At 45.8% G+C, this 144,179-nt stretch overlaps 1 protein-coding gene, 1 long non-coding RNA gene, 1 other non-coding gene and 1 pseudogene across 7 annotated transcripts; 2 read left to right on the forward strand and 2 right to left on the reverse strand.

The window, feature by feature from the left end:
• Window positions 1-6,966: 6,966 nt before the first annotated feature.
• ALDH1L1 (aldehyde dehydrogenase 1 family member L1) lies at window positions 6,967-88,610 on the reverse strand. Of its 5 annotated transcripts, none has more exons than XM_010380569.2 (23): window positions 88,251-88,610; window positions 64,378-64,527; window positions 61,954-62,188; window positions 60,929-61,094; window positions 59,033-59,134; window positions 58,173-58,268; window positions 57,055-57,192; window positions 54,286-54,411; window positions 50,710-50,801; window positions 41,063-41,210; window positions 40,025-40,144; window positions 38,806-38,933; window positions 34,597-34,747; window positions 33,446-33,516; window positions 28,858-28,963; window positions 27,604-27,691; window positions 21,237-21,330; window positions 17,831-17,930; window positions 16,130-16,228; window positions 13,314-13,479; window positions 10,536-10,641; window positions 9,117-9,316; window positions 6,967-7,248 (listed from the first exon to the last, which is right to left on the reverse strand). In XM_010380569.2, the coding sequence occupies exons 1-23, from the start codon at window positions 88,255-88,257 to the stop codon at window positions 7,193-7,195; spliced, it is 2,745 nt and encodes a 914-aa protein (XP_010378871.2). In that variant the 5' UTR covers window positions 88,258-88,610; the 3' UTR covers window positions 6,967-7,192. The 5 variants fall into 5 exon arrangements, with proteins under 5 accessions (XP_010378871.2, XP_010378872.2, XP_010378868.2 ...); XM_010380570.2 differs by lacking the exon at window positions 88,251-88,610 and adding an exon at window positions 87,761-87,984; XM_010380566.2 differs by lacking the exon at window positions 6,967-7,248 and having other exon boundaries at window positions 8,947-9,316.
• Window positions 63,818-63,979, reverse strand: LOC115892222. The gene has a single exon (XR_004052109.1). It is a non-coding gene; the product is annotated as a U1 spliceosomal RNA (small nuclear RNA).
• On the forward strand, window positions 87,299-116,843 carry LOC104675906. The gene is made up of 2 exons (XR_749851.2): window positions 87,299-87,829; window positions 115,003-116,843. It is a non-coding gene; the product is annotated as an uncharacterized LOC104675906 (long non-coding RNA).
• Window positions 116,844-133,226: 16,383 nt separating this feature from the next.
• Window positions 133,227-133,788, forward strand: LOC104675908 (annotated as a pseudogene).
• Window positions 133,789-144,179: the final 10,391 nt, after the last annotated feature.

The raw sequence follows: 144,179 nt of genomic DNA on the forward strand, positions 1-144,179 counted from the left end.
TGTTTAACCATGATCCTAGGACTTTTATAAGCTCGCTTCTTTGCCATGATTCCTCCCTGAGGGTGGGTTTTCCTCATGCCCAGTGTTCCTTACCCTTTAGAATTGAGCATGCATGGTGTGTTTAGGGAGTTATACGCAGGCCCATCTGAGGCTTTCTTCCTTTTTCCAGTGGAGTGTGCCCCCGGAAGATCATACTTCACCATGTTTTGCCTCTTAACAGGCATGCCCAGGAAGTTGCTTCTCCCTGGGGCCTGCATTCAATTAACATTTTGCTGTTAACAGGTGTGGGCCATCAGGAAATAGCCTCTCCATGGCCTGTGGAATTATCATTCTTAGAGAGGCAATTCAGTAAATGCCGAACCATCACCCAACATTGTCAGTGGATTAAGGGGGAGCCGTAGCCTGCCCTGCTTATGCCTAACTACCTGTAACACATTCAGTTAGTTGGGGGACTTAAAATTTTATTTTTGGCTTACAATAATCATTAAATATTTAGATATATGGTTTGTGGACCCTCACTTGTACTTTTGCCCTGGGCTCTATAAATTTTGAGGTGGGCCTGTCTGGTTTTCATAGAGTCATGGGTGCAAGACACTATTTTGTTCTTAACTCTAATGCATGAAAAATAAACTGGCAAAGTATAATGACAAACAGCAACCAACAACTGGCCTCAGCCATGGAGAAAGCACAGGGAAAATGGGAGCATTCTAGAAAAGGGGGCAACCAAGCATTGCAGCCAAGCTCCAAAGGGCAGTCACCACACCAGGGCACAGGATTCATTTCTTGTGACCTTGGTAAGTGGCAGGCAGTGTGTACCAGTTCCTGTAGACTAGTTCATGCCCCTCTGTCTCTCCCTTTCATAGAGGCACTTGCAATTGCTAGTTCAGGAATCCAGAGGCCTGTCTGGAGTCTAGGCAGTGAGTAGCTTGGCAAAGAGCTGCTATGGTGGAACTGCAGTTTTCAGTGGAAACTAAAGATAGGATAGACATAAAATATATTGGTAAATAATAAAGTCTCATACAATGTTAGCAGCTATTAGGATTGAATTGGGTCCCTGCGAATTCATATGTTGAATCGCTAGCTCCCAATGTGACTCTATGTGGAGATAGGGCTTATCAGGAGATAGTAAAGATTCAGTGAGGTTATTAGGTGGGGCTCTAATCTAATAGGACTGGAGTCCTTAGAAGAGATGGGAAAGAGGCAGGGGAGAGCTCCCTCTCCACAAGTACACCAGCAAGAAGGTTGCCATCTGCAAGACAGGGAGAGAGACCTCATCAGACACAATCCTGCTGGCACCTTAACCTCAGACTTCCAGGCTCCAGAACTGTGAGAAGATAAGTGTATTGTTTAAACCCCTGGGCCATGGTATTTTGTAATGAGCTGCCATAACAGAGGATTACTGTTTTCAAAGCAAGCTGACCTTGAGGAAGTCATTAAGACTCAGTCTTCTCATCTGTAAAACTGAGACAGTATCAGCACCTCCCTCATAGGCTTGAGGATTACATGAGGTGATCCATGTAGAGCCCTCAGCATGGTGCTTCACATGTAATGAGCTCAATAGTGTTTCCTGCTGTTGTGTTTATTGTGGTTACTAAAACCCTGATGGGACAAATCTCAAAGGAAGGAATGATTCCAGGCTCGCAGATCGACCACGGGGGAGGTTTGAGGAACAGGGAGGGCTTGACTGTGAGCTTGACATGGGCATCCAAGCAGTTCTGGCCCTGCCCACACATTTCCTCATATCTGTTCCAGTTTCTCACTGTCACTCTGCCACCACAGTGTCCACCTGGTGTTCCCATTCAGTCTCCATCTTCCCCAAATGGATTCTAGGTTGGTGGCAGCAGCCTTAGCCCAGGGCTGGCCTCCATTTTCCCCTCCACTGCTGGCAGGTGGCCCTCTGGGAACAGGCCCCAGTGGTGGGCTGGCCAAGCCCTGCCTTCTGCTGATAGCTGCTCCAGGAGTGATGGACATGACCTGGCTTTTTTGTTTGTTTGTTTGTTTTTTTGTAGAGACAAGCTGTTGCCATGTTGCTCCAACTCCTGAGCTCAAACCAATCCACCCACCTCGGACTCCCAAAGTGCCAAGATGACAGACATGAGCCACTGTGCCTGGCCAAATTTTATGTTAAGTATGTTTTCTCACAATATTTTTTAAGTCCATGCTTGGAGCCTTTTGTGACCATGTGGCAGTGCAGAAGGCACACTGGCAGCCCAAGACACCCCTGATTAGCCCTCAGCTACTTTGCAATTGAATCCCAGGTTCTGAGCTTCCTGTGAATAAAATCTGAATTCAAGCTGGTGCTCCAGAGCCTGACAGCAACTGGAACTTTCCCACCATCTACCTGGTGAAGCATGAATTATCTTATTTTAAAATTTCTGTTCTTTATTTCTCATTTATATTAAAGTAATATCATTTAGATAATGTGTTGGTAATATGATCTGTGAATTTCATTAGAGGATTTAAAGAGGGTAGAATGAGGCCAGGTGCGGTGGCTCACGCCCATAATCCCAGCATTTTGGGCTGGCCAAGGCGGGTGGATCACTTGAGGTCAGGAGTTTGAGAACAGCCTGGCCAACATGGTGAACCCCATCTCTACTACAAATACAAAATTAGCCAGGCGTGGTGGCGCACACCTGTAGTCCCATCTACTCGGGAGGCTGAGGCAGGAGAATCGCTTGAACCCGGGAGAGGGAGGGTGCAGTGTGCTGAGATTGCACCACCGCAGTCCAATCTGAGTGACAGAGACTGTCTAAATAAAGAAGATAGAATGAAGAGATTGGGGTAGTTAAGATTGGGAATCATTGTTTTAACTCTTCCTCTACTGTTTGCTGTTTTGGTTGCTCCAAAACTTTATAACTGCATTATAACTGATGCCCAGAGTCTGTCACTGCAGCCATCAACACAGCCCTGAGCTCTCAGTAGCGTATGACACCAAGGATTAATTTCTTGGTTCTACACATGTCCACTGTGTGTTGGCAGAGGGAGAAGCAGCCTTTGTGGAGGATGCCTAATGGATGTGCAGTCCAACCAGATGTGGCGGGCTTTGCTCTGCAGTCTGCTCCTGTTTGTGTCTTTGGAGCTACAGAAATCAGCTCCTCTTTGAGCTTGCCCAAAAGGGGCCATTCCCACAAAGAACAGGGAACAAAGAGGAACTGTTGATTTTGGAGGGGAGAAAAGGAAGAGAGTTTCCATCACACAGTCCCATATTCTCCCCAAAGACAGGTCTCCACTCTGCCACGGAGGGTCCTACTCCCCCTCCCTCCCTCCAGCACCAGCCTTGCTGGGTCCCACCTCCTCTCTTTTCCACCTCCCTTAGGATTCTCCTTCTCTTTATTACCTAGAGCAAGTTTGTGGCCAGCCTTTGATTCTGAATGTCCCACCGTCCCAGCTTCACCACATCAGAATGGTCTAGGTAAATGCAAAGCTCTCTGTGGAAAGACTTCTGGTGAATTCCACTTCCTCCTCACCCTATCCCAGTTGGATGAAGTCAGATTAGCAGAGCACTAGAGCCCTGGATCTAGCGTGCTGCCCCCCATGCACACACTCCCTGCCCTGGTGAGCTGCTGGTAGTGGTGGGGTTTAATGTGCGTTCAGTCACACTGGGGAAGGTCATAAGAAACAGCTGTGTGCAACTTGCCACCCTAGGTTGAAGTCACATAAGACAGCAGTCATTACATTATAAAACTTTTTCTTTTTTGTTTTTTTTTGTTTTTTTTTTTGTTTTTTTTTGAGACAGAGTCTCGCTCTGTCGCCCAGGCTGGAGTGCAGTGGCGCAATCTCAGCTCACTGCAAGCTCCACCTCCCTGGTTCACGCCATTCTCCCGCCTCAGCCTCCCGAGCAGCTGGGATTACAGGAGCCCACCACACACCCGGCTAATTTTTTGTGTTTTTAGTAGAGACGGAGTTTCACCATGTTAGTCAGGATGGTCTCAATCTCCTGACCTCATGATCCGCCAGCCTCGGCCTCCCAAAGTGTTGGGATTACAGGCATGAGCCACCGTGCCCCGCCTATAAAACATTTTTAAGGAGGATTCATGAGATGGATTACTATCTCTATGACGAGCAGTTATCCTCCAGAACACTAATTTGTTTCTGGCATCTGGACACCATGAATTAGGTCACCAGTCAGGTGTCCTTGCACTCCTGGCAGCCAGAAAGCTCTGAGCTGAATTGTGGCCCAGCTTAGAAGGGTATGCAGTCTTGCAGCCTGCAGTCTGGATACGGACCACACTCTGAGTTTGACTCACCACCACTTTGCTCTCAGCCCCCGTTCGCTCATGCATATTTTTGTTTATTATACTTCTAAACCACCTTAAATGCTTCTGTTAACATGGCGAGACACAAATGTACTCGAAGGCCACAAAAGTTTATAAAAGCTTATCTCCCACTGAATAGCCTGGCGGTGAATCGCCTTGGGGAAGATGAGCCTCCATGATGTTGGGCTCGGCTTCCTCCATCTCGGGCAGCTACCCACTGCCCCCCTCCCCTGCCCCCGGGCCCAGGCACTGCCCACATTCACAGGGTTGGGCAATGGCCATCGCCGTGTCACTGGGTCTGCTTCCAGCCAGGCCGGGGAGGAAAAGGAGGGCAAGAGCATGACCCCCCTTACAGGGTGCATGTCGGAAACCGCACAGATCATTTGCACCTGGATCCTGTTGACAAGAACTTGGTTCCTTGACAACACCTAGTGCAAAGAATGCAGGAAAATCCAGCCTTTCTTCTGGGCAGCTGTGTGCCCAGGTAAAATGCAGAGATTATGACTTAAGAAAGAAGGGGACAAAGGCAGGAAATTGGGGGATAACGAAATCTTATGTCCTTACCTTACACTTTCAGGAGAATTATGGAAAGGGGAAGAAAGCTAGAAAGGGGAAGAAAGAATTATGGGAAGGGGAAGAAAGCTGGAAAGCTGGGTCCAGTCTTGCCCATTTGCACCAGAGGTCTCTAGCGTGACTGCAGTGGGCACCCTGGCTAAAACTGTGTCTGAAGAGTGGGGAGAGGCACTTCCTGGCTCTGTTTGAGTTGGATGGGCCTGTGCTCGAGGCTTTGCCTGCTCTTCTGTCACGAAGGATGTTTACAGGGAAGCCAGGGCTGACCCTATAGAGACACCAGGCAGGCTTCCACCTCTTGTTGGGAGGAGTGTGAGAGACCTGACTGGGATGAGAGACAGCTGCATGTGCTTGGACGCTGCCGTGGATACCCCAGCCCTGGGAGTGTTTGAGGCAGAACAAAGGGAACCCAGGAAGGGGTTGACATGGACTCATCTGTTCCGGTATAAGCGGTGCGTGCTAGGGCAAGTCCCACCGCTAGAGACAGGGGAACAGCTTCTCTCTGAGAAGCTGACATCTCCAGCACCAAGCATCGCGGTAGAAGACCAATTCTGAGCTAGCAACAGAGCCCAGAAGGCTTTAAGTGGAAGTGAAGGCACATTCTTTCCTGCCTGTAGACAGCAAGAAGTGAGGCTGGACGTGCCAGAAGCACTCTGGGGTCTGAGCCGGCCCTGCCGCAGGAGGCAGGTGGGAAGAGGGAAGGGGACACTCCCTGTGGGCCTGGCTTGGGCCTGGGCTTCAGGCTCTGAGGAACTACATGGAGTGGGAGTTGGTGGGTTTCTCCTGGACTTCTAGGAAGGCCTTGTGAGAAGCTCAACCTGACCCCAGCAAAGCCTGCTTCACAGTTGGGTGTGGTGGCCATGGGAGAGTAGAGCCTCTCCCATGGTGGGTGTGGGTGCCCAGGAGCACAGCCACCCCTGCCAGGCCATCCCCAGCCAAGGCCTATTCTGGGAGACTCGGCACCTGGGAGGGGTGAGTTACTCTGCAGGCAGAGGGGGCTTCAACGTCTTCCTAATTTGGGAAGTAAGGGGAACACAATTTCACAGTAGCTATGTAACCTTGGGCTGTTAAATGTCTCTTTGCCTCCATTTCCTCATTTATAAATGATGATAAAAATACCTCCTGCCTCCCTGGGATCATGAGCAGCAAGAGAAACATGCATGGAGGATTTGGAGCCCTGCCTGGCATCGAGCTGGTGCTCAAGGGACAGAAGTGTTAGCCAGTATGGAGCTCGGCACTGCTTGTTACTATTGCTGCCAGCAGCCTTTGAAAGGCAGGGTCTGGACGGGCCTTTATGGAAGCACATACTTCCTAGAACAGGAATCATAAAGGAAAGCAGGGTGGGGAATCCCTGAGGAGACGGGGAACTCACAGGCCTCTGAAGGGCAGCATGCTGCACGGAGAGGCCTGAAGTTGTTCCCAGACATGCAGAGGCTGGGCCTAGAGCTCTCAGCGTGGCCTGGGCCTGTGGGGAGGGACAGAGGGGCCTGCAGTGGGCCTGTGGGACCCAGAGGGACAGAGCCAGGTGGGTGGGGAGATGAGATGCCAAGAAGAGAGCTCCATGTGGGGAAACTGAGGTGACAGCAGGTAGGTCAGGTTGCAGTGTTTGGTGCCTATAGGATGAGGGTGCAGAGAGGAGGGCCGCAAGCTCCCACAGGGAGAGGGCACGGGAAAGAGCTATAGGGCAGGTCCCTGGGCCAAGGAGACGCCAGAAAGGTACACAGGAGACACCGTGTTGGATGGAAGACAGGAGATCTGCCTGGCATTCCCAGCTGGGCCCGGCCCTCTACTGCAGGCCCTCGGGCTGGCTACCAGCTGAGAGCACGGCCACGCTGACAGCAGGGGCGAGGGCCCAGTCCCCATCTGCTGAGGGAGTTTGAGCTGCCTCCCAGTCCAGGGCTCACCCAGCTCAATCCCCATCTTCCCACCAGTTTCCTAGGGGTTACCCTCAAAACCTCCTGCACCCCGACTCACAGCTTCTGTTCCTTGGGGCCTGAGATGGCCCACACCCATTTCCTCCTGTCTCTCTCCCCAGGTGTCTGGCTCTCCCAGGCCAAGCAACACCGTCATGCCCAGGTGACTGCAAATTCCAGGCCCACCCAGGAATACCCACGGGTGGAGCAGAGAGACGCGGAGGTGTGGATGGTCTCTCTTCAGAAGCTTTATTCTCCCTGGGAGGGGCACACCTCACCCAGCCAAGGGCTGCTTCTGACTGGACAGAGGGTGTCCGAGATGCAGACATGGGGTGCAGGCAGGAGGGCTTCCACTAGCCCCCCAGGTGGGAGGTGCTGTGCACCCAGGCTCAAGAGGGAGGGGCCCCAGCCACCAGGCAGGGGCAGGGACTTTCTTCTCACAAAGACCTTTCTTCAGTATTCGAAGGTCACCGTCTTGACCCGCAGGTACTCGTTCAGAGCCGCCTCTCCTGTAAGACACCACAAAGGTCACAGCAGCTGCCACCACAGGCAGGAACCATTGCTGAGGGCTGCAAGTGTCTTATTCCTCAGCAACCGCGTGGGGGCAGCTCTGGCTCACCCCACTTCCAGGTGTGAAGTCGAGGCCCAGCGAGGTCATGAATCTTACCAGGTTATCCCTGACAGTGGATAGTGGGCCAGGACTCCCAGAATACAAAGCCAATCTGAGGCAGCCATTTAAGAATCTTCCCCGGCTCCCACCGCCTTGTCTGGACAGCAGGAAGCCCCTTCAGGTGGAAGGGGGTGGAGGACTTGGTGTTACTGCCCGGACTCACTGGCCCATCTCTTCTCCCGTGGCTGCCCCCAGCTATGTCTGCATCAAGCTGTGGCTGGAAAAAGGAGATGCCTCGCAGGGCCCTGAGGCCCCAGACCTTGGCAGTGCTATGTGGCTGGTGCGTCTCAACACCATGACAAGTGTGAAGCCTGGGGCTGTCTGACAGCTCCTCAGCAGCTCTGGCTGGCCCCAGGAGTGGCACTGCCCCAAATGCCACTGCTCTGTCCCTCTGAGGTCCTGGGCCTGCCCAGGCGGGCTCTTGGAAGGCTTGGTGGCTTGTGGGCCTGTCCCAGGAGGGTGCTAGTCCTCTCAGCGGGACATGGGGACCAGGGTTGGGAGGGAGCTGGGGGAACTTGGGGAGGATTCATAAGGGGCTCAGATCACGTCCTGGGCACTTGGCAGCCATAGCCTTCCCTGGGTGGCCATGGGCCTCATGGATTCCCATGGTGGACACCAGGAAGGTGCCCTGGGAGAAGGCAGGAAGAGGAGGCAGACAGGGACACAGGAAGCAGGAGTGTCCAGCCTATATGTGCATGTGAGTCCAGCCCTGTGGGCACACATGGGCCCCTCTCACAGGCACCCTTGGGGGCTTCTGCAGGGCTTGAAAGATGGGGGCAGGGGGAGGAGAGAAAACTGGAAACAGTGACCACCCTTTGACCCCCAGCCTCAGCATGACCTTCCCTGTGGTCTCTGGGCTGGAACAGGAGCCTGGAGAGACAAGTGGGAACTCTGAGACAGCATACGGCTCCCCCAGACCTTGCCAGCCACCTCTGCCAAGCTTGCCCATAAGACCTGTCTAGTCCCCACTGCTGAGAGAGCAGGATGAGGCCCAAGGCTTGAAGCAGCCCAGGGAGAGAGGGCTGGAGCAGAACTCCACGCCACCCAGCGAACGGAGCACTGGGGGGCCTGCGCTGTGTGCTGGGGGACCCCGCCTGCTGCTGCCTCAGCGACTTCATCTCTACTGGGAGACTCGCAACACCCATGGTGTTCACCTGGGGGGTACATTCGGTCTCATGGCTCCTGTTTACACTAAGGACGCAACCTGAGCCCCTGACCATGGCCCATGGGCCTTCTGTCTGGCCCCTACCTGCCTCTCAGGCCTCCTCTCCTCCCTCCTGCTCCCCCTTGGCCCACTCCCACCACTCTGGCCTCTCTGCAACTCCACGACCAAAACTGGTTCCCCCAAGGACCTGCTGAACCCTCAGCTAGAAACACGGGCCCCTGGGTCTTCACGGCTAACTCCTCCCTGCCATGCAGGTCTGGGTAGCACAGGTGCCACCACACCAGAGAGGCCCCCACTGCCTCCTGGCCGGAGTGTCTCCCCCAGGCCACTCTTCTTGCCTTCTTCCCAGCACCACCCCCCTCTGCAAGCATCTTGCTCATGGACTTGTCACATGTTCCCTCCCAGTAAGAAGTGAGCCCTGATAGCCATCATGTTCAAGGCTACATCCCTGCATCTGGGATAGGACCTGGCACTAAGTGGTTTTGAACGGATGTTTGCTGAATGAATAAATGAAAGCAACCCCACAGGCAGGAGTAGGTTACCTAGATCTTTGCCAAATCCAGACTGTTTGAATCCTCCGAAGGGAGCGGCCACATCGGTCTTGTTGTACGTGTTGACAAACACAGTGCCTGCCTGGAGCTTGTCACTGACATACAGGGCCTTGTTGATGTCCCTGGTGAAGACACCAGAAGCCAGGCCAAATTCTGTGGCATTGGCCCGAGACAGCACGGCGTCCACGTCCCTGGAGGGAAAGTCCAGGAAGAACTCCCTGAGGGAGGTGAGGGAGGTGCAGACGAGAGCCTGGCCTGCTCTATACCCCAGCTGCATAAGACCTTCCGAGGAGAAAATGTGCCGGGCCGCGGCACCGGGGCAGGATGGGGTTGGGCTGGGCTGCGAGTCAGGAGGAAGGGCAGGGGCCCATGTGCAGGCAGCCACCACAGGGGCTCCTGGATCATGGGGTGAGCCTTTTATTCCACAGACTGGGAGCAGGGGCCCAGAGAGGAGCCACTGGGTCCTCACATGCAGAACGACCCACATGTGCCCTTGGCAGGTTGGGCATTCACCAGACATCAGTGATCTGGAGACTTACTACAACCATATTTATTGGCTAGGTGGCAGTGAAGTCTCTTATTCTAATGCCATTGACATATGACGATAATTTCTAGGGTTTTTTTGATAGTTGGATAGTAAAATGTGAGGATGAGGCATGATTTTGCAGTTTGCTTCAAGGTGCTATGGAGACAAGGGGTAAGCCTGAGAAGTGACAGCATGGGCCTCCGTGGCCCCACTGTGAGTGGAGTAGTTTCCCCTTCCAGCCCAGGCTGGTCTGGGTGACTTGCTTGATCAATAGGCTGTGGTGGAAGGGATGCTCTGGGATTCTAAAGAGCCAGATGATAAAGAGCCTTTTGGCTTTCACCTGGCCTCCGAGGGGGAACCAGGTGCCTTGGCAACCCCGAGGCCAGGTGCCTTGGCAACCCCGAGGCTGCCACGCGGAGGAAGCCTCCTGGGAGACCCCCAGCAGCATGAGGATAGCCACTCTGTCGCCCCAGCTGAGGCCAGACCACTGCATGGAGCAGAGATGGGTTCGCCTCATTGAACCTAGACCATGAGTGAAATAAATCTCTGATTATTCCAAGCCACTCAGTGTGGGGGGTGGTTTAGTGCACGGTAACAGACCTTAGAACAGAGCCCAGTGGGCTGCGAGCAACATGCCGGAGCACATAGCAAGGGACAAGGACAGGGAAGGGAACTGTCTGTGCTCACGGGGGGACTCAAAGCCCCAGGTCTCTTCTCAGGGGTGTGGAGACTCAGCAGGCGGCCCAGGTGGGATGTCGATGGCTTGCACCCTGCCTGAGTTCTCCTCCTCACCGCCCATAGACTACCTCCCAAAGCCCACACGAAGACCCCAGTAACACGTGGGAGAGAGTCAGGGCCCTTGAGACATCAGCAGGATTCCCTACCCATCAGCAAACCGAGAGATGATCATGACAGGTCCAAAGGACTCCTCCTTGGCTATGAACATGTGGTCTTCCACATCTGTGAAAACAGTTGGCTCAAAGAAGAACCCTGCAAGAGAGATGGAGACCCGCTGTACATGGGAGACACAGTGCCCAATGGTCCAGCCTCCCCGTCAGCAGGGCCTGGGCCACACCAGCCACCTGCAGATGACCCAACATAAGCACCGGGTCGTAGCACCTGAGTGATGGGTGTCGCCATGCTGCAGATGGCTCTCCCACCTGGCATGTTCTTTGATGTGGGTCTCACCATGCTTCTAAAGGAGTGCTGTTGAGTGAAATGGGGCTGCAGGTTGGCAGGTGACAGAGCTGAGACCTGATCCCAAGTCCAACCCTAGTGCCAGAACCCATGGCCAAAGCAAAGACTGGAGCTTTTCTGGTGACAGCTAATCTACAACCTCCTAGATTGTTTGGCAGGTGAAACCTCCCAGGCAGCTGACCCTGGTGGCTACAACCCATGGAGTAGGAGGAGGTGAGAGGGGAGGAGCTCTGGACACTGGACCTCCTGGGACTCCCTCCCTCTGCCCTCCTGGGGTCCCTACCAAGGCCCAACTTCATGCTCTCCAGTCAAGAAGGGACCACCTAATCCCAAACCTGGATGCAACCCCTACAGGCCCTGGTTGCCAGGGCAGACGCACTTCTGACAACTGAAATGCTTTCTCTCTCTTTTCTCTAGAGACAGAGCCCTGAGACCTGCTGCACTGAGGTCAGTCCTGCCTGACCTCACTGAAATTCAATCCTGCCTGACTTAGGAATAATCAAGAGACCGGGAATTTTCTCACTGTAGTTTTTAGAGAAATAGAAAATTTCAAAAAATGTTACAAAGTTATTTAACTAATAAAATATTCAATATTTTTCATACATTTATAGATGACATTTTAACACTGATTACAATTGTGAAAATGTGACTCATATACACATACAGTGGTTTATGTGGCCTGTGTTTACTCCACAGTCTTGCAGCACTTCTGCCGGGGCATGTGAGCCGTGCTGACTACCCCTCTGTCATCCCCTCCCCATCTACCTTGTACTCTCCCCTATCCCCTCTAGACCCTGAGAGCTGGTCTCCTGGTCCTTGGGCCACCAGAAAGCAGCCCCATCCCGTGCTCTGCCCCTCACTGGGCTGTAGGAATTCTACTCCTTCTCATACCCCCTCCAGGGCGGGGTGATGACTCCCCACTATTCCTGGTTCCCTGGTGCCGCTCTACCCCTTGCTGACTCCCTAGTCCTGCTCCTGGCACAGGGCCTCCATCCCACCAACCCTGAACCCAGCCATCCTTGCCCTGCAAGGGCCCTGGTGATACTCCTCCCACCCCACCTGCCTCATGGAACTCGCAGTCCAGCAGGAGTGGGAAGAGGGTAAGTGGACAGTGACAGCAGCAGTGCAGTGGTCACGAGAGCTATGTTGAGGTGTGTGGTGCCCGGCACCCTGTGACATGGGCATGCCTGGGTTTGGATGTCCTGTGAACTAAAGAAGCAGGAGCTTTCCAGGTGGGGACACTCAAAAGCCTCCACTAAGTCGAGCAGCAGCAAATGCATGGAGCCCAGGAAAGCACGAGAAACCTCTGGAGAGAATGAAATGCGGCTGCAGTACAGGTCAAGGGCAAGTCAGGCATAGATCATGAAGGACTCTGGCTGTAAGGTCAAGGAGTCTGAACTTGCACTGCAGGAGGGTGGGTTACTGCTACGAGGTCTTAACGGAGGAGAGGTCACCAGACCCTGGCAACTGTGTGAGTAAAGGATCAGCAGGCTCACAAGGCCACTTGGGAGGCTGCTGTGACACCGAGCAAGGCAAGATGCAGGGAGCCCGTACAAGGGTCAGGGAGGCAGAGGAAGTCCAGAGTGGGACAATTCTCAGATTTTACAGAATCAGGCAAATAATTTAAATGGGGGTCACAGAAAGAGAAGAGTCAGGGATTCCTTCTTCCCTTTCCTCCTTCATGCCATCAGATTAATTGAGCACCTACTCTATGCAAGGCCCAGTCTAGGCACAAAGGAGCTAGGGGTGAGGAAGATAGTCATGGCACCTGTCCCTCGGCAGTAGCATCAACAGCCCATCCCTGTGGCTGCTGCACTTCTGGCCTGGATGACTCGATCAGACAGAGGGTCCTGGAGCAGCAGGTGTGTGTGTCTGGGCTCAACTCTGGCTGGGACATTGCAATGACCATTGAGTTTGAAGGGCCTGGGGAACATCCAGGTGGAAGTGTCCAGTGCTGCTGGCTATGCGCTGAGGAGCTCTGGGTGGGGTGGAGCCTGGAGGCCTGTATCTGGTAGGGTCTGAGCAGGGGAGAGATCCTGCAGGCAAACTGTCCCCCATGAGAGGTGCTCCAAGCTAAGGATAGGCAGGGATGCACCTGCATTGAGGGGAGAGGTGGAGCAATGGCTGAGAGGTTAACAGCCAGTGAAGTAGAAGGAAAATCATAAAATCTAGTCTCATGAAATCTATCGGGGAGAGACTCTCAAGGCTGTGGTGACAGTAAGGGCAAGTCAGAGTCCAGTTCAATACTGACTAAACCAACACTGAATAATGCTCGTCCCATTCCCGGGTCTGGCTGGTGCCCAAATAGCCAAGGCCCAGTCCATCCCAGGTCCCAGATGGGGCTGCAGCCTGACTGTGCAGGCACCTGGCCTTCAGCTGTCTCCAGTTCAGCTGGACAGGGAACCAGAGGCCATGGGGCCTGCTGCCTCAATTGACCCAAGCGGGCCTGGCACACTCTGACTCACCTGGCCGAGGGATTTGATTCCCACCGCAGACCAGTGTGGCCCCTTCCTTCACGCCGCGCTGGCAGTACTCCATCAGCTTCATCAGGTGGGCATGGTGATTCTGTGGCCCGTGGTCGGTGTCCCTGTCCAGTGGGTTGCCCACCTTCATCTTCCGCACCTCCTGTACCTGCAGAAAGTCCTCCAAGTCAGGCGTGGCTTGTGCTGCCGCAGTTTCTGACAATGATCCTCACCTGACTCAGCTCTCACGGCTGACCCCTGAGGAAAGTTCACACTCTATTCTAGCCTCAGGGCCTTCCGAATTCTGACTCTAAATCCACCTTCCAGTCTGAAATCCCAAATGGCTCCTATGCGCAGAGGGACAGAAGTCTCCAAGGAGACAGGAGCCCAGCAATAGATGGACTGGGAATGGAGGTGCACAGGAGGGTGGGTGAGGAGAGAGGCTGGCGTATTTGACTAGTTGAGGAGATGGGGCTAAGTACAACATGTATCTGATTCTGGTCCTGCACCAGCCTCATGGATCAAGAAGCTGAAAGAACTGTTTGGGGGACTCCAGGATGTGGGGTGGGTGGGATACACCAGCTCTGCTGCAATAGTCCTGGCGCTAAAGTGGGAAAGAAATTGAGTGGAGGGGAGGGGTCAAGGCTCTAGTCTGCTGACCCTCCTCCTCCAAGGCCAGGGCATCTCACATCTTGCAAACTCTGCACCCCCAGTCAGCCCTAATCAGACACAGGTGTGACTCGAGCACCCGGGACACCCCTCTGGCCTTCCCACCAAGGCCCACTGAGTGCCTCTGACTGTCCTGTCTCCACCCTGTAGCCACGCCCGGTTGCTTTTGTTCCTCATTCTCTGCTCCTGTCCTGGAGACCCAAACCGTGCCCCAATCTCTCTTGGATACAAAGGACAAGTAGCCTACTGAGCCTCCTGAACACTGGCCTCACTTCCTTTATTTGGGATTGTGACTGTCCTGAGAATTAGCCCTGGGACAATGGCCCTTGCAGTCACCCGACTGTGGAAGTCTCATGACTCCCTTAAGACCCCCCAGACAGGACCTTGTGTGCACAGCTCTATGTCCCCGCAGCCACACTCCCCCCATGACTGCCACTTTATCTCCAGTAGTCCCTGGGTCTGTATCCTGGTCCTGCTATTCCTGTGCTGGGCTCATCATGGCAATGGGCCTCGCTTGGCCAGGCAGGCCAGCTCCCTAACTACGGAAGATGAGCTTGTGACTCCCACGTGGTAGAGTCCGTTTCCTCACCCCTTAAATCTGGGCCAGCCTGTGACTTGCTTCGGCAGCACAATGCATGGAAGCAATGTTTCGTGCATTTCAAGAAGCCTCTCAACTTGTGCTGTCACTCTCAGGAGTCCTGCCACTGTCCACATGAATATGCCCCAGCACATGCTGCAGAATACAGGCCCCTAGGGCAAGGACAGCTGTCCCACGAAGCTGCCTACTGCCCTGCTGCCCCCGAGCCTCACTGCAGATGCTTGGGCAACCTCTGACAAACCCAGGTGAGCCCCAGCGAACCCCAGCCTAGACTGCCACTGCTGCCCACAGAATCATGAGCTGAGGGCAGGGCTGTCATTTCCAACCACTCTGTGTTGAGGGTTGTTTCAAGGCAAAAGCTTTTCCAGCCCCTCCCAGAAAGTCCTTCCTTTTCCCACTCCTTCCGGACTCTGAGCCACCACCCTGGGTCCAGCACCAGCTCTCCTCCAGGGACCCCTCCCTCACCCCTCCGCTCACAGGCCCTCTTTTCCCCTGGCTTCTCAGGCACCATCTGTCTGAAACCATGCGTGAAGGTTGCTGGTTGTCTCTCCCGCATCCCTGCCGCTACCTGCTGGGATCAGATGCTGCTCTCCACAAACTGGGGGCAGAGTGGGGGGGGCCCTTTGTGGAGGCTAAGCCAACCTCAGCTTGCTCCACCCCTGGTATCATGGCCTGGATGAAGGATGGCTGGGGCCTGGCTCATGACAACCCCACAGTGTTTTCTAACAGAGGTGGTGAGGAAGGAGTCATGTCCTGCTCTGGCTTCAAGTGGTGAGAAGGTAATGCTGGTGCCGACAGCCCCTTACTTCCCACCATATCTGAGCTGCTTGGAGAGAATGACGCCAACCTGCTGAGGAACCAAGAAGCCAGGCATTACAAACCTCCCAAGGGGACTCAGGACCACCCATCCGTCCGAGGCCAGCATCAAGCCTGCTCTTCCGGGTGTGGCTGAGTGAGTGGATAAATCTGGTGGAAGACACTATCCTGTGCCCCCCAGATCCCCGAGGCCATGCAAGGTGGCTGCAGAACCCGACGGGAGCTGCTGTCCCCTCCTGGCAGCCCACAGCCAAGCCTACCTGCCACAGGGGCCCACAGCCTGGCCACTTGGCCCCAGGGGCATGCCTATGTAGGGGTATTTGTGCTCCAGGGCCCCTGTCCATGGTCAGACCCAGGCTGACCTGAGACCAGACCCTTGCTCCATTCTGTCTGGTCCTCTCCGGTCCCTTCTCCTTCCAGGCTTCACCTAAGAGTCCACTCTGAGTAAACCACATGCACCGAATTCTTGCCCCAGGCTCCACTTCTAGGGAGCCAACCCAAGACGGGCCCTTTTTGGTGATGTCAATTTGAGCTACAGGCCTGCTATTTCTTGGCGAAATAATAAAATCCAGTGAAGACTCAGCACAGTTCCCGCTGTGAGTTCCCTGACCCCCGTGGGCAGTGTCCTCTAGGAGGAGCCCAGCCTCACTTGACCCCTGCCCTGTCTCCCCTCCTCCAACCCCTTCCAGCCAGGCTGCTGTCCCGGTGAACCAGCAGACCCTGGGGCAGGACTTACCACCCTCCGCACGAACTCATCATGAATGGAGTCCTCCACAAACAGCCGGCCTGCTGCAATGCAGTTCTCTCCTTTGTTGAAGAAAACAGAGCTCATCCCCTTCAGAGAATGGACAAGAACACCAGGTCACTGCTCCTTCTGGGACACCAGCCCCCCGCTCTGCCAGGGCCCAGCTGCCCTTTCTCATTGGGAAGGGAGTCACCCTTGTGTGTCCTGACCTCCTCCTGTGGGCCGCACTCAATCCTCAGTCACCTCAAGAGGAGAGGTGAGAGGTAACGGTGTGGGAAGTGAAGACGCTGAGGCCCATGCAGTGACAGAGAGACACCAGGCCCCAACTCCCACCACTGGAGGACAAGGCTGCCATCCACGCTGTAGAGCATGGGGACCAAGTGGGAGTGAGCCTTGGTCTGCCTGAGACCCTCCTGCACCCTGGGTGGGCTTGCTGGGGTGGCGCAGGAGGTGCCGACTCCTGTTTCAGAGTCTACATTGTCGGAGCTGATAGGAGAGATGCCAGCCGTGTGTGTAAGCACGGAGCAGGTGGCCGGTGACAGGGCACAGGGTGAGACACAGGCAGGCAGCCCTGACGTGGGTGGGTGAGGGGTGGGGCAGCCCTGGCCCAGGGAACTTCCAGCAGGAGTTCACAACAAAGGCCCTCAGAGGCCGCAGGCAGCCTGCTTTTTCAAACTCGCCTGCTGTGGGAGACCCGGGGAGGATGGAGAGCCATGGTCAAGCCTGGCTAGATCCCAGGGCTGATGGGTTCACCTGGGCCCGTGAACAAGGCCCTTGCCTCCCTCAGTTTCTCTACCAAATAAGGTTGGACTCCCTTTCACACCCATGCTAGGGTGTCAGGCCGTCCTCCACGGCACAGTGGAACTTAGGGCCAGGGGCATATTTGGGGACCTCGCAGAATGTGGCCTTACTGGTTTGCTCCCACAGGAGTGAGGACAGGACCAAGGCAGTAACAATACTAATGGTAAGAACAAGGACCAACACATGTGTCTTATGTGGCACTTGCCACTAATCTAAGCCCTTCAGACATATTCATTCTGCAGCCACCCAGGAGGTGGGTATCACCATGGTCCCTACCCACAGGTGGGAGCACAGACGCCAGAGAGGTTAGGTAACTTGCTCAAGACTGCCCAGCAGGTCAGTGGTGGAGCCAGGCACGTGCACCCACGGCCACCGGCAGGCAGAGAGCAGGGCTGGGCCCAAGTGCTCAGAGTTCTGCTTTGCTCTTTTATTTTAAAAATACATATTTTATTGTGTATATTTGAGGTTTACAGCATGAAGTTATGGACTACATATAGATGGTAAAATGGTTACCATAGTGAAGCAGATCAACACATTTGATTTGCCCTCTCATCAGACAGAAAAGGGTGCCATGCTTATTTCAGAACAGATGGAGCTGTGGCGTGTGTTTCCTGATTTCATATTGATATATAATATACACACACACATATGTTATAGGCAGTTGATCTCAGCTATCCTGGCAGTTATGAAACTTCCTGGGGAGTATGTTTGGAGGGCACACGTCTTTCTTCACTAAGCCTGCTGCCTGCCATGCTATGCTTGTGGTGACACCATGGACTCCACCAGGGCTACACGTGTGAGTGTGGCTGTGGAATGAGAGACAGAGCCTCCTGGGCTCCACGGTCCCTTTCCCCACTTGCTGTCCCTATCCCCTCCAGGCCCTGCCCTCACCATCTGCACAGCCTTGTTGAGGTCACAGTCAGCAAAGATGATGAGGGGTGACTTCCCGCCCAGTTCCAGCGACACCTTCTTCACGTTACTTATGGCACAGCTGCAAGGAACAGAGGGGTGGTGGGGCCGGTCCCTCCAGAGCAGGTCGGGGCATTGGGCCCCCAGGTGGCAGGGACCTGGGCAGGCTCAAAGCATGCTTTGTTGCAAGAAGCAAGACCCAGCCAGTACCTCCCCACTCCCCCTGCCCCTTGTGGCTTCACACAGCCACCTTCCTTTCTTTCCTGGCCCGTATATACCGGGCCTGTGCCCCGCTGCCCCCTGGACTGCCCTTCCTGCTACACGCTCCACACCTTGTTTCCTGCAGGCCTGTGTTCCCTTCTCTGGGGTGCCTCCCTGATCGACCTGTATAAAACCACGGCCTGCCTGCACACCCCACCTGCTGCCCTTTGCTCTATTGCATGTTGACCTCTGACCCCATCTGCAGAGCATGAGCCTGGCCAGGGCAGGCATGCATCTGTCTGGGTCATACTACAGCCCCAGTGCCAAACACAGTGCCTGTACGCAGCTGGTGCTGCACAAATTAAGGAATACAAAACAGCACCATCAGCTGGTACAGCTGCAGGGGCCCAGAGGCTGTGGCACCTCCCTGTATTAGCAGCAGAGCAAAGAGAGAGAGGCTGGGAGTCATGAACACATCACATCAGTGGGCAAGAAATGCACTGCAGGGATGCTGTCCTCAGCTGGACACTCAGTTAACAGCCAGCAGGTAGAAGACTCCACTGGGGAGGAGAGGCCTCCTCTGCAGGAGCAACCCAGGGAGATGGCCCCCATCTCAGCTGCAGGTCCGGGTGATATGGCTGTCTGGGAAGAAGAAAGCAGCAGGACCAGGGATGCTGGGGCAGGAAGCTGCTCAGAGCTCTGCTTTGCTCTTTTTTTTTTTTTTGAAATAAGTTTTACTTTGTGTATTTGAGGTTCATAGCATGATGGGTTTTTTAGTTTTTTATTGTTTTATTTTTTTTTTTATTTTTAGATGGAGTCTCACTCTTGTCACCCCAGCTAGGGTGCAAAGGCATGGTCTCATCTCACTGCAATCTCCGCCTCCCAGGTTCAAGCGATTATTCTGCCTCGGCCTCCTGAGTAGCTGGGATTACAGGCACGTGCCACCACACCCAGCTAATTTTTATATTTTTAGTAGAGATGGGGTTTCACCATGTTGATTAGGCTGGTCTTGAACTCCTGACCTCAGGTGATCTGCCTGCCTCGGCCTCCCAAAATGCTGGGATTACAGGCATGAGCCACAGCACCCAACTTCCCCACCCCCCACTTTGAGATAGAGTCACACTCTGTTGCCCAGGCTGGAGTACAGTGGTGTGATCTCGGCTTACTGTAACCTCCGCCTTCCGGGTTCAAGTGATTCTCCTGCCTCAGCCTCTCGAGTAGCCGGGAATATAGGGGCATGTGCCACCACACCTGGCTATTTTTTGTTTGTTTGTATGTTTGTTTTGTAGAGATGGGGTTTCACCATGTTGGCCAGGGTGGTCTCAAACTCCTGGCCTCAAGTGATCTGCTGGCCTCAGCCTCCCAAAGTGCTGGGATTCCAGCGTAAGCCACCATGTCTAGCCTAGTATTTTTTTTTTTAATATAAAATGCTCAAATTGAGGTAGTTTTGTTTTTTGTTATGTTCTATTTAATTAATTAATTATTATTATTATTATTATTTTTTTTGAGCCAGGCTCTCTTTGTTGCCCAGGCTGGAGTGCAGTGCATGATCTCGCCTCATTACAGCTTCCGCATCCCAGGCTCCTTCCACCTCAGCCTCCCGAGTAGCTGGGACTACAGGCATGTTCCACCACACGCTCGGCTACAGCATGATGTCATGAACTACATATCAATGGTACAATGGTTACCATGGTGAGGCAAATCAACATATCTTGCCACCCAAACCCTCCGTCCAGCTCTGGAGTGCTCAGAGCTGACATTTCCTGAGCCCTCACCCTGGACTTGACTCACCTGTGCTCAGATGTGACTACAACCTATACACCTCAGTGGAAGAGACCAGCTTCCTTTTGAATCAGGAGAGGCAAACCTGCTGTGACTACTTGCAGTTACCCCATTCCCCTACCCACATCACTCAAAGTGCAGGTGCCAAAACCCACCGCCAAAAGTTCAGTGTCAGGGCTGGGGCAGGCTCCAGTGTCAGTCAGGGCTCCAGCTGCTACCCTGTGGTCTGGCCCTGGCTGTCTCTCCCAGCTTGTCGGTGATGGAGACGAGAACTCCTGCACTGTCAAACTGCTGTAATGGAACTGGTGGGGGACCCAAGGCATGGGTGTGACCCAGGTCATATTGTGGTTTAGTGACAGAGCCTGGAAGATGACACCAGTCAGTTTGAAGCCAAAGTCCAAGAACGAAGACATGAATTGACCTAGATCACTTCTGTCCATAGAAATAGAATGAAAGCTTCAAACACTAGCCAAACAGACGATGGGACTTTTTTTGATGGTAGCCACATTAAAGGAGCTTGAGACCAGGCTGGGCAACATAGCAAAACCCCAGCTCTACAAAAAAACAAAAAAACTTATCCAGGTGTGGTGACACGTGTCTATAGTCCTAGCTACTCGGGAGGCTAAGGTGGGAGGATTGCATGAGCCAGGGAGGCAGAGGCTGCAGTGAGCCGTAATCATGACACTGTACTCCAGCCTTGGTGACACAGTGAAACTCCATTAAAAAAAAAAAAAACCTGAAAAGAAACAGGTTTCTTTTATATTAATATATAATAATAAAATAATATATTTTATTATATTTTATTTAACCCAACTAATCAAGAATATTATCATTTCTCAGGTGGATTGCTTGAGCCCAGGAGTTTGAGACCAGTCTGGGCAACACAGTGAGAGCCTGTCTCTATGAAAAACATGAAAAATTAGCTGGACTTGGTGGTGAATGCCTGTAGTCCCAGCTACTTGGGAGGCTGAGGTGTGAGTATCACTTGAGCCCAGGAAGTCAAGGCTGCACCGAGCTATGATGGTGCCACTGCACTCCACCATGGGTGACAGAGCAAGACCTGTCTCAGAAAACAAACAAACAAACAAAAAACATCCTATTAATGAGCTATTTCAGTTTTTTGTGGGTGCTCAGTTCTTGAAATCCATATGTGTTTTACACTCTCAGCACCTCTCAATCCAGTCCCTTGCTGGTCTGACAGTGCTCCGCAGGTCTCTGTCCAGGCCTCCCAGGGCTTTGTCAGAAAGGCAGATGCCTCTTCAGCGTTTGCACAGAGCCCAGCAGGGCCACGGAAGTGGCTGCACCCTGGAGCTTGAGAAGCAGGACACAGCTCCTGGGACAGCACTGCCATGTCCCAGGCGCAGCCTGCAGCAGCCCCTCCTCTGCCCCACCCCCAGCCACGCACCTTTTCATGATGTGCTTGCCCACCTCTGTGGAGCCTGTGAACCCAATTTTCCTCACGTCGGGATGGTCTGAAAGTCTCTGGCCGACCAGGGAGCCTGTGGGTGGGAGGGAGGGGGGAATCAGGGCAGTCCCCCTGGTGCTGGGGAGGCAGGAGCCCACCTCCAGGCCTGCACAGGTCCACTGGGAGTCTGGAGCCCTCAAAATGCTCCCAATATGCTTGATCCCCATGGAGCCTGGGGCTCGTGGAGCCTCACTCCCTATTAGGGGCTGAACTGTGTCCCCTAAAATTCAAATGCTGAAACTCTCACCCTGTGTACCTCTGAATGGGGCTGTGTTTGGAGACGTGACCTTTACGTAGGTGATTAAGGTAAAATGAGGTCATTGGCACAGACTAATCCAATCTGACTGGTGTCCTTCTAAGAAGAGGGGATTTGGGCAATGACCATGCGAGGACACAGGGAGTGGAGAGCCGTCTGCAAGCCCAGGAGAGAGGCTGCAGGAGAAGCTGACGCTGCTGACACTCTGATCTTGGACTTCCAGCCTCCAGAACTGAGAGATGATAACCGTCTGTTTCTGAAGCCCTGGTCTGTGGGGCTTTGACACGGTAGCCCAAGCAAACCAACCCACTCCCCACATGGTTTTCCACCGTCACGCAGACCCCAAGGTGAGGGCACCAAGCCTTCAGCTCTTGTAGGGGCTCAAACAGAGACCCAAGCATGCCTGATCAGGTCCCTGAGGGGTGTGGCATCCTGAGCATCACAGACTCTAAAACACCTGCCCTCAGGTGAGCCAGCCACAGAGGCCTTGCCACCTGCCGTTCCTACCAGGGAATGCCGTGATTCCTGCCCTGTCCCAGGCCCCCAGCCCCCACTCTGAGCCACGCCCAGCACAAATCCTGTCCCCAACCTGGCTAAGTCCTTTCTGTCCCTCAGGTCTCCATCTCAATGAGACTTCAGAGTGGGCTGCCTGACGCTGCTTCCTCCCAGACTCAGCGTAGCTTCCCATTTAAGCCACTCTCTTGTTTTGGCTTCTGACTCCGCACCCTCCTAATTCGCCTCTTACTTCTCTGACGGCTCTTTTTCCATCTCCTTTGCTCATCTAACCTTAAACTATCCAGCACCTCTGGCTCCGTCCCAGGCCCTCTTCTCTCCTCAGTTTACACTGTGTGCTCAGCTGATCTCACAGGCTTCCAAGGGCCATCTCAGGTACGTCACCCCCTGAAATCGGCCTCTCCAGTCAAGCTCATCTGGGATCCAGATCCACTGGTCGCTCCTCTGCCTGCTTGGCATCTGCACTTGGATGTCTTCTGGCTTCTCCAATTCAACAGATTTGAAACTGAACTCTTAATCATTCCCCTAGACCTGCTCTTCCTCCAGGGTTCTCCATTTCAGTAAACAACTTCTCCTTGCAGCCAGCTGGTTCAAGCCAAGAACCCAAGAGTCATTCTTGACACCTCCCTTCCCCATCCCATGACTCACTCTGTCCAGAGCTCCTGCACCTATCCAGCCCCTTCATCTTCCACCACTCCCCTGCCTCCAGGCTTGTAAAATTCACATGCCCAGGCACACCTGTGAAGGTTCCAGTTTGGCAGGTTTGCAATAAGACCCTTGTATCCTCCCTCTATACACAGTTAAAGGTCTACCAGTGGTTTTGATACTAACTCCATTCCACCACTCCCCATTAAATCACTGTTTTGGGGAGAAAACATTTGCAAAATATATATCTGATAAAGAACTGATGTCTAAAATATACAAAGAACTCTCAAAACTCAACAATAAGAAAACAACCACTAAAAACTGGGCAAAAGACAGAAATAAACACATCACCAAAGAAGATAGACAGATGGCAAGTAAGCACATGAAACAGCGCTCAATGTCATTTGTCATTAGAGAATGAAAAACTAAAACAGCAATGAGACACCACTGCACAGCTACTAAACAGCTAGAATCCAGAACACTGATGATGCCAGATGCTGGCACGGATGTGGAGCAACAGCAACTCTCAGTCATTGCTGTGGGAAAGCAAAATGGCACAGCCACTTGGGAAGACAGTTTGGGAGCCGGTTTAAAAACCAAATGCACTCTTACTATATGATTCAGCAACTGTGCTCCTTGGTATTTACCCAAAGGAGCTGAAAACTTATGTCCACACCAAAACCTGCACACGCATGTTTACAGCAGCTTTATTCAGAATTGCCAAAGCTTGGAAGCAAACAAGATGTCTTTTAGAAAGTGGATGGATAAATAACTGATGTGAATCAGACAAGGGATATTATTCAGTGCTAAAACGAAATGAGCTATTAAGTCACAAGAAGTCATGGAAGAACCTCAAATGTATATCACTAAGTGAAAGAAGCCAAATGAAAAGCCTGCATATGATTGCAATTACATGACATTCTGGAAAAGGCATAACAGTGGAGACAAGAAAAAGATCAGTGGTTGCCAGGGATTAGAGAGAGTAAGACATAAAAGAATATAGCACAGAATATTCTTAGGGCAGTGAAACTACTCTATGTTATACTCTAATGGTAGATGCAAGGCATTACACAGTTGTCAAAACCCATAGAATGTACAAGCGTGACCCCTAAACTATGGACTTTGGGGGATAATGAGGTGTCAATGTAGGTCATTGATTGTAACAAACATACCCCTCTGATGCTGGATATTAGTAGTGAGGGCTGTGTCTGTGTTGGGGCAGGTGGTATACAGGGACTCTACCTTCTGCTCAATTTTGCTATCAACCTAAAACTTATCTAAAAGTCTATTTACTAGTAATAATAATAATAGTAACAAAATAATAACACTTTCTTAGGCTATTTAAGAAATATTTCCAAAAAAGTATCATATATCAGACCACAGAAATTCTCCATTTTAGAAAACAGGATTTTTACAAGCTGCTATGTGTTGGACTGTGCCTCCCCCAACCACTCACTAGAAATTCACAGGTCACCATACTAACCCCCAGTACCTCACAATGTGGCCTTATTTGGGGATGAAGTCAGTACAGGTAAAATTAGTTAAGATGACGTCACTGGGGTGGGCCCTGATCCAAAATGACTGGTGTTCTTATAAAAATGGGAGATTTGGGCACAGACACTACACCTTCAGGGAAATGCCATGTCAAGATGAAAGCACAGATCAGGATGATGCTTCTACAAGCTAGGAGGAGGCAAAGAAGAACTTTTCCTTAGAACCTTTTAGATGGAGCATGACCCTGCTAACACCTTCCATCCAGACTCGTAGCCTCCAGAGCTGTGAGGCGCTGCCTTGCAGTGGTTTATGCCACTCGATTTGCAGTGCTTGGTGACAGCAGCCCCGGCAAACTCACATACAGGCCATAGTCTCTGATCATGACATAATACAAGTAGAAATATAAGAACAGAATTTAAATTTTAGACAAAAAACAACTTGGCAATTATTTTAAAATCTCTTTTTACTTACTGTGTTAGAGAGAAGACCAAAACTACAACTATATGATATTTAACAATAATAAAAACATGAACACAACCTGCTCAAAAGGCATGAGGCAGGAGTGCATTTCCAGAAGGCCAGCTTGAGGAGCCCTGCGGTCAGTTCCCCAGGGAAGCCACTATCCTGGTGACGATGATCGAAAAACAACCACTTAAACTCCCTGGAAATTTTTCTAAGGGCATACAACAAATGGAAAAACATTCTTCAAGAAAATCTGACTCTCAGTATGGGCAGGGAAAGTCTGCAACACTCAAGGCACAGTGTGCTCCCTCCCCTTGAGAGAAGCTCTACTCCAGGCAGGTGTGGCCAGGAAAGCAGCGCTCCTTTCCCTCTGAGCTCCCAGCGAAGGAAGCTGGCATCCACCAGTGGGTACAGGCCACCAAGGCCTCTCATCTCCACCAACTCTCAGTTGCAGAAGCTAAGTTCTTGGTGACTATGACTAAGATGCTGCGGCCCCTTCCTCCACCCAGACAGCACTCATAAGGGGAAGACTCTACCCCAGTGTGACAGATGGAAAAGACAGTGCATGACCTTATTCAAAGTGCAAGACAGAACAAGTGCAAAGAAAGAACCAGACTGTTAACCCAGAATCTTACGTCTAGCAATACTGTGTTTCAAAAAGTAGAGGCAAATAAGGATATTGCCAGATAAACAAAAACTGAGATAATCTGTTGTTAGCAGACCTACCTTATAGGAAATACTAAAAGAAGTTCTTCAAGCTAAAAGCAAGTGACTACAGACAGTAGTCAGAATCCACAGGAAAAAGCAAGGAGCACTGTAAAGGGAATTAGGTAATTATAAAAACAGTATCAATGCATATTTTATTTGCTTTCTTCTCTTAACTGATTTAAAAAGCAATTGTATAAAATGATTATATATATAACAGTATAATTGTGGGGTAACAAATAGAAATGTAATATATTGGGCAATAAAAGCAGAAGGGAAGTAGGGTGAGAATAAAACTTAAATGGAGTAAGATAATGACACCAGATAGCAGTTCAAATCCATAGGACCAGCTGAAGAGGAGCAGAGCTTGTGAGTCAGATAACATAAACTCTGCACATAGGGACTGGTTCTCCTTTCTTTTCTCAGCTTCTTTAGTAGATGTAAGATTATGTAAAGTAATATATGTAGCAATGTATTATTGGGTTTGTAACATATATAGATGTTCTATGTGTACAAAAATATGTGATCCTAGCACAAACAGGGAGAAGATAACAGACCTATCCAGAAGTAACATTTGTACATTTCACTGGGATTAAGTTCATATAAATCTGAAGTTGATTTTGATAAGTATGTGATAAGTCCTAGAATAACCACTAAGAAAATAACTACAAATGTATACTGAAAATAATTATCGAAAGCATTAAAATGTTATGCTCGGAAATATTCGCTTAATGCAAAAGAAAGTAGTACAGCAGGAGAAACAGAGGGAAAAAAGACAGCAGACTCATAGAAAATGAAAAGTAAAATGGTAAACCCACTGTATCAATATTAACATTAATGTAAAGTCTCCAGTCAAAGGCAGAGATTACGAGACTGGATAAAAAACAAGATCCAACCATATGTTATATATGGCACATTTTAGATTCAAAACTATGAACGGGTTGAAAGTAAAAGAATGTAAAAACATATATCATGTCAACAGCAACCATTTGAAAGCTAGTGTGGTAATACTAATAACAGAATTTACTTTAACACAAAAACTATCATGAAAAATAAATGGGGCATTTATAATGATAAAAGTGTCAGTCACAAGGTGTGAGGTATAACCAAATCTTTTTTTTTTTTTTTTCGAGACAGAGTCTCGCTCTGTCACCCAGGCTGAAGTACAGTGGCACGATCTCAGATCACTGCAAACTCTACCTCCCAGGTTCAAGTGATTCTCATGCCTCAGCCTCCAGAGTAGCGGAGGTTACAAGCGCCTGCCACCATGCCCAGCTAATTTTTGTATTTTTAATAGAGACGGGGTTTCACCATGTTGGCCAAGCTGGTCTTGAATTCCTGACCTCAGGTGATCCACCCACCTCAGCCTCCCAAAGTGCTGGGATTACAGGCGTGAGCCACTGTGCCTGGCCATCACCAAAACTCTTTCAAATGCTTTCCTTATCTGAACCAGAAAAAAATTAACGAACTAAACTTTCAACCCAAAAAGCTACCAAAAAAAAAAAAAAAAAAAAAATAGAAGAACCACTCAGGAGAACACAGAAGAGAACAATAAAAGCAGGGGGAAACTAGAAAAATAGCAATGGAAAAGGTAAGGAAATCGAGGAACTGTATTTGATTTTTTTTTACGGTGGAGGATGGAGACAAGCAATAACTTTTCACCAATTTAATCAACTTAAAAAGAGAGAGAAAAAGCAAAAATATAAAGAATGTATTATAACAATCAAAAGGAAAATCCAAAAAGGAGATAAAAATTATGAGAGATTATTATACACAACTTCATGCTAATACATTTAAAATCTGCATAAGAAGGGACTTTTCCATAAACCACTACACACAACAGAAACTTAAAAAGTAATTCATGTATGACCTCCCTAAATGCTCTAAGCCTGGAATGTTCTACAGAAAAATTCTCTCAAACTTCCAAGGGCAGATAACTCCCAAGTAACAACTTTATTCCAGGGCGCGCAGACACACATACACACACATACACACACACACACACACACTCACACAATGGAACACATTCAGCTGGGGCATCTGAAGACAAGAGCCCTTCCAGGTGCAGGTGCTCTCCCCCATGGGAGCAGCCTCCTTTGCCACAGGCTGGCCCCCGCCTGGGCTCTCCCCAGGCTGCTCTGCCCTCATGCCCCTATCCAGTAGGGCCTGCTCTACCCAGTGGCATCTCCAGCTGCTGGAAGCCCTAGCCCTGCCCCCGACCATGGCTCTTACCAGATCCTGGAAGGATGTTGACCACACCTTTGGGAATGCCAGCCTTCAATGTCAGCTCTGCAAACTTCAAGGCAGTGAGTGGGGTCACCTGGGTGTGGAGCCAGGAAAGGAGACTGGGTAAGGAGGTTTTTGAAAGTGGGGCTCTGCCTTCCCTCCCTGCCTTCCTCTCCCAGCAGCCCAGCAGCAAGCAGGGAGGAGTAGCTGCAGACTGTGGCGCCAGGAAGACCCCAGGAAAGCCACCAGAGGGGGCCCTGCCTGCCCAGCCGGCATGCCCACAGCACCAGCTGGGAATCAGGGTGGGCCAACCTCTGGTGCCCTAGCTTCTCCTCCTGGCAGGGCTCCAGCCCCCGGCCAGGCCTGGGTTCCCTTCTGCACAGCGTAAGTTTCTAAAGCCAGAGGTTAAGGTCTCCTCAGAGGGTTGTTGTGATGCTTAAATAAGCAAATGTGTGTAAATTACTATCTAATTTGTGATACCTGTTGAAATGCTTGAGGCATGCCTGACTCAGGGTAAATACTATCAATGTCAGTCATCATTATTGTTTTTCATTACATCAATGCCCTTGCTGTGAAATTACCCCAAAGAAGCTGGCGAGTGTGTGCCCTCCTGGGCACACCATCCCTGCTATGTCATGCACCATCCTGGGAGGCAGGCAGTGGGCAGGCTGTCATTGCCAATGTACAGATGAAGAAACTGAGGCTCACTGGGGGTGTCCTCACTTCCAAGGACCTTTCCAGCATGCCTGGGTGACCCTTGACATCCCACCTCTACTCCCCCACCTACACCCCTCAGACACCACACCGCATAGATTCTCTGTGCAGGGATGGGGGCCACGAATCCCATCGCTCACCTCGCTTCTCTCCAGGACTTCCGGTCTCAAAAGCCACATAAGAGACATGGCACTATCTTTGTGGATAGACTACTCAGGCTGTCTTAGAGCACAGGGCCTGGTTTCTGCCCCATGAATCCAGAGTGCCGAAATCCCTGCCTCTGCTCACATGAGCAGCTGCAAGTTCCAGCACAGCCAGCTGGCCTCAAGCAGCCGTGGCTGAAAAAGAGTCTGCTTTGGAGAGTTCTGCCTGCCACGTACGCCTCTGCCCACTGAGAGCAGGGCCATGGAGAGCAGCTGGCACTAGCAGGACCCTTCGTCCAGTGCCCATGTGGCCAAGAGAGGCCCTTCCCTTCCTCCCTTATAGAGTTAGTTCCTGATCCTCTCTGTGGCCTGCAGGCCCTGTCTGGAGTGAGCCCACGCTCACCTGAGCAGGCTTGATCACCACTGTGTTCCCAGCAGCCAGGCAGGCAGCTGTCTTCCAGGACAGCATCATCAGGGGATAGTTCCAGGGGATGATGATGCCACAAACCCTGCCACACAAAAGAGGTTGGCCTTTGTCCCTCTTCTCCACCAGGCCCACAGTGACCTGCCAGTTCCCTCCCCCTCACCCAGGGCCTGACATCCACTCTCAAAACCAGGCTTCCTGATAAGACACTCAAGGTCCCTCTGAGAGGCAGCTCACGCCTGCTCTTTCTGTCCTAGATGCTACATTAAGAATTGGTCTGGCAGCAGCCCCTCTTCCTAGCAGGGCAGGATGACATGGAACACTGGACCATTTCTGATGGAAGTTGTGGAACTGTCTGGGGCACAGGCAATGAGAGAGGGTGATGGCGAGCAGGCACAGGTGAGGACACAGGCCAGGGGGACCTAAAGAGGGTCAGGGGTCACCAGGGGTGGGTCAGGAGGGCCTGGAGAGGGTCCTGTATGAAGCCAGGTGTCAGTCCTCAAGAAGAGAAGACAGAGTCGGCAAGCCAGCACTGATGAGTTCAGGGTGCTCTGTGTGAAGCCATGGTGCCCAGTGTCAGCACCACCCTGGGTTCCAGAGCGAGCCTCTGGCCGGACACAGGTGTTTCACACTCAGAGCACCATGGGCACTGGGGAGGCCGCAGAGTCCCAGGGACCAGCTGGCACACTGGCCAGGTATGAATCCTGCATGGCCCTGCCTTCGCCCCATACAGCACCACTCTGGGTGAACGCTGGACAGTTAGATGAGGACATCCACACAGCCCCGCAGACCACGAGCCGTGCTGTCACCACCCCACCACCATCACAGGGTGTTTCCCCAAAAGATAGCTGCTTAGTCAGACCCAGGTGGTGGGCAGGACCCACGTGAGGTATCATGGGGGAGCAGCAGGGGGCACTTAAAGGGTAGGGGAGCCGCCCCACACCCCACACGCACCCAGGAGATTAGGAGCACAGCACGGGCTGCTGAGTGTTCCCAGGGAGCAGGGTGAGGCTGCTGGTTACGGTGAAGGGGGCTGAGGGGAGCTCGGAAAAGAAAACACATCAGAAAGCCCCACAGTTCTGCGCTGAATTGTGCCCCCACTCCCCAGTTCGTATGCTGAAGCCATAATCTCCAGAGTCTAAGGGCATGCCCTTGCTTGGAGACAAGATTGCTGCGTTGTAATTAATTAGCATGTGGTAGCACTGGGATGGGTGGGCCCCCAATCCAGCTGGAATGCTGTCCTCGTACAAAGAACACCACATGGAGAGACAGACTCTCACAGTGGGAATGCCAAGAGGGCATGAGGCAGAGATGGGGGCTCCCTGCAAGCCAAGGAAGGCCAGAGGTTGCCAGCAGCCACCAGAGGCCAGGAGAGAGGTCAGGACAGACTCTCATAGCCCTCATGTGGAACCAGCTCTGCCCACATCTGACCTCAGACTTCCAGCTCCCAGAACCGTGAGACAAGTTTCCATTGATTAAGCCCTGGATTGGTGGTCCCTTCTACAGCAGCCAGAGCTGACTCCCACACTCACTGGTCAGGGGAAAGGCCAAACCCTGGAACCAGAGTATGCAGAGCCGGCTCCGGCACAGGGTCAAAGGAGCAGGGCTGTGGGACCCAGGCCCAGGTGAATCCTCCCTGCCCAGTTGCTGTGAGAACCGACCTTCATTAGCCTTACTGCCTCTGATTCCTAGAGGTCTTTCTTAGTGGGAGACTGAGTGGACTGAGTGGACAACCACCCCGTGGGTCTTAGGACTGTCCCTCCCTCCCTTGGGGCCATTCTCCTGCTGTGCACCCCTAAGCCTGTCCCTCCTCTGCCCTCTGATGCTCATGGGGAGCTGCGTGGATGGTGAGGGTGGAGGGTGGAGTTCCTTCTCTCTCTTGGGAGCATGGGGCCTGGGCAGGGGACACCAAGCAAGCTTTCTTGGTGTCCCCAAGAAACGCTTGGCTCACTAGGGATCTCCAGCGGCTGTTGGGCCAGGATGCGGCTGAGGACATGAGGGGACAGGGCTTCCCATGACGCAGCCTCACTGCTGGGTTTGCTGTGGCACTGGCCAGGGAAGGAGATGGGCAGCCCCTCACCCTGGCCAGGCCCTCCTCTGGCACCGCGTGCAGGCTCAGTGAGAGTGGACCCAGGGCTGGGGCTCTCTAGGTCCGGTCACTCAGTCATTCTGCACTATGTATGGGACGCTGCAGGTGTGCTGGGATGATGACAGGCATGGGCACAGGGCAGCATCAGTCTGAATGGTCACGCAGAGAATAGAATGGGGTCATAGATTAGAGAGGGCAGGCTGGCAGCAGAGGTCTCGGGGATGCATCACAGATGAGAGCTGGAGGACAGCTGGTGAAGGCTGGAGGTGGGACAGAGGTGCAAGTGCTCAGCGGGGCACGAGTGCGGAGGGCCCAGGATCTGCGAGGCCAGCATAGCCAACCACAGTGGACTGGGGAGGGGGCCAGGATACCAGGCCCAGATTGCAAGGTCAAGCGAGGAGTTTGATTCCATGTCAAGGGCAAGAGGATTCCGAGTGGATCTGTGAGTCTCTTGTAAATTTCCTAATACGAACATCCGAAAGAGCTGGACTGTGCTCCTTCTCAGAACCACATACAGAATTCTCCTCTTAGCCCCATCACCCAGGAGGCCTGGCCCTGCATGGCTTCCTCACCTAACCCTCCTAACTCCTTCACAGCACACCATGCCCTAGACACCTGACACTCACCCATCAAAACAACTCAGTGAGGACGGGACTGTTTTATTACCATTTGACAGTTGGGGAGACTGAGTACAGACAGGCTGGGAGCTTGCCCTAGAAAGGGGAGGAGCTGGGATTCCAACCTTGGGTTCTGGCTTCAGAACATTCCCACTGAGGCGAGGTCCCCTGTGAAGGTGGGGAGGGGTGAAGCCCAGAGGTCCTGGCGGCCTCCCTACCAGGCAGAGACCATTAGTTCCAGAATCACAGCCTGCCAGGTGCGTGGTCAGCAGTGGCCCTGCCTGCCTGCCTTTGGGGGAGCCCTGGTCTGTGTGAGCTGCTTGTACCAGGCCCCAGGGCAGGATGTGTTCACACTGGGATGCTGACTGGGCGCCCAGAGTCCCGGGTCGAAGGCCAGCCTCACAGGGTGACACAGGGATGCTTCTGGGTGACAGAGTGTCTGTTTCCTCCTCAGTCTGATGGGGGTGGACACCCCCCCACCCCATGCTGGCAGCTGGGAGGGTGGGCAGCCTCACAGACCCAAGTGTGGCTCTGACCCGTGGCCCCAGGTGGGCCATGACCCACTCTGCCCAGCCCAGCCCCTCTCAAAGCACGACAAAGGTCTCTGACCACTGCCCCATAGCAGGGTTTCTCGGCCTCCACACCACTGACATTTGGGGTGGGGCAGTTCTTTGTTGTGGGGGGCTGTCCTGTATCACCTCCTCTGTTGGGACAACCAAAACCATGTGCAGACATTGCCCGATGTCCTCTGTGGGGACCCTGGAGGTGATGCCTCCACCTGTAGCCTGGCTCCGCTCTGAAGCTCTGGAGTGAGAGGTTTCCTGGTCCACAGCCCACTTTCCCACAGGAGCCTCCTCCAGCCTGTGCCTGAGGACTTGATTGTTCATCTGCATGAGCTGTCAGTGACACAGGGACACTGGAGCATGTTCTCCTTGCAAACACTCTCACATTCAGGTGGAGCTGAGGGGCCTTTGGCCATGCCCACAGCTGTGAGGTCCCCTACCCTGTAAGGGGCACAGAGCAGGCGGGAATGACTGTGGTGCTGATGCCAGCTGAGTCCTGCTCCCAGGTCACCCTGGCCGGGTCCTCTGGCACCATATGCAGGTGTAGTGAGGGTGGACCCAGGGCTGGGGCTTTCTAGGTCCAGCTGCATGCATGTTCCCAGCGCAAATCATGGATCACGGCTGCGCCAGCACCTGCCACTCTGGTGTTTGTTGTCACCAGCCAAGCACAGTGGCCATGCACTCTTGGGTGAGCCTCCTCAGGCACGCATGTGAATGATTCACCAGGACTAGGGCCAAATCAGGACGTATGGCCTCGAGTGGTCACTTCCCAGTTTCCACCGGCAGTGTAAACTCAGAACCCTGTGGCTGTATTCCAAGCCTTTCTCCCCACTCCTGCCCTGGAGCCACTGGGTGGCGAGATGAAGTGCCTCACACCAGGTTCATTTCCCCGTGCCTACATGCTTGGCGTCCGGCGGGGTCTGCACTCCTCCTGCTGAGCAGCTCTCATCTTCTGACTGTTCCTCCTTTGTTCTATGCTTCCTGTTCCTCAGTGCTGTGCAGGAGTTCCTCATTTTTGTGAACACTGACCACCATTCCCATTTTGGACATTTTTTGGGTTTACTCTTGTTTCCCACCCTGGACCTGACTGATCCAGTGTTACTGGGGGATTAAATACAATTGTCCTCAAGTCCTTACAACAATGCCTGGTATGGAGCAGGTGCTCCAGAAGCACATGGATGGCTGTTTGATAAACACACGCACAGGGTGCTGTGAGCTCTCACAGGCTGTGTGCTATAGCCCCACGTACTGCGTGGAAAGCACCGCGAGGCTGCACCTCGCCCTGGGCAGGGACTCACCCGACAGGCTCCTTCCTGGTCAAGGTCAGGTTGCGGTTGGGTCTGGCCTGGTTGATGGGGATGGTGGAGCCCTGGAAGAGGAATGGGGCAGTCACCCAGGGGCCCAGGGTCCACACCCCTTCCCCTCTGGGCAACCAGTCTCCCCCAGTGGCTCCAGGAAGAAGTTAAAGCCACCAGCTTAGGTGTGACCTGAGGCTTGAGAGACAGGCAGGAGGGCAGCTGGAGGACAAGGTATTTGCTCTACCCTGAGCCTGGCAGGCAGAGCCTTTGGGTGGAAACTGGTCCTGATACCAGCAAAACCTCTAGCTTTGGCATTGGAGAAAGAAAGGGTGAGGGTGGGGGCGGGGCCGTGTGCCCCCCTCCCCGCAGCTCTAAGCAGTTGAGCATGTGTAGGAGGCCCAGGCCTGGGGCCAGCTGCAGCTAGAAGCTACACGGCAGCAGAGTGGGGGTGGTAACCAAGCAGCCCAACTCCCTTGTCGCTGTCATGCCCTGGTGGAGAGGAGGAACCATGGAGCGCAGATCTGGCAGAGATGCCATGAGCCCTGCAGGGGTGAGTCTCCCCAGGGAGCCTCTACAAATGGCCCTCAGGTTCCACAACTGATGGCGGGGGCCTGAAGATATGGTGAGCACTCCCTCCTGTGATGGTGTTGACTGTCCCTGTTGACCTTAGGGCAGGGACATGGTGCCCATAAACCCAGAATAACTGCAGAAGCCCCCAGCAAAGCAGGCAGAAGAGAGTGTCACAGGGATCCCAAGCCCGACAGTGACCTGCTGCCGCTGGGAGATAGAGTGCCTTGGGCAGGGACCTAAAGCCAGGAAGGACCTGCACCCTCAGCCCTGCAAACACATGGAACTGAACTCTATCAACACCAGAACTCTTCCGGATATAGGTTCTGCCCCAGAGCCTCCAGATAAGGCCCAGTCCAGCCAGCGCCTTAGCTTTGGCCTTGTGAGACCTCGGCATGGAACACAGCCCAGCCTTCCTGGAATTCGCACCAGCAGAACCACAAGCTAATAAATGGGTGTTGTTCCAAGCCACTAGCTGTGGTCATTTGCTGTGCAGCATGCAGACTACTGTGCTGCCCTCGGAGTTCCCCTATATGGCTGGGCCAGTCTGTGTATGCTCACACTGGTGGGAGCCTGGGCCCCACCTGGATCTTGTCGCACCAGCCGGCAAAGTAGCGGAAGGTCTGGATGGACATGCCCACGTGGGTCTTCAGGGCCAGCGTGTAGACGGCACCCGCATCCAGGGCCTCAATGGTGGCCAGCTCCTCCTGGTGCTGCTCCATGAGATCTGCCAACCTGGCCAGGGTGAGGGGAGGCGGGAGGTGGGCTCAGGCCTGGCACTGCCTCATCTGCCCTCACAAGCCCTTCTTCAAGGAGCTGGGGCCCTGCCCTCCACCCCAGATCTGCCACTCTCAGATGTGCGGACCTCTGTTTCTGATCCATGCAATGGGCCAGCATCATTTACTCCACTGGATGGCTGTGAGGATGACACCCTCTGTCCCTCTCTCCTTTCCTTGCTCTTCCCTCCCTTCCTTCCTGAAATATCTGTGGATCCACTACTTTATCCTATTCCTCTGAAATTATCATACAGAGGCATTCACTCACTTGTTGTAGACAGCAAAGGGGTTATGGCCCAAGAGGCCACCCTTCCTTGAAGACAAGTTCAAGCTTGTCTTCAGAAAGCTTGAACCAGGAGAAAGCCTGTCTGTCTTTCCAGCACCAGTAAACCAAGGTGGTGGGGGCGTGCTCCTGAGGCTGGCGTCTCCAGAGGTGGAGAGGTGGCCCTATCCCCATCACAGGAGGACTGACTAGGGAGCAACGGCAGGGCTGGCGCTTTTACACAGACCGGCTCCAGTCTGAGCATGCCAAGGTCGGGTTGCCCTCCCTTGATTCTGATGGATGTGCAGCTCTGGGCAGCCTGGGAGTTACGAGGGTGCCCCTCTCGTCCCCTAGGGGGAGGGTGGACAGGGAAAGTGGAGACCACAGGCCCAGAGCAAACTCAGCCTTGCAGACAGGGCAGCTCGGGCCCAGAGGCGAGTGTGGGATCAAAGCCTGCCAGCCGTTTCCCACACTGCTCCCCTCTGCACACAGGCACCACGAAGCCCACATGCACCCCAGGCCTGCTCCGGTCCTCACCTGCCTACACCCACCAGGACCCGTGGCAGCTGTTCACGCCACTCAGGATGCATCTGCAACTCTGTGCCTGGCGGAGCAGCTCCTGGCCCCGTTTCCACTTCATTCTGGGGCCGTGAGAGCCGAGCCCCTCTGCCTCCCTCCTCCTCCTCACATCGGCCTCTTCCAGGTGCTCAGGTCAGTCAGGCCTGCGGCCTTGGGGCTTTTGGGGGGCTGTGTTGCACATCTGGACCCTCTTTCCACACTCCTGTTTCTCCTCCCAGCCTTCTGTACTTGCTTCAGACACGGACTCAAATGCTGTACCCTCTGGGAAGCTGACCCGAATCCCCACCTACATTCTGACTGATCAGAGCTCCCTGTCACATCCTCTAATAACCTCCTCTGCCTTTCTTCACTCCCCCACCACTACAGTTTGTAACAGACATTCACGTAGATGATAATTTCATCACAATTTGCCTGCCCACTGGAATCCAGGCTGCAGGAGGCATGGCATTGTCCAGTTCCCTGCTCTCTGCAGCGCCCAGCTCCAGCACAGCACTGGGCACGCGGGAAGCATGTACCCAGTTTTGCTGGGCTAGTTTTATGCTAGTTTTATGCAGCTCAGGTTTGCTGCATAAAACTAACTGAGTGAGGCCACCCTGGGCAAGAAGAGCCCATGTGTAAATCAGTTTCTGAGAAAAACCGATTGGTACGGAAAAAAGTGAAAACACCATCTAGTGGCCATCAGAGGACTGGGCTCCCCAGCTGCAAGGACAGAGGAGCTGCCTCTTTGTTATATAAATGACACACATTTGCTCCAAAGCCTGCTGGCACCAAACTCAAATTTTCCCACTCCCAGTTAGGCTTAAAGTAGCCCAAATAGGTATGTTTTTAGCCACTTAGGGCCTGCTGCTTTGCACACCCGGAGGAACCTCAAGCAGCAGCTGTTGCCCATTGATAAAACAGGGTCTTGCGGTGATAAGGCGAAAGCTGCTACTGCCCTTAGCAGCCCTCAGACCCAGAGGCTCCCGCTGCATCATTCTGTGTTGTCACCTGGACATGGTAAAGCCCACAGGGCAGCCTCGGGACAGTCTCACTGCTCGTCTTCCGCAACCCTGCCCAACCCGCAGCCCACTAAAGCTTGTGGTGTGCCATGCCTCCCGTGCTCACATCCTTCTCTTTCATCAGCCCCAATCCCTTGAATCCCCCACATTTCTAGACAATTCCACCTGTGTGTGACATGGCTGTGTCATCAATCCGGTTCCCAGGACACACTTTCTAAATTAGCCATCACCCGAGTGCACTATTCGGGAAGCTCTGAGAGGCTGCCTTGCAGGACTATTCTATTGTCAGCTCAGTTAGGCTGCTGAATTGACACCCTGGCACCCATACTCCCCAGAGCTCGGTCCCTGGGTGCCAGGGTAGCAGTGCAGGAGAAGTGAAGCTGCCGCCATCTCCCTCTGAAGGTCTGCAGGGCAGATGCAGGGGTGCCCAGCAGGCTCAGCCAGGCCTACTGACCAGCAGCAGCCTGGACCACTGTCAGATTCTCGACCATGGACCACAGTGGTATCTGGGCAGAGCCAGCAGCTCCTCCATGGTCTTTCCCAAGAGCTCCTCTTTGTGGCCCCACTTGGCAGCTGGATACAGCTGCTCCTACTCCCTGGAGGTTCTATCCTGTCCACCAGTTCAGGGGACTGCCTAGGAACCTTGTCTAACTCTCCCTCTGGATCCTTCTTCCCAGCTTCCACAATTGTGTAATGTCTGATCCCTGCAGTGAATTTCGTGTTCCCTACACCAACGGTGGTCCCGCCACCCTGACAGGGTGCTCTGCGGCCATTTATCTGGGGGCTTCTGTTCTGCCCCCTCCGGGACACCTAGACCCAGCCTCTGTTGTGCTGAGCTGAGGCAGAACCAGTAATGGGCACTCCCAGGTCTCCACAGGGCCTGAGAGTTTGCACAGGGCAGGAATGGGTCCACTTACAGCTGCCCAGGGTGCCCCCACACTGCCATTGTGGGTGAGTAGGAGCTCTTATGACACAAACCACCAGATGGCAGCAGAGGCCCAGGGAGGGACCCCACGTGCGCTGTTGGCCACGTAGTCCACCAAAAGCATGCGGGGCTCAGGCCAGAGGTTCACCTGGCGTGCCTGTTTCACAGCTCTGCCTGACCTCCAGGAGCTCTAGGGACCGCTTGGCATGGCCAGTGCCTTTCTAGAATTGAGGGGCTTGCAAAGGGGACTGGAACCTAAGAAAGTCTGGGCATGCCTGGCTACCACAGCCCTCCCCTCCCCAACCTTAACCTCCATTAGGTTTTGCAAACCACGTTCTTGCAACTCTTCTCTCTAGTTTCCTGCTGCTGGGCTGCCCGGGCTTTTATGGCCTCTGGAGTATACTAGAAACAGAAGCCATTCCGACCGCAAGGCCAAGGCAGGGTCTCTCCTGCCAGGTGAGAAACCTCTCTGGGACCACGCCATAACCCGGCTTCACACCCCCAGAGGTTCCCAGGACCCTAGGAAAGAGCCAGGCCCCAAGACGCCTGTGCTCTTGGCTCATCTGGCCGCACCCTCCCTTCTTCCAGGAACATCACCTCACCTCTGTGAGGGTGACTGCTCCTTCCCTCCAGGCCCTGTGGTTCCAGGGGCGCAGCACCTCTCTTCCGAGCCTCCCTCTCACTCTGTGGTCATAAGCTAAAGTCATCATAAGTCCTTTTGCCTAAGATATCTGAACTGGAACTAAGGAGGGAAGGCCCCTTTCTCTCTGGCTTAATTTTTTTTTTTTTTTTAAAAGAAAATGTGAGACCTGTAGATTCTAGCAGTCAGAGCCAGGCTGAGCAAGCAGAGACCAAGCCAGTCCCTCTCTGGCCCTTGCTGTCTTCTGCGTGCAGGAGCTAAGTCCCCTCCAGCCCAGGCTGGCGAGGGAAGTGCTTTGCCTGCCTCAGAGGCCCAGCCTGCGCCTACTTTGGAAGCAGCCCTTGGCTTCCACACCTCCTCACCTCCACCAGGCACCTCCCGAGGCCACTCTGCTGAAATGCCTCCTGTTTCTCCCATCCCTTCCTCTGAGAAGCCTTTTCTGAGCTTCAGGCAAGGAGCCCCAGCCTGGTCCATCTGATGGCCTCGGTCCCATGGCCTCCCCAGGACCCAGCTCCTCCTGGCAGGTAAAGGGGCCTCTACAGAAAGGGGCCCCCCACCCCCTTCTTGGAAGCTGATGGTGGCAGTGGCTGGCAGGTGCATGTTGGGCTCCCACCTGTACAGCAGCCGGCCCCGGTCCCGCGCGCTGATCTTCCCCCACCGTCCATTCTCAAAGGCATCCTTGGCTGCGGCCACTGCCTTGTCGACGTCGGTGACTTGGGCCAGGGATACCCGACAGATGACCTATAGTGGAAGCAGAGCCATGACCAGTTCTCTTTCAGCCAGTTGCACACAGACACCCCTGCCCGCCTCCCTGGCCTCCTCCTGGGGCCCCACTGAGGTGGCCGCCAACCACATGGGCAGGTGTGGAGGTGAAGCATGGCCAAAGGGCAGCCCTGGGAGGGCTCACACAGGAAGGGAAGATGGGGGCCTGGGAGAGGATTGTTTGTGTGTCTACACCCCATGGTCCTGACCCTGTTCCTGCTCTGAGTGTGCCATCCGTGCAGGTTCCCTCACCTCGGTGCCTACTGGGTGTGGTGAGGGGAGCCAGTGGGTTCTGGGGTGGGAGGGCAAAGCCATTGCCTCCTGTCTGCCACCACAGACAGCTATGCCCCTTCTGCCAAGGCCCCATCCTCAGCCCCTCCTGATGCTCCATCCCAAGGGCACTGCACTGTCCTGCCTGTGGCCCTACCCCCTCCCTCTCCCTTTACAGACGAGTCTTTCATTAACTCCCCTCAAATGACTCATTTTGAGTGTGCCCTCTGTCTTCTGCAAGGACTCAGCTGATTCTATTGGATAGGCAGGATGGAAAAATATCAGTGTGCAGTCATAAGAGCAAGCCTGGCTTTGAAACCTGTGTTTCCGACATACTCATGTGTGTATCTACCATAGGCATGCTTTGGCTCATGATGCCACAAGGTCACGGTCAAGAGAGAGCGGCAAACACGGGACTCAAGTTGAGGAAGAATGTCCTAATGGTGGAGGGCTCAAGTATTAGACAAAGTAGTTCTCACACTGGGGCTACTGCTGAAGTGTGGAGGTGTGGCAGTGGCCTAATTTCTTCCTTGGGGTAGGAGGAACTCTGTTCCCAGTCTCTAAAGCAGGTGCAAGACCCTTCTGAGCCCTCCTGCCTCCCACCACCACCCTGCACCTCCTCTCTACTCCACTGCAGTAGGGTTGGTTGGAAACGAACTGGCATCCTTTCCCGTCCCTCTCAAAGGCATGCGTCCAAGCAGAGGCTCTCAGGGTCAGGACCCCGAGAGGCCAGTGGGGGCAGGGAAGGAAGGACAGGGAGGCTGGGGAATGTGGAGAAGGGGTGCTGGGCCTGCACTCACACTTCCATCGGTGGGATTGATGGTCTCAAAGGTCTTGGCGCCCTCAGCATCCACGAACGCCCCCCCGATGAAGAGCTGGTGGGGCATATGGAGGGTGCGCTTGTTCACTGCCATTTCCACCTGAAAGAAAGGCCCCAGTGACAAGCACAAACCCATGCAGGGCACAGGAGGCATACACAGAGGACCACACAGCCACACACGCGCACTGCCCAGGGGCCTCCTGGGGCTTCAGAGCTGCATGTGTGTAACAGCTGAGCAGGAGAGTGATGAAGGACAGGCTCTGAGGCCAGGCTGCCTGGCGGGAGCCCTGCGCTTCCACCTACTCCTCGTGCCGCCTTGGGCTGGTTCCTCAGCCTCCTCAGGGTGGGCTAAGAGGACTCTCAGACAGAGGAAATGCCAGTGGGTAGTGAGGCCCTTGGCAGCCCCCACCACTCACATCCCTGTGGATTGGCAATTCCTGCCTGAACGCAGGCACCTCTGGGACGCCATCCTCTTCCTGAAATCTGCTCATCAGTCATTTGTCCTCAATCCCAAGGACACTCTGGGGTCCACCTTGGCCCCCTGTACTTTCTTCACCCACTTTTGTTCCAATCTACCCGCCAAACAAACTACGCCAAAGTCCATTCTTATGGGAGTTGGCAGTCTATCAAGATAGCTCAGGGAAGATTTCTTAATCTCTTTAAAGAATAGATTTTCAATTACTGATCACACTTCCATACACACAAGTTGAATGCAAGGATTATTTGTTTCTTTACTGGGAACTAAAAGTCTCTTCTGAATATCTTGATCACATGCCTTGGGACTCAGAGTTTGGCCCATGTCCTGAGCATCAGACAGCAACATCCTTTGGGAGTTGGCCCCACTGTACTGACATCCCCCGGCTATCCTGGGTGCAGGGAGAGTGTGGGAAACTGAAGGGTGGGCTCCTGGGGCCCTGGCTTTCTGAATGCCCAGGTTTCCCCTCTTGTCTTATGTAGTCATAGATGCAGCTGCCTGAGGGCTCTGCAGGGCCTGCCGCAGGGAGGGCCCAGCACTCACGTAGTCAATGCTGCACTCGCCCTCCTCATCATCCCCTCGCAGCTTCCTCACTAACAGCTGGATGAAGTCCCCAAAGGTGGTTGCCATGTACACATCTTCGTTCTCTAACTCCAGGCCATCACACAGCTCCTTCACTTCCTCCACCAGCCTGGAGGAAGGAGATGGAAAGATGGGGACACAGGAGGGGCTCGGCAGGCCTGCATCACTAGCAGCAGTGGCAGTGGGGCCAAACACCCCAGAGAGGCTCCATCCCAGCACTACAGGGTAGCCATGAGCCCAGAACTGGAGAGAAGGGCCCAGGCTATGGACTCGGATGGTCCTGCGTCCAAATTCTCATTCCATTACTTTCTAATTTGTGACCTTGGGCAAATGACTAACTCCTCTAAGCCTTAATTTCTTCACCTGTAAAACAGAAATAGTAATAGACTGTCTGCTATTTTGCGATGATTAAATACTATGACCCACCTAATAATAATAATAATTAGTAGATTAATAATAATCTCCAAAAAACTCTGTTAAAAGAATGAAAACATAAGCCACAGATTGGAAGAAAATGTTTCCAAATCACATTATCTGATAAAGGACTTGTATTCAGAATATATAAAGAACCCTCAAAACTCAATAGGAAGAAAGCAAACAACCTAATTAAGAATGAGCAAAAGATTGAACAGATGCCTCTCAAAAGGAGAAATATGGAATAAGGATGGCAAATAAGAATATGACGAGACAATCAACATCATTAGGCACTGCGGAAATGCAGATTAAAACCACAATAGAATATAGCTTCATATTTATTAGAATGTCTAAAATTTAAAAGCCTGACCATTCCCACTATTGGGAAAGATATAGTACCCTGGGCCACTGGAGCTTGCACACACTGCTGGTGGGGATGTAAATGGTACTACCACTTTGGAAAGCAGTTTAGTAGTTTCTAAAGATTTAAACATACTTCCCACTTCACTCTTAAGTATTTATCCAAAAGAAATAAAAGCCTATCTCTAGACAGCAGATGGCAGAACAGGAAGCTCCAAAAATGTATCCCCTTACCTAAATAACCATGGAACTTACATGAATCAAATATGTTGGAACTCTGGGGTCTAGTCAAATGCTTTCAGCACCAAGGAGAAAGACTGGTGAAGAAGCTGGTAAATGTCAATCAATTTCAGTGAATTTCAGCCTCTCATAAGATATTGGTTGCCACCCTTCACCTCCCACCTCTGCCACAAAAAGTTAAAGCAGGGCTGGGTCATATTCCAGGCGCAGCTTGCTGAAGCCAGGGTGGGCAATAAGGACCTTGTCCTCTGACCACCAGCACTGTGTCCTGAGCACTGATACTCCTTTTGATTGCTGACAGGCTATCACAAAGGCTGGCAGTCATTGTTTCAACCCTCACAGGCTGAAGTAGCTTCCAGGAGATTATAAAAGGCAATACTTTCCCTCCACTTTGGTAGCCAGACATTTATGGAAATCTTTGTCAGGTCACTGGCTGACTGCAGGAACAATGGAACAGAAAGTTCAGTGACAACACACAACAAGGAACACACCTTGCAAAAATAATTTGGAAAAGTCACAAACAGATGGTTCTAGCCCTCAACAAGGAAGATTCAATAATCCCTAATGAGTGGGAGAAATATATTTCCAGAATTACCACAACAGAACACTCAAAATGTCCAGTTATGATCAAGAAAGGTCTACAAAACATATGAAGAATTAGGAAAGAAGAGTCCATTCACAGGAACAAAAAAGAATTTGAAGAAGGTATCCCCGAGGAAGATCAGATATTGGAACTATTGGTCAAAGACATTATGTCAAATGCCTTAAATATGTTCAATGAACTAAAGGAAATTATGGATGAAAAACTTAAAGGAAATCAAGAAAATGATGTACGAACAAAATGAGAATAAAGTGACAGAAACTATAATAACAAGTCAAACAGAAACTCTTGAACTGGCAAGTACAATAACTGAAACAAACAAACAAAAAACTCACTGAAAGGGTTTAACAGTAGTTTTGAGCAGGCTGAAGGAAAGATGAGCAAACTTGAAATTAACCAGTCTGAGGAGCAGAAAGAAAAAAGAGTGAAGAAAAATGAAAACAGCCTGAAGGATTTATAGGATACCATGAAACATACCAACATACTCACAGGAGCTCCAGAGAGAAAAAGAGAAAAAGGTTTCTCTAAATATTTATTTGAAGAAATAATGGTCCCAAAGTTCCCAAACATGAGGAAAGAAATTAATACACACATCTAAGATGTACAATGAATGCAGTCCAAGCAGGATACATTCAAAGAGATCCACACCAAGGCACATTACACCCAGCTTGCTGAAATCCAGAGACAAAGAAATAATTTGGAGAGTAGCAAGAGAGAAATGGCTTGTTACATACAAGGGATCTTTGATAAGATTAAAAACTGACTTCCAATAAAACACCTTTAAGGTCAGAAAGCAGTTGGATATTAAAAGTTCTGGGGGAAATGGTAACCAAGAATTCTATATCCATCAAAATTATCTTTCAAGAATGAAACATAAATTAAGATCTAGTTCAACCATTGTGGAAAACAGTGTGGCGATTCCTCAAGGATCTAGAACTAGAAATACCATTTGACCCAGCCATCCCATTACTGGGGATATACCCAAAGGATTATAAGTCATACTGCTATAAAGACACATGCACACTTACGTTTATTGCGGCACTATTCACAATAGCAAAGACTTGGAACCAACCCAAATGTCCATCAGTGACAGACTGGATTAAGAAAATGTGGCACAGATACACCATGGAATACTATGCAGCCATAAAAAAGGATGAGTTCGTGTCCTTTGTAGGGACATGGATGCAGCTGGAAACCATCATTCTCAGCAAACTATTGCAAGAACAGAAAACCAAATATCGCATATTCTCACTCATAGATGGGAATTGAACAATGAGATCACTTGGACACAGGAAGGGGAACATCACATACCGGGTCCCATTATGGGGAGGGGGGAGGGTGGAAGGATAGCATTAAGAGATATACCTAATGTAAATGACGAGTTAATGGGTGCAGCACACCAACATGGCACATGTATACATATGTAACAAACCTGCACGTTGTGCACATGTACCCTAGAACTTAAAGTATAATAATAATAATAAATATTTCTATAGAAACAAAAGCTGAAGAAATTCATTACCAGTAGACCTGCCCTAGAAGAAATGCTGAAAAGAGTCTTTCAGGCTGAGATAAAAGTATACAGACAGTAAAGTGATGACATAATTAAAAATAAAGAACACAGATAAAGGCCACTACATAGGTAAGTATGAAAGTCCATATTATTGCATTTTATTGGAGTTGTAACTTCTCTCTTTTTCCTATATGACAATAGGCAAGTATATAAAACAATAATTTTAAATATATATTAATGGGTATACAATGTATAAAAATGTATACTGTGACAGTAATACTAAAAAGGGGAAGGAAAAGAGATGTATAGAATGAGAGTGTTTGTATACAATTGAAGCTGGGTTGATACTATTTAAACAACCTTGTTATAAATTTAAGATGTTAATTGTAATTCCCAAGTAACAACCCAGAAATAACTAAAAGCATACAGTAAAAGAAACAAGGGAATTAAAGTGATACACTACAAAAAAATTACCAAATACAAAAAAGGACAGTATAGAGAAACCGAGGAACAAAAAAATAGGACATGCAGAAAACAAATGGCAGGAATAAATCTTTATTTATTAGTTAGCAGGTTAGATGTAAATGGATTAAACTCTCCTGTTTCATCTATTTAAAGTTTAAACATGAGAAGGCACGAACTGGATGACTGGATATAACCCAGCATCCATACATATGCTACAAGAGAATCACTTAGATATAAGGACACAAAAGAGCTGGAAGTAAAAGGACGGAGAAAATATTCCATGCAAATAGTAACATAAAAGAGACTTTAAATCTAACAAGTTTACAAGAGACAAAGAAGGACATTATATTGATACAAAGTTTGATGCTGCAAGAGGATATAACAATTATAAATTCATACACACCTAACACAGCCCTAAAATATATGAAGCAAAAATGGAGTTTTCTACAATAGTAGTTAGATACTTAGATGCCCAACTATCAAAAATGGATAGAACAACTGGAGGGAATAAGACACTTGAACACCACAAACCAGTCAGACACGTACAAAACACTGCTCAAGAAGAGCAGAGCACACATTCTTCTCAAGGGCACAGGGAACATTCTTCAGGATAAATCATTTGTTAGGCTACACAATAAGTCTTAATACATGTAAAAATATTGAACTCTTACAAAATATCTTTCCTAATCAAAATGGAATGAGACTAGAAATCAATAACAGAAAGAAAACTGGAAAATCCACAAATATACGAAAATGAACTAGCACACTCTTAAACAATTAATGGGTCAAAGAAGAACACACAAGAGAAACTAGAAAACACCTTTAGTCAAAGGAAAATAAAAACACAACATACCAAAACTTATGAGATGCGGGGAAAGTAGTGCTAAGAAAGTAGTTTATAGGTGTAAATACATACATCAGAAAAGAATAAAGTCTTCAAATCAATAACCTACATTGTACACCTTAAGGAACTAGATTAAAAAGGAATCTAAACCCAAACTGTAAGAAGGAAGTAATAATAACGATTAGAACAGAAATAAATGAAATAGAGACCAGAAAACAATACAGAAAATAAGCAAAATCAAATTTTGTTTTCTTGAAAATATCAACAAAATTAACAAACCTTTAGCTGGACTGACCAAGACACAAAAGTGAAGGCTCAAATTACTAGAATGAGAAATCAAAGGGAGACCTTATACCAACCTTACAGAAACAAAAAGCATCATAAGAAAATACATGATAAATTACATGGCAACAGATTTGATAACTAGGTAAAGTGAACAAATTCCCAGAAACATACAATCTACCAAAACTCACTGATGGAGAAATAGAAAACTTGAATAGACATGTGCCTAGTAAGGAGACTGAATCAGTAATCAAAATCTTTCCTCAAAGAAAAGCCCAGGGCTGAATGGTTTCACTGGTGAATTCTACCAAACATTAGAAGGGAAATTAACACCATTTTTTCTCAAATTCTTCCAAAAAAAACTGAAAAGAGAACACCTCTTCAACCCCGTCCATAAGGCCAGCATTTACTCTGACACCAAAGCCAGACAAAGATACTATAGCAAAAGAAAACTACAGACCAATATTCCTTATGAAAACGGATGCAAAAACCCTCAAGAAAATACTAGCAAACTGATTTCAGCAGCATTTTAAGAAGATTACATACCATGACCAAGTGGGATTAATTCTTGGAATGCAAGGTAGTTCACCCTGAAGATCAATCCATGTAGCACACCACGTTAATGGAATGAAGAGAAAAACACATGGTCATCTCATTTAATGCAGAAAAAGAATTTGACAAAATTCAATATCCTTTCATGATTAAAAAGCACTCAAACTAATAGAAGGGAGTATCATCTATATAATAAAGGTCATATTTGAAAAACCCACAGCTAACATACTCACTGGTGAAAGACTGAAAGCCTTTCCCCTGAGATCAGCAGCAAAACGAGGATGCTTGCTTTCACCACTTCCATTCAACATAATATAGTAGTCCCTCCTTATCCATGGGCGGGGCGGGGGCGGGGGTTGTTCCAAGGCTCCCAGTGAATGCCTGAAACCACATATAGGGCTGGAGCCTACACTGTGCTCCTTGACTTATGGTATGATTACATCCCAAGAACCCATTATAAATTGAAAATGTTAAGTCATAAATGCATTTATTATACCTAACATACTGAACATCAGTGCTTAGCCTAGGCTATCTTAAATGTTCTCAGAATATTTACATTAACCTACAGTTGGGCAAACTCATCTAACACAAAGCCTATTTTATACTAAAGTTTTGAATGTCTAATACAATTTATTGAATACTGTACTGAATCTGAAAAATAGAATTTTGTAAGGGTACACAAAGTGTAATTTCTACTGAATTCGTATCACTTTCACACCATCATAAAGTCAAAAAATCCTAAGCTGAAGCATCACAAGTCTGGGACCATCTACATATTCTATGCTTTTTCTGATAACACCAGTGGCTACTAAGTGACTAGTGGGTGGGCAGTGCATACACCTTGGATATTCTGGACAAAGGGATGAATCACATATCAGGTGGGATGGAGTGGGACAGCATGGGATTTCATTATTTTATTAAATGGCGTTCAATTTAAAAACGTATGAATTGTTTATTTCTGGACTTTTCCACTTAATATTTTCCAACCATGATTGACCATGGGTAACTTAAACTTCAGAAAGGAAAACCACAAATAAGGGGAGAACTACTGTACTGGAAGCTCCATCTAGGGCAATTAGGCAAGAAAGAAACATTAATCCAAATTGTGAAGGAAGAAGTTAAATCATATCTTGTCACAGATAACATGATCTTACATGTAAAAATCTTTAAATGGGCCAGGTGTAATGCATTACCCTGTAATTCCAGCACTTTGGGAGATCAAGGTGGGAGGATCACTTGAGACTAGGAGTTCAAAATCAGCCTGGGCAACATAGCAAGACCTTGTCTGTAAAAAAAATTGTTTTAAGTTAGCTGGGTATAGTGCTGCATGCCTGCAGTCCTGCTACTCAGGAGGCTGAGGCAGGAGGATCACTTCAGCCCAAGAATTTGAGGCTGCATTGGGCTACGATCACACCACTTTTCCAGCCTGTGTGACAGAGCAAGACCATGTCTAAAAAACAGAAAAAGAAAACCTTAAATATTATGCGCCTCCAAAAGACTGTTAGAGCTAATAAAGGAATTCAGCAAAATTGCAGGATACAAAAATAACATGCAAGAAAACAGTTGCAACTCCATACACTAGTAATGAACAATCCAAAAAGAAAATTAAGAAAACAATTCCCTTTACAATGGCATCAAAAGAATAAAATAAGGATAAATTTAACCAAGTAGGCAACAGAGTTGTACACTAAAAACTATAAAACGTTGCTGAAAGAAATTACAGAAGATCTAAATAAACAGAAAGCCATCTATGTTCATGGACTAGAGAACTTAATATTGTTAAGATGACAATATTGCCCAAAGGTATCTACAATTTCTATGCCAACTCTATTAAAATCCCATGGTTTTTTGCAGAAATTACAAATATCATCTTAAAATCATATGGACTATCAAGGGACTGTGAATAGTTAAAACAATCCTGAAAAAGAACAAACAGGACTCACATTTCCTGATTTAAAAATTTACTACAAAACTACAATAATCAAAATAGTATGATACTGGCATAAACACAGATATATAGACCAATGAACAAGATAGCTTAGAAATAAACCTAAACATATATGACCAACTAATCTTCAACAAGGGTGGCAAGAATACATAATGGGGAAGTGATAGTACCTTCAACAAATGGTGTTGGAAAGACTGGATGTCCACATGCAAAAGAATTAAATCGGATCCTTATCTTGCCCCACACATAAAAATAATCAACTCAAAATATATGAAAAACTTAAAAGTAAAACTTAAAACTGTAAAACTAGAAGAAAGCATAGGGGAAAGTCTCCATGACATTGGTCTTTGCAACGATTTCTTGAATATCACACCAAAAGAACTGGAAACAAAAGCAAAAATATACAAGTAATATGCATCAAAGTAAAAAGCTTCTGCAAAGCAAAGGAAACAATCAGCATGGAATGTGAGAAAACTTCTGCAAACCGTATGCCTGATAAGAGGTTAATCCCTAAAATATGTAAGGAGTTCCTACAACTCAATAGCAAACAAAACAAATAATCCAATTTAAAAATGGGCAAAGGCTTGAATAGACATTTCTCCAAAGAAGACATACACATGACAAACAGGTACATGAAAAGATGCTCAACATCACTAATCACCAGGAAAATGCAAATAAAAACTACAATGAGATACCATCTCATCACTGTTGGGCTGGTTATTGTTCAAAAGGAAAGAAGAAAAGGGGAGAGGAAGGAAGATAGGAAGGAAAGTAAGTATTGGCAAGGATACAGGGAAAATGAAACCTTTGTACACTGTTGGTGGGAATGTAAAATGGTGCAGCCTCTATGGAGAACAATATGGAGGTTCCTCAAAAAATTAAAAGTAGAACTACCATATGACCCAGCAATCTCACTGCTGGGTATTTGTCCAAGAGAACTGCAATCAGGATCTCAAATTCCCATGCACTTCCACATTCATTCACAACAGCCAAGATGTCGAAACAACACAAATGTCCATCAACAGATGAGCAGATAATATGGTCTATCTGTACAATGAAATAAGATTCAGCCATAAAAGGAAGGCTATCCTGCCATGTGCCACAACAGGGCTGAATTTTGAAGACATCATGCTAAGTGTAACAAGCCAGTCACAGAAGGACAAAGGCTGTATGATTCCACTTGTATGAAGTACTAGAGTGGCCAAGCTCAACAGAGCAAAAAGAATGGCCGTTGCCAGGGCTGGGGGAGAAGGAAATGGGGAGTGGCTGTTCAATGGATAGAAAGCTTTAGTTGTACGATAAAAAGTTCTGAAGCTCTGCTGACCAACACTGTGCTCATAGTTAACAATCCTACAATGTAAAGTTATAATTTTAAAAGGGTAGATGTTATATTATGTGTGTGTGTTTTTTTTTTTTTTTTTGGCCACTTTTTTTTTTAAAGGACATACACTCTTAACTATTTACAGTTTTGCTTTCTTTGCATCCTCAGCTCAGTAGCTGTACACAAGGCATGGCCTGGCCTCTGGACACCATTCTCTCAGGTGTCTGACCTTCTTCTTGGCATATTTTTTACAAAACAATTATTCTAAACTGCATACTGCCTCACAGTGAGTTACTAGAGGTCCACAGTGCCCAAGGTTTCCAAGCACATAGGCCCAACTCAGCCGACTCAGCCCCAACTGATGCATGGTAGATTGCAAAACTGGTCACAGCACCCACCCCTGCAGTGACAGCCTTGGCCCTGTGAAGGTGCAGCACCTGCTAGCAAGATGTGGAGTTTCCTTCCCCACCCCTGGAAGCTGGACCTGTTCTGTGACTCATTTTGGCCAACAGAACGCAATGAACACGGGCTCCTGCTCTCCCTCCTGGAACCCAGCACCACCACAGGACCAGCCAGCCCCAAGCTGACCCGGCAGCTTATGTGAGGCCAGCTGACAGCAGCTGAATCTGATGCAAATCAGCTGAGCCCAGCACCAACTGTCGTCCCATAGAACTGTGAGCCAAGGACATGGTGTTGGTTGAAATCTCAATGTTTTGGGGTGCGTTGTTGCACAGCACAAATGGTTGGCACAATACATAACCCCAATTCTCCTTATGAACTCGGTACTGTTCTTCTGAATCAACTCCTCCCAAATTTCTTCCTAGAACTTCCCCGGGGAGGCTGCATGCAACTGCGCCCCTCTTAACATTTGCATAAAGACCTGCAACCATTCATTTGTGCTGCCCACCCAGTTGTGCATGCAGGAGACCTGCACACTGGCCCTTCCTGGGTCCCTGGCCCACATGATCCATGAGTAAGCAAATGATTGTTTCCTGCTGCTCAGTTTTGCAGAGATTTGTGACACAGCACCAAGTACCTGGGACAGGACCCCTCCACTCCTGGCCTTACCTCACAACGTCCACAGACGCGGCCCCTGACTTGAAGAAATCAGTGGAGTCTTCAACCTCCAGAACGTTGGGGAGGATCCGCTGCCAGGCACTCTGCAAAGCAAGGTCTGGTGAGAGGGTGGCCCCAGGGGAGCTGGGGACAAGTGCCACTCTGGGACAGCAACCCCTGAACAGACTCGTGGATGGCCTGGGGCCAGGCTGGGCTTCTCTATGTACCCTCCAAGATGTTGCCTCTTCCCAGGAGGCCTAACGGTCCTGGAGTGACCACCTTCTGGGAAAGAAGGAGCTGCCACAGCCCAGGCCCCTCTGATGCTGGCTGCTGTCCTCACGGTCACCTCACCTCAACCCCCAGCTTCTCTGAGGTCCCCATGGCAGTCCAGCTGGTGGAGGACAGACGTGTCAGGCCTCTAGGCATGGCTGGGGACTACAAAGGCAGGGCCCAGCTGCTCCTTAGCCCCATTCACCTTGGTGTTAGCTTTCAGGTTCTGGTGTCCCCAGGGTGACACCGATGCCCGGGTGTTGTAGCAGCAGGCTAGGGAGAGGGTGGGCCTGAGGGTGACTATGAGGCTCACATATGGGCTCAGGAGACCTGGGTCTTGGTCTTGGTCTTGACCAAGATGCTAACTGGTCTGTGTCCTATGAAGGATTGAGTCTGGGACCTATGGAGGGCAGTAGTGCCAGCCAGCCGGCCCTGTGGATGCGGTGCTCAGCTCCCGCCAAGGCACCCAGTAAGGCTGTCCAGCAGTCAAGATGGGACGACTGCTCTCTGGGCAGGCTGCTGGTGAGGCCCGGTGGGGCAGGAGCCAGGAGGGGCTCCAGCAATATCAGGCCAGGTCCTCACTCTCTGGATGAACTCCAGGCCATTGTCAATTGTGGGCCCAGGATGGGGGTGAGGCATGAGATGCTGGTTCAGGCCCAATCAGAACCAGTTCCCCCAACACCTGGCACAAGCACCCCTGGCTCTCCTCTTTCTTTCTTGGAAAAATGTCATGGATCTGCCCTTCTCATCCTCAGGGTGACCATCAACACCACGACAAGCCACGTGCTGTCTGCCGCACACCTGCTGTCTGCCCTTTGAGGCCTCTGCTAGGCTCTCACCTGCTGGTGACACCTTCCTCTGACTCCCCAGCTAATATTTAAGTCCTGGGCATCCTTAAAGGTCCAGTTCCTGTGTCACCTCTTCCCCAAAACCTTTGCTGGCCACTCTACTGGCAGGATCTACCTGCCTCAGACCACACCACTTGGGGCCACCAGTCATCCAGTACTGGATGGCTACTGCTAGCGTCCAGGGCCCTTATCAGATGAGAGTGGAGCCACAAAGGGGCAGTGCGGCAGACTGGTCACTGAGTGCACCACAAAGCCAGAGCCCACCAAGCCATCAAAATGCAGACAGCCCCTCAGTGCTGACAGCAGCTGGGTGAGGATTCTGTGTGTGAGGCAGGCAGAGTCTGGACTACAGGGAGAGTCAGTAAACACAGTGTTTGTACCATGGGCAGCACCTGCCCAGCCTCAGCTCAGGAGGGCATAGGGGGTTGTGGCCCACTACCTGCCCAGCCCACAGTGGGCTCTTGGAGTGTTCTGCTGGACAGTCACAGGCTAGGCCCCTCCAACAACACCAGGGAGCTGCACAGCCCCAGACCGGCCTCTCCTCATCTTGGCCATGTTCCCTCTACCCCATTGGTCTCCAGATCACACATCCTGAAGGCCGAGTGCAGCTGTGAGCAAGAGGCCTAATGATAGCCATCCTAGCCATGGCCTTAGGGGGCTGCATGGTGAAGAGCTAGAGGAGGACTCGAGCGCAGCCCTCTAGAGCCTGGACTCCACTCCTCAGGCCTTTGCTCCGCAGGTGGGACATGCAGGTACTGAAGGCACCTACTGCATAGAGTTGTTATCATGAATAAACACGCTGCTCTTCCAGGAGGACCTGGAACTCTGAATGTGCATGGTGAACAAATGCAAACCTGAAAGAGCCAATCCTTCAAGATGGATCCCCAGCAGCTAACTGGGCCTAATTTTAAAACACAGCCAAGTGACTATTTGCTTTCTAGGGGTCACACATGTATTCTGGGTTCCCCCAAAACCTGCACCATTTTATCTTTGGGTCTTTCAGAGCTCACCTGAACCAGCCAATCAGGGCTCAGCTGTACCAACCAATTAGAACTGGTTTCAACCCTTCCTTTGCATGGGGACCTGGGTGAGAGCTTTTTCTATAAAATCCCACCCTTCCCGTTGTTCTCAGGAACGCACCTTCCTGTTACACCAGAAGCTGCCTTTGGATGGTTTGCAAACTGGTCACTGGAATAAAGTCTCTGTTCTCCAAATTCATTTTCTGAGAACTTTTGTCCAGAGTACACACTCTAGAAGTATCTGCTTTTCTCATGAGATGCTTAGATGTATTGTCAATGGGTACTGAGTTCCTCAAAGATGCCAGCTACTGAACTAAACCTTTTCATGTGTGTTATCTCCTCTACCAGTCACAACATCCATTGAGGAAGGGCTTGTTATTCCCATTTTACAGATGCAGGACTCAGCTGCAGCTGTTGTAAGATAGCATCTTTTGACTCAGGTCAACATCTACAAACAGATGACCCCAGCTCATACCCAGAGCCACTCAGCTGTGGGCTCCAGGAGGGCTGTCTGTCCAGCTGGCCCTGCAACCCCAGGGCAGACCAAGTCAGGGCCAGAGCAACTGCTCGAGGGATATGTTTGGAATAAATAGGACTTTTTTAAAATAGACATTCAAGGTGTTCCACTTTCAAGGAGGAAGTTACTGGCTCTCAGCGCCTTTGGATCACGCAAGTGCCTCACGTCCATCCTTGCTGAGCCCTGCCCCACATGTGCTGTTAACACCCAAGGTCCCCAGCTGTGACCGCCTGACTCTGCCCCTCACCCCCTGGGCTCCAGCTACAGTGCCCTCCCATGGCAACTCCCTGAACACAGGGAGGCCTCTGCCCTGTTAGGGCCTTGCCATTTGCTGTTCCTTCTGTCTTGAAGGTCTTCCCCCAGCTCTCTTCTCTCCACCCAGGGAAGAAGGATACAGTGGGAGGGAGCATGAGGGTCAGGAACAAATCCCGGGAAGTGAGTGTAGATGGAAATTCATGTTGAGAAGACTGAGTCTCAGAGAGGGAAGCTCCCTACAGCATCACAATGGGGCAAAGCTGGATTGGAGCCCAGGTGTGCCTCACAGGCAGCTTGTGTTGGTCACAGCCTAGGAGGCTGCCTCTGGTACAGCCTTTCTGTAAGTCTCCAGTGCTCACATTCTAATCATGGGGACATGGGCTTGACACCTGACTTTCAAATATTCCAGGAGCTTCTGTTTCACTCATTAACTGTTGACAATGAGCCCTTAGAAGAGTCAGACTCAACTGGCCAGATCCCAGGGTCCCAGTTGCAGAGGAAGGAGCAGCAAGAAGACAACAGAAAGCTCAAGACAAGACAGAACCAACACTGTACTTGGGGCCAACACAGACACCCACAGAGGGCTGGCACTGCCCAACTCTGGGGAGCGCAATTTGCAGAACACATGTGCTCGGCACAACCTGCACAACTGGATGGCAGCCCTGAAGTTGCCTCTTACCCGCACAGCCTCTGCAGTAACCAGCTCCGCCTCCGTCAGTTCAAGGGCACTGCTGGCTGCCCCCTTAAAGAAGTTCGAGGCCAGGATCATTTTGCCATCCTCCAGCTGAATGTTCTTCACCAGCAGCTGCAAAAGGAAGGATTTCATAGTTCCTGTGGTCAGACCTGAGGCAGCGATGAAGGCGTTCCACACAGGGTGCTGTGCCGGGCACTCCAGCCTTGTCTCCACCCTTCAGATGAGGATGGAGCAGGAGTCCCAGGTTAGTGATGAGGAGTTCACAGTGGGGAGGCCACTATTCCAGGGACAAAGAGGAAATTGCAGAGCTTGTGTCCCCTACCAGCTGCTTGATTTTCCATCACTCACTCCCACCACACTTTCACTTTGTTTTTAAGTGTAATGACTTTATTACTTCTATAAAAAAGGATTTCTACTGATCAAAAAAAGAAAATGTCATTCAGGCACCACATAGAAAGTAAACTTAGAAAAACAACTAATCCTACAATCACCCAGTAGCTCCCAGAACTGCCACAGACACCCCTGGAGAACATCACCAGATGCCTGTGTGGGATACAGAGGTGGGAAGAGGAGAGGCTGAAAAAGGGTCTGGCTGGCCCTGCAGTCTGCAGCTTCAGGACAGCACTTCAAGCTGGTCCCAGGTAGAGCCTGCGTCCAGCCATCAGTTCAAGGGAATTCTGGCTGCCAGACATGAACTATCCGCATTGCAGCTCATGACTCTGGGATACTCTAGTGTCTGCCTCAGATTTACTGTATTTAATAACATGTTTGAATTGTTTGGGGCCTGCTTGTTTATCAATAGTTTTTCAACAAATGCTTTTGTTAGGGGCCAGGAAAAAACACATATAAAAAAAGAGTTATGGATAAGCTCATGGGTGGGTGCATGTCTCTATGCGTTAAGAGTGGCAATGTAAGAATGGCACCCTCTATGCATGCTCTGCCAGAACTGGAACTGGCCTCTCGGCCTGACCCTCACTCCTTTGCCTTTCAAAGATGTTCTGGCACTTTCTGCAAGCTAAAGCCCAGCCAGACCTCACAGGGCATGCCTGAGAGATGCTTCAACCCAGGGTCTTCTGGGTTGATCTGTGGGGAGCAGGGTGTGTGTGCTCAGCTGGTCTCTCCTCACTCCCCTCCCACCCTGACCACCTCTAGACAGTGGACCAAGCTATTGTGAGAGAGCCAGTAACCTCAGCTTCCTCTTAGACACTTAGTTGCCTTTTTTGCACTGCTGTCTTTGCGGTTCTCTGGGCAGATGCTGTGGGTGCCCCGCTCAGACCCCTGTGGCTGGTGCCCTGTCCTCCAGCTGCAGCAAGGGATGGATGATAATGGCCTGAACTGTCCCCTCCTTGCTTGCTGTGGATGGATAAGAGCTCCTGAACACAGAGAGGCCAAGGGACTATGCCTGGGGGGTCCTCCACCCCACCCCAGGGGCCACTGAAACCAAAGGCTACCAGAGGTGGGGACAGGCAGGTATAATTGGAGAGTGCAGTTAATACTCCAAAGCCCACCCTGGGAGCAGCCCCAGGCTAGACTTCTCCTGAACTTTTACTTTACTTTCCTCTGCCCTTACTGCCTGGCATGATTTTTCTGGAACATTGCCTCAATAAATCACTTGCACAAGAATTTTTACCTTAGATGCTGCTTCTAGGAAACCTGACCGCAGACAGATATTCTCTTGCAACTGCATATATCAGTCTTGGATACCCAAAACACTACATTGCAGACATCAACAGCAGCCTAGACCTTCTGAAAGGGGAGCACAGCAGACTGGACACCAAGAGTGAGCAAAGGCCAGGCCCCAAACTGCCATGCTTCACTCCAGCTGGCTGGACACAGCAACACAGCTGGGGGTACCATGCCCACTGGGTTTGTCCAGACCCTGTCAGTGTGTGGGAAGACCCCTGCCTGCCCTCTCTCTATCCCCAGCTGCTCATGTGAGAAGGAGTAGTAGAGCACATATGAACAGGAAGCTACCATGGCCAAGACCAGTATCACAGCTTTGGAGCCAGAATTTTAGCGTTTGAATCCCAGCTCTGCCACGAGCTAGCTTGGATGATCCTGGGCAAGTTATTTAAATCTCCGTATTTTCCTCTATAAGGATATTATATTTATACATATATCATAGTGTTGTTGGGCAGATTAAATTTAATGCGTATATATTGTTCTGGCATAAAAGGTGCTCCATCAGTGTTTGCTGGTACCGTGAGTTGTAGTCTGCTAATAACAAGAGCAGGTGGCCAGCATGGCTCCCAAGGCTCTGCACATGCTAAGTCCCCACGGCATCCCTGTTCAAAGAGATGGGAGCTGAGGCACAGAGGCTTAATGATCCCACGCCCAGAGGTGCTTCTGATAGACCAAAGACAGGCCCTGAGCCCAGGCTCCCTGGGAGGGCTTCTCTCTGATTCTGCATTTTCTGACACCCACACAGGGCGCCCAGCCTGTGCAGGGGAAAGAAAGAGAGATCAGACTGTTACTGTGTCTACGTAGAAAATCAGTAGCCTGGAGATGGGTATCTAGCCAGGAAGGGTAGGCAGCCCAGCTTTTCCAGAACAGAGTAGTGGGTAAACTGCCTCGGACACCCTCTGCTCAGGGCCAGCCAGGTGGTCAGGGACAGATCAGGGTCAGTGTTCCCTCCTGGGTCTGGTTTTTTCCATTTTCTCCAGAGGAGCCTAGGGTCTTCCTGCGAGGCCTGAGTCCAAGGACAGGAGCACGGGTGACTTTGAGCAGGCAAGTAACCCACAGCCATGCCCTTACCATTTTGTCATCATTCCCAAAGAGGATGAGTCCTGCTTTGGTGACCACCCCTGGCCGATGGGCTCCTGGGATGGGCAAAGCATCTCCCTCGGGCACCAAGCCTGAAGTATTCAGCGTTGAGTTGAAAAATGTCAGTTTCTGTCAAGGTAAGAAAAACCGGAAGACAGTGGGTGAGAAGAAGTCCCCGAAGCCAGCAGCCCAGACACGTCTGAGCAGGGCTGGGAGGGGGAGAGGGGCCAGCGGCAGCTGAGATCTGGGAGCCGGCTCAAAGCCCATGTGACCCCTGAGGACCTTTCTGTTTGGGCACAAACGAGACCTGGAGGAGCCTCAGTGGCCTCAAGGAGCTGATAGCAGGTCTGCCTCAACTCTGCAATAAGACCCTTCTCCTTGGCCCCATAAGCCCCTTCTCTTTGGCCCACGGCCTCAGACCTCAGGTGCACAGGCTGGGGGAGAATGTGCTCCAGGCAGCATGGATTGAGGCCACCTACTCTCAGGGTGCTGCTGAGGAGTGGTTGCTTTCATCAGAAGGTGCATTTGCTAGTACAAAGGGCTCTGCATTGATGAGGACAGCAGGCTTCCTGCCACAGTCTGGGCAGTTGGCTGAGGGTCAAGGGTCTGGACAGTCTGAGACCGTGTCGGGGACAAGACTGCCTTCAAGGTTTGCACAAAGACCACCACACACAGTCCTGCCACCCTGATGCCTCACCAGAGCCTGTGACCCCCAAGGCTCCCCATCTTTAGCATCTGGCCTGCCCATGGTCAGCCTGGCCCTGAATGTGCTGCCCCACCCTGCCTGAGGCCAAGTCAGAGTCAGCATTGGGCCTTAGGTCTCCACAAGCCCAGCAGTGAGACTCAAAATATTTCACAACCAATACAGCTGGGCCCCAGGGGCACTACAAGGGCCTGGAGGCTTCCAGCTATGCAGGACATCTATCGTTTAGCTACTGGAGGCTGGGTAGGTCTGTCATTCCTGGGGATGTTTAGGGGATACCCAGTGGGAGTAGGGGCCAGGGCAGTGGCTATTTATTACACCAACCAGTTCAAACATGTGTGGCAGTCTTATGGCCAGTGGGATATACCAATGCACCTGGCTGGATTCCAGCCATGCAGGGACACACCTGTAGAGGTTCACAGGCCTCTGTCCAGGCTCCTGGAACCTTGTCGTTCCCACGGATCCAGTTGTGAATGGCCTCTGCCGGCTGGTCCCAGTCGATCTGTGGGGAGCAGGGTGTGTGTGCTCAGCTGGTCTCTCCTCACTCCCCTCCCACCCTGATGAAGTCTGGACAGTGGACCAAGCTCTTGTGAGAGAGCCGGTAACCCCAGCTTCCTCTTAGACATTTGCAGGAGTCCCTGAGCTGGTGCCCCCAGTTCTGGGTGCTCTCTGATCCTCAGTCTCTCATGGGCTGAGCAGACTTCAGAATGGTTTGGGGAAGATAATGTTCTGTTGCTGTCAAGATGGCCCAGACTCTACACAGATGCCCCAGCACAATGTGCTCAGGCCCATCCCACAGGGCGCCACCTGCTTCTCCTCACTGGCAGGGCCCCTGTGGGTCCCCACACAGCACCCCATACTCCTGAGCTGAGACACAGCCCACAGGCCTCTGAGGTTCCTCGACTGGCTATTGCTCCAGAGACCTGCACTGTCCCTCGCATAGAGACTGCTCGCACTATGGCTGATGTTTTGCCCCCTAACTCCCATCTCCCTCCCTGTGGGCTTTGCCTGCCCATTCCTCCTAAAGAGGAACAGGAAAGAACCTGGAATGGACCTCAATGAATCTGTTTGCTGCCCTCCTAGGTGCCAGGGTCCTCCTCCTCCACGGCTCTCTTCATGCATCCCTGACCTGGGCTGCCCTGTCTTCTGGTCTCCAAGAATTACAACCTGCACCATCTAGGCTGAACTCCAGCCTCCTCAGGCTGCCCTCTACAACCCCAGTCTGCTCACAGGCAGGATGAGGGTGTGGAGGGACCCAGCACTCACCTTGGCCGTCTCCTTCTTCTGAATCCCCTCATAGGTGGCTCCTTCCTCAGGCTGAGGGAGTCTGGGGGCTTTGCCTTCAGCGATCAGCCTCACGGCCTGCACCTGGGGAGACCCAGTGGGCTGTTACCCCCAGCAGTAGGACCTTGCCTCCTTCCCAGCCCCAGGGCCTACATTGAGCCTGGACCCTTCCCCAGACTGACCAGACTTGCCTGGCACACAGCAGGCACCCAAGAAACACCTGCCGTATGAACAAGGGAGTCAGTGTGAACCTAACTTCTATTGCACAACAGACACAGACCCGTCCTCTCTACCTGGCAAAGGTTTAGATTACATAGATCTTACACCCTCTGAGATCTTAGATTATATAAACAGTAAAGCCCTGCAGGTATAACACAGATACAAATGTCCATGTTGCTGTCTAAGCCTTCTCTGCCTTGTAAGGAGAGTGGGTCCTGAGCCCCATGGTGGGCTTGAAGGTGCAAGTCTGGAGGTCTGAGATGAAGCAGGAAATAGTTTCTCTGTGACAGGAAAGAGGAAGGCGGTGGGAAAAGAATCAGGGGAGAGACAGAAGGAGAGCCAAGAAGCCTGGGCCCACGTGAGCAAGAGCCTGCAGGAAGAGATGGGGAGGTGCCAAGAATGGGAAGTGACCGAGTGTCAGAGCATCTGAGGCAGGGCTGCCCGATGGAGCCCTCTGTGGTGATGGACGAATTCCAAGTTTGCACGGTCCAACATGGTGGCCAGGGGACTTGGAATCTGGCTGAGACTGAGGAACTGAATTTTTCAGTATAATTCATTTTATTAATTTAATAGCTGCATGTTACCAGTGGCTGCCTTGTTGGACAGTGCAGCTTCAAGGAGTATTTGAGTTGCTTGCCGTGGGAAGCACAGGTAAGCCCCTTCTCTGTACCACTAAATCTCCAGCAAGTCTACTTTGTTAACTGTTTTTGTGAGCTGGTCAGTCTGTGGGGAAGACAAGTTTAACACAACTGAAAAATAAAAGGCAATGGCCAGGAGCTGAGGATGAGGGGACGGTGGACGCTGCTGCTGTGCTTCCTGCTGTGACCAAACAGCAAGGGCTCCCCAGGGCCTCCGTCCCTCCTGCCCCATGCCTGGACAGCACCTCTGCCTCTGGCTGTCCCTGTCAGCCCACCCTTGGGCAGGGGCCAGCAGCCCTCACATATGACCTCCATCTGTGGGCTCAGGCCCATGGCCTGCTACCCTGCCTCTCAGCAGTGCCAGCTGCCCATGGGACTGAGCCGCCCTGCTGCTCAGGCCACGTGACCACAGGTGAAGGCCTTCCCAGCTCCTCCTAGCAGGAAGCATCACCCCAGCTGGTGATTGGCTCATGAGGATCACATGACCCCAAAACTGGCCAATCAGAATCTCCCCTGATTTGTGATTAATGAATTCTAGGAGAAAAAGTGTTTCTCTTTTCTTGGAATCAAGAATTAGAATCCTTGAGCTACAGTGGCTATGTTTTCTCTAATTCAGGGCAGCCAAACTGAGAATGAAGCTAATCACACAGAAAAGCAGAATCAAAGAGTGAAGAAGGAGAAATAGAAACTTAATGACGTCATGGCTGAAGTTCCTGGATTCAGCAGGACGTGACCCATTCCCTGCCTTTAGCCTTGTCTATTAAACGGGCCCCAAAATGTCCCCTTTCTGCTAAACGCTTTTTGAGTTGGGGTCTGTCCGTTGTGAGCAAGAGTCCCTCCTAATACAATACACTGTTTGTCCTAATCCTGCCCCTAAAACCTTGAAGTGAGAGCTCTCTCCCTCCAGAATCCTGAATTTGGGGAACAGATTCCTGGCCTCCAGGAGCAGTGGGCTGGGTCTAGGGAGGGTGCTTGAGTGTACGTCCGGGTGGGCAGGGCGCGGCCGGCTCCAGGCCCTCACCATCCCTTTGATGCCTTCCGGGAAGAGGAAGCGGTTGTACAGCGTGCTCACGGTGTCATCTGGGAGCACCTCACACTCCTTCTGCAGCAGAAGGTCCCCAGTGTCCAGACCATCGTCCGCCCAGAAGATGGAAAAGCCCCCTTTCTTATCTCCGTGAATGAGGGTCCTAGGAAGCAGAAGAGTGAAACCCGGAGTCCGCGACGAAGCGCCATGGAGGACGCCCTGGGTGCAGGCCCGTGGGCCTGCCACCTTCCAGGAGGCCCTCTCTTCCCAGGGGTAGGACTGACACCGGCTCCGGCGGGAAACGGAAGAAGGAAAACAGCATGTATTGATAAGAACTATGGGCCAGGAATTGTGCTAAAAGCCCTATATGCCTTATGTAACTGAGTCCTCACAGCAGAGAAAACAGGTATACTCGGTTTACAGATAGGGAAACTAAGGTCCAGAAAAGTGGAATGACACCAACAAAGATCAGAGAGCCTGACTCCCAGCAGACCCGCCTCACTACGAATCCACTCTTCTCAACTCCAATGTTTTCCCTCTTTGACCACCCATCTGCCTTGTCACCCGCTTTGTTGTCTTCTTGGAATTCTGTCACGTCAGACTACCTTGGGGAAGCCATCCTTCACTCCATGTTTATCTCTTTCTACACAGTGTGCTGCCCAGAGCAGCGGTAGTGGAAGTTAGGATAGGACCCCCAGGCCACTGCCTGGGCTGGCACCTTGGACCCTGCGCCTCCTGGTGCCCTCTCTGTCCCAGCTGGGGGATGGGAACACTGACAGTGCCAGTTTCTCAGATAACTGTGGGAGTGCAGAGTGCTTAGCAACACCTGCTCCCAGAGCCTTCTGTCATCGATAACGTTGCACAGCCTGTTCTGTGGCTGACAGCTGGCAACCACAGGACAAGCACCTGCATGATGCCCACTCTGCATCCCTACAAATGCTTTGGGCTAATGGAAGGAGACAAGTCAGGCTGATGGAGGGACATGTATAGGGATGGCCCCCTGTGTTTTTGCCCCATCTCACCAGTTGATGGCCGAGGCCCCTCGGTGTCTAGGGAGCAGTGACGGGTGATAGATGATGGAGCCATGCTGGGGGGCATTGATTATCTCCATGGGGATGAACTGGCTGCAGAAGGGCAGGACGTTGAGCTCGGCCCCCAAAGCCTGGTATTTTGCCACCACTTCAGGCAAAGCCTGTCCTTTTGCGCGCCACCGGGAGAATTTGAATACCGGCACTCCATCCTTCTCAGCTTCCAGACCTGTGGGATGGTGGATAAGAAACTGGCCTCTCTCTATCACCCACCCACATGTGGCCAACTCTGCCTTCCCAGCAGAGTGGCCCATGGGCCTTCTCTCCATGCCTGCCCCCTCAGCCCCCACCTCCAGCCAGTCTCCACTGGGCAACACAGACAGACGCACCAGCCAAGCATGAGGCTCCGGGGACTGCCCTGCCTGCTCTGACTTCTGCTGAACTCCAGGACGTCTGAGTGCCTCCCTCTTCCAGATCCCAAATGGCTGACCTCTGCCCTCGCTCCTCTCCTGAGGCCTTGCCATCCCCATCACTGAGTTACTGTCTTATGGTCCCCTCTACTGCTCTCTCTGTGATGGGGACTGCCCCCCTGCAGATGGCATTTCTGCTTTGTCAGCTGTTCCCTGATGAAGGAATAAGGGGAAGAAGAGCAACAAGAGCATCCTCACCCCTTTCTGTCCAGTGGGTTCCTGTCCGGTGAGCCTCCCCCAGCCCAGCTTCTTCATCCCAGCCACAGTTGTTCCTTCCCAGAGCAATGGCTAAATCAGTTTTTCCATCATCCGTAGAACTAGCCTCAATATCCACACACCCCACACCCCACCCCGGGCCCAGATACAGCCTGGAGGGTCCCTCCTCTGCCCTATCACCAGCACACCCTCCTCACAGGCCTGGATTACAGGCCCAAGCTCCCAAGTTTTTGTAGTTAAAGCTTCCTCCTTTATCTTAGCCTTAGGGTGGGCAGCTGCTTCCTGCAGTCACTGTCCCTGATAACTTTGGGCTCTCTGCCTTCCACTCTTCAATACCCAAGGAACACTTCTTTGTATTCAGTTCTCTGTTAGAACCTCTAGTGTGATGTTTGGGCCCTGATGGGACTGGCCCTCCTCTCCGGCCTCCTCTGTCACTCTGTCCTGGTGTCTGGTGGTTTTGAGAGAGGGTGGGATGTGATGTCAGCAGATCAGACTGCACTTGCAAAAGCTGTCCAACAGTGACTAATGAAATATTGCTGCAGGACATCTGAGATCAAGGTCAAGTAGGAGTCCCAGCCAGGCCTGGTCTGGGTCCAGGGTCAGCAGCTGGGATCAGTGGTCACTTAGTGGCTGGGTGTAGGGTCCAGGCTGTGGTGGGGTCAGGGTATGTCATGGGTCACCTGTGATCAGGTCCAAGACTGAACCCTGGCTGGCATCGGGTGTTGGGTGTAGGAGCTGACTCTAGGGCCAGGCTGCAGCTTCCCCAGTGAGGGAGGCTGGCTATTCCTTAGCAAACCATACCTCTGTGCCTGGCCAGGCCTACAAGCCCCCTTTCCTAATCCTGGCCTTCTATCCTTAAGCCTTGCCCCACAGTCTGTCTCCATCAGGCCTGAGAAGGACCAGTCAGCGTTCCTAGAGGGTCTGTTCATCCAAGCTGAGGCCCCTGCATCCTGTCTGCTGAGGTTCCCAACTCAAAGGCAGTGGCCCAGACCCGTGATTCTCAAACTGTGCTTCTCCTAGTACCAGAGACACCAGTATCTCCCAGGAACTTGTCCCAGGTTAAAAATTTCACCTAATTCTGACTTTCCACCTCATTCTGAATCAGAAACTCCCAGGGTGGGCTCAGTACTCTCTGTGGTTTTGTTCTTTTCTTTAAAAAAATTAAAATGCCAGAGGAAAGTGCAAATGCAGTTCCCCATTACCACAAATTACGCAGTCGAGTTTCCCACATTTGGGGAAATTGCAGGGATCAGCACATCCAGAGTACAATGGAGAAGCCTCACCCTGGGAAACCCGCCTTTGTGATCACGGTCTGTCCTCTGCCAGGTAAGCAGAGCACTGTGTGTTTTGACGGCAGCCCCAGCAATGGTGATGCCGCGCATGCCCACCTTTCAGAACATGGACCCCCAGTTCAGAACATGGAGCCCTTCCCAAGCATGGGTGCTGGGTCAGAGAAGCTCTGTGTGGGACCTGGGATCAGGCTGGGCTTCTCTACAGCCCTTCTCCAGGACCCTAAAGCCACCCCATGATCAGGTGGGGAGGGCATCTTCACTTTATTCCAGAAAAGCCCAGCAGCCTGCTGGCACTGGAGCAGGATTCAAGGTAGACCACTTACCCAGCCAGAGCACAGGCCCTGCAGACTTCTGCTCCCAACCTCCCACCCACTGCTTCCCCTTTGCCTGGACGGGCGGGCCGCCCTCCATCGGCTTCCCTATTCGGTCGGCTCACTCACCCAGGGGGTCGGCCTTCCCATCCTTGTCTGGAACAGTGAACACACCCACCACTTCATGGCCCTCCTTCCTCAGGTGGCAGTAAACTTCCTGGCCAAACAGGCTCTGTCCAATCACTGCAATCTTCATGGTAGCAGGAGGGTTGGAAGGACCTGGGGAAGGAATAAAGCAGCAATTAGACAGAGATCGCTGGCCTCAGAGAAGTCAGCCCTGGTTCAAGACGGGGCGGTTCATGGCACCTGGCCTGCTCTACCCTAATCCCCTCTGTGGCTCTGTGGGTGGCAGGCCACTGAGGGGAGACTGCCACTGTAAGACAGACCAGATGAAACACGCACACACGACCCAGTGGATCCCTAATATCAGAATATTCAGTGCCACAGCGGGTGAGCTGGATATGGATTGTAGAATTAGGGGATTCCCTTTTGAAACCTTTCAAACTGGCATGGAATGTTGGGTGTCAAGATGTTTGAGATATATTTGAGCATATTCCAGTAACTAACCAATTCCATGGCCTTGGTCAAGTCACCTTGGTAAAGTCACACTTGTTCATGAGAAAGATGCCACATCTCTCAAATGGCTTTCAGTCTACAAATTAGGCTTATTCCTCTGAGCCAGGAGCCACAAAAGGAACAAGGGGAGTCCCTGCCGAAGGGGCTGTCCAACTGAGCTGTAACAGAAAAGGGGCCTGGGTGGGGAGGCCTGAGGATGAAGGTGGTGAAAAGTGGAACGGGGTTCCACTAAGGAAGATGTATGGAATGAAGCCTAGCTAATCATGCATATTCTCCAAAGATTGGTCATTCATTCACCTCACGCATATCTGTAAAACCTAAGCTACTATTCACTTAATGCATTTCTTTAACTTGTCCATTTACCAAATTAAGTTTTTTTTGGAAAATTTTATTAAAGTAATGTATACTTCACACATACATAAAGTACACAAATCATAGATGTGTAGCTCAATGAATTTCACAAACTGAACACACCACTGTCATCACCACCAGAAAGAGAAAAACTCCAGGAGCCCCTTGAGCCTCTTCTAGTCACTACACTCACCAAGAATGGTGGGACTTCTAACAGCATCAAATGGTTTTGCCTGATATATGTATATGTATCCCCTTTATATGTATTCATCTTACATAAATGGAATCATACAGTGTTTTGCAGATTTTCTCCCTCAACATTATCTTTGTAGTTGCATGTAGTCATAGTGAGTTTATTCTCATTGCTGCAGAAGTGGATGAACAGCAGTTCGTTTATTCATTCTACTGTTAAAGGAATTTGGGTAGTTACCAGTTTGAAGGTATTACAAATAGGATGCTACAAAGATTCTTGCATATGGTCTTCATGGTACATATGTACACATCTCTGTCAGGTATGTACTTAGGGAGGAATTCCCGGGTCATAGGTGTGAAAATTTCCAGCTTTAACAGATGCTGCCAGTTTTCCATAGTGGTTGTACCAGTTTCCACTTCCATGTGCTCTCCATCTTGGTTTGTGTCTTCATTTTAGCTCTTTTCCTAACACAAAATACAACTGTCTCATTGGGGTTTAATTTGCAATTCCCTGATAACCAATGAAGTTGACCGCCTTTTCCTATGTTTCTTGGCCGTTTTGGATATCCTTTTGTGGGAATCAACTCTTCAAATTTTTTGCCTGTGTGGTCTTATTCTTATTGAAAGAGAGTTTTTTTGTTTTGTTTTTGAATCATCTAGATTATGAGTTCTTTGTCAGATATGTGTATGGAAAATATCTTCCCTAATTCTGTGGTTTGCCTTTTTCATCCTCATATGATGTCTTTTGATGAACAGATGTTCTTAAACTTAATATAGTACATTTTATCAAACATTTCCTTTATGTTTAGTGGTTCTTGTATTCTATTTAAAAAATCTTTGTTTGCTCCAAGTTCGTGAAGATGTTCTCCTTGTCGTTCAAGATCTTTATTGTTTTGCCTTTTACATTAGATGTGCAATCCCTCTGGAACTGATTTTTTCATACAATGTAAGGTAGAAGTCCAGAATTTTTTTTCCATATGGATATAAAATTAACCCAGCACTAGTTACTGAAAAGAAGTTTCTTCTTTGAAAAGGATCATACATGTATACATCTATCTTTGAACCTTTGGTCAGTTTGTCTATCTTTGCATTTAGTATAGCTTAAAAATGTCTTTTGTTGTCATGGTGAAGATACATAACCTAAAGTTTTATTGTAGCTGACCTACCTAGTAGTTGTGAAGTGGTATTTCATTGTGGTTTTGATTTGTATTTTGCTATTGAATCATGATGTTAAACATCTTTTCATGTGCTTTTGGCCATTTGTATACCTTCTTTGGAGAAATGTTTATTCGAGTTCTTTGACCCATTTTAAAAATTGGTTTGTCTGTCTTTTTTGTTGCTAGCATGTAGAAATACAACTGATTTTGTACATTGACGTTGTATTAACCACACCTTAATTGCTTCATGTATAAATTTTCATACTGTGTAGATTCTTTGTGGTTTTCTAAGTATATAATCATGTTGTGATGTTGGTTTTATTTCTTTCTTTCCAGTCCTGAAGTCTTTCATTTCATTTACTTCCTTATTGCACTTGCCAATATTGAATACAGAAGGTGATAGTAGTTCCTGTCTCATTCCTGTGACCTTGGGAAGAAACCATTCAATATTTGACCATTGGTTAGCTTTGGGAAATTTTGGTAGATAGACTAGCATATTATGAAAGTTGTCTTATTAATATTTCTGGTTGTCAATCATGACAAGGAGTTGACTTTTACCAAATGTTCTTCCCATAGGTCATGAGATTTTCATTTTATTGTGGTGGATCATAATGATTGATTTTTAAATGTTAAGCCACCTTTGCATTCTTGGAATGAATACCACTTGATCATGATATATTACCTTTTTATATATCTTTAAATTTGAAGAACTGGTATTTTGTTTGTTTTTTAATCTACGCTTGTAAGAAATATTGACGTGAACCAGTCCCAGTGGCTCATGACTGCAACCCCAGCACATTAGGAGGCTGATGTGGGCAGATTGCTAGAGGCCAGGAGTTCAAGACCAGCCTGGGCAACATAGTGAGACCCCAATCTCTACAAAAACTACAGAAAAAAATACCTGGACATGGTAGTGCATGCCTGTAGTTCCAGCTACTTGGGAGGCTGAGGCAGGAGAATCACTTGAGTCTGGGAGGTCGAGGCTGGAGTGAGCTGAGACCCCACCACTGCACTCCAGCCTGGGCAACAGAGTGAGACTATGTCTCAAAAAATAAAATAAAATAAAATAAAAAAAGGCAAGGCAAGGCAAGGCAGGGCGGGGCGGGGTGGGGCAGGGTGAGGCAAAAAGAAAAGAAGAAAAGAAATATTGATGTGTCAAATACTTCCTTGTAACAAATGTCCTATTCAGGTTTTGGTGTAGCTTTCTCTTTCTTTCAACTTTTATTTTAGAAACAGAGGGTGCACGTGCAGGTTTGATATATGAATATATGGCATCCAGGTAGCAAGCACAGTACCCAACGGAGTTTTTTCAACCCATTCCCCTATCCCCTCTACTGGTCTGCAGTGTCTGTTGTTCCCATTTTATGTGCATATGTGCTCAATGTTGAGCTCCCACTTGCAAGTGAGAACATGCAGTATCTGGTTTTCTGTTTCTGCCTTAATTCACTTAGGATTATGGCCTCTAGTCCACCCATGTTGCTGCAAAAGACATGCTTTCACTCTTTTTTTGTGGTTGTGTAATATTCCATGGTGTATATGTACCACATTTTATTTATCCAATCCACCATTGTTGGGCACCTAAGTTGATTCCCTGTCACTGCTGTTGTGAATAGTCCAACAACAAACATATGAGTGCATGTGTTTTTTTCATATAATGATCTATTTTCCTCTGGGTATATACCCAGTAATGGGATTTCTGGGATGGATGGTAGTTCTAAGTTCTTTAAGAAATCTCTAAACTTTTCCTTAAGAAGCTTCCACAGTGGCTGAACTAATTTACATTCCCACCCACAGTGTATAAGTGTTCTGTTTTCTCTATAGCCTCACCAGCACTGTTGCTCATTGACTTTTTAGTAATAGCCATTCTGACCAGTGTAAGATGGTATCTCATTGTGATTTTGATTTGCACTTCTCGAATGATTAGTGATGAGGAATATTTTAATATTTTTGTTGGCTGCTTATATATCTTTTTTTGGGAAGTGGCTGCTCATGTCCTTTGCCCATTTTTCAATGGGGTTATTTGTTTTTTGCTTGTGGATTTGTTTAAGATTCTTATACATTCTGGGTATTAGACCTTTGCCTGATGCGTAGTTTGCAAATATTTTCTCCCATTCTGTAGACTGTCTACTCTATTGATAGTTCTTTTGCTGTACAGAAGCTCTGTAGTTTAATTAGGTCTCACTTGTCAATCTTTGTTTTTGTCGCAATTGCTTTTGGGGACTTAGCCAAAAATTCTTTGCCAAGGCTGATGTCAAGAAGGGTATTTCCTAGGTTTTCTTCTAGAATTTTTATAGTTTGAGGTCTTACATTTAAACCTTTAATCCATCTTGAGTTAATTTTAGTATATGGCAAAAGAGTCCAGTTTCATTCTTCTGCATATGGCCAGCCAGCTATCCTAGCATCATTTATTGACTAGGGAGTCCTTTCCCTGTTGCTTGTTTTTGTGGGCGTTGTCAAAGATCAGTTGGTTGTAAGTGTGTGGCTTTATTTTGGAGTTTTCTATTCTGTTCCATTGGTCTATGTGTCTGTTTTTGTACCAGTATCATGCTGTTATGGTTATTATGACCTGATAAAATAGTTTGAAGTCAGGGCGTGTGATGCCTCCAGCTTTCTTATTTTTCCTTAGGATTGCTTTGGCTATTCAGGCTTTTTATTGATTCCATGTGAATTTTAGAATAGTTTTTTCTAATTCTGTGAAGAACGATGTTGCTAGTTTCATATGAATAGTATTGAAGCTGTAAATTGCCTCAGACTTTATGGACATTTTAACAATATTGAGTCTTCCAATCCATAAGCATGGAATGTTTTTCCATTTATTTGTGTAATCTCTGATTTCTTTCAGCAGTGTTTTGTAGTTCTCCTTGTAAATATCTTTCACCTCCTCAATTGGCTGTATTCATAGGTATTTCACTTTATTTGTGGCTACTGTAAATGGGATTGTGTACCTTGATTTGATTTTCAGCCTGGACATTATTGGTGTACAGAAATGCTATTGATTTTTGTACTTGATTTTGTATCCTGAAGTCTTCCTAAAATAGTTTATCAGTTCTAGCAGCCTTTTGGTGGAGCCTTTAAGCTTTTCTAGGTTTAGAATGATATTGTTGGTGAAGAGTTAGTTTGACTTCTTCTTTTCCTATTTGGATGCCTTTTATGTATTCCTCTTGCCTGATTGCTCTGGCTAGGACTTCCAGTATTATGTTGAATGTGAGTGGTGAGAGTGGGCATCCTTGTCTTGTTCTAATTCTTAGGGGAATGGTTCCAGCTTTTGCCTGTTCAGTATGATATTGGTTTTGGGTTTGTCATAGATGACTCTTATTATTTTGAGGTCTATTCCTTTGATGCCTCATCTGTTGAGGATTTTTATCATGAAGAGATGCTGGATTTTCTCCAAAGCTTTTTCTGTATCTATTGAGATGATCATATAGTTTTTGCTTTTAATTCTGTTTATGTGGCAAATCACATTTATTGATTTGTGTATGTTAAACCAGCCTTGCATCCCAAGAATAAAGCCCACTTAAGCATAGTATATTAACTTTTTGATGTGCTGCTGGATTTGGTTTGCTAGTATTTTGTTGAGGATTTTTGTGTCTATGTTCATCGGGGATATTGGCCTGAAGTTTTCTTTTTTTGTTATGTCTCTGCCAGATTTTGGTATTAGGCTGATTCTGGCTTCACAGAATGAGTTAGGTAGGATCTCCTTTTCAATTTTTTGGTAATACTTTCAATAGGATTGGTGTCATTACTTCTTTGTATGTCTGGTAGAATTCAGTATGAATCCATCTGGCCCTGAGCTTTCCTTGGTTGGTAGTTTTTTTCATTACTGATTCAGTTTCAGAGTTCAATATTGGTCTATTACAGCATTTCAATCTTTTCCTGCTTCAGTCTTGGAAGATTGTGTGTTTCCAGGAATTTATCCATTTCCTCTAGATTTTCTCATTTGTGTGCATATATTTGTTCACAGTATTCTCTAAGAATCTTTTCTAATTTCTGTGGATCGGTTGTAATGTCATCTTTGCCATTTCTGATTATACTTACTTGGATCTTCTCTTTTTGTATATTAATGTAGCTAGTGGTCTATTGATCTTGTTTATTTATTTATTTATTTATTTTTGAAAAACCAACTCTTGGTTTCATTGATCTTTTGTGTGGATTTTTGCATCTTAATTTCATTCAGTTCTCTAATTTTCACTTCTTTTCTTTGACTGGTTTTGGGGTTGGTTTGTTCTGTTTTTCTAGTTCCTTTAGGTGAAGTTAGTTTGTTAATTTGAGATCTTTCTATTTTCTTGATGAAGCCATTTAGTGCTATAAACTTTTCTCTTAACACTGCTTTAGCTGCATCTCAGAGATTCTGGCAAGAGGTTCCCCATATTCAGGGTTTCTTCTACTTTAAACCCCACCCCTCCTCCTTCTCCACTGGATCAAAAACTACTCCAACCAGTGAAACCTCCTCTGCCATTCTCTCTCTCTGGGAAGTGGCCAGGGTAAAAGCCATTGCTCACGTTCATGGCCCTTCTCCCTGTCTGATTTGTGGCAGATCGAACAGCTTCTGGGATCTTTCTCTAAAAATTCCTCTCATTATCACAGTGAATTCCTGCACATAACTCAATCCTTTAATTTAACTTGGCATAACATTTATATAATTCCAACTTCCACCCTTACCCTTAATAAAAAAGAGCACTTAGCTTAATTAAAATGGATATCCAAGAAAATATATTCAAAAGACCTTTATGTTTTTCTCTTCATAAATCTGGTTTTCCTGAAAAAAGTTTTTTTCTCAGTCAAAATTTCATTTCTCCACTCTGTCTTGCCACTTTTAATGCATGCATAAAAAACCCTAAAATAACTTCTAGTAGCCTGGAACTCCCTGGGAAAACAGAAAAGGTGCCACAAATCCCATTTTGGGAAAAATCTCTGTTTTCCTTATGGACCACCTGAAATTAAAGGTGAATAAGTACCTCTCAAAATCTGTCTTTGTATTCCAGCTATGCTTGTTTATTAGGCCCTGAAAATTGTTTTCCTAGCTCCGTTCTTAAAGGGCCTCATTCGGAGGCCAATAATCCAATTTAAAAAATTAGCAAATGTAAATCTTATAACTACTGGATCTTCTTCTGGTTGTCTGTGTGGCTATATATATGTTATGAGTGCAGTGTCTATTAAAAGGAGCTCTGAGTAATTAATTGGCCTAAGAAAAATAAGCGATTAAATACATTTTATTTATTTATTTATTTATTTATTTATTTATTTATTTATTGAGACAGAGTCTTGCTCTGTCGCCAGGCTAGAGTGCAATGGCGCAATCTCGGCTCACTGCAACCTCTGCCTCCCTGGTTCAAGCGATTCTCCTTCCTCAGCCTCCTGAGTGGCTGGTACTACAGGTGCGCACCACCACCCTTAGCTAATTTTTGTATTTTTAGTGGAGACGGGGTTTCACCACGTTGGTCAGGGTGGTCATAATCTCCTGATCTCCTGACCTCGTGTCTGTCTGCCTCGGCTTCCCAAACTGCTGGGATTACAGGTGTGAGCCACCATGCCCAGCCTAAATCAAGTATTTTTAAGGAAAATGTTAAGCAAAGTAATACTGTGTATATTGCCATTTTACTTTATTCCTCTGTTAAAGCAAAATTGTGGGTTTTTTATTATGTGTGCATGCTTTCGTTAGATGTCTTACTTAGCTGTGCTAAGATATACTAGTACTATTTATGGTTTAAGTTTTAATTCTTAAGTATTTCTCCAGCTCTGACATTGTTATTCAAAGACATGCTAAACTGTATTGCACAGTTCAAAATTTAATTACTTAAGCGATCAATCTAGGCATTGTTCTTGGTCTTTAATAGCAAACACAGAACATGTATATTATTACTATATTAATTTTTTTTTTTTTTTTTCTGAGACAGAGTTTCGCTCTTGTTGCCCGGGCTGGAGTGCAATGGCACGATCTTGGCTCAATGCAACCTCCGTCTCCCAGGTTCAAGCAATTCTCCTGCCTCAGCCTCCTGAGTAGCTGGAATTACAGGCACATACCACCACACCTGGCTAATTTTTTCTATTTTTAGTAGAAATGGGGTTTCACCATGTTAGCCAGGCTGGTCTGGAACTCCTGACCTCGGGTGATCTGCCCGCCTTGGCCTCCCAAAATGCTGGGATTACGGGCGTGAGCCAACATATCCGGCCTCACTATATTAATTTTTAAAGGCTTTTCTTTGACATTTAAAACTGTGACAACAGATATTCACATTTAATGTTTATAGAAACTGAGCAATGTCTTTATTAATAATTTTATTATAAAATTTCATAAACCATGTTTTTCAAAATAAATTTATATCAAATCCAGCTTCCTCAAAATGCTAGTAGTTAAGTATGTCAATATACTAAATAAATCATTCACTTGTACCCATGGAGAAAATTTAATTTTACTGCCCTTCACAATGAAAAAAAAAATCTTTCATTTTAAAAATTAAATTAAAAAATGTTACATAAGTTGGCACTTTAGTAGTGTATACACTAGCATTGGTTTATACACCTCTTTTGCCACTGAGGAATTCAAGTTAAAATGTCCCTCAGTCGTATAGCTCTAAAATATATCTTTCATTCATAATTTCTGCTCAGACAATTAAATAGTTTGAGTCATTTTCATTTATACTATAAAACAAAAGCAAACTAGTCCAGTTTAATTTTTTATACTTAAAATATTGCACATTTTCTAGATATGAGTCATTCAGATTAGTATCTATGTAGGTTCAGTCAAATCCAACCATAAATTCAAGTTATTATACTCTATAACTCTATAAAATACATAGAAGTATTATTACTTTGCCTTTATAACAAAACCCAAGAGTCTGTTTCAATTTATAAATTCAGCATTTAAACAAAAAGATTTTAGTTCCCAAAGTTCTAAAAAAATGACAAAACAATAAGGAGAAAAGGAACCAGGGCTTAGTACCACATATTTTTCTCTTGGGATTGTAAGGTAGTCTCCTTCTTTTCAGAACACTTTATTATATTTCACTTATAGACCTGATTTTCTGTGTCAAAGTATAATTCTCATGCTGAAGAAGTAACCTAAAAGGCAAAAAAAAAAAAAAAAAAAAAAAAAAAAAAGTTGTCTTCATTGTACAAACATATTCATCGCTTTAACAAGATAATAAGGGAACAAAATTTAGAATGCAAGCTAAATAAGAATACTACCTCTATAAACATGTCCCTAAGATAAACCACAATTGGCAGCTAATTTACGTGTCTAGAAAAATCTCAGTTCCCACCAGTAAAAATATCCTCAGTGGCTAGTGCACCTTAAGAAAAATCTGGCATACTAAATAAATAATGTTCACGTGGGAGCCAGAAGCTGGGTAAGCCTTGCCTTTAGACTACTCTGTGACTACAAAAATAAAGCTAGCACTTTTAAAACTAGTAAGCCTTCACTTGTCAGTATCATAAAGAGTATTGCCCAACTAAACTTTGTTCCCACCTGTTCATTAGTTACTTATTTCTACCTAAACACTCACCTTGCGATTTTACCCAAGTGTTTAAAATAGAAAAAAACAGCATTATATTTTAGAGCTACTTCGCCCAAGTTACAAAATGTGTCAGTGTTTTTAGTTTCAAGTCACACACAAAAAAACTAAACATGTCTTACATTAAAGTGAAAAATTGCTAAAAGTTACCATTATAACATGTAATTAAAACTGCTAAACATGGATTTGCATGCAAGGTGTATAGAAACAGTAAAAAATGTTTTTAGTTAAAAATTATAAAAAGGCATAAAAATGTACATTTTGCTGAAGAATAATAAATTGTCTTAAAATTAAATAAAGTGAAAGGTTAAACAAATTGTAAAAACATTGTAAAAATTAATTCTGCAAAGAAAACTCTGTGTGTAAACACATTACCTAAACTCAAAAGGGTATCATATGTTTTTTTTCTGTCAATTAAACACTAAAATAAAAGCACCACAAGCTTTTCTTAAAATGCTAATCCACTCTTTAGCAAAACTTGTCAAGGGTTATAATGGGTATATAAAAATCTCCCTTCATGGTCACACTCATTAAAATTAAATAAAATTATCTATAAGGTTTCATTAAAATTAAAGTTAACAATAGCAAACTAATGAAAGGGTAAAATTGAACTTTCTCTCTTAAACAAAATTTTCATGTCATACAAAAGGCTAATAAATGGTTTTTGCTTTTCCAGATTGTTATCTCATTATTTTAGCAAAACAAAACAAAACAAACAGAAAAAAAAAACTTATGGTAATCTAAAATTCTATTTCATAATATCAAGGGTTTTACATTTTAAACATATTTAACAGCTTTCCCCAAATCAAACTTTAGTCTTGAGGTTGTCTTTCCTGACCCCTGGCTTTTCGGTGCTGCACAAAACCCCTAAACCATCCAAAAAGAGGTAAACAGAATTATTTAGCAACATAAAGTTTCCAAAATAATATCTAATAGGTTATATTTTAAGGAATAACGTTAACATATGTTCCAAAACTGTATGGGATGTCTAAGGTTCTTATGTCTAAATATGTGCTATTAATCACAATTAAAGTTGTTATGTTGGGTTACTGTATTTTTTTTTTTTTTTTTTTTTTTTTTTTTTTTTTTTTTTGAGGCAGAGTCTCGCTCTGTCGCCCAGGCTAGAGTGCAGTGGCCGGATCTCAGCTCACTGCAAGCTCTGCTTCCCGGGTTTAGGCCATTCTCCTGCCTCAGCCTCCCGAGTAGCTGGGACTATAGGCGCCCGCCACCTCGCCCAGCTAGTTTTTTGTATTTTTTTAGTAGAGACGGGGTTTCACCATGTTAGCCAGGATGGTCTCGATCTCCTGACCTTGTGATCTGCCTGCCTTGGCCTCCCAAAGTGCTGGGATTACAGGCATGAGCCACCGCGCCCAGCCCAGGGTTACTGTAAACCACAAAAATAACGAAATTTCTTTGTCAATTGTGTTTCTAACTGTATCCAAGCTAGACATTTTGTTATTTACAGACAATTTTTATTTTGTTTTAATTATCTTCAAAACATGGTTTATATTCAAGCTGTGAAACTTTGACAAGTGCTCTCAAAGGCAAGTTTCTTACCACCACAACAACACAACAACAACAAACAAAACATACAGAACTCATAAAAAGCTAAAATGTTTGCAAATATCAAGCAAAATAAAAGTTAATAAAATGCACTAAACTAATAAAAAACAACAAGTTTTTACCTTTTCCTTAGAATGCTGCTAATCTTTATCTTATTTTTCAGAGTCAAGAAAACTGGACTTAAGCTAGCTACAGCCTTTAACAACTAAGTAAAGTATACTCCTGTTAATAGAATTTAAAGTGTGTTTTTTTCTCTTTGCCTAGTTCCTCTAGAATTTAAAAACTAGTTATAAATGTTCTTTTTTATTTTTTAAATTTTTTATTATACTTTAAGTTCTAGGGTATAAGTGTTCTTAAATGACAACACTATAGTTTGCACCAGTGCAGTAAGAATCTATTTTCTTTTGTAACAGAATACAATTGGAAAAACTGGTTATTTTACCAAGGCTTTGACTGGAATGGTGTGCTCTCCTCTAAGGAATCAAACTTAACTTATAAAGCCAATGAAACCCTTGGAAAACTGGCCTCATAGTTTGTGTGCACAGTCCCCATACAGGGTTTCTGACCTGTGGTAAGTAAAGAATGTCACTTTCTGACAGGCCAGGAACCCCAAGTTATCTTAAAACCTCAAAAGAAAAGGAATTCACCCAACTCATAAGTATTTAATGGTACAAATCCATGGCTGGGTTTGGCTTTAGTAAGTCTTATCTCAAATTCCTTCTATATAACAAAGTTCCATCAAAGCCGATTTAAAAGGCCTATGTAGCAAATAATTATTCTTGCTGCACTATATACAAATAATTAAGCCAAGTATAATAAAGCAAACCAGTCCTACCATAAATTGTCTTTTAATAAAAATAGGAAACTGAAAAGTAAAAATTATGTTCCAAAAACTGTAGCATACCTGTTGGTAAATTCTAGTCTTGCCTAATGTTTTTCAATTTTTATTATATTCTACAGTTTAAATTATATCTGTTACAGAAATCAACTCCTGGATACATCACACTCAGGTCAAAGCCTAAAGAGCTAAGAAAGCAACCCCTAGCAGCCCAGAAAAATGTCCTATTAATGTAAAAAAAAAAAAAGAAAAAAGAAAAAAGAAATCTTAAGCTAAAAATCATAAAAGTTAAGTAACTAAGTAAAAATGACTCATTTTACTCAGTCTCAACCCTACCTCACCAAATACTTTTTGTTGTTTCTACCTCTCCTTTTAAGCCAACTATTAAAACCTTTTTTAATGAAAATTATTTACTATGACACGCTCGCGGGAATGGCTGTACTATTTGCAGTAGCACTGTGTACCCTCAGAGTGGAACACTGGACAGAGAATCTCAATTACTGTAGCATTCTGCTTAAGTATTATCCTCATAGCAGGAATAACAGTTACTAACAAAAAATAACACATGGGTCTTTCCAAACATGCACCTCTGCCTGTCATTAAAAGAAAAAAAAAAAGTTGCTTCTGTTTCAGGCCTACTAAAAAACGCTGCTGAAAAGCCTAGGACTAATGTTTTTACTCTGTTTAATTAACCTTTTTCAAAAATTTTTAACCGACAGAATCATGGCCATTTCGCAGACAACTACCCCAAAACATTGACAAATGGTGTTGCTCCTGCAGTCAAACCAAGACCAAAACACTCTCTGCCCCGCATCAGCAGGAAGTAGCCAGAAAGAACAGGTCCCCCCTTGTTCTTTTATACCCACAGGGTCTGGAATGACAGAGCAGGAGCACTGTCATCTCAGACAAATAGCGCCACTTTAAATTCCAGCTCCCTTTCTAGCCTCATGCGTTTCAAGGAAATCACTTCTCTTCTAACTACAAGCAGCCAGAAAGAGCTGACAGCAAAACACAGATAAGACAGCTGGGATACAGAGGGAAGTCGGGGGAAAGTCTCTTGGGTAACTGCCAGGCTTCACCCTCATACAATGGGCCCCAGTAAAACAGTGGGCCTTAATAATAAGGAATAAGCACATTCCTTTTCCTTCAGGGACACTAAGATAGGAAAGCTAAAAGCAGACTCTTGGTTGGGCGCGGCGATGGCTCATGCCTGTAATCTCAGCACTTTGGGAAGCTGAGGCAGGCGGATCACGAGGTCAGGAGATCGAGACCATCCTGGCTAACACAGTGAAACCCCACCTCTACTAAAAATATGAAAAATTAGCCAGGTGTGGTGGCACATGCCTGTAGTCCCAGCTACTCAGGAGGCTGAGGCAGGAGAATCACTTGAACCCTGGAGGTGGAGGTTGCAGTGAGCCGAGATGGCATCATTGCACTCCAGCCTGGTGACAGAGCAAGACTCTGCCTCAATAAATAAATAAGTAAAAGCGGACTGGGGGACTATACCTGCACTTCAGGAAAAATGTATGAAAACAGGTGCACAACTCTCCCTCCCAGGTAGGCACAACCAAGAGACACAGAAGCAGTCCAAGCCTCTGATAAACTCTCCCATCCTGAATCCTTAAAAACTCTTAGTCTGTAAGAGAGTGTGCCTCTGACCTAACTCAGTCAGAAGCTCCTCTCGGGTTTGTTTTCTCTTAAATAAATGTCTTAGCTGGCAAGTCAGCTTTTGTATTTTTTTCCTCTTTCTTTAATTCTTACAGTTCTCACACTTAGAATTGGAGAAAAATCCCCTTCTGTTTTTGGCTGGAGGCAAGGAAAGCAGTCATTTTTTTTTTTCCTCAAGAAATCTACCCTCATAGAAACTATTATACCAGAACCTAAGTGAATGGACACCCAGGGCCTAACTAACCTAAGTGATGAGGAAAACCCCAATCCAGCCCCTCTAGCCTTTCTCATCACCTAAAAGGGATAGGAGTGAGAAACACCTGTGAAGGTCACAGCCCAGGGGTGCAGGCTCGCTGAAACACTAAGACCTAATTGTAGGACTGTAAAACACTTCCCCCAACCAAAACACCTTACCCCTACATCCACAGGGCTCCAGTATAGTAAGGGGATTACGGATAAGAGAACTGCAAGCCAGAGCCTATTTAAGGAGTCTCTAGGAAAATCCAAAGACAGTAGGGTAGACAAAAACAAGAAGATGAAGAGAGAAAATTATATCCTCTGACACCCACAGCTATAGCAAATAGTAAACACATTCTAACTCCTAGACAGGTAAATATCAAACCTCACACTAAAGGCCTATCTACCTCAGTACCTTTCACCCAATACATTGTATCTGATTTTCCACAAAACAATTACAAGATATATAAAAGACAAAAACACAGTTTGCAAAGATGAAACAAGCACCTAAACCAGAATCAGATATAGAAGCAATGTTGAAATTTTCAGATGGAAAATTTTAAATGATAATTAAAATGCTAAGAGCGCTAATGGAAAATGTAGAGAACATGTAAGAACAAATTGGTCACGTAAGCAGAGAGATGGAAACTAAGAAAAAAATCAAAAAAATTCTAGAAATAAAAACCCTGTGATAAATGCAAAGAATATCTTTAATAGGTTTATCAATAGACTGGATACAACTGAGGAAATAATCAATGAGATGGATGAAATATCAATAGAAACGTCCCAAACTGAAATGCAAAGAGAAAAATAGAATAAAAAAGACAAAACAGAATATCCAAGAATGGTGGGACAATTGCAATAGGTGTAAATCCTTGTAATAGGGATATCAGATGGAATAAAAAAAAAGAGAGGAAAAGAGAAAGGAATAGTAAAAATATTTGAAGTGATAATGACTGAGAATTTTCCAAAATTAAAGATAGACACCAAACCAAGATCCAGGCAGCTCAGAGGAAACCAAATAGGATAAAGATGATCCCCGACCCCAAAATCTATACTTAGGCATATCATATTCAAACTGCAAAAAATAGAAGACAAAGAGAAAATCTTCAGTGAAGCCAGGGAGAGGCAGGGCAGGACATCCCTATAGAGGGAGAGAGATGAGGATTACATCATACTTCTCTTCATAAACCATGCAATCAGGAATAGAATAGAAAGAAATATTTAAAGAATTGAAACATTCCATCAACTTAGAACTAACTAGATTCCATCTGTATGCAGTAAAATTGTCCTTCAAAAGTGGAGGAGAAAGACTTCTCAAACAAAAATCGAAGGAATTTGTCACCAGTAAACTGCCTTACAAGATATGTTAAAAGAAGTTATTCAGAAGAAAAGGAAAATTGAACAAGTCAGAAACTCAGATCAACATACAAAAGAGTATTAGAAAGAAATAAAGGTGAAATGAATTTTTTTCTTATTCTTAAGCTGAGAGATAACAATTTGTTCAAAATAATAATTGCAACAATGTGTTCAGTGATCATAGCTTATGGATAAGTGAAATGAATGACAGCAGTAATAATAAGGCATGGGAGGGAGGAATCAGGAATACTCTGCAATAAGGCCCTTACACTACCCATAAAGTGTACGGTGTTATTTGAAAGCAGACTTAAATTAGTTTTAAGTGTATATTGCAAACTGTAAGTCAACCACTAAAAAAGCAACAACAAAAAAGTAAAAATGATATGCTAAGAGAGAAAAGAAAATGGAATCATACAAAATGCTCAGTTAAGATCAGAAAAGGCAGAAAAAAGTGTGGAAGAAAAATGAAACAAAGGGCAAATAGAAAACAATAATAAATATGGTAGCTATTAATCCAACTATATCAAAAATCACTTTAAATATCAATGGTCTGAATATACCAATTAAAACGTGACAGAGTGAATAAAGAATCATGACCTAACTATATGTTGTCTACAAGAAACCCATTTCGACATAAAAACCAGATAGATTAAAAACAAAGGGATGGAGAAAGATATATCCTCCTACCACTAATCAAAAGAAATATGGAGTTGTTCTATTAACTTCAAATAAGGCAGACTTCAGAGAAAGGAAAATTATTAGGAATAAAGAGGAGCACTACACAATGGTAAAGGGGTCAATTATCCCAGCAGACCTAATACTCCTTAATGTATATGTGCCTAACAATGGAGCGCTAAAATGTGTAAAGCAAAAACTGATAGAATTCCAAGGAGAAATAGATGAATCCACTATTATTACAGTTGGAGACATCAACACCTCTCTGTCAGTCCCCATCCATTTTTTTTGAGGCAGAGTTTTGCTCTTGTTGCCCAGGCTGGAGTGCAGTGGTGTGATCTCGGCTCACCGCAACCCCCACCTCCCGGGTTCAAGCAGTTCTCCTGCCTCAGCCTTCCGAGTAGCTAGGATTACAGGCATGTGCCACCACACCCGGCTAATTTTGTATTTTTAGTAGAGACGGGGTTTCTCCACGTTTGTCAGGCTGGTCTCGAACTCCTGACCTCAGGTGATCTGCTCGCCTCAGCCTCCTAAAGTGCTGGGATTACAGGCATGAGCCACCGCACCTGGCCAGTCCCCACTAACTGATAGATCCAGCAGGTTGGAAATCAGTAAGGACATAGTTGAATTGAATAGCACCATCAATTAAGTGTATCTAATTGGCATTTATAGAATACTTCATCCAACAACAGCAGAATACACATTCTTCTCAAGCTCACATAGAATATTCATCAAGACAGACCACATTCTGTGCCATAAAACACACAACAACAAATATCAATTATTTCTATGATGGAGAGTACTTGGATCACAACAGAATCACTAGAAATCAATAACAGAAAGAACTCTGACAAACATTTTAAAAATGGAAACTAAATGACACACTTCTAAACAACATGTAAACAGACCAAAGAATACATCTCAAGAAAAAATTTAAAATATTTCAAACTAAATTAAAATGAAAATATAACATCAAAATTTATGGGATGCTGCTAAAGTAGTGTTTAGAGAGAAATTTAGAGCACTGAATGCATATATTGCTAAAGAAGAAAGAGCTAAAAGCAAGCTTCCAAATTAGGAAACTAGAAAAAGAAGAGCAAATTAAATCCAAAATAAGCAGAAGAAAGGAAATAGTAAAAACTACAGCAGGACCTGTGAAATTGAAAACACGTTGTCAATAGGGAAAATCAATAAAACCTAAAGCTGGTTCCTTGAAAAGATGAATAAAATTGATACACCTCTAGCCAGGTTAACTAAGAAGACAAAGAGAGAAGACTCAAATTACTAATATCAAAAATGAAAGAAGGGCCATCAATACTGATCCTATGGTCATTAAAAGGATAATAAAGTACTAGTATGAATAACTCTATATCAACAAATTTGGTAAGTGAAATGAAATGAAACAATTCCTTGAAAGCACAATGTTCCAAAACTCACACAAAGAGAAAGAGATAGGCTGAATAGGCCTATACTGATTAAAGAACAGGAGCCTATAACCAGTAGCCTTCCAAAATAGAAAGCACTAGAGTTAATGAATATGACTAAACATTTAGGAAAGAAACTATGCCAATTCTCTATGATCTCTTTCAAAAAATAGAAGTAGAGGAAATTCTCTAATTCTCTCGGGCCAGAATTACCATAGTACCAAAACCAGAAACATGACAAGAAAGGAAACTAACAGACCAATATTTATCATAAACAAAGACGTTAAAATCCTCAAAAAAAAATCAGCAATTAAATCCAACAATGTTTAAAAAGAATTATGCATAACCACCACATGGGATTTATTCTAGGTTAAACATTTGAAAATCAATTAATGTAACCCATCACATGAATAGGCTAAGGAAGAATTATATGATCACATCAATAGACCCAGAAAATGCATTTGACAAAAATCTAACATCCATTTATGAAAAGAGCTTTCAGCAAACTAGTAATAAATGGAAACTTAACTTGATAAAGAAGATCTATGAAAAACCTACAGCTAACATCATACTTAATGGAGAGAAATTGGAAGATTTTCCCCTAAGATCAGAAATAAGGCAAGGATGTTCCCTTTCACCTTTCCTATTCAACATTATACTGGAAGTCCTGGCTAATGTAATTAGAAAAGAAAAGAAAATGAAAAGTCTGTAGCTTGGAAAGGAAGAAATAAATTGTCCTTGTTCTCAAAAAACGTAATTGGCTATGTGGAAAATGCCAACAAAGCAACAGAAAACTGGAAATAATAAGTTATTCTACCAAAGTTGCTGGATGTAAAGTTATGGTTAATATATAAAAAGCTATTACTTTCTTATATACTGGCAATAAACAACTGGAATTTGAGATTAAAAACACAAAACCATTTACATTAGCACCAAAAAGTGAATTACTTATACATAAATCTAGAATATGTCAGGATCTATGTGAGAATAACCATAATTGATGAAAACATAAAAATATGTATAAATAAATGAAGAGATATTACATGTTCATGGATAGAGAAACTCAATACTGTCCAGATGTCAGTTCTTTCCAACTTTATCTATAGATTCAATGCAATCCCAATCAAAACCCCAGCAGTTATTTGTGGATATCAACAAACTGATTCTCAAGTTTATATGGAGAGACAAAAGACCTGGAATAGTAAACACAATATTGAAGGAGAACAAAGTTAGAGGACTGATACTGTCTGTCCCCAGTACTTTACTATAAAGCTACAGTAATCAAGACAGTGTGGTATTGGCAGAATAATAGCCAGATAGATCAATGGAACAGAATAGAGAGCTCAGAAGTAAACTCACATCAATACAGTCAACTGATCTTTGACAAAGAGACAAAGGCAAGACAATGGAGAAAATCTGCATTGCACAAAAATCACACCAAAAATCTGCTGATGTTTATAGCATCTTTATTTGTAACTGCCAAAACTTGGATTTGACTTTTTAGATACAACAACAGCACAATTCATGGAGGAAAAAAAATGGTACATTAGACTTCATTAAAATTTAAAACTTCTGCTCTGCAAAAGACACTGTTAAGAGAATGAAAAGACAAGCCATGGTTGGGGAGAAAAGACATCTGTTAAAGCACTTATCCAAAATAGACAAAGAACTATTAAAACTCAACAGTAAAACAAACGACCCACTTTTAAGATGGGCAAAGTAAATTAACAGACACCTCACAAAAGAAGATATACAGATGGCAGATAAGCATTTAAAAAGATGCTCAACACTGTAAGTCATTACAGATTGCAAATTAAAATATAACAATGAGACACTACTATACGCACATTAGAAGAGTTAAATTCAGAGCACTAACAACAAATGCTGACAAGGCTGTGGAGCAACAGGAACTCTCATGTATTTACTAGTAGAAATGAAAAATGATGCCACCACTATGGAAAAAGGTGTGGTAGTTTCTTATAACCCAAAACATACTTTTACCATATGATCCATCAATCACTCTTGACATTTACTCAAATAAGAAGAAAACTAATGTCCACACAAAAACCTGCACACAAATGTTGATAGCAGCTTTATTTGCTGCTAAAACTTGGAAGCAACCAAGATATCCTTTAGTATATGAATAGAGAAATAAACTGTGGTACATTCACATTCACACAACAGAGTGTAAGTCAGTGATCAAAAGAAATGAATTATCAAGTCACAGAAAGACATGGAGGACGCTTAAATGCATTTTGCTAAGTGAAAGAAGCCAGTCTGGAAAGGCTACATACCACATGATTCACACATACTATATGACATTCTAGAAAAGGCAAAACTACAAAGGCAGTAACCAGTGTTTGCCAGGGATAGGTAGGGGGGTTTGGGGGTGGATAGGTAGAGCATAGCAGAGTTTTAGGGCAGTGAAACTATTCTCTATGATACCGTAACGCTGGATACACATCATTATATGTTTGTCCAAAACCATAGAATGTACAGCACCAAGAGGGAATTCTAATGTAAATTATGGACTTTCATTAATAACATTGTATCAATATCGGCTCACCAAGTATAACAAAATTGGCCAGGCCTGGTGGCTCACACCTGTAATCCCAGCACTTTGGGAAGCCAGGGCGGTCCGATCATTTGAGGCCAGGAGTTCAAAACTAGCCTGGCTAACATGGTAAAACCCTGTCTCTACTATTATAAAAATACAATAATTAGTTGGGCATGGTGGTGCACCTGTAATCCCAGCTACTCGAGAGGCTGAGGCACAATAATTGTTTGAACCCGGGAGGCAGAGACTACAGTGAGCTGAGATTGTGCCACTGCATTCCACCCTAGGCAACAGAGCAAGACTGTGTCAAAAAGGAAAAAAAAAAGGCATAACAAAAATATCATCTCAATGCACGATGTTAAAAATAGGGGAGGCCAGGCCTAGTGGTTCATGCCTGTAATCCCAGCACTTTGGGAGGCCAAGGCAGAAGATCACTTGAGCCCTTGAGTTCAAGACCAGCCTGGGCAACAAAGTGAGACCCATCTCTACAAAAAAATTTTAAAATTAGCCAGGCGTGGTTGTGCATGCCTGTAGTCCCACTACTTGGGAGGCTGAGGCATGAGAATCACTTGAGCCCAGGAGTTCAAGGCTGCAGTATGCTGTGTTCGTGCCACTGCACTCTAGCCTGGGCAACAAAGTGAGACCCTGTCTCAAAAAAACAGAAAAAAAAAAAAAAAAAAATGAAAGGAAAAGAATAGAAAGAGAAATAGGAGGAAGTATGCAGGGAGGGACAGACTGAGAATATGGGAACTCGGCACTCGGTCCTCAATTTTTCTGTAAACCTAAAAGTGCTCTAAAAATGTCTATTAATTGAAATAAATGAATATTTATTTATATATAGAATATTTAATCTATAGTTCACATCGTACTCCAAAATGCAGTCCAATCGGGTTAAAAATTAATACTTGAAAATCAAATATAAGAAGAAAACATTAAATTATTAGAAAATATTGGTAAATATTGGATTATACAAACCTGACACTGTCAAAACACCCCAACAAGTAACAAACCACAATAATTTTGTAAGGCTTAAGTTTGTGTGTGTGTGTGTGTGTATGTGTGTGCATGTGTGTGTTTATTTGCAGGGTAAAATCCTAGAAGAAATTACACTGAAATGTTGAAAATCACTGGGTAAAGGGTTTTGGGTTTCAGAGGTTTTTGACGACTGTAATTGTTTTGTTTTCTTAACAGAATGTTCTTTTTTACATTGCACATGATTACTTCTGAAAATAAATAAATAAATAAATAAATAAATAAATAAATAAATAAATAAATAAAAGAGTATGTCGTTCCCCCCCTGCAGGGAGGCAGAGTCCAGGTGACCACCAAGGGGCTGTTGTCACAGTCCAGGGAAAGCGAGCATGACAGACACAGAAGCCTAGGGAGGTGCCTCAGTCAGGCTTGCCCTTTGGCCCCAGAAAGAGCAGGTGCCTCCAGGGAGAGGGGCTGGAAAGAGCCCAGAGAGCCCCTTGTGGGCCCTATGGACGGCCTCCAGGCCTCTGCCTCCTCCCCCCATCATTGTTGCTCAATGTCTTTTCACTTGGTGGTGTGGAGACATTGGGAGGCTTCCTAGGCCTTCCAATCCTCCTACCCAATTCCCAGCCCAGGCCTGGCTCTCCAGGACCCAGCTTCTAGTCCCTGTGAGGCTGGGCCACCCTGCAGGACTGCAGCTCTGGGCCCTCTGTTCTGGTGCTGGGGTCCTGGGGCCCATGAACGCAGCTCTAGCACCGAGCAGAGGCTCGGCCCAGAGGCCAGCATTCCACTGCAAGGTGTCTCACTTCCCCGTTGCCCTTTGGAGGGCCCAAGGCTGACCCCTCTCCTGCACTCAGCCTTTTTGGTCTGGCACTTGGCAGGGAGGCCACTTTGTCCCTTGGGGGTCATGCTCTACCCGCTTTCTCTCCCACAGCCCTCGGAACAGGCAACAGGACCCATCCAGAGACCTGACCCTCTGGACCTTAGGCCTCAGGCCAACCCTGAGTAAATCCATCTTTGAGCCTCAGTCTCCTTTTCTCTATAAGGGACGCCACACCATTGTCTCCCCCCATGGCCGTGAGAGTTAACGCTAACAAGAACACAGCAGCCGGCGGAGAGTGACAGCTCACGCCTATAACCCCAGCACTTTGGGAGGCTGATCACGAGGTCAAGCAATCAAGACCAACCTGGCCCACATAGTAAAACCTCGTCTCTGACAAAAATACAAAAATTAGCTGGGTGTGGTGGCACTTGCCTGTAGTCCCAGCTACTCCAGAGGCAGAGGCAGGAGAATTACTTGAACCCGGGAGGCGAAGGTTGCAGTGAGCCGAGATCGTGCCACTGCTCTCCAGCCTGGGCGACAGAGCGAGACTCTGTCACAAACAAACAAACAAACAAACAAACAAACAAACAAACAGCAGCCAACATTCTCCGAGGGTTTCCTAGGGCCAGGCGCGGGGCAACCTCATGTAATTCTCATGTAACCTTGGGAGGCAGCCACTACTGTTTATTGCCCCTCCGATTTTAGAGACAAGAAACTAAGATTCAGAACACAAGAAACTTGCCCAAGGTCAAGGAGAAGTGGAGGCGTGGGGAGGAAGCCAAGTCACCTGACACCAGTGCCCAAGCCTCCAAGTCTGAGACTCCTGATTAAATTCCGTCTCCGTCTGCACTTTGGGAAGATTCTTTCCTCTCCTAGGCAAGTGCCCGCGGGGCCTGAGCTCTTGATAGCGGGGCCCCAGGAGCCACGTTGTGGGGTCTGCTACCCGGCCTCCCTCTGCACACGACCGCCCACTTGAGCGCAGTGGCTGGAGCTGGGACTACAGCGCAGCCCCTGAGCGCGCACGCGGACCCCTCCAATCACAAGAGGCCCTCGTGCCAGGCCCCCAGATTTGGCCAATCAGGGAAGACGTTTCCCTGTCCCAGCATGGGGTCGAGGGACCCAGGAAACAGGTAGTCCCCAGTCACAAATCATCGTGTCACCTTCGGCTGGTCCCTGTCTCTTATCGAACCTCTGTTTTCTCTTCCATAAGCCGGACCAGTAGTGCCCACCCCACAGGATGGCGCCTTCTCCGTAAGGGCCCCACCACCGCGGCCGGCCAGATCCTCGGCGGGCCAGTCCTGGCGCTGCGGTCCTTTAGCCTGGTGACCCCTGGCCAGGTTCAGGCTCAATTGCTCCAAAGAACTCCGGACCCGTACCCCGAGCCCTGCGTCCCAGCGGCGAAGTTTATGGGCCCCGTAGGAGCCCTTGCGGTGAAAACCGAGTCCTGGAGCCCTCGGAGCCCGCGGAGCCGCCGGAGACCCCGGAGCCGCAGCCAGGGCAGCCTCCCTTCCACCCGGCGTCCGGCGCTTTCGAGAGAGCAGAAACTCACCGCGCGCAGGAGTTGGTGCGGGCGTCGCCGGCAGGTTAGACTTCTGTGAGCCGCAGCCCCGAAACTGGGGTTGGTGCCGACCCGTCCTGATAGCCAGGAGGTGGGACCGGTCCCCGCCAGTCCGCGAGCTCTGGTTAAGACCGGAGCCCGTGAGGGGTGGGGCGCGGGGCTGGCTGAGAGTCAGCCGAGTTGGGGCGGCGCTCACTGGTGGTGGGACTGTGGCGGGAGCTCCGCGCACCCTCTCCGGGCCGGTCTATAAATGCCATGTAAAAGCCTACCCCGCAGGGGCCTGCGCTCCTTCCCGCTTAGGTCAAGAAGACTTGCTGTGGACCCTTTTAGAATTCCCAGGGCTTTGGGAAGGCCCAAGCACCCAGAAAGGCTGGCAGTTCTGAGCACTGGCAAGGGTAAGTGGGCCAGAAGAGACCCTCGCCAAGCCGGTGACTCACTCACTCACTCACTCACTCTCACTCACTCTTGATGGGCCAAGTACCTGCCATGTGCTATGAACACAGCAGAGCCAAACAAGACGCTGCCCTCCGGGAATTTGCAGCTCCTTGCAGAGGCGGCCCCTTAGACAGCAGCTGCGCATCCGGCTGGATAGCGGCGCTTCTGCCCGCCCAATGCCTACCCGCCTCTCCGAGAGAAAAACAGCCCCTGGTTTTCTCTCTGCAATTCCCCTTCTCCACTCTCTCTTCCACCCAGTCCTGGTGCCGCAGACCCCTCCCCCTGCTTCCCAGGGATCCTGGCCAGCCCCGTCTCAGGCAAGGCCATGTAGAATGCCGGGAGTGATAACGGCGTATTGTTCCTGACTGCAAGCCTGTGTCCAGGCGACTCCTTCTCCTGGAATGCCCTTCCCAGCACACCTGCGGCCGCACTGCTCCGTGCCCTGCTAAGCCTCACTTCTTTTGAGGCATCCCTCTTGCTGAGCCCTAGCCACCTGGCCCTCTGCTCAGTGCCTGAACACATCAGGCTTGCTGCAGCTCCTGCCTTTACCTCTCTATCTGTAGTGTTCTTTCAGAGCCTGCTCCCATATGGTATCACATATCAGATATCTGATGCAGAGCCTTAGAGAGGCTGTTCCAGGTCACACAAACTAAGGAAGTCCCTCAGCCACTCCCTGTCACATCACCCTGTTCTATTTCCTTCACAGCACTTAATTGTATATCTGATATTTCCTTGTTTCTTTGTTTGTTCATTATCTGTCTCTTCCACTAGACTGTAAGCTCTTTGAGGGCAGGAAATTTGCCAGATGTATTCACTGCTGCATCCCCAGTACACAGTGATGGCTTGTAGCAGTTGCTAAATAAATGTTTGTTGAATGGCTTAATGCATGTATTTTGCTCGCGTAAGCCAGTATGGACACCCAGGATTGAGGTGGCCTGTGCCTGCCGATCCACAGGCCTGTTTTCAGGCACTGTCCCCTTGTTCTTTAAGCTCCAGCTTGCAGGTATCCCCGCTGTCCCTCATATCTGTGGAACTTCTCAACTCATAAAGTTTCCACGTGAGGTTCATCTTTGTCCAGACAACCCCTCTCATTCTTCAGGAAGTTCCTACTAAAATGCCATGACTTCAGGGAAACTTTCCCTAGCCTCAGCCTTACTAGGACAGATTCCTCCATTATGCGATCACAGAGAGGCCTGTAATTTTTCTTCATGAACCTCTCTCAACTGTTTTTTGTTGTTGTTGTTGTTGTTGTTTTTTGAGGTAGAGTCTCACTCTGTTGCCCAGACTGGAGTCCAATGGTGCAATCTTGGCTCACTGGACCCTCTGCCTCCTAGGTTCGAGTGATTCTCCTGCCTTAGCCTCCCGAGTAGCTGGGATTACAGGCATGCACCACCACACCTGGCTAATTTTTGTTTTTTAGTAGAGGTTTCACTGGGGTTTCACCATGTTGGCCAGGCTGGTCTCAAACTCCTGACGTCAGATGATCCACCTACCTCAACCTCCCAAAGTGCTGAGATCACATGCATGAGCCACTGCACCCGGCCTTCAACTGCAATTTTATCACTGTTTCTGGGATTGCTTGATTAACATGTCTCTGGACAATGATGGCAAAGACTAGCTTATTCTCCTGGGAAGTCCCCAGGGCAGAATGCATGCCCTGTGTGTGGAAGGTGCACCACGCAATCTGTAGGATAACTGACTGTCAGGGGCCTGCAGTGGGAAAGTGGTGTGTTCTGAGCTTGGGAGCTAAAATAGAGAAGGCAGATGGGCGACAGGAACTACTGAATCAATGGCTTGGAGGTTGGACACCCCAAAAAGATGTATTAGGAAATCAGAGAAGAATCCATACTCTTAGAGGTATGGAGCAGAAGAGGAGGGAAATTTAAGCAGAAACGGTTCTGAAACCATATGGTTTCAGAGTAGAAAATGTACCAGATGAACTAGGGGATCTGGTTAAGAAGATTGTTGAAGGTGCCTCCTCCTGGCTTCTTCTTGTTGCTTATACTAAAATGTAAGAGAAGGAACATAAGTCAAAAGAAGGATTGTTAAATAAAAAGGAACCAGAACCTGGGTTGTGAAAATGTCCAGCTTCTCCAGATGTCATCTGATGCTAAAACTAACAAATGGCTTCCAGGCAAAGAGCAAATGCAGCCCGGAGCCAGGAAGATGGCCTAAAGATGAAGCCAAGGGTATGGCCATGAGATCTTTTGTAAAATCTTCAAAGAGATCAAATGGACACCTCAGAATATTTTGTTAAATAGTAGGATTTCTAAGAAGCTTACAGTTGTCCTTGACAGCTGTCTCAGCAGAAGCCCAAGGGAGAGACAGGCTTTCCTCAAAGAGATGTGTGGGTTTGACAGTTGTCTAAAGGCATGAACCTCAGTGAGATCTACAGGAGACATGTAACATTTTTAAAAGAATTGTATTAGCAAAACAGTGTAGACTTAGACTGAAAGGGTCAGAGACAATATAAAATGAAAACAGATCTGCAGATTCCTCCAAATTCTGGGAGGAAGCAAGCTAAGAAACTACACAGATATGAACCTGGGCTACATTTCATGGAAAAGAAGGGATGACTTGCGGAACAGAACAAAAAACCCACAGGGTGGAGCCAAGACCATGGAGAATCACTCTGGGGCCAGAGTCAGACTAAGTACTATTCAAGGAACTTTCAGGACCTACCCAGGAAGATTTTAGCATTGTCGTGGACTAGTGACTCCTGCATGCCTCCCATCCTTGTCCCCTTTGGAGCAGGCACATCTACAGTGGTTATCCTATGCCTGTCCCACCAGTGTATGTCAGGTCGGTGCAGCGGGGGAGGCACAGTTAATTTGTCTCTAGAATTCCCAAGTCTGCAGATTTAGAACTACCCTACTCAAGGAGCTACACTTGAGGGAATAATACCCCAGGTGCTTCACCTACATCAAAGCCTGATTTAGATGCAGAGATTCTGGACATTGAGCTGATTCTACAGTGGGATGAGGATTTGAGGGGATGTTTGGAGGGCAAATGTATTTTGCATGTGGAAGGATGTAAATAATTTGTGGCCATTAGGTGGACTGTGGTCATTTTAAAACTCTTTGATGCTCTTCCATTCAAGGAGTAGCACATAATTCCTCTGCCTTTGAGTGTAGGCTGAACGTAGTGACTTCCTTTTAACAAACGAAAGATGGTGAAAGTAACTGTGTGATTTCCGAATCCATCCTTTCATAGATCAGATAGAGAAGCTGAGGGTTGAGGTCAGAGAGTGGCAGAAGCCAGCTTGTCCCTGTCCCAAGACTGTATGACACTCTCTGAACGAGTCCCACTGAAACCCTCCTTTGCCAGTTCAGTTCACTGTGCCGGGAATGCCCTTTTTCTTGAAGCCACCAGCTGAGCCCTGCCTGTTCCCCAGGGATGGGCTTGTGCATCATCTCCTTTGGGAAGCCTGATCCCAGCCTTCTCCTTGGGAATTCCCTCACTCACAGCACAGACCACACTCTAATGCAGCTGTTTATATGTGTGTCTGTCTCCTTCTCAACTGCAACACCTCTGAGGGCAGGGACAGGGCCTGTTTCATCTGTGTATCCCACAGCCCTATATAGGCCCTGATGCAGGAGAGGCACCTGCAGTGAGAGTGGCTGAATAAGCCCTGCAGAGAGAGCCTCTGCTCGGGCTTTCCGAAGGGCCCTGGTGGCTAAGTCCTACCAGGGAAAGCAGTGTGCACGTACACAGCCCGGGTCTGGGTAGAACAATGGGGGCTACTGCTCCAAAACAGAGGCAGGTTAGAAGGCAAGCCTGGCTCAGGGCTGTGTGACTGGGGATGGGATAGACATGGGTTCTCTTTTTGTTGTATAATGATGATTCAGCTTGTTTTTGGGGAATCAGTAACTGGGACTGTGTGTACGCTGCAAAGGAAACATTAACTTGAAGGTCATAGCCTGTGGGAAATCAAAGCGGGCAGGCCAAGTGACCTAGGCTTGTTTTTTTTTTTTTTCGGTTGTTTTTTTAAAATTTGGAGCCAGTGTTTCTCTTTATCTCCTGGGATGCCTCGTTCAGATACTTCTACCCTGCCTTGTGAGTTACTCATGATGTCACCTGATCCCCACCCCTTAAAACCTCTCCCCAAAGGGAACCTAGAATTCAAAATAGTTTTCTCCATATTTCCCCTTTAAAGGGCCAGCGTGCAATTTTTCTTATAGAGGTGAAGGTAGGGATGAGCCTTAATACAGCTCTGTGCTACGCACCAGAGCCCACCTGAGGACCTGCAGACACAGAAGAAATGCTTCTGGGCCACAGAGCTTACAGCCTGCTCCTGCCGGGTCCTCTCCAGCCCCACACCAAATCTAACCTGGCGGTGTTGTGTGTTTGCACCCGCATGCCTGGACAGCACTGGGCTGACACATGGCTCCCAGAAACTCATTGCAGAGGAATAAATGAGAAAAGAGGAGGCAGGGACAGTGTCTCTACTCCAGGTGCTTGCACCCCTACAGGGGAAATGAATGTACAGACAGCAGATATCAAAGGTGGGAAGGTGGGAGGGGATGTGAACCATCACAGAGGGGAGACATGAAGAAATGAGGTCTGGGTACTTCAGGCTCCACCTGGGAGATAAGGCCTAGTGAGACTGTGATGAATTTAACCAGCAAAAAATGAGAAAGACATTCCAGTTGAAGAGAATGTAAGAATGATGCACGGGTGCATGCAGGTGGGGACGTGGGTTGTTTTTGAGGAACCAGGAGAAAGCATTGCAGCTGCAGGAGAGGAGCTGGCAAAGTCAGGGGTCACGAGGCCACAACATGGGGTGCAGACTGTGGGTTTCACTCTGTTGTCCAGTGGTAACAAGATGTTCTGATTTCATAGGCCAGCGCAATTTCAACAGCATTCCAGTAACTGACGTTAGATTCTCATTTTCTTGTTTTGCAATGTAAAAACACCTTTAAAAAAATCAATATCCTGGAATATTATTCAGCCTTAGAAAGGAAGAAAATTCCGACACACACTACGACATGGAAGAATCTTGAGTACATTACTCTAACTGAATTAACCCAGCCACAATAGGACAAACGGTTCTGTTCCTATGAGGCCCCTAAAGTAGTCATGTTCATAGAGACAGAAAGTGGAATGAGGGGTGCCAGGGACCATGGGGAGGGGAGAATAGGGAGTTCATGTTTAATGGGGACAGAGTTTCAGTTGAAAAAGTTCTGGAGATGGATGTCGATGATAGTTGCACAACAGTGTGAATGCGCTTAAAAACATAGCACTGTGCACTGAAGAATAGTTAAAATGGTAAATTTTGGGTTATGTTTATTTTACCACAAGTAAAAATAATAACTTAAAAAAATCAGTTTCCACTAGCCATCATGATAAATGAGTTGGAAAAGCTCATGTAGCATCAGAAAGCTGAAAGGAGCAACTGGGTCTTGTTGGAAGCTCTGTCCCTGATGGCCCTAGGCCTGGGCTGGCCTCTGAGTGTAAGGAAATCACCCACCCAGGATCCAGTGCAGGCCAGAGCCTGGCACATGCAAGACAAGTGAGCAGAACCTGGCACTGGTTGGGGAGTGCAGGATGGTGCCATGGCCCAGGGCCAGGGACAGCAGAGCCCTGACCCTGACCCTGACCCTGACCCTGAGCCTGAGGGTTTGGGGTGTGGAGCACTTCATGGAACCCAGAGAAGTGCAGAGTGTAGGGGCTGCTTGGGAGACATGGCAACTGTGATCATAACCTGGAGCAGGGAAGACCCGGCTCCTTCCCTCCCCTCATGTCCTTCCAGGACCCTCCAGTGGCTAAGTCTCTGCAAGTCAGATGCAGAGAGGCCTGGGGCTGCTGCCCTTCCAGGTCAGACTCCAAGCATCAGGCCCCATGAAGGGTGGGGAGTGGACCAGAGGGACTCGCAGATGAGTGGCGCTGTCTAGTCAGTGGAGAGCCCACCTCACGTTGCTCAGTGGAGGGAGCCACACGAAGTAGCTGCAAGAGCGCTGGAAATGCTGCAGGGTAAAAAGAAGTGGCGAGGCAGCTGGAGATCAGCAGTGGCACGACCCGCCACCACCCGAGACTGCACGGACGCTGGGAGGGTGGAGTCACTGTGGAGCTCTCAAGTTGGAACCATCCAGGAACGGGCACCCTGGGCTCTTTAGGAGGAGCGGGGATCGAGGAGACACTGCTGCCATTCCTGGAGCACATGCTGTGAAGTGTTTGGCTGCGAAGGGGAAGGTAACAAGAGAAAGTCATGGTGGGAAGGGGGAAAGGCTGTAACGAGAGAGACTTAACAGTGTAAAAAGCTACTGAGAAAGACTCAGCTGAGAAGGAAAAGTTGAATATACAAGAAAGGGGAGAATCAGTAGTGTCTGTGGTTCCTGAAAAGGGGAGGAAGGGAAGACGTCCAAAAGCAGATTCCAAGGTGGCTTGAATGGCATCATAACCAGAAGGAAGGAGGGAGGGTGGCAGGATGGATGGGTGGGTGGCTAGCTGGATGGTGGGTTTTCTTCACCCATGGTTCATGTTGGTACAAGATCCCCCGCTGGTGGCTTTCCTTCTCTCTCTAAAGAGTGGGGTAAGGTCATCTCCTGAGGTGGGGTGCAGGAGAGGGAAGCTCGAGCAGTCCTTGTGGGGTTGGGGAATGGGAGAGCGGTGGAAGGACCCTGGGCTGTATTGAAGGCTCACTCAGTTTACAGTGGGACCAAACTGCACGTTTGAGACCCCAGATGCATCAGACTACTCAAGAAGCAGGCACGGAGGAAAAGGAAACCCATCTCTGAGTTTACCCAGATGGCTTCAGTGAAAATCAAAGGGCGGTCGTGGACTGCAGATTCTGAGCTGGACAAGGAAAACGCTAGTGAATTGAGAGAAACTATCAAGGGCCCTTTAAGACCAAAGAGTGGGTCATGCTGGAGCGGTTGACCGGAGACTAAAAGAGCAGACCGAGAACAGAAGGTGGAGATGGCGAGTCTGAACGAGAGGTTCCGTTGACGTCGGCTCTGTCATAAAGCAAAAACCTTAAGCAAGTTTAAAGCTTAACTTGTCAGAGTTTATTTGAGAAAAAAAAAAAAGATTTGTTAATTGGGCAGCCCTCAGAACCAGAACAGGTTCAAAGAGCTCCTGGCTGCTACACAGTCAGGCTGCATTTATGGACAGAAAGTGGAAGTGGGGCAAAAAGAGCAACTTAATTGGTTGCAACTCAGCATTGTATCTCACTTGAAGCAGCCGGCTGCCTGTTACTAACTGAAACTCAGATATTTGTGACGTGAGTATACATTTGATCCTTGGACAACACAGGTTGGACCTGTGCGGGTCCATGTACGGGAGATTTTTAAAATAAATACAGTCGGCCCTCCATATTGGCAGCTTCTGCATCTACAACCAAATACAAATAAAAATACAGCATTTGTGGGATGTGAAACCTGCGTATGCAGAGGGCCAACTTTTTGTATTCATGGGTTTCACAGAGGCAATTGTGGAACTTCAGTATGCACCGGTTTTGGTATCCACAGGTGGTCCTGGAACCAATGCCCTGCAGATACTGAGAGACCACTGTGCTCCTAAGTTAATTAGTTACATTTAGCATGAATTACTCCATATTGGCTTGGTCTGCTGGGCCCAGTACAGGAGGCTTCTCCAAATCAGTAGCCTTCTGCAAATTTTATTTAACAATCCCTTGCTTTTGGTCAGGATCTCACCTAGGTAAGAATGTGAATAAAACTTAGGGCATCAGTGCTACTCCCAGTTACCGTCATTTTAGATATTCGGTCTCAACATATCATTTATTCCTAGGTTACAGTGTCCTCATGATCATACTTTTGAGGATTTTTGTCATTCCAATAAAAAGGTACCATTTAATGTTTAGCAGATGGCTGCATGCAAACATTTAAAAATTTTTGAAAGAATACAATGCACCCGGAAGACTACTATTATGACTATTGGGAGCTTGACACCAAGAGTTTAAAGTATGCCCCTTACCCAGGGTCCTCATGAAACAAATCAACTAAAATCGAATAGATCAAACAATAAACCAAATGAAGAGTGCACCCATTTTAACCAAATAGCCTGTTTGTTGTTTTTTTGTGACTGAGTCTCTACAATATCCGATGTATTTATTCATATGCAACAAAAAGCATCAGCACTGACTCCTCCTTGCTCAGCTAATAAGCCATCTCACATCCCATGACTGGGCCAAATCAAAGCAGGAGTCAGAGCAAGTGGACCAGAAGTCCAGTTCTATAAAAGGGACCACAAATACAATTTAAATAGGCAGTTGCATTAGGGATGTTACTAAAGTTAATCACTAAGTGAACTAATGGATCCCTTAGATGATGTAAAGTTCTGGGTTTAGCAGAAAAGATCCAACATTTTCTATTTATTGTGAAGTTCTAACTACAGCATTATCCTTCCAAGTAAAAAAGTAGACATAAACAAACTAGGCATAAACAAGGAAAGCTCAACAGGGAAAGCGTCTCACTAAGAGAAGAGTTTAGTTCCCATGTATTAGGAAAACTGTTCATATCTAATATGTCATCTGCTTCCAGGAAAATTTCCCCATGTCCAGCTTTACCTTAAATTCTACAACAGGTGTGCAGTTCCAGGAATCTTGAGAGGCCCTTTGAGTTGTGAGTTGTGGACCCAACCAAGTTCAAGGCCCCGAAGCTTGGCTGCAGTGTGGGTAGTGATAAGAACTTGCTATGGTGCCTACCAACAGGGTTCCAGGGCAATCTTTCTTTGATATCATTTCCAGAAGATCTTGTCTTCAGGTTCTAAACTGTGAGGGACTTGATTGTTCTCAGTTGGTGGATCATGGAAAGTTTCTTTTATCTGGTGAAAACATACTTTGGCATAATACATGAAAGCTTTACAGTATTTAGTTATATCAGAATTGAGGAGAGTGGGAGATACATGAGATTCCATTATTAAGGGCACAGGCTTCCAATAAATATTACATAAAGGCCCAGTCTATGTATTCTGATGGGAGTGGATCTGATTCTCCGCAAAGCCAGTGATAGTGCCTTTGGCCAAGGCAATCAAATTGACTCAGTTGTCAATTTCAGTTTCTTAAAATGCCGTTTGTTCTTTCAATCTTTCTAGAAGGTTGAGGGTGATGGGGACAATGATAGCAATGATAGTGTCATTGTGTTTGCAATACCTTGTTTAACTGCTTTAGAGTTTGAACAGTAACATAGGTTCCTCTGTTGCAGGAGATTCCTCTCCAGGGGCACCCCAGAAAGGAAACACAATTCTAATAACATATTAGCCACTGTCCTAGCATCAGTTTTCTTACATGGGAAAGTTTCTATCTGACCAGAGAACATGCAAACTATTACAATAACATGCTGATATCCTGTCAAGGATGGAAGCTGAATGAAGTGCCTCCGTAAATATTCAAATGGTTCACCATGTGTTAGAAATACATCACCTGAAGCTTTCATTGTCTTCACAGGATTATGGGTTTGACAAATCAAACATTGGTTATAAACCCTTTTAACAATTTTAGAACAATCACCCTACCAATATTTTTCATAATTTGTATCACCGTAATGAGCTATGGAGTGCAGAGCCCTTAACAATGGAAGCTTCAAGGACTCAGAGAGGACCAAGTGGCTATCCAGGGCCTCCATGAGTCCACACTTCACACTGATTTTACGTCTTTTCAGATACCAATTTTGTTTTTACAAATTGGTGCACTGCACTGTTTATTAAGTAAGTCATCATAGGGGAGCTGACTTTGATGAATCTTATGGAGTTTATTGAAATTACACATCCTAACAATTTCAGTACTGGCTGACTTAGCATGAACATCTGCCAGGGCATTCCCTTGATACTCAGGTGCAGTTTTATAAGTAGGTGTTTTGATTTTAATAATGGCAGTTTGTGATGGTAACAGGATGGCAGAAAGGAGTTCATCTACTTGGAGTTCATTTTTGATGGGGATCCCACTGGAAGTGAGAAGCCCCCTTTGTTTCCATAACATGCTGAAATTATGAAGTACTTCTAAAGTATATCTGCTGTCTAAAAATATCTACTGATTTATCTTTAACTATGTGACAATCTCAGGTAAAAGCAAAAAGCTCTGCAGGTTAGGCTAATTTAAATTGGGGAAGAATTTCCTTTCCTATTAATTCATTTTGAGTGGTAACAGCATACCCCACCTGACATTTTCCTTCTGAGTTTTCAGCCTAAGACTCATCAACAAACAAATGTCTCCTTGGGATAAGCTAATGGAGTGCTTCATAAAGCAGCATGCAAGACTAATGATTCAGATACCACACTCACACTGTAGTCAGCCAGAGGTAGCAGAGTGTAACATCTTAGATGGAGATTGGGAAGCAAAAGGATTTCATAAGATGATAGTCTACTTGCTGAAAAATGCTGAATTTGACTAGAATTTAATAAACTTTCCACAACATGCAGGACTTGCATAAAAGTTCATTCCCTAAGACTAACTCAGGTTAAAACTCTACCAGTATGACAGCTGTGGCTACTGCATTTAGTGGTGAGGATGTGCCTCAGCTGCGGGGGCTGACTGCCTGCTATAATGTGCCGTGGGCCTATTGTTTTCCCCTATGCCTGACTGCCATGTTCATGAATGAACAAGGTGAAAGGTTTAGTGTAATTTGGAAGTACTAAGGTTGGGGCTGCGGTAAGGCCGGTTTCTGCCAGTGAGAAGCCTGCTCCTGACTGCCCTCCCATGATGCAGGCTCTGGTACTGCATTCTTAGTGAGCTCATACAATGGTGAGATGGTTAAGGAAAAGCTTGGAACCCAGGATCTGCAGTATCCTGCAAGTCCCAGAAAACCTCTTCACTGTCTTTTAGCTGTAGGCCAGGGAAAACCTTGAGTGGTTTTTATTCTCTTGGAAACCCTTTCCACAGTCAGGTCATGCCTTAAAACGTGAAACTTTCCCCTTGAAAACTGAAGGCTTTCCATCAAAACTTTGTGACCTTTATGTGCAAGTTGCTGTAAGAGGTAAAGTGAGTCCATTTCAGACCACACTTTACTGGGAGAGCAAGGCAAGAGATAATCTACACGCCGAATGAGGGGAGAATTTCAAGGAAATTGCAAGGTTATCCAGTCCCGGTGTAACGCCTGGGAAAAATAAGAAGGAGCTTCAGGAAACCTCTGTGGCATTATAGTCCAGGTGTACTTTGATTTTTCCAAGTGAAAAGCAAACACATACTGACTCTCTTTCTTAGCTAGAATGCTAAAGAAAGCTGGACAGGGACCTATGACTGTGAGCCATTCTGAATCAATGTGCACATTGAACAATCAAGTGTTAGAGTTTGGAATCACAGGAAACCTTGGTATCACGATTTTATTAAGTGCTCGTAAATCTTGAACAAATTTCCCTCCTTGTCCATCCTTGTCCCTTGATTTTTTAACTGGTAGGATTGGAGTATTACAAGGACTAATACACAGAATAAGTCCTTGTTTAATGAAATCTTCTGCAATTGATGAGAGTCCTTGAATTGCTCAGGCCTCAGTAAATATTAGGATAATTTAGGTAAAGGTTTAGAATGATCTATTTAGACTTTTATAGTTACCATACTTTTAACTCTTCCTATATCAGTAGAGGAAGAAGTCCATAAACATTCGGATATTTTAGAGAGATCAGAGATATTGCAGGCCTGAGTTTTGATCTTGTCAGTTTCTGCCTGTGGAGAGCACAACAGATCTCATTCAGGGGGTCAGGAAACTCTAACTCCTGCTCCGCAGGAAACTTCATATGCCTCTTTAGCTTAGCAGATAAGTCTTCCCCTAGCAAGTTACTAGAATAGTGTCACATAGGAAAAAGGTTCATTTTTCTGAAAATGGCCCCAGCATCAACTGGATGGGTTCATACATGGGTACTGTTGTGTCTGATTCAAAACCCCCACCACAGAAATGACCTTTCCACTTTCGGGGATTTGTCGGCTTGTTAAAAGAAAACCTTCAGCTGAATTAAATTTAAAGGAGTTTAACTGAGTGATGAATGATTCATAAATCGGGCAGCCCCCAGAATCACAGCAGATTTGAAGAGACTTCAGAGATGCCTCAGGGTCAGAACAAATCTATAGACAAGAAAGCAAAGTGATGCACAGGAATTGGAGGTGAGGTACAGAACAGCTGAATTGGCTACAGGTTGGAGTTTGCCTTATTTGAACACAATTTGAATGCTCAGTAGTATATGAGTGGTTGAAGTATGGCTCCTGGGATTGGCCAGGACTCAGCAACTGTTACAAGTGCATACTCCTAAATTAGGCTTTCAATCTTGTCTACCTACTAAGTTAGGTTACAGTTCATCCACAAGGACTCAGATATAGGAGTATGGAGCCCTTCTCAGGCCATATTTAGTTTGCTTTAGTAATTCCCCCTTTTGGTCATTTTCTCAATTTTGAGAGATTGACCAAAACTTTAGTCATTGATGTCACTATCACCATTGTAAATGTAATTATTTTGTCTTAAAACCCACTGAGAAACAGTAGAACAGTAGGTTTTGCAAAGGTAGGAGCAAGGATTGAGTAGAGGGTGCCTCCTTATGCTGGAACATACTATTTTAAGAGTAAAACAAGACCTGGTCTATTCTGGTCTAGAATCTATGTGCTTCCTTAAAGTCTTAGCTTGATTATGTCATATTTAGCATAACCAACTCCATTTTTGGTTTGGTCTCTTGGGGTCTAGTGCATGAGTTCAGTCCAAAACAATGGCCTCCTATAATTTTGTTTTAAAAAAATCTCCCCTTTTAACTGGGTTCTCAAGTGAGAGTGTAACCAAAACTTAGGGCTTTAGCACCACTTTCAGTTACCATCATTTTGGGTTTCTGGTCTCAGCATGTCATTCATAGCTTACAGTGTCCTCATGGTCCCATGTTTTTTTCAGCTGGACTCCAGAAGGGCAAGGCAGCCATCCTGGTTCTCCATGAGTCCATGCTTAATTAGCATTAGACTCACATCCTCTTGAATAGCAGTTGTTTTTCCAAATTTGGTGCACAGCACTGATAACTGATGGGTCATAATAGGCAATTTGATGTAGACCATGCATTTCATTCAAATTGTCTAACTAAAAAATTTCAGTATTGGCTGATTTACTGTGAAAATCTGGCAAAGTCTTTTCTTGGTATTTAATTAACTTTTGTTCTACTTAGGTTAGCAGTTTTATAACCTAGTCAGTCTTTTCATTAAAGTTCCAGGAATTCTTACCCAATTCAAATGATATGATTCTAAAGTTATTAGAAACCTGCATTCCAGAGTGCTTTTTAGGGTCCATTTCATCCTTTCATGAGTCTCCTAAAAGACACCATATTCTAGGATTTTACATGCTTGTGAAGTTTTCAAAAACTGCATCAGCATTAAGCAATTAACTGTGGAAATGACTTTAAATAGTCATAGTTAAAGACACAATATAAATGGTAATTTGGTTATTTCTGTGGTCTACAGTAACTTAACCATAATTATGATTGATAGCATATACTAAGACATATTAGAATTTTAGAAATACCATACAATTTTAGAACATATATTAATATCATTCACTAAAATATAATCTGAAGAAGGTTAAATATTATTTCTTTGACAATGTTTCCCATGTAATAACATGTCAAATAATCCTGTTTACCTCTCTTTTGGATGCTTCAGGGGCCCTCTGTAGCATCCCAAAGTTAAGGTCAGAAAAGACTATTTTGAAGCTGAAATTTGATTTTGGGAAGCCTGTCAAATATGTTAAAGGTTTAAAACATTTGATATTATGCTTAATCAGTTTAACCATGAGGTGAGATTCTTGTAAACCTTTTATCACCTTTTACAATTTTTGTAAAAGAGCACATCAGCACTTTAAGAAAACCATCTGTGCTTTTTTTTCGATGTTCAATTCATGGAAAAACTGAATAGTACCCCTTTAAATTTAGTCAATATGTTCACACACAGAATTTTTTTTATCAGATTAATTTTTAGAAACCTTCCACAACTTATTCAGACCCTTAGCTTCTTCTTATCTAATTTGAAACAACCCTTTAGCCATCTAAACTAGGCAAAAATTTACATTTCTATCCCTTCTTATAATCTTTTACCAAAAACACATTTCACTCTCCTCACACATCTTGCATGTAGAACAATTTTTTAGTAGTTTCAATTACATGTTATAATGGTAACTCTTAGCAACTTTTACTTTTGTTGCATAAATTTCCTTTCATGAATCCTTTCACAACATACACAAACTATCTACAACATGCTTGGACTTTCTGACTTGTCCTAAACATCCCTCTTTTTAAACAACCAGTTATTTTATTTTAGGACAAGAATTTACCATACAAGATCCTTTCCTATATAAAATCTCTTTTCTTTATAACTTTATTTTCATAGCCAAGATGCATGACTAAGTCCACATGTCCCCAGGCCTTATCTAGAATCTAAGGTCTCCAAGGTAGGTAAGTTGAACAATTTTCAAAAGTCAAAGCAGGTTATAACCTTAAAGCATTTAGCAAACCTAATATCTGACCTGTCTATATTAGACCAAATGTCTTTATTTTGCCAATAATCTTTAAAGCTGTTTTTATTTCCCAAAGATTACTAAAGTTATATAAACTAAGACATTACAGTTTTTACTTTCCTGACAAAAATATTTGATTTAAGAACATATTTTTCTTTAGGCCAATTAATTAGAGCTCTCTTATATAAACATTATGCACCCAACACATATATAACTACACAGGCAGAACAGAAGAAGACTCAGTAGTTTATATGTCTCTTAATTGGATTACTGGGTTTAGGGTGGAGTCCTTGGAAGAACAGGGCCAGCAAAGCATGCAGTTTCTGGGGCCTAATATAATAAGCAGTCACATCTGGAAGGCAAAACTGACCTTCAAAAATTAAGGGTCTCATTTTTATGCCAGACCCTTAATCTGGTATAAAGAACAGAGTCTTAGATTTTGAGAGGGATCTATCCATTTCCAATGCCTGGGGTTCCATGAAGAAAACAGGTTTTTTTTTTTTTTTTTTTTTTTTTTTTTTTTCCCAAAATGGGGTCTCTGGCGCCTTCTATTTTTTCCAAAGAGTCCAAGGCTGTTAGAGCTTGAATATCTGCTTTTAATTAAGCTGACTTTTAACCATAGTGCTCTTTCTAAAAACTCCTTTTAAATTTCTTATTACCTGACTTTAGCCAGGCCAAATGGCTGATATTTCTGTCTTTTGAACTTTACCAAAGGTAACCTTACAGATGAAACCAACAAAGCTCAACTAAGGATATGACTTAACCACAAGTGTACTAGGTATTTTCAAAGAGGTGGTAAGCAGTTTTTACAAAATCTGAAATTTTTAAAGGTAACTCAGAGAAATGAAGATTTAAGAAGGGAAGCTAGAGGTTGTTTATGGAGGGGAAGAAGATCAGGAAGTGGTAAAAGTCACACAGGTATTAACCAGAAAGTACTCATTCTCTAAGCTTGGAATCAAACCCAGGCCACCAATGTGAAAGGATAAAACTTAGCTGCTGAGCTACAACACTAGGCAGTCTCCATTGCCCTTCCCAGAAGGAGTCTAGAGTAGTTAATTTTGAGCTTGCAAAGTCTTTCAACTACTCAAGATAATTTTTAGAGTTTAGTGTGACATGAACCCTAAAATTCCTGTTCCCTGGAAGGCAGAGACCAAGAGAAAGTACCGCCACATAATTACAAGGCCAAGCTACCAAGGACATAAAACAAGATGGAGACCTAATCCAGTTTTTGTTTGTTTGTTTGTTTCAGGGACCTGCCGCAACACAAAAGAAAAAGAAATTAATGCACTCTAGTGCCTTTGTTGTTTATTTGGAATGTACCACTGTAAGTTATCTTTAGTAACATTTCGCCATTTCTGTAAGACTTTGCTGCTTCCCAGGCCTAATGTATGAGCCGGAAGGAATTCGGTTTTCTAGAAATTAACGATCCCATTTTTACCTAAAATATTGGCTTTACTGTCAGGTTTCCTTGATTAACTTAGTCAATGATTTCTTTCCCACCTAAACGCACAAGAAAAATGAAACAAAATAGTAGAATATAAAAATCCCTGCAAACTTTTAAAAGCCAAATTTTACACCCCCTACAATATTACCACTTATGACCAGTTCCTTTCTGACCCAGTCAGATGTAAGAGTACTCTAACTGGATCCAAGCCAGTTAATTCCCAGATCAAATCCATTCCTGGACCCAGTCCAGTTTCTGTTGTGACTTCCAAACCCAGTTTGGATCAGAAATTTGTTCAAAGAAACTGAGAGCTCAAAACACAAATCCATGGAGCTCTGAAATCTGAGAGAGAACTTACCCATGATCCCCAGCTGCTCTGAGAGATCAATGGACACAAATAAGTCCTGCAGGTACCTTGCTTGTTCACTCAGTACTCCTGGGGGTCGTTAGAAGTTGTACTTTGGATCCCACTTCTGCCACCATCTGTTAAAAGAAAAACTTCAGCCAAATTAAATAGAAAAAAACTTTAATTGAGCAATGGACGATTCACAAATTGGGCAGCTCTGAGAATCACAACAGATTCAGAGAGACTCCGGGGTTCCTCGTGGTCAGAACAAATTTATAGACAAAAAAAAAGGGGGGGAAAGTGATATGCAGAAATCAGAATTGAGGTACAGAACAGCTGGACTGGTTACAGCTTGGCATTTGCCTTATTTGAACACAGTTTGAACACTGAATGGTGTATGAGTGGTTGAAGTATGGCTGCTGGAATTGGCCAGGACTCAACGATTGTTACAGGTGCATACTCCTAAGTTAGATTTTCAATGTTGTCCACCTATTACGTTAGGTTGCAGTTCATCTACAAGGACTCAAACATAGAAGAAGTACAGAGTCCTTCTCAAGCCATATTTAGTTTGCTTTAACAGCTTATTAAAGTGGGGTTTGTGAAAGATAAACCAAACCCAATATTCACCAGCATGCTACAGGTTCCTTGCTTGTCTTAGCCTCTGTTTCTCATTGTTTATCAAAAGGCATCACAGGCAACAGCTAGCCGGAAAGTCCCTCCTGCGGCCAGGCTGATTGTGATCTCATGGGCTCCCTCTAGTGGGCAGACCATCGCCACTGAAAGGAGGAGGCTCCTTGGTGGACTGGGATGACTGGGCAACCTCTCTTCCAGGGCCCTGGCTGTTTGCAATGTAGGTAGACACCTTGGGGTGAAGGGTTTCTTACTCTAGGTTCTTTAGACTGTGGTTTAAAACAAGGACAAGGTGGTCTCTTTGGCTTTGGCCCCTGTAATTGTTGCAATTGAAGAGGCATAAGCTTATTAGCTTTCTGTGCTTTTTCTTATTCTAGAGTCCTTTGAAAATGCTCAGCTAAAGTCACCAATTCCACCATGTCTGTCATTCCCCATCCAAATTCATGCTTCTTAATGCAACTGCTAAATTCGGGACAACATTTGTTTATAAATAGAGCAGTTAATGCCATTTTAATCCCTACAGGAAATTCTCCTTGTAGTCTTTTGAGTGCAGAATGTTTCACAAATAGTGTTTCTAAACCAGCTCTGTAATATGAAATGGGTACGTCCTTTTTTCACCTGCAAGACTGACAGATGGATCCTTTTTTTTTGTGCAGAAGACTTAGGAACTGAATTTAAAAGGTTTTCAGTGTTCTTCCAGCTTGTTGTAGCAAGAAGGTTTTAGTGTCTTTAATATCCCCTCGGGTTCTCTCTATTCTGCTGCTTTTATACTCTTTTGAGCTTTACCAGGTTCCAAAATCAAGTGAAGAAATTCATAAAGTCAAAAGTTCCTGGATCATAAGCTCCTATGGCAATTCTAAATTCCTAGGTAAACGTTTGAGGATTTTCTCTTGCATTAGGAAAGTATCTTATGAAGGCTTTAAGTTCAGCTTCAGAGCATGGAGTAAAGTGGTTACAGCAGGCCGGCCTAGGTGTTCAGAGGGTCTCACGTTGTAAGACAGTTGTCCAACCCCTCCTTTTCATTTTCCTCAAGATGGAAAGGTACTTGAGCAAAACGATCAGTGGACTCAGGATATTGAAGTAATGACAAAGACAGCAAGGAGCAGTCAGAGTTAATTCAATGAGCGTGCAGTCCTCCTTCCTCTGGTCCTCAGTTTGCTGATTAAGCTTTTTATTTGTCTCCTGGGAAGAAACTTTTAAGGCAGACACTCTTTGTTTAATCTTTTACATGTTTCTGCATACCAATTAAAATGCATTCCATTGTTCTTATGGGATGTTTTATCTTTCTATTTCTATTTTTTCCCTGCAAATAAACAATTTTATCCAAATTAAAACTTCTCAACCAGGCACGGTGGCTCATCCCTATAATCTACGCACTTTGGGAGGCCGAGGGGGATGGATCACTTGAGACCAGGAGTTCAAGACAAGCCTGGGCAATAGAGAGAAATTCCATCTCTACAAAAAATACAAAATTTAACTGCGGGTGGTGGTGTGCACCTGTAATCTCAGCTACTTGGGAGGCTAAGGCAGGAGAATCGCTTGAGCCCAGGAGGCAGAGGTTGCAGTGAGCCGAGATTGCGCCATTGCACTCAAGTCTGAGTAACAGGAGTAAAACCCTGTCTCATCAAACAAGCAAACAAACTTCCCCACTGTGGCTGCTGTAACTCTAAATTATTTTGGGTAAGGTTCACCCATTTCTCCAGAAAAGCCCTTGTTCTGTGTCCATAGTTCATATACAAGAAATTGACTAGAGAGTCCCAGATGGGGGAGTTCTAAGCTCCTTGGATCCCAGTAAACCCCTGATTCCCTATCTCCTAGGAATCCTGCCTACCACACCCAGTTCAGTTTCTGTTTTGGCCCAGCCAGACATCTGAAACCTCTGTAGGATCAGTCCAGTTTCAAGATTTCTGAACCCAGTGTGGATCAAATTTCTCAAATAAGCTCAGAGAGCTCAGAACCCGAATGAGTGGAGCTCAGAATCCGAGAGGGCTAGACCCACCATCCCCAGTTCCAGGGGATCAGTGGGCACAATGGGCCCTGGTGCGTGCCTTGGCTTGGCCACCCCCTGCTCCTGGGGGTCACTATGTTCCTCTTTGAGTTCCTTCACATTCACCGATCTGTTAAAAAGGGAAAACCTCAGGCAAGCTTAAATTTATCAGGTTTATTTAAGGGGAAAAAAACTTGCAAGCTGGGCAGCCCTTAGAACTAGAACAAGTTCAAAGAACTCCTGCTTGTCACATGGTCAGGCAGCATTTATGAACAGAAAACTAACGTAGAGCAAAAAGAACAACTAAATTGGCTACAGCTCAGTGTTTTGTCTCACTGGGTCGGCTGACTGCCTACTATGACATAAAGCTCAAGCCTTAACTAACCAAAACTCAGCTATTTGTTGCCTCAGTATACTCTTAAGGAAATTAGTGACATTTAGCATGAACAACTCCGTATTGGCTTGGTCTGCTGGGTGCAGGAGAGGAGCCTGATCCAAATCAATGGCCCCTACAAATGTTACTGAAGAGTTCTAAGGAGGGGTCCTGAGGTAGCTGTGGCCACGAGGGTCAGCTTGAGGCTGAAGATGAGAAGCGCACACATTCTTATATTCTCCATTCTCTGCAGTTGGTTTTTGCTTATTCCTGGGCTGGCCACCACCCTTTGTAATTGCTGTAGATTTTTGCTTTATTTTTCAAATTATGTTATTAAAAATTAACTATGTACTCTTTGACCCAGCCATTCCACTTCTGGGTATTTTACCCAAGAGAAATGAAGATATACATCCACAGAAAGACTTGTAGAATTTTCACAGCAGCCTATTCACCATAGTCAAGACCTCAACACAACTCAAATGCCCACCAATAGGAGAATGAATCAAAAAATTAATGCTTTTATATAGTAGAGTATTATTTATTAATAAAAAGGAAGGAAAACATGCAGCAATATTATGTTAAGTGACAGAAGCCAGACTCAAAATAGTACATGCTGTATGACTTTTCTGTAGGATGTCTGAGATCCCACCAAAACTAATGTATGGTAATAAAAGTCAGCACAGTCATTTGAGGGTGGGGTTGACTGGAAAGCAACCCTAGGAGATTTCTTGGCGCGATGAAATGTCCTCTAGCTTGTTTGAGATGGTGACTATACAGGTTGTGAAACTGCCAAGACCCATTAAACTCAACATGTAAGATCTGTAAACAGAAATTATTATAAGGTTAAAATTAACTACAAAAAATATGTGCTGGGCATAAAACACGAAACAACCCAGAAATGAGTAGAGAAAAAGTTAACAACCCACCCACCCTCTTTGGGCTTCCCTGAGTCAATTGCTGTTACTGCTGTTTGTGTACAGAACTGAAGGCCTGTTACTATCCTGCAAAACTCTTGTTACTATTCAAGCATCACGACTGTAATCCTAACACTTTGGGAGGCCAAGGTGGGAGACTCACTTGAAGCCAGGGGTCCAAGACCAGCCTGGGCAACACAGTCTCTACAGATTTTTTAAAAGTGTATTAGCCAAGCATGACGGCATGCACCTATAGTCCTAGCTGCTTAGGAGGCTGAGGCAAGAGTATGGCTTGAGCCCAGGAGTTTGAACCTGGGTGACCGAGTGAGATTCTGTTTCTAAAAACAAAAACAAAAAGAAATTGATATTGAAACTTTCAGTTCAAATTTAGGCTTGTAACATTTTATGTAACCCCTTTGGTTTCAATAAAAAATAATTTGAAAACAAGAAAGATTCTAGGAAGATAATTAGATAAGTGAAATAATGACATTCAATAGATTTGAAATATAAAGTTAGAAACACCTTCCAAAAATTAGATCAAAATGGTGAATAAATGGAAAATAACATAAAAGATAAAAGATTTAGAAAATCAACCCATGAATCAACCCGACATTGAACAGTAAGTGAAGTCTCAAACATTCTAGCTGACTTCCAGTTACTGTATGAGACTTTTTTTCATTTATCAGATATGTAGGGAATAGACTGACCACTGAGCTGAGACATTCTCAGACAATCACAGACATTCTCAGACAATCACAGTGTTGTGCCTTCTTGGCTACGGCCCTGGACTCCACCACAGCAGGTGGGAAGTTCAGCCAGTTCCACTTCAGACTTGAAGGGCTAGGACACCCAGATGGCAAACGCTGGCCTCATGCCCACTAAGGATGAGTTGGGAAGCACACATTCACGAGAAAGAGAAAGGAGAGATGCTGACAACTACATCCACACAGCTCTCGGACGAGGAAACTCGTCCGAGTCATCTCGGACAATGGCATCTCAGAAAAAGGAGGTGCTGCCCTCGAAAGGAAGATGAGAACCTACTTTTAAATATTTTATTGCCGATGAAACATGAGACAATGAAACAGGAGCACTTGTTAAAGAAGGACTGAAAATATGCCCCCTTCCTCAAAATTCTTTCTTAGAAGCCACTGGAGTACGCAATCAAAAAAAAAAAAAAAAAAAAAAAAAAAAGGGAATATCAAGATCTGGATGCAGGAGCTGGCAGGGAACTGGTACAGGACATGGGCAATAGTCAGTCTCAGGATGCCTGCAGCCTGGGCAGCCGGAGTCCCTGTGCAGCAGGGCAGAAGTGCTGGGGCACATGGTGTTGAGCCTGCAGGATGAGGATGAGGCACCTTATAAAGGATATGGCCATGTACTTGACAGATCTAATGCAGCATTTTGAAAAAATAAATAAAGATCAGTGCACCAAAATGAAGCAAATTTTAAAATGAGGTAATCACTAACTCTAAGCAAAACAAAAAGTTGGACTAGGAAAAAAACCCACCATATGCTACTATTGTGTTTACAGTGTAGTACATAGTCTTAATAGACTACTAATGTATAATAGATTGTAAAATTTATCAATATTTTACTACATCCATACTGGGAGATTGGAGGGTTGAGAAGAAAGGGAAAATGCAGAGAAAGGGACTGGCACAAGGAATAAATCTTCATCTGTCCTGACACACGCTCCAAGGCCATATCAGAAATTACTCATTGGGCAATAGCTGTGCAAGTGTATTATTTGGAAGCACTTATTAATGTGTTTGGTATTTCCACTCTTGTTGGATGCATGCAGCAGGCACTCTTCAGGTGCAGAAGGGGAGGTCTATTGTCTCATCCTTGTACACCCAGCATCGCCAGGGTGTCTGCAGAAGGCAGGGCTTAGTGAGCAAGTGAATACGCAAACACATACACATCCTTGGATATCCCTCCGCCACCTTCAGGGAGCAGGGGTCTGTGTACAGGGAACCTGCTCCTAAGGTAGTGGGCTGCTGTCTACCCCACCTCCACACACATACACCTAGCCTGGACTTACCCTCTCAGGCCCCAAAGCTCAGGCCAGGTGGGGCTGGGACAGCCTCCCTAGCCCGTCCTGCTGGCTAAGGAAGCAGGGGTGTAGGCTGAGGAAGGGAAAGGGAGACACAGGGGTTGCAGGCTCTGATTTCAGGTCCAGGCTAGGGCCCTAATGGCTCATGCTGGAGATGGGTATCATGCTTGTAAAGTTCTACAGGAAACATGAACACGGGCACTGTGTCCCTGGGCTGCCTGGGTCCTCCCTGCCAAGTCCAGGTCTGCTTAGACTCACACGTGGCCATCTCTCCATTTATAGGGTTGCTCCAGTGAGTTCAGTTACAACACTGATTCCCTGTGCTGAGGGTTCAGGACTGGCAAAGACCTGCCCTTGACTTCCGGGATTCTTAGGATCCCCATGGCACTGACACTGTGGACTTGTGAAATTTCATTTCTGATAAGATTGCATAAATCCCAGTGAGGTCACTGTATTAGTCTGTTCTCGCATTGTATAAAGAACTACCTGAGACTGGGTAACTTATAAGAAAAGAAGTTTTAATTGGCTCATGGTTCCACAGGAAGCATAGCAGGGAAGGCCTGCTTTGCTTTCAATCGTGGTGGAAGGCAAAGGGAAAGCAGGCACATCTTACATGGCCAGAGAAGGAGGAAGAGGAAAGAGAGACGGGAGGTGCCACACACTTTTAAACAACCAGATATCATGGAGAACTCACTATACCAAGAGCAACAAGGGGGATCTGCCCACATGATCCAATCACCCCCCACCAGGCCTTTCCTCCAACATTGGGGATTACAATTTGAGGTGAGATTTGGGCAGGGACACAAATCCAAACCATATCAGTCACCTTCTAAAGAAATGCTTATTCATGAGGTTGAGAGCTTTGCAATTGGTGCAGAGGGCGTACACCTGGGAGAGTTTTTTCTATAAGGGTTTTTCACTGAAGTTTCATGAAATTATTGGTGTCTTCATGCTGTAACGGGTGGGCCACTGAGTTCAACCAACATTTAAACAAGCACTTGCTATCTATTGGCCTGGATGTAAAAGGCAGAGTCCCTGTGCTCCAGAAGTTCAGAGTCAGGGAAGGGAGATGGATGTGTTCAGTCCATTCATTCTCTTGATAAATGTATACTGAGCACCTAGGATGTGTTGGACACTGTCCCAGACACTGAGATATAGCAAAGAACAAAATTTCAAAAAAAAAAAAACACCACATAGGACTTATGTGCCTGGGAACAGACAATAAGCAAAATAAAGATGGGAATTATCAGCTATATGAAATGGAGAAAAATAAAGTAGGGGAGAGGAAAAGGAGAGTTGAGGGAGGTTGCATTTTAAACAGAGTGGTGAGGGAGGCTTTATGACAGAGTGATCACTGAGCAGAACCCTACTGAAGGAAAGGGAGTCAAGTACACCCAGGGGAAGAGCACACCAAGGGGAGGAGCATCTGGTGGGAAGGGCACACCTAGATGAAAAGTACATCTGGGGGAAGGGTATACCGGGGAGTGGGTGTACCTCAGGAAAGGGTGCACCTGGGGAGAGGGAGCACCTGGGGGAAGGGTACACCTCGCAAGTGGGTACACCTGGGGGAAGGTTCACCTGGGGATTGGGTGAACTTGGGGAGAGGGTACATCTGGGGAGAGGGTGCACCTGGGAAATGGGTGTACCTGAGGAGAGGATACACCTGGGGGAAGGGTGCACCTAAGGAGTGTGTATACCTGGGAAAATGGTGCACTTGGGGGAAACGTACACCTGGGGAGAGGGTACACCTGGTGGAAGGGTGTACCTGAGGAGTGAGTGCACCTGGGAAGAGGGTGTACTTGGGGAGTGGGTGCACTCAGAGAAAGGGTGTTCCTGGGATGTGGGTGCACCTGGGGAAAGGGTGTACCGTGGGAAAGGTGCACCTAGAAAGGGTACAGCAAGGGGAAGGGTGTGCCTAGGGGAAGGGTGTGCCTAGGGGAAGGGTGCACCTGGGGAGTGGGTATACCTGGGGGAAGGGTATACCTGAGAGAAAGGTACACTGGGAAGTGGGTGCACCTGGGGAAAGGGTGCACCTAGGAGATGGACACACCTGTGGAAAGGGTTCATCTTGGGGAGGGATTGTGTCATCTTCCCATCCTTTCCCTCCCCTTGTCATTCAAACCTCTAAAATACAATCTTTTCTCAACTTGGGGCTTGGGGACAAGGTTCATAAAGTCAGTAACTATTAGAAGCAGTATGTAATCACGTGTGTGTACTGCGTACAGTGGCATTTTCTCTAGTGAGACAATTTGTGACTGTAGATTGAGCTTTTTCCCAAAGATTGAGAATCCTGGGATGTTTATTCAATTTCACTCATGAATGCAATGGTTTATTAAAGAATACACTTCCAGAGGAAGTGATGGTCAGAGACACTTGCTAAGCTTATAATGGAAGCTTGCAGCCCTGAAGGTGCTCCTGGAGATCATACCCAGATCTATGCTGGACACCCAGGGCATGAGGTCAGCTCAGAGGTCAGCAGGGCTGCCTCTGCTAACTGCTTTCATGGAAGCTGAGGCAGAAGCCTGACAACTTGTTCACTTGCAGCTGATCTCATGCTTTTTGCTTTAGCACATACTTGAGAGAATGTTTACATTGGAGTTCAATCAGACCAGCCATCCTACTTTGCCATTTTATCCCAACCTCAGCACATACACAGGAAAGTTTTAGCAGTTCAAAATAACATTTTTAGTCATTTGGCAGAAGCAGTATGCCAATTTGCAACTTTGCTGGAAATTTCCCAATATGCAATCTCTGCTAATGAGCTCATTACAAAACTTTTCACAGCCTCCCTAGGGGACTGTCCTAGGAACTATATGTATCCAAGGCACTAATGTTTTTTCTAGATATTTTATTGTTATCATGATTGTAAAATAGATCTTTGTTCACTTTATTTTGTACAGGGTTATTGCAAGTATATATAAATGCAACTTATCACTGTGTTTATTTTATATCCAGCCACTTTATTCTCTTACTGTTATTCCTAAATACTTGCTACCTCTTTGAGGAACGCCCATATTTTTCTGCCCTGTGGACATCACTTCTTGACCAATAAATTGGGAGTTCAGTGCTGGATTCTGAGCAGGGAAGTGATGTGTGCCTTCTAAGCAGAAGCTCTCTGGGTATCTATTACTGCTTTTAAAACCATCACACTGTAATCCCAGCACTTTGGGAGGCCAAGGCGGGCAGATCACGAGGTCAGTAGATCGAGACCATCCTGGCTAATACAGTGAAACCCCGTCTCTACTAAAAATGCAAAAAAATTAGCCAGGCGTGGTGGCAGGCACCTGTAGTCCCAGCTACTCAGGAGACTGAGGCAGGAGAATGGCGTGAACCTGGGAAGCGGAACTTGCAGTGAGCCAAGATCGCGCCACTACACGCCAGCCTGGGCGACAGAGCGAGACTCTGTCTCACAAAAAACAAAACAAAACAAAACAAAAAAAACAAAAAAACCCAAATAGTCCCCATAAGGTGTGGCTTAAAATAATGGTTTATGATCTAATGACCCTGTGGTCTGGGTTCAGTAGTTCTTTCTTGGGTTTCTTACGAGGTTGTAGTCAGTTTCCAGCTGGGGCTGCATGCCACCTGAAGGCTCAGCTGGGCTGGATGTCCAAAATGGCCCAGTCACACAGTGGGCAGTGGATTCTGACTCTCACCTGGAGCCTCAGTGGGGCCTCTTCACTGGAGCACTCACATGTGGCATCTCCATGTGGCTTGGGATTCTCACAGCCTGACAGCTAGATTCCAGGAGGGAACATTATCAAGAGATCCAGGTGTCTTACAAGCCCAGCCTCAGAAGTCCTAGAATGTTACTTCCATCACAACCCATTGGTTAAACAAGTCACTAAGGTTAGTCCAGACTTTGTTAGTAAGACAAAGGCAAGATTCCAGTACTCGGTGTAAGAATCATCAAGCACATACACGGAGGAAAGGAATTGATGGTGACTGTCTTTGTAGACTATCCGTACAAGCTTGAAAAACCATCACCTGGTTCTGCAAGCTCCTTTTCCTTGGCCATGAGGCCAGTGTGACCCAGGTGAGGGCTGCTAGAACTCGTTGGACTGATTCGTTCACTCAGGCATGCATTTTAAGTTAATAAATACTTACTGAGTTTCCACTGAGTGCATACATGATGGAATCAAACCAAACCAAGGCCCTCTTCAGCTATACTCACGTCTAGGGTATAGGAGGGATAGTGGGGGCGGGTTATGCTTGTTAGGCAGATGAGTTCAGAACTACAGAGTGATGAAAATATTAACACCTATGTAGCACTTACTGTGTGCCAAACACCATTTTACATACTTTACACATCGTGCTTTACGGCAGAACCTGAGAAACATGCTCAACAAGTCCAGGAAATAAATAGAGGTATCAGCTGTCACTTTTTTATTGTAAAATTTTTTAAGTAGTGCAATAAAATAAAAATAAAACAGAATGCATAATCATTAAGAGGGAAGAAATAAAATATTACTATTTTTAGATACAATGATTTTGATCTGCAGAGGTCTCAAGAGAATAAACAGAAAAATTCCTAAAATTAGTAAGTAAAGCCCTAGCTCCATCACGTACAAGCCTTATGAGCTTAGGTCACTCACTTCCTCTCTCTTCTCTCATCTGAACCTCTGAAGGGCCCTGGAAATGGGGGATCCCCTGCCTTGACAGCTCATCGGTATGTGTGAAAAGCCAACAAGAGTGGATATGATAGGAACTGCAATCATAAAGCACTTTGGAGAGTGTGAAGACTGGTGCTCGCAGCAGAAGTTAACACACTGATGCTGTGATCACTGTTCAGTAGGTGGATGGTCCTTAGTGATCCTTGAAGAGTAGCTGTGACTGGAAGACACAGAATGGAGAGGGTGGATCACGCAAATGAAAAGATGGGCTCCAGCATTCAGTGGAAGGAACTTGTGGTTGGTTCCCCCATTTTTTTGTTGGCGGTGGTGGTTTATTTTCATTCCCCATGCCCGATCCTTCTGATGGCACTCACTGATTTGGCTCTAGGGCACAAGTCTATGTTGCATGCAGTCCTGGTGTGACAATCAATTGAGGCATTTCCTGGGCTAGGAGCTGGGACACAGGCCAGGCCAATCAGACTCTGGTTCCCCCAGGACGCTGAGTCTTAGTGGAGTCATGCCAAGATGGAAACAGCTGACCTGTTGTGCTGCTGCCATGGCTCCCTGAGGAGTGTCCCTCAGTTCCTGAGAGGGGACTGTCTGCACATTGGCTCTTTTGGATTGATTTTTCACTTTTTCTTTGATTCGGAGAGCTACCCACATCCTCTCCAAGCCTTGCTCCAGTCAACCAGACTGCTTGCAATGGAAGAAATGCCTATGCAGAAGGCATCGAGGCTCCTGGGAAGATGGGGAGCGGCACATGTTCTCACGGTGTTGACACCTGTGCATGAGAAACACCTCATTGCCTTGGCACGACAAACCCAAGAGGGAGGGGGTTCCTCCCCCCATTCTGCAAATGGAAAAACTGAGGCTCAGAGGGGAAATTGATCACCCAGTGTCATAGCCAATGAATGACAGAGGGAAAGTCATGGTCCAGGGCTGAGTCCGGGTTCCACAGTCTGTAGAAGAAATTCTTCAACCCCTTCATCATGTGACAAGAGCCACAAGGTCTCCAGGCCTCCTGGACACGACAGGTGTTTGCTCACAAACTGAAACTGTCTCTGCTGGGTCACACCCTTCCCTGTCCATCCCTATTCTTGGTGCAGGGTGTCAGCTGGCCCCTGGAGGACCTATGGGTATTCAACTTGCAGAAAGCCTCAGCGAGTGATGAAGTCATTTTATCATTCGGCATGTTGACAAAAAAAAAAAAATTTTTTTTGTTTGAACTTTTCAGCCTTAGTTTCATTTCCATAAATCTCTTCATTCTTATCCTAGTCCTTCCCCAACTGTTTGTCAAAATTCCCATCATATATTTTTCCACTTGGAAGACTGATTTTTAATACCCATCCTCCACCCCCACCAGGCCATGGTGTGGACATTTTTCATTCCCAAAGTCAGGAGGCCAGAGACATTTCCAAGAGAGGTCAAAGCACTTGCTGGTCATGTTAGAAAATGAGCAGGGAGGATAAGGGTGTGAAGGGGCATCCTGCCTCCAGGAGGGACCCCCTCCAAGTGAGTTAAGAGATGTGGGCCGGGAGGGCTGAGCAGTAGCGTCCACTGGGAAACCCTGGGCTCCAGGCCCAGCCCTGTGGCTGCCTCACTGGGCAAGCCCTTCCTGCTGGCCTTGGAGGACATGGACCATCTTCCCAGGCTTGGCTGTGTATCCCAATGGCACCATGGAGCAGCCAGGTCCCTTGGCCAGGCCACTAAACTACACTGTATCCCCCTTGTCATCTGTTGCATGCAGGCATCAGTATTTACCTTTAAGGAAGTGTTTCTCAAACTTGAGTCACTCAGTTTTCATGGCATATTTATACACTATATGTGTGATTATTAAAAGTTTCCTTTAAATCAAATTATTGCCTTTGTTTAAATATCTTTCTTTAACTTGCATGTATCATCACTGAAGATGGAAAACCAGTATCACATGCCATAAACAAAGGCTAACTAAACAAAATAGCACAACTATAAAATAACAGGATTCATATGTCCCCTAAAATCAACTTGTATACTACCAATGATATGTACACCCAATTTTGGAAACACTACTTTAAGGGGGCTGAGATACGAACTCAAATACCTCCAACTCCGATGTCCCCAAGTCCTTCAATTATCAGGGGTTTCTATTTCATAATTTAAAACACAAGCAGCCTGAATTCATGTTCCATACGTGATGGCAAGTCTCCCACCCGTTCCTTCTTCCCTTATGAGACTTTTGTGGATTTCCAAAAGGTTCATGTTTTCCAGGAACGAACAAATGGCCAAACCGTGGTGTGGTGGGGGTTAAGGGGTGTGAGCTACCTCCTTCCCCACAGTGCCTAACTCCTCTCTGGCAATCCGTGTTCCAATGATGCCCAGATTTACACACCAAGCCTCTCTCCTGAGCTGCAGATGTGTGCACCTGACCACACACTTGGCAATTCCCTTTGGCTATCTTGTGGACGCCTCAGCTTAGAACGCTGAAGACGGAACTCCAGACCTTTGCCCTAACCCTGCTTTCCCCCGGCTTCTCTGTCAGGGAGGGTGGCCATTCCCCAGATCCTCATGTTTCCACAGGGGCAGAGACCACGTCTGTCCCATTCCCTGCTCTATGGTAGGAGTAAGAGCTTGTATGGGCCAGTTTAAGCTGTCATACCAAAGAACAAATGACTCCATGTCCTAAGGACTTCAAATAACAAAGGTTTATTTCTCTCGTGTATTTATGCCTCTCTCAGCATGGCTGGGTGTCTGTTCCATGTCAGCTTCATTCCAGAATCAAGGCTGATGCAGCAGCCCCTACCGGACATGCCAGCCTGGTGCCAAGGGAGAAAGAGCGACAGTGCAGCCACCGATGGCGCCTGGAGCTGCCACACCTGCCACACTGTTCATCACCCGTGGCAGAAACTGAGTCACCAGGGCCAGGAAGCTCCGTCTTCAGGAGACAACTTGGGAATAACTGCACAGCCTCCCACAGTGCTTGACAGATACTGATTGGATACTGACAGGAATAAGGTGTCACAGGCAGCTTCCATCATGATCAACTTCCATCATGGATCATGAAGTTCACATGAAGGTTAGAAAGTGGACTTCGTGCTTGGGTGGCACACAGAGCTCACCCACTGGCCGAGATATTCATTTCTCACACAGGCGAAGTCAAAGGCCTTACACACAGGATCCCCACAGGCCTCACACTTGGCCTTGGAGGCTGCAGGCTGGCAGCCCAGTGTGTGGGGTCCCCCTGCTAAGCCCCTCCAGCCTGCCCCTATCCACACCGGGCCTGGGCCTCTGCATCTGACCTGGCTCCCACATCACACCACTGGGGGCTCCTACCTCCTGTGGACCTCACTGCCTAAGAGTCTTTGAACCTCTTAGTCACTCTGAGCCTTCCATGGTTTGGTCCTTGGAAACCAAAGGCTCACATGAGGTCCCATCTAAGGGGCCTGCCCAGGAGGCAGATCTGGTCAGTCAAGTCCTCCCTCAGCAGGAGGCCCCTGCAGGCAGAGACTCAGGGCTGCAGAGTCAGGAAGTCAGGGCCACAGGACTTATGGTCCTGGCAAGTCTCCAGGTGGTTGACGCTGGGTACACAGCCATGGTGGGGCTGGAGGGTCAGCCGGCAGTAGTTAGGGATGTCGAAAACAGGGAAGATTGATCCTATAGATACACCTGCATGAGCACAAAATGGAACGCACACAGCCCAAGTTCCTATCCACAGGGTGCCCGTTGAAAAGGTCATGGGTACACCTGGGAGCACTTGAGGCAGACGTCAGAAAGAATGAAAAAGCTCTGTGCAGGCCTATGGAAACGGCTCCAGGACTGAGTAAGGAAGAAGGAGAGGGGGAAGGGAGGAAGGGAGGGAATGAGGAAGGAAGGAAGGAAGGAAGGAAGGAAAGAAGGAAGGGGAGAAGGAGAGAGAAAGGAAGGAGGGTGAGAAGGAAGAAGGAGGGAGGAAGGGAGGGAGGAAGAGAGGATAGGAGTAGGGAAGAGGAGGAAGAATAAGTAATAGCAAGCAGTTTAGGGACCAAAAGAGGGAGAGAAGGAAAAAGGAAGGAGAGAAGGAGGGGAGGAGGGTGCGAAAGCGAGAAGGCGGGAGGAAGGGAAGGAAGGATGGAAGGATGGAGGGAGGCGAACAAGAACAAGGGCAGCCTAGGCTCCTTTTGCTGTGACAAAGAAGCGGAGTGGCCCTGCTGCATTCTTTTGCTGGCTTTTGGCGTAAGCCTGTGATAGGCAAAGAGCAGAAGGTGCCTTTAGGGGGCACAGAAGAACAGGATCGACAGGGCTGGGGGAAAGCAAGTATTTCAAAGCAAACTTTTTCATCATTTTTGTGTTTGAACCATGTAAATGTATTGCCTGTCCCCCTAAAATGAATTGAGAAGACAGCGAGACCACGCCGAGCCTCGGGCCAGCACAGCCTGAATAGGAAGCAGCGAACACCGCTGTGACGGCTTCAGGCCCCGGCCCCCTGTGGGGGGAGGGGAGTCGCCCTTGGGAGGGGCTGGGCCCCGCCGCCAGCTCTGCTTCTCACTGCAGGGGCGCCCCCAGGAAGGGACAGGACAGGGAGCTTGTCCCGCAGCGAACGGCAACCCGGAGGCCCGGCCTCTCGCCTCCCAGCCCTCCCCGCGTCCTTTGCGGCCTCCCAGTCCGCCCTGCGCCATCAGAAGGCGCCGCCTGGCGGCCAGGGCCCTTCGCCGCAGCCAGAGTGCTTTGTCCGAGCTCAAAAGGGCCGTCTCCACGGCAGCGGCCCGTCGGCTCCGAGCCCCGCGGCCGGGAGGGAGCCCCGGCGGGGTTGAGAGGATTCCGCCCCAGCCCCAGCAGACGCGGCGGAGGGCTTGGAGGAGGCGCTTTGAGAGTCGAGGTCTCCCGCCCGCGCGCCTCCCTGGCGCAGACCTCTTTTAACTTTTTGGCGTGTAGTGCGCGTCCTGACGTGTCCAGCGAGCTACAGCTTACTGAGCTTTACTGGACTCGCCGGAGCAGCAGTCCCCAAGTGGAGAGACCGCGCATCGCACGCTGCCCGGGCCCCGCAGGGCCTGGCGCCTGGGGCCTTTGCGCCGCTTTGGAGCTAGGGGATCACACCGCCCGCTCCCCGAGCTTGGCGTCTTCCACGCGGCGCTGTGTGTCATCCACGCAGTGCGCTCTCGCTGCTGTGTCCAGGTCACTGCGAGGGTGAGCCCCGCTTTACCCCTTCTTTTGTTGATGGGCACTCGTCTGGGGCTAGAAGGGATAAGGTTGCTGTCAGCATTCTCATGTGGTTTTGGTGAACGTGCACACACATTTCTCTTGGGTGCAGACCTGTCTGGTAGTGGAACTGCCGTTTCCCGGCACTTTGGGGCGAAGTCCTGTTATAGTCTGAAGCAGAGGAGGCAGACGGGCCGTCCATGTTCGTGATTTCAGCCAGGCACAGAAGGAAGGACACGGAGAGCAGCCGCGCGGAGGCGAGGAGGGACACTGGGCGCTGCTGTCCCCTCCCCTGAGGAGCAGCCACTCCTCTTGTGGACGCAGGTGTGGTCACCAGAAGGGAAGGACAGCAGAGGACTCTTCAGGGACCTTCCTGGATCCCCCTGCACCAGGAGTGGTCTACTTGCTTGACTTGAGGGTGAGACTTGGTCAGCCCTTGACTGTGGAGGGCAGGACCATGGGCTTCACGGGGGGCAGCATTCATGACCCACGCCTCTGCTTCCATTCCCTACTTGCTGCCCGAGCCTCCAGGCAGGGGAGTCTAGTCTCCCTTCTCAGGCTTCCAATGCCTCGCCCCCTGCTGTGGTAAGGATTCCCGCCGGTCCCTATTTATTAATCAGGGAACTCGGGGTTCAAGTTTGCTCCCCTCCCCTTCTCTGCATCTAGTCCCCTTGAGAGCCCCCTGAGCAGAGGATAACGCACGAGGAGACTTGGCTGTGTATATTTTGACAATAATATCAAAATACTGTCAAATACTAAACGGAAAAGAAATAGGAAAACATTGAACTTTATTAAAATGAACTTCAAAAGACACCATTAAGAGCAAAAAGATGACTCACAAAAAAAGTTGCCTTTTGTTCAATAAACGACTCAGGACTAGAAAATATGAAGAACCCCTACAACAAGGAAAATATAGATAGCTCAATTAAAAATTGACAAAAGACTTGAAAAGATATTTCATAAAAGGAGAGATCCAGATAGTCAATCCACACACAAAAGGGTACTTAGCATCAGGGAACTGCAAATCAGTGACATTCGATTCCGTATCACAGCCACTGGATGACTGAAACAGCAAGGCCAGTGCTGATGAGAATGTGGAACAACCAACTGGAATCTCATCCCCTGCTGATGGGAGAGTGGATTGGAGCAACCACATGGAAACATCTAATCGAGGTAAGCAAACGCCTGCCATAGGAACCGGCGACTCTACTCCTGTGTATACCCAAGGGAACCGAGTGCTAGGTTCCTGATCATGGTCAAGATCGCCTACAGCAACTTTACTTATTTATTTTAATCCTCTAACAAATGTCTTTAAACAGTGGAAATATTAATTAAATGGTGGTGTTTTAAGAATGCAATGGTATACTGCACAACAACAGCAACAACAACAAAAACAAACTGCTAATACTTGCAGCAACATGGATAAATCTCAAAGTATTGAATGAAAAGATACAATAGAGTGTATTACTAAGGATTCCATTATATAAAATACAAAATCCAGGCAAGACCGATCTACAGTGTTAGAGGTCAGAAGAGAAGTTTGGAGGTAGTTGCTTGGGCACCAGGATACTGGGTGGGGAGCTGTGAGCGCTGCGTATCTTGAGCTGCACCCTGCTTGGCATGCATACTCTGTGAAAATTCATCAACCTGTGCACCTAAGATTTGTGAACTTACATTATCTCTCAGGAAAAAGAAAAGAAAAATATGCCAAACTTTACCCTTCACCTTTCTCCTCAAAATGATCAGGTTTCAGAGCTGTGGTAGAAACTTCTAGTACTGACCACAGCCAGTACCTCCCCGCTTGGCAGCTGAGATCCTGGCACCAGTTCTGGCCAATGGGATGTGAGGGGAAATGATGGATGTCAATTCCAGGCTGAAGCTTTTAGTTGCCAGTGCCAGGTCCTCCAGTCCTACCTTCCCACTGTGGCAATCCCTCTGAAGTCCCAAGATCAAGAGCTGACAGCTGAATCCTTGCATGAAGAGTTGCCTGGACCTGCAGTGGACTTTGGATGAGGGAGTATACACCTTAACTATATTAAGCCAATGCTGTTTCAGAGTGGTTAATTACCACAGCATAACATGCCCTATCCTGACTAAAATGGATGTGTAGGAGCTTGACAGAGGAATAATTGTCCTTTTGGTCCCCTGAGCTTGTTCTTGGCCTTGGCCAGGTAGCAGCACATTTAGCATCAGACTGCCAAGTGTCCTATGTCTACATTCGGTGGAACCCATTGTTGTGGCCCCTGGGGTGACATTACAGCAGAGGGGAAGTGGTGGCCTCCTGCACTCTCAGTTTCAGCCAGCTCTGCATGCCATTTTTTCTCAGTGACAACATTCTGTGTAGGTGTTTGCCCACTGCCAGTGCTGGGTGACCTATGCTGGTACAGTTGGAACTACAAGGCCCTTTTCTTGGGATGCTTCCTTTGCTACTTTGAACTCTTGGCTCTTGGCACTGGAATTTCCTAGTATTTGGGATTACCAGAAAACAAGAGGTGGCAAAATGGTGCAATAATTTTGAACCCAGCCCCATGTTGAAGTGCACGACTAGGACAGTGCAGTGGGGAGATGAGAGCTTGGGGCCAGGAAGACTGCCTGGGTTCTAACCCCAGTCCCCTCGCTGGCCACCTATGAAACACTGGCAAATCACTTTTATCTCCAAACGTAAAAAATGGTCTCAAGGTTTCCAAGTAGAGGTGTTTCTTTCCATTTTCTAGAAAAGTGAGCATAGTGGTAGAGCCGCTGAAGTTGCATCCTTCTGGGGTAAGGCAGAGCCATCTCACAAACCACACCACCTGATGGCATCTATTTCAAATGTCAGATTTGGTAGGCTGAAGTGACCAAGAGGCCATTGAGAATGAGCAAAGTTTTAAATTGCTGGAAGGAATCTTCAGCAAACAGGCAAATACCTTAAAATTTTAGGTGATCCATCACTGAATAATTTGAAATATCTTCAAATTCTTGTACTGTGCAATCAATGCTGTAGGCATGAAAGAGTGAGCAATGCAGGCATAACATTAAAGGAAGACTGATAAGGAAATAAAAATGAAGAACAGAAATAGCTCCAAAGACTAGATGTAAGCCCTTGGGGTTGGGATTCTCTGGAGAGAGATGGGAGCTCAGTTATCAGAATAAAGCCAAGTAGCAAGGTAGCCTTAAACCTACTCCAATTTTCACCACTCAGCAGCAGGAGCCAACCAGAGGCTGCTTCCCTAGACCCTTGCTTATTGGACACCACAAACTTCCTGGAGGTGCTAGTACATAGAGGTGAGGTTTTAAAAATAGATCCTTTTGGCTCATGATGGCAAAGGGAGACATAGGTTATGGCATTATTCCTACCAACCTGAAGGCTGAACAGACAATGGACAGACCCTGCTTCCCAGGTTCCTCATCCTGACACCAGCAAGATAGTGAAAAATGATGCAACCACAAAGTGTTAATTTTCCTTTCCTGGTCCCACAGTTTTATTTAATAATTTCACTGGGCATGAAATTTTACATCAGCCAGAATAAATACTAACAGCAACCAGAGAGACGGTGCTAGGAATCAAGAGAGTGTCTATAGCCTGCTGTGGGCAAATGTCTAGCCTGAATAGATCTTGCCTTGTTCAAGGTTGTAAACAACAGTAAAAAGGGGACCTATAAAAATATTTTATAATTTATAAGGTATAAGTGTTCATGGTGTTAAAAAGGCAGGGAGGTATATTTTTTCAACATTGTTTTATTACCAAGAAGGGGGGAAATTTTTGAGAGCAACTGCTTTGTGGTAACCATAAGTCTCAACCATACATAGGCTCTTTAAAGCAAGAAATAAGAAGGGAAGATAAAGTGGTATAGAACAAGATTCCAATGTGCCTGAAAAATAGCTGAACTAAGAAAGAAAATGAAGAAGTTATAGGCAAAATGGTGAGGAAATTAAAAGTGCAATACCAGGAATAAAATATGCAATGTATCAGTAAAAAAAAAAAAAAAAAAAAAAAAAAATGAATACAGCAAAACAAAAATAAATGGAAAACTTAAACATTGGTCATTTAAGAAACTTTTTCAGTAGCAAAAAAAGTAAACAATTAAATAGGGACAAAGAATTTTAAAACATGAGAAAAAAGATAGTAGATATGGAGGAAGAAAATGGCAGATCTAACATATGGGTAATTAATGTTCTGAAGAAAACACACGCAGTATATACAATAATACAGTCATAACAGAAAACCTTCCTGAGCTACAAAAATACCTGAATTAAAATTTGGAGTACTTATGTTTATACACAACTATGTGCAATTTTTTAATTTCAAGATTAAAGAAAGTATAAGCATCCAGGTAACACACACATGTTCTCTTTTTTAAAAAAATTCCCTTCTGCAGGGTTTGGGTGGACAATAAAGAATACAAATTATCTTAAAAAGAAAAAAAATTCAAATAAATTAAAAAATCCCTAACAGTTTTTGCAACTTTAAAAGCCAAAAGAGAAAAACCTATAGAAAACATTGCTGAAAAAGTCTATAAATCAAGAGCTCTTGTTCAGGTTTTATTCAGATAAGAAAACAACAGAAAGACACTGTCAGAAATACAATGGTTCAAAAATAGACAATAAAACCTAAAGGAAAATTTTACTTGAACATATGTCTTGATCAATCAAAAACTAATTAAAAATAAACAGCTCATCTCAAGGACTATCATAAGATATAGAACATTCAATGGATTGAACATTGAAACTGTTATGAACAGAATAAAGTGCAAGTAATACTTGGAAGTATAGGTTCAAAAGAAAATGTGACTCCTGACAAGTAATTCTAGCACTAGGTAACAGAATACTAGAGGCAGAAACCATAAAGAAAAGAGGAATAGATTTGATTATATGATGTTATAAAACTTCCATATGTTAAATATGTATAATGATAAATTTGTATATATCTTTCATATGCCATAAACAAACTGAAAGATAATTTCAAACTAGGAAAAATATTTGCAAAATATGACAAAGTAAATATTGCTAATTTACAAAAAATGTTTCATATTAATAAATGGACAATCAACACCAGATAAGCATAGAATATGAAAAGGCAATTCTCAGAAATAGGAAGAAAGGACAGAAAGGTGGAAGGAAATAAAGCAATACTCAATTTTAGAAGTAATCAAAGAAATGCAAATTAATGCAGCCTTTAGACTTTTTTTTTTAAAAGAGCATACCAGTACAATAGCATGATGGTGAACAACCAGGATCTATTATTATTGACTGTAGTCTGTGTTAAATTGGTTGTAAAACCTTTTCAATTTTATGTCTTCTGTGAAAAACCAATAAAACACAAAGGAAGCCACTAAGAGAGGGAAGAAGGGACAAAAAAGTTACAAGATCAATAAAACAACTAAAATATCAATACTAAGTCCTTCCCTATAAATAATTACTTTAAATGTAAACAAACTCCACAAGCAAAAGATACAGATTGGGCTGGGCGCAGTAGCTCATGCCTGTAATGTCAGCACTTAGGGAGGCCAAGGCAGGAGGATTGCTTGAGCCCAGGAGTTTGTGACCAGCCCTGGCAACATAGTGAGACCCCCCCCATCACTATAAAAATTTTTAGAAATTAGCCAGGTGTGGTGGCACACACTTGTAGTCACAGCTACTGGGGAGTTGAGCCCAGGAGTTTGAGATCAGCCCTGGCAACATAGTGAGGCCCCCATCTCTCTAAAAATTTTTAATAATTAGTCAGGTGTGGTGGTGCACACTTGTAGTCACAGCTACTGGAGAGGCTGAGGTGTGAGGGTTGCTTGAGCCTGGGAGATTCAGGCTGCAGTGAGCCACAGTCTTACCACTGCACTCCAGCCTGGGCAACAGATCAAGATCCTGTCTCAAAAAAATAAATAAATAAGATAGATTTGCTAAATGGATTCAAAAATAGGATCCAATTATATGCTGTCTACAAGAAACTCACTTTAGATCTGAAAATACAATAACCTAAAAGTGAAAGGATAGAAAAAATATTTCATACAAGTGGTAATCAAAAGACAACAGGAATTCCTACACCAATATCTGGCAAAAGAGACTTTAAATCAAAAACTGTTACAGGAGACAAAGAAAGACATTGTATAATGGTAAAAGGGTCAATTTACCAAAAATATATAATGACAAAAAATATTTGTGTACCAAACCAGAGAGCTCCTAAACATATAAAGCAAACTAACAGAACTGAAGGGAGATAGACAGAAACACAATAATAGTAGGAGACTTCCATACCTCACATTCAATAATAGATAGGATAACTAAGCAGAAGATCAATAATGGATAGAATAACTAAGCAGAAGATCAATAATGAGAAGATTGAAACATTTACACCAATTGGACCTAACAGACATACACAGAACATTCCACCCAACAACAGCAGAGTATACAATCTTCTCAAGCGCACAGGGAACATTTTCCAGGAAAGACAACATATGAGGTCACAAAATAACTCTTAACAAATTCAAAAAGGTTTTGATCACAATGAGATGAAACTAGAAATCAATAGCACAAGGAAAATTGGAAACTCCACAAACGTGTGTAAATAAATTAACATACTCTTGAACAGCCGATAGGTCAAAGAAGAGGTCACAGTGGAAATTAAAAAATACCTTGGGAGAAGTGAAAATGAAAACACAACATACCAAAACTTCTGGGCTATGGCAATAGCAGTGCTAAGAGGGAAGCTGATAGCAATAAATGCAATAATATATTAAAAAGAAGAAATATCTCAAACAAACAACCTAACTTTACATCTCAGGAAAGCAGAAAAAGAACAAACTAAAGCTAAAGTTAGCAGAAGAAAGGAAATAAAGATTATAGCAGAAATGATTATAATAGAGAATAGAAATAAAATCAATGAAACCAGATTGGGTTTCAAGAAAAAAATCAACAAAATGGACAACCCCTTAGATAAATTAAGAAAGAAAGAGAGATGACTCAACTAACTAAAAGCAGAAGTAACAGAAAGGACATTACAACTGATGCCACAGAAATAGAAAGGATTATAAGGGAATACTAAGAACAATTATATTTCCACAAACTTGATAACCTAAAGAAATGGACACATTCCTAGAAACACACAACCTACCAAGCCTGAACCATGAAGAAACGAAAAGTCTGAACAGACCAATAACAAGTAAGGAAATTGAATCAGTAATCAAATACCTTCCAACAAAGAAAAGTCCAGGACCAGATGGCTTCACTGGAGAATTCTACCAAATATTTAAAAATAACTAACACCAATCCTCCTGAAACTATTCCAAAAAATTAAAGAGGAGGGAATACTTAGGTTATTTTATAGGTCAGCATGACCCTGATACCAAATCCAGAGAAAGACACTATGAGAAAAGAAAACTGCAGACCAATGTCGTCGATGAATGTAGATGCCAAAATCCTCGACAAAATACTAGCAAACAGTATTCAAAGCACGTTAAGATTATATACCATGGCCTAAATAAAGTGGGTTTTATTCCTAGAATGTAAGGATGATTTAACTTATGAAAATGAATCAAAGTTATAATACATTAACAGAATGAAGAACAAAAGTCACATGATCATTTCAACTGTTGCAGAAACAGCATTTAACAAGAGTCAACATTCCTTGGTGACAAAAACACTGCACAATACAGGAATAGAAGTAAACCACCTCAACATACTAAAGGCAGTTAATACAAGCCCATAGCTAACATCATACTCAACAGTGAAAAACGGAAAGCTTTCCCTCTAAGGTCAGGAATGAGGCAAAGATCTCCCCTCTCACCACTTCTATTAAATATGGCATTGGAAGTCTTAGCTAGAGCAATTGGATAGTAAAAATATATAAAGGGCATTCAATTGAAAAGGAAGAAATAAAATTATCTCTGCTCACAGATGACATGATTTTTTTTATGTAGAAAACCCAGAAGCTTTCACACACAGAAAAACTATTAGAATTAATAGACAAATTCAGCAAGGTTGCAGGATTTAAAATCAGCAAACAAAAATCTTGCATTTCTATACAGCAACAGTGAACAATCTGAAAAAGGAAATTAAAAAACAATCCTATTTAAAATAGCATAGAAAGAATAACATATTTAGTAACAAATCTACTCTAAAGATGAGAAAGACTTGTACACTAAAAACAGTAAAATATTCCTGGAAGAAATTAAGGAAGACTAAATAAATAGAAAGATATTTTGTGTTCTTAAGTTGGAAGACAATATTGTTAAGATGTCTGTACTACCCAAAGTGATCTACAGATTCAATGCAACCCTTATAAAAATCCCAATGGCATTGTTTGCAGAAATAGAAAAAGTTATTCTAAAATTAATGTGAAATCTCAAGAGATTCCAGATAGCTGAAAAATATTTTAAAAGAAGAACAAAGTTGAACTCACAAGCCCTGATATTCCTGATGTTAAAACATACTGCAAAGCTACAGTAATCAAAACTGTGTGTTATCAGTATAAAAACAGACAAATAGACCAATGGAATAGAAGAGAGGACCCCAAATGAACACTCGTGTGTATGGTCAAATGAACTTCAGCAAGGGTACCAAGATCATTCAATGGAGAGGGGACAGTATTTTCAAGAAATCGTGTTGGGGGAAAAGAAACTGGATATCCATATGCAAAATAATAAATTTGGACACTTATACCATATACAAAAATTAACTAAAAATGGATTAAAGATGTAATACCTAAAACTATAAAACTCCTAAACTATAGGGGAAATCTTCATGACATTGTACTTGGCATGATTTCTTGAATAATTACACCAAAAGTACAGGAAACAAAAGCAAAAATAGACAAATGGGACTATGTTAAACTTTACAAATGTTTATCAAAGGACAAGATCAACAGAGTGGACAGGCAAATTATGTATCTGATGAGGGGTTAATAGCCAGAATTTACAAAGAACTGTTATAGCTCAACAACAATAAATCAAACAACCAGATTTTAAAATGGGCAAAAGGCTCGAATAGATATTTCTCCTAAGATTATGTATCAATGGCCAAGAAACAAATGAAAAGATGGCAACATCTCTAATCATCAGAGAAATTCAAATAAAAATCACATGGAGCTATCACCTCATACTTATTACAGTGATTAGTATTTAAAGAAAAAAGAAAAAAAAAGTACAAGTTGGAAAGGATGTGAAGGACCTCATGTACAGTGTTAGTAGGAATATAAAATGGTGCAGCCATCATGGAAAACAATAGGGCAGTTCTTCAAAAAATTAAAAATAGAGTTACCATATGATCCAGCAATTCCACTTCTGTGTAAATGCCCAAATGAATTGGAAGCAGTCCCTCAAAGAGATATTTGCACATCCATGTTCATAGCAGCATTATTCACAACAGCTGATAGGTGAAAGCAACACAAATGTCCCTTTATGGATGAATAAATAAACAAAATGTGGTATGTGCATACAAGGGAATATTATTTAGCCTTAAAGAGGAAGAAAATTTTGTTTTGTGCAACAACGTAAGTGAACTTTGAGGACACTATGCTAAGTGAAAGAAGCCTGTCAGAAAAAAGATAAGTACAGGTCATCGCTGACTTATGATGGTTTGATTTACAATTTTTCCACTTTACAATGGTGCAAAAGCAATATTCATTTAGTAAAAACCGTATTTTAATTTTAGGTTTGGATTTTTTTCCAGGCTAAGGCTATTCAGTACCATGGTCTCTTTCAACGCTGGGCAGTAGCTACGAGCCACAGTTTCCACGCTTGCCAGTTAATTTTGCCCAACTGTGGGCTAATGTAAGTGTTCTGAGCATGTTTAAGATAGGCTAGCCCAAGCCGTGATATTCGATAGATTAGGTGTATTAAATGTATTTTTGACTAACCACAGGTTTATTAACATAATTCCAATGTAGTTCGAGAAGTATCTGTACTGTATGATTCTGCTTTGAGGGCTATCTAAAGTAGCCGGATTCATAGCAACAGAAAGTAGAACGATGGTGACCAAGGGAAGAAGGGAAGGAGAGAAGGGGAGTTGCTGTTTAATGGGCATAGACTTGCAACTTGAAAAAGCTCCAGAGAGATCTGTTTCACAACAATGTGAATAGATGTGACACCTCAGAACTATACACTTAAAAGTTATTAAGATGGTACATTTTGTGCTAGGTATTTTTTTTTACCACAATTGTGTGTGTGTGTGTGTGTGTGTGTGTGTGTGTGTGATGTATCTCTATAAAGGGGAGGGTCCCATCGTCACACACAGTCACCCAGGCTTCCTTCCTATCGCCATCTCTGGTTCCACCATAACCAGCATTTCAAGTTTGGTCCACAAAATATCCCACAACTTTGTTTTAAATGCACAGATAAGCCTTATACATAAGTGAACAATATTTAAGTGGTATTATATTGTATATCAGTATTTATCTATCATGTTTTCAGAAAGAAAAACTCTCTATGAACCTAATCAAAATTTACAAAGTACATCAGGGAAAACAGAATTTAGCTAGATTGGGGTTAAATTATGTTAAGAACAGCAGGATTCTCTAAGACTCTCTAAGATGGATTCTTATCACATTCTCAAATGCACAAAGGAAACAGTTTGGTGGCTTTGGAACCAGACATGGGGGTTGTGGCTCTGCCACTTACTAGCTGTGAGATAGATCTTGGTCAAATTACTAAACATGTCTATATTTCAGTCTTCTCAAGTTCAGAGTGGGGGCATTCATAGCTCCTACCCAATAAAACTGTGGAGGGGATATAATGGCTTAACACTCTACAAGACTTGGGACAGTATCTGGCATGAAGTGTCATATAAGCCCTAGTGTATCAGTTTGCGAGAGCTGCCATAACAAAGCACCACTCCCTTAAAGAAGAGAAATATATTGTCTCCTGGTTTTCAAGGCTGAAGTTCAAGATTAAGGTGTCAGCAGGATTGGCATTCTTTTTTTTTTTTTTTTTTTTTTTTTTTTTTTTGAGACAGAGTCTCGCTCTGTTGTCCAGGCTGGAGTGCAATGGCGCAATCTCGGCTCACTGCAAGCTCTGCCTCCCGGGTTCATGCCATTCTCCTGCCTCAGCCTCCCAAGTAGCTGGGACTACAGGCGCCCGCCACCATGCCCAGCTAATTTTTTTGTATTTTTAGTAGAGACGGGGTTTCACCATGTTAGTCAGGATGGTCTTGATCTCCTGACCTCGTGATCTGCCCCGCCTCGGCCTCCCAAAGTGCTGGGATTACAGGTGTGAGCCACTGCGCCCAGCAGGATTGGCATTCTTTTCATAAGGATGCCAGTCACATTTTATTGTGAGCTCATCTTACCCCAGTATGATCTCATTTTAACTAATCATGTAATAACTCTATTTACAAATAAGGTCAAAATCTGAGATTCTAGGGGTTAGAACTTTAACATTTGAACGGGGGAGAGGACACATTTCAACCCATAGCATCTAGCTGTTGTTATGTCTTGCAAGGTCAGCAGCAAATGGCAGGGGGCCAAGGTTTCACTTTTAGAGTTGGTATTGTGTTTCCAGGTGTGTGTAAATTCCAGCTTGCAGAGAAATCAACCAGGATTACCACTTTTGACTCCAGCCTGAAGAAGCCCTCCCTCCAACCTTGAAAAGCTACTGAGCAGAGTTGACTAACCCCAAACTCCACTTCCAGTGAGTTTCTGGACTAAAGTCTTTGTTATTTCTCAGCAGCATCCACACGGGTCTTGAAACCAAAGATTCACCTAATTTGCATAACCAAAAATGCCTAGAAATAAGCCAGATTACAAATGAACCCTGTCACATGTCATGGCTTTCCTTCCTTCCCCAGCAGCAACCCCCACCTCTGAGGAACACCAGGCAAAGTTCAGACCAGTTCTTCTAGGCTTGTCATCAGGAAAGCTAACGATTGCATCTCCCCAGCACAGAGGGGCACTTGATACATTTATCAAATGAATATTCTGCTCCCACTTTTGGACAAGGCCCCTTGAAAAGGCCCTAGCCTTGCATGGAAGAATAAAAATAACATGAGGAAAATGGAAACCTTTGTCTAATCACTAGGATATAGAACCCCTTCTATACATCACTACGAAGGCAAAATCAATATAGAATTTACAGACTCAACCACTTAAAGTTTAAAATATTTATATGTCATAAAGTGTCATAAACTAAATTAAAGGCAAAGTACAAAGATATAGATTTCATGTTAGCAACACAATTGTCAGAGAAAGACGTATATATGATGTTCTCCATATGTATATGATAAAACCAAAATATAAAAGACAAAACACTGATAATATAGCAATGATCACAGGACATGGGTGAGTGGTTCACAAACTATAGAATGGACAACAAATACTGACCGTAAATGAAAATAAAAACAAATGTGTGACATAATTTTACACTTAAACTGGCAAATAATATTTTTAAATATAATAGTGATCATTCAGAAGGTGGGCAGTATTCAGTACTAATGACTCTAATATGGGAAGACTGGCTGATTGGATGCAACAAAGCTGCAAAAATGTGCACACCTTTTGACCTAACAAGGCTAATTCTAGGAATTTATTCTAAAGATGCAGTAATAGATGTTGCTAAGACTTATCTGTTGCATCATTTTCATCAGTAAAATATTTTAAGAACAGAATATATGTCCGTTGCTCATTATCATATCCCCTCCCCTCACGCAAGGCCTGGTGCCCAATAGATATTTCATAAACTGACCTTCGAATGAACCTAAATGTCCAATATTTGGAGACTGTGGTCACAAATTGTAATTCATCCCCATGATGAACTATTTTCCGCCGTTAAAATAGATACAATAAAGGAATATCTATGGCCAGGAAAACAGAAGGCTCGTTCTACCCTTCTTGTTCTACCCTTCCACTCCACTACTGTACAGGGATTGGTCATTCTTCCCCTGCCAGTCCCAGCTCCTATGAGGCCACCTCCTCACTACAGTGGCAGTTACACTGGACTCAGGATCTAAATGGCTTTATTGACCAGTAAAAAATAATGAAAATAAATGAACAATAACTACTTTCATGGGATTAAAAAGATAACTATAAAATAAAACCAGGCTGAGGCCTCTGAGTCGCCGCTGCCGCCTGCGCCTGGCCTACACCACAGTGGCACTTCCCGGGTGCATGCTCCACTCGTCTCCGCCCCATGCAGGTGGACCTTAGCAAGCGTTCTGGCCCTTGAGCCTGCAGAAAGTGGACGAGCAACCGCAGCACCCGCTGCATGTCACCTACGGCGGGGCAGAGGTGCATGAGCTGGGCAGAGTGCTGACACCCACCCAGGTTAAGAACAGACCCACCAGCATTTTGTGGGATGCTCTTGATTTGGAGAAACCCTGCACCTTGGTCCTGACAGCCCCGGGTGCTCCCACGGGGAAGGATCCCAAATACAGTGAATGGCATCATATCCTGGTGGTCAACATGAAGGATAATGACATCAACAGTGGCACAGTCCTCTCCAATTACCTAGGTTCGGGGCCTTCCAAGACCACAGGCCTCCAACGCTATGTCTGGCTGGTTTATCAGCAGAACAGGCCACTGAGGTGTGAGAGTCTGTCCTAAGCAACCGATCTGGAGACCACTGTGGCAAATTCAAGGTGGTGTCCGTCCATAAAAAGTACGAGCTCCAGGTCCTGGTGGCCAGCACGTGTTTACAGGCTGAGTGGGACTACTAAATGCCTAAACTGTAGGAACAGCTGTCTAGGAAGTAGGGGGCAGCTCAGGGACCTGAACTGTCCTGGAGGTCCCAAGCCGTGTTCCCCAGTTCAGTGTTGTGTGCAGATTTCTCCTCTTCCCACTCCCTTTTGCACAGGCAAGACCTAAGCATTCAGATGGCGGTTTATGGTGACTTTTCCTGCTGCCTGTGCTTTATAATTCTAGTCACTCATTCACTCAGTCAGGTTTATGTTTTGATCAAATTTGAACTCCATATGGGAGATATTTTGGATGACGGTTGTAGGGTCATCAAATTGTTAATGTAAAAATAGCAACCCAGTAATGAGACTGCTGGGTCAAATGGTATTTCTAGTTCTAGATCATTGAGGAATTGCTACACTGTCTTCCTCAATGGTTGAACTAATTTACACTCCCACCAACAGCATAAAAGCTGTCCTATTTCTCCACATTCTCTCCAGCATGGATTGTTTCCTGGCTTTTTAATGATCACCATTCTAACTGGCATGAGATGGTATCTCGTTGTGGTTTAGATTTGCATTTCTCTAATGACCAGTGACACTTGCACACGTATGTTTATTGTGGCACTGTTCACAATAGCAAAGACTTGGAACCAACCCAAATGCCCATCAATGGTAGACTGGATTACAAAAATGTGGCATATATACACCATGGAATACTATGCAGTCATAAAAAAGGATGAGTTCTTGTCCTTTGCAGGGACATGGATGAAGCTGGAAACCATCATTCTCAGCAAACTAACACAAGAACAGAAAACTAAACACCGCATGTTCTCACTCATAAGTGGGAGTTGAACAACAAGGACACATGGACACAGGGAGGGAAACATCACACACCAGGGCCTGTTGGGGCGTAGAGGGCTGGGGGAAGGTAGCATTAAGAGAAATATCTAATCTAGATGATGGGTTGATGGGTGCAGCAAACCACCATGGCACATGTATACCTGCGTAACAAATCTGCACGTTCTTCACATGTACTCCAGAACTTAAAGTAGAATAATAATAACAAAAAAAATAGCAACCCAGAATTTAAAGAAAGAAAAATTGGGGGGAAAAAGACCACGTCTATAGTAATAAAGGAAAGCATCAACGAATCCTTTATGGAGGTTAAAAAAAAAAAAAGAATTGGTTGCCTCTGCTTTTGTGATCCTGAGTCCAGAATTGCACACAGTGTGTTTTTATGGTGCTGTCATTCACCTTGACAACCAGAGGCTGGCACTGAGGCTAAACCCAACATGGCACATCGCAGATGACTTAATAGGTGTCAGTGTCTCGTTCTGGTCCCTTTAAAGAGTATTCCTGGAAAAAGCAGTAGAGAGAGTGACTTTGCTGTTGTTGGGGCATGACCGTCTAGACCCATAGCAGTGCCAGCTGACAGCTTATCAGGAATCCTTAAATCTGTGTCTATTAAATTGATCATTCTTCATGGGGGTAAGAATAGCTGGTCTGCAGTTGCTGAATGTTGTGGTAATTCTGCTGTTTGCTTATAGTTGAATAAAAATAGAAACCTTGAATAAAAAAATAAAATAAAATAACAGCATGAAGCAGAAAAGGAATTAATAAAGATAAAAGCAGAAGTTAATTAATTAGAAAGCAACTAGTAGGCATAATTGAGAAAAGGGATCAAGAATTGTTTATTTGCAAAGATCAGTAAAATAGACAAGTTTCTGGCAAGTCTGACAAGCAAGACAGAAAGAGTGAGAAATAGAATGAAAGTATGCAATATTAGGTATGAGAAAGTGAGACAATTATAGCTGTAAATAGAATTAACAATTAATTGTTAATTAATTGGTAATGGGTCTGTGTAGTTATAGGCAAAAGATGGAGGTTTTTGGAGTTTCCATCTCTCTGCTTACATGACTCATCTGTTCTTGCATGCTGTCTACTTTTTCCATTAGGGAATTTTCCATTAGTGTATTATTCATAGTCGTTTTAAATTCCTTGTCTAATCATTCCAACATTCCTGTCATATCTGAGTCTCATTCTGATGCTTTCTCTTCTGTCTCTTCAAATTGTGTTTTTTGTCTTTTAGTGTGCCTTGTAATTTTTTGTTGAAAGCATTTCATGATATATTGGGTAAAAGGAACTGAGATTGATAGGCCTTTAGTGTGAGATTTGTATGCTCATTTGACTAGGAATTAGGGTGTGTTTACTGTTTGCTGTAGCTGTAGGTGTAGGAAGATAAAATTTCCTTGGGTGTCTATGATTTTGCCTACCCTGTTTTACAGGAGCCCTACTGATGTGGTGGTAAGGTGTCGGGGAGGGGAAGCTTTCTCTAGTTCTGTAAAGGTCTCAGTATTTCAGTAAGTCTATGAGCCTGGGCTATGAACTTCACAAGTGCTTCTCAGTTGCTTTTCTCCCCCTATACGCCTTTCATGAGTTAGAAAAGCTAGAAGGGGCTGGAATTGGCTATTTCCTTCTCCCAGTTAAGCTCTGGTAAAACCTCAGTCTGTTAGGCTCTGCCAAACAGTTTCCCTTAATGGCAGGGCTTGTTAGAATGCTCTGGAGTACTTCAAAATAACTTCTTTTCTCTGCCCCTTGTGTATTAATCTGTTCTCACATTGCTATAAAGAAATACCTGAGACTAGGTAATTTATAAAGAAAAGAGGTTTATTTGGTTCATGGTTCTGCAGGCTGTACAGAAAGCACAGTGGCATTTGCTTCTGGGGAGGCCTCAGGAAGCTTTGACTCATGGCAGAAGGCAAAGGGGGAGCAGATGTGTTACATGGTGGGAGCAGGAGCAAGACAGAGAGCAAGGGGAGAGGTGCTACACATTTCTTTTCTTACACTTTAAGTTCTAGGGTACATGTGTACAATGTGCAGGTTTGTGACATAGGTATACATGTGCCATGTTGGCTTGCTGCACCCATCAACTTGTCATTTACATTAGGTATTTCTCCCAGTGCTATCCCTCCCCCAGCCTCCCACCCCCTGACAAGCCCCAGTGTGTGATGTTCCCTGCCCTGTGTCCAAGTGTTCTCATTGTTCAATGCCCACCTATGAGTGAGAACATGTGGTGTTTGGTTTTCTGTCCTTGTGATAGTTTGCTGAGGATGATGGTTTCTGGCTTCATCCATGTCCCTGCAAAGAACATGAACTCATCCTTTTTTATGGCTGCATAGTATTCCATGGTGTATATGTGTCACATTTTCTTAATCCAGTCTATCATTGATAGACATTTGGGTTGGTTCCAAGTCTTTGCTATTGTGAACAGTGCTGCAATAAACATAAGTGTGCATTTGTCTTTATAGTAGCATGACTTTTAATCCTTTGGGTATATACCCAGTAATGGGATTGCTGGGTCAAATGGTATTTCTAGTTCTAGATCCTTGAGGAATACCCACACTGTCTTTCACAGTGGTTCAACTAATTTACACTCCCACCAACAGTGTAAAAGCGTTCCTATTTCTCCACATCCTCTCCAGCATCTGTTGCTTCCTGACTTTTTAATGATTGACATTCTAACCGGTGTGAGATGGTAACTCATTGTGGTTTTGATTTGCATTTCTCTGATGGCAAGTGATGATGAGCATTTTTTCATGTGTCTGTTGGCTGCATAAATGTCTTCTTTTGAGAAGTGTCTGTTCGTATCCTTTGTCCACTTTTTGATGGGGCTGTTTGTTTTGTTTCTTGTACATTTGTTTAAGTTCTTTGTAGATTCTGGATATTAGCCCTTTGTCAGATGGGTAGATTGCAAAAATTTTCTCCCATTGTGTAGGTTGCCTGTTCACTCTGATGGTAGTTTCTTTTGCTGTGCAGAAGCTCTTTAGTTTAATTAGATTCCATTTGTCTATTTTGGCTTTTGTTGCCATTGCTTTTGGTATTTTAGTCATGAAGTCCTTGCCCATGCCTATGTCCTGAATGGTATTGCCTAGGTTTTCTTCTAGGGTTTTTATGGTTTTAGGTCTAACATTTAAGTATTTAATCTATCTTGAATTAATTTTTGTATAAGGTGTAAGGAAGGGATCCAGTTTCAGCTTTCTACATATGGCTAGCTAGTTTTCCCAGAGGTGCTACACACTTTTTAACAACCAGATCTCATGAGAACTCTATCATAAGAATAGCACCAAGGGGATGGTGACAAACCATTCATTCCTTAAGGATCCACCACCATGATCCAATCATCTCTCACTAGGTTCCACCTCCAACATTGTGGATTACTGTTCAACATGAGACTTGGGCAGGGACACAGATTCAAACTATATCACCCTACTGGAAGCAGAAGGGGATTTATCTTCAGTCCCCACTATGAGAACCTGGTAGTTTCTGGAAGTAAAACTCAATAATTAAGTGTGCTCCCACCCCCTCAAGACTGGGCCACCTGAAGTTTTTAACTTTTAAGCTCATCCACACCACACTGAGCCTCCAGAAACTCATCAATTACAGTTCAGGATTTTCTACCCCAGTACTAGTTTCTGGGAAGGTTTCTGCTCATAGGTGTCAACCTTAAATAATGAGACTCAGAAAATATGATTAAGTATAGAGTTTATTTGAATGCAAAGTTTAAGGATGTCAACTGAGAATCACAGGCTCCAAATAAATGAGTCAGTGTTCCAAAGTGGAGAAGTTTGGGCTTCCTTGATATAGGCAGAGACAGAGGTTCAGGAGGGTTATGACATTTTCCATACAAGACCAATGCATACCTTACAGAGATGCGGTTGGTTAAAGATTGCTGCATTCCAGGGAGAATTACTTATTACTCTGTAAAGGAGGGTAGTGAGCTCAAGGGGGTCTTATCCTTGGCACCTTTTCAGTCTTTTCTAATTCTCTACAGTACAAGAATAAGGAAGGGAGTTAATCCATAACTGGAGAAGCAGAAGTTGTAGCTGCATGCTTCATGACTCAGGCCATATAGTCTCATTTCTCTCAAATAATCCAAAAGCCAACAGCTTTATATTTGAATTATTTAATTTCTGCTCCAGTAAGTTGTGATCCTCTGTATACACCTGTCTTTCCAATTTTTGGAGGCAGTTGTTTTCCCTGTGGTCTCAGTTCTTTATGAATCTAAGAAGAGTTGTTAATTTTCAGTTTGGTTTTGTTTTCTTCTTATTACAAGGATAGGAGTGAAGACCAAGCTCCTCACATTTCAGGCCAAAAACCAGAAGTCTCCAAACATTTTAAAGTCTAAATACAGTTGATACTTTTCACAGGAAATATAAATGACCAATAAGTAGTAGAAAAAGTAAATATATCAATAAATATTCATGGCATGGAAAACCACTTTAACTTAAAAAGTATCTGTCACAAGCCAACAACTTACGACGAGTTGAATGATTAAACACTAGAGAAAAACGTATGCATGATCCATGATCTAAGATTCCAGAAACACTTTAAAATCCTTGGGATCAATTAAATCTCACAATCAGGTTTTTTTTTTTTTTTTTTTTTTTTTTCAGATTTCTCAAAGACAATGTCATACATATATTATACCTTGGAAAACAACCCCAGTGAGGACTGGGAGAGCAGTCCATAATCAAGCACATTACTGCCTAGGCCACCAAATGCACTTGCCCCAAGTTGTATACTTAAAGAGTGCAAATAGTCCACATTGGTTCAGGTCAGATTTTATTACCCAAAGAGTTTGCCACAGACCTTAGATTTCAGAGTTTTTTGGCATTTAGGAATTGCAGATGAAGTGTTGTAAACCTATAACTATCAATCAAAGTTGTTCATAAAATTCTAGACAATGCAATAGGACAAAAAATAAGCTTGAAAACCTTGGAAAGAAAAGAGACAAAATTGTCATTACATTAATTGTCCATTTCCAGAAAATAAGAAAGTACAGAAAACTAGATTTTAGAGTGTTTTTTAATTCAATATTTTCTATATACATACATATAAATGTGTGCGAACATGTATGTATGTTTGTGCATGTATGTAAGAATGGGTAACACCCTTCTTTTCACCCAGATGGAGATTGAGGAGAGAGAGTAACTGTTCTTGACAAATAATTTAATCCAGTCTTTTCTAGACTGTGCATTTCTGAGGCTCTAATTGTGTTGCTAAGGGAGAGGCATTTAAAGCAGGTTTGTGGCTGCTTTCTTACTCTGCTAAGCCTGAAAGGGAAGCAGAAAAAGAACAAAGAACTAAATACCACCATGGATAATGGTGTGATTTACTGATTCCATGGGAGGAAATGTGTTCTTTCTAATTAAGAGTCAGTTAGGAGACATTTTCTTCCTTGCAGTGGCAAGAACTAATGTTTGTCCTTAAGAAAGACATGTTTGTGCTTAAGTCAACAGACACTCTGTACTATGCACAGATTAATTTCCAAATAGACTAAACTTTTAAACATGAAACATCAATAAAATTATTTCAATGAGATATAGAAGAGTAATCCTAAAACCTTGGAATAGAAAGTGTTTTCATTCTCAGACGTCCAAAAGAAACAATTCGACTCATTTAACCATGTAAAAATATATAATTTTTATGGTTAAAAAACACACACACACACACCAAAAATCTTAAAAGAGGAAGTCACAGGTAAAAGTATTCACAACTAAAATGATCACAGAGTGTGTAATCATTGAATTGTGCTCTTCAAAAAATATCTGTTGCGCTCCTAACCCCAGTACCTCAGGATGTGACCTTATTTGGAAATGGGATCTTTTCAAAAGTAATTAAGTGCCTCATATGAGGCATTAGGGTGGGCCCTGATCCAATATGACTGGAGTATTTGAGTATTTGAAGTGGGAGAATACTTGATGCCAGAGATGGGAGGCCAGAAAGAAATAATAAATTTACAATGCAGAGCAAACACCATCTTTCAGGGATATTTCTGGGAATATGGTAACCTGAGCCCAGATCCATTTCCTTCATTCCCACATGTACCTTTTCTGGACCAATTAGCTGCTGAGACTCTGGGCATCTATCTGGGTGCTCATGCAGCCTGAGCTTCTATGAGCATCTCAAAAAGAAGACTTCAGTGTTGCCTTCTCCCCAGTAGCTCAGTGGCAGGTGCCTGGAAGTCAGCACTGGTGAGCTGCCAGGAAAATTCTGGGAAGCGTTGGGGGACGTTCCCATCAGCCCCATGAGCCTGCCTGGTTTCCCTGGTCAAGAAGATACTAAATGTGGGCTGAGTCCTCCTGACCCTGCAGCTAGGGAAATGCAAAGAGGATGGAGAAACAGGGGTTTCCGCACATGACCTGTAGTCAGCCTGCTGCAGTGTCACCAGAGCATGGAGGCAGAAACCTCTGCACCTTCTACCACCTGTAGAGCTGCTGCCATGCAGGGAACACCAACAACCAGACTTGAGCCCTGATGAGCCAACACCTAGCCCACAGGACCATGGCAGCCAGAGGGCAAGGTTAGCTCACAAAAAATAGAACTCACACCTGGAGAAAGAGAGCTGCTAAAGGACAAGGGTGCAGCTGGAAGAAAATTGGAGGAGGTGAAGAGGGAAAAGACATTTAAATTCATGCAAGAGTGGTACAAAAGAGTTTCTGGAGCTAAAAATAAACACAATTTTCTGCTCCAAAAATTCAGTGGGTGAGTTATAAGAGAAAAGAGACACTGTTGAAACCTGAATTAGAATTAGCATTCTAAAAATTTACTACTTATTGCAATAATATCTCAAAAGATAGCAAATATATCAAATAAGACAGAAATATATCAAATAAGATAGCAAATGTATCAAATAAGACAGAAATTATCATAAACAAATATATAAGGGTGTGGAGCAGTGCATACCAAGGATGAGACAGTGGGAGTGTCCACCCTCAGCTCAGGCAATCATGTGTGCCTTGTCAGGAGATAATTTAGAAAACCAACTAAAAAGAGTTGGTTTTCTATGATTACAATGGACTGGCAATACTCAACAACATTAGTGATACAATAGTCCTCAAAAAAGTCTTCTTTTCATCTAAGACGTAAACACTTGCTGCAGTTACTGTTTTTTTTTTTTTTTTTTAAATTAACTTTACCTTTTAGAACAGCTTAAGTTGTCAAAAAGATTTAAAAGATTATATAGAGAGTTCCCAAATACTCCTTCATCCATTTCTCCCTAAAATTAGTATCTTTCATTAGTATAGTATATTTGTTATAATTAATGAATCAATACTGAGACTAACATCTAGAGCTTATTCTGATTTTCCTATTTTTCACCTAACATGTTTTTCTGTCCCAGGATTCCGTCCCGGATACATTACGTTTACTTGTCATGTCTCCTTAGGCTCCTGTTGGTGTGGCAGCTTCTCAGACTTTCCTTGTTTTTGAAGATTTCAACAGTGTTGAGGATTAAGAATTTTATAAGATGCCCCTTTTTTGAAATTTATATGATGTATATCTGATATTTTTCTCATGATTAGATGTGGGTTATACGTAGACCACACAGGTAGAGAAGCAATGCTCATCCCATCATAATAACATTACAATGCTATCAACATGATTTGTCACTGTTGATATTGACTTTTGTCAAAGATCAGTTGACTATATTCGTTTGAGTCTATTTCTGGGCTCTCTACTCTGTTCCATTGATCTCTTTGTCTATTCTTTTCCCAGTATCACACTGTCTTGATTACTGTAGCTTTACAGCAGTAAGCTTTGAAGTTGGATTGTGTCAGTCCTCCAACTTCTTCTTTTTTATTTTTTTTTTGAGATGGAATTTCGCTCTTATTGCCCAAGCTGGGGTGCAATGGTGTGATCTCGGCTTGCTGCAACCTCTGCCTCCCAGGTTCAAGTGAGTCTCCCGCCTCAGCCTCTCAAGTATCTGGGATTACAGGTGTGCACCACCATGCCTGGCTAATTTTTTTGTATTTTTAGTAGAAATGGGGTTTTACCATGTTAGCCAGGCTTGTCTCAAACTCCTGAGCTCGGATGATCCGCCTGCCTCGGCCTCCCAAAGTGTTGGGATTACAGGTGTGAGCCTGGCCTGTCCTCCAATTTCATTCCTCTTCAGTGTCATGTTGGATATTCTAGGTCTTTTGCCTTTCTGTATAAACTTTAGAATTCGTCTTTGATATCCACAAAGTAGGTAGCTGGGATTTTGATTGAGCTGCATCGAATAAAATTAAGTTGGGAAAGACTGACATCTTAAACAATATTGAATCTTCCTATCTATCCATGAACATGAGATATCTTTCAACTTATTTATGTCTTTGATTTTTAAAAAATTTTATTTTAGGTTCAAGGGTACATGTGCAGGTTTATTATAAAGGCAAACTGTGTGCCGCAGGTGTTTGATATACAGATAATTTCATTACCCAGGTAATAAGTGTGGTACCTGATAGTTTTTCTGATCCTCTCCCTCCTCCCATCCTCCACCTTCAAGTAGGCCCCGGTGTATGTTGTTCACCTCCCAATATCCATGTGTTCTAGTTGGTTAGCTCCTGCTTATGAGAACACGTGGTATTTGGTTTTCTATTCCTGCGTTAGTTTGCTAACAGTAATGGCCTCCAGCTCCATCCATGTTCTTGCAAAGACATGATCTCATTCTTCTTTTGTATGGCTGCATAATATTTCATGGTGTATGTGTACTACATTTTCTTTATGCAGTCTACTATTGATAGGCATTTGGGTTGATTCCATGTTTTTGCTATTGTGAATAGTGCTTCAATGAACATACCTGTGCATGTGTCTTTATAACAGAATGATTTATATTTCTTTGGCTATATACCCAGTAATGGGATTGCTGGGTCAAATGGCAGTTCTATTTTAAGTTCTTTGAGGAATCACCACACTGATTTCTGCAATGTCTGAACTAATTTATACTCCCACCAGCAGCGTATAAGCATTCCCTTTTCCTTGCAACCTCACCAGAATCTGTTATTTTTTGACTTTCTAGTAATAGCCATTTTGACTGGTGTGAGATGCTATCTCATTGTGGTTTTGATTTGTATTTCTCTAATGATTAGTGATGTTGAACATTTTCTTATATGTTTTTTGACCACATGTCTTCTTTTGAAAAGTGTCTGTTTGTGTCCTTTGCCCACTTGTTAATGTGGTTGTTGTTGTTACAAAAAAATTGCTTGTACATTTGTTTAAATTCCTTATAGATTCTGGATCAATAAGGATGTATAGGTTACATATACTTTCTCCTATTCTGTAGGTTATCTGTTTATGCCGTTGATAGTTTCTTTTACTGTGCAGAAGCTCTTTAGTTTAATAAGATCCTATTTGTCAATTTTTTTTTTTTGCAATTGCTTTTGGTGTCTTTGTCATGAAATCTTTTCCAAGTCCTGTGTCCAGAAAGGTATTTCCTGAATTATCTTCTAGGGTTTTTACAGTTTTAGGCTTTACATTTAAGTTTTTAATGTATTTTGAGTTGATTTTTGTACATGGTGTTAGGTAGGGGTCCAGTTTCAATCTTCTGCACATGGCTAGCCAGTGATCTCAGCACTATTTATTGAATGGGGAGTCCTTTTCCCAATGCTTGTTATTGTCAACTTTGTCAAATATCAGATGGTTGTAGG

This window comes from Rhinopithecus roxellana, chromosome 1 (genome assembly GCF_007565055.1).
Source record: "Rhinopithecus roxellana isolate Shanxi Qingling chromosome 1, ASM756505v1, whole genome shotgun sequence".
In the NCBI taxonomy this organism is placed as follows: domain Eukaryota; kingdom Metazoa; phylum Chordata; class Mammalia; order Primates; family Cercopithecidae; genus Rhinopithecus; species Rhinopithecus roxellana.

What these genes read in the sequence shown, in the direction of transcription:
- ALDH1L1 (XM_010380566.2), bottom strand. An exon ending in CGGGGCCGGCTGCTGTACAG is followed by an intron (nt 34,748 to 38,805) that starts GTGGGAGCCCAA and finishes CACCCTGGCCAG; the next exon opens with GTTGGCAGATCTCATGGAGC. An exon ending in ATGAGTTCGTGCGGAGGGTG is followed by an intron (nt 13,480 to 16,129) that starts GTAAGTCCTGCC and finishes GACTTTCTGCAG; the next exon opens with GTACAGGAGGTGCGGAAGAT.